Source organism: Aythya ferina, assembly GCF_964211825.1.
Source record: "Aythya ferina genome assembly, chromosome: 1".
Classification (NCBI taxonomy): Eukaryota; Metazoa; Chordata; class Aves; order Anseriformes; family Anatidae; genus Aythya; species Aythya ferina.
Window position 1 is genome coordinate 451,786 of NC_140296.1, and position 137,729 is coordinate 589,514.

Here is a 137,729-nt window from a genome sequence, read left to right on the forward strand (position 1 = left end):
TTGTTTGTTTGTTTTCCTCCCTTCTTTTTATTTTTCCTTTTCCCCTCCCTTTCCCCCTTTCCCTTTTATTTCCCCTTAGTTAAATTGCTTAGTTCATGGTAGTCTTTATTTAATTATTATAATTATTTCCCTTTAATTAAATTATCCTTATCTCAACCTGTGAGTTGTTCTTTGCTTTAGTTCTCCCCCTCCTCATCTAAAGGAGGGGGAGTGAGAGAGCAGTTGTGAGTTTTACTGTGCTGCCCAGCACGGTAAAACCACCACAGTGGCCCTCTTCTGGATCTGCTCTAACAGGTTCACATCCTTCTTCTGCTGGGGGACAAGACTCCTGGTGGGACCTCACAAGGGCAGAGCAGAGGGGCACAATCCCCTCCTTCCCCTGCTGCCACCCCTCTGGTGCAGCCCAGGATGCAGTTGCCCTTCTGGGCTGCAGGCCTGCACTGCTGGCTCGTGTCGAGCTTTTTGTCTCCAAGAGCCCCCAAGTCCTTCTCTGCAGGGCTACTCTCAATGAGTTCTTCTCCCAGTCTGTGTTCATGTCTGGGATTTCCCTGACCCAGGTGCAGCACCCTGCACTTGGTCTTGTTGAACCTCATTAGGTTCACATAGGTCTACTTCTCTACCTTGTCCAGGTCCCTTTGGATGGCATCCCTTCTTTCTGATGTATTGACAGTTTGGTTTCATCTGAAAATTTGCCAATAGGCAACATCAAAATGTCATCATACGCACAGATGTGCACCGGCTGTAGGTGTAAAAACTTCTCAGACCTCGTGTGAAGAGCAATGGAAACCTGCGTGTTAAAGCTGTGTGTTAAACACTCCTGAGTGTTGCTGTGGCTTCAACACCCCACTGAGGCTCGGGGGGTCCCTTCTTTCCCAGCCTGCAGTCCCGAGTTTGAACCAGAGACAGAGACCATTGCTCCTGGGAGCCAAGAGGAGATGAGCACATCACTGCTGCCAGGGACGATGCCATGTCACAGGTCTGTGTTCCAGGAGAGACCCCGGATCGCTACACTTCATTCGCCTATCAAAACCATGCCTAAACAGCTGTGCAACATTAACATATGCCTTTTTCATGATGCTTTACTGAAAAAACCATTCACTCAGGCAAAGCATCACTGCCTGCTGGAAATGCTTCTGCCACGACATGTGCCCTGACTGCAGACTCCTACAGCCATACTGGCTTTTTACACAAATACTTAATTTTTGGAATAGCTGTAACTCGTTATGCTAGATATTCTTAGCCATTTTAGAAAACATATGCACCAAGGAAAGCCTGTATCCTAATTAATGGTATTTTTCTGCACAGCATTTTAAAGCAAAGTGAACACCCTGCATTTCAGGACAGAATGCAAAACAAGATTTGAAACTCCTCTCCTCCAGGCCTGTTATGGTCCTGCTCAGCTCACCACAGCTGACATACATTCAGCCAGGCATGCTGAGCCTGGGGCAGCACAGGGGAAACACATCGCCTCCCTTCCTGGCAGTTCCCACCTGAGCAATGCAGGATCCCACAGAAAAGCTCAGAAAATGGGGACTGGACTCTGCCATCCCAAGCATGGTGCCTCTCCCTGCACCTAGTCCTGTGCACACAGTGCCAACACAGGGCTGGTCCTCATCTCAAAGGAGAAGCAGAACCAAGGTCTGCAGAAAGCAGCAAGGCGAGGGGTGGGGATTCAGCCACACAGGGCTCACACCCCTGAGCCTCAGCAGTAGCTGGGCTGTGATCCAGGCACAAACGTGATAAATGTGAAATGCCTCTGACTCCTTCCTGAGCACCAGTCAGTGTGCTTTATGCTCGATGCCCACCAAACCCTTCTGCACCAACAAGCTTGAAGCAAAATGCTGGCTGACCATCCTCCTGCACAGAGCAGCCCCTGACCACATGTGGCACGCGTCCCCCAGGAGGGCTTTGGGGACACCGGAGCCCCTGGGCACAGCGGCTGGTGGTCAAACCATGCAGACTGCCAAAACGCTGAGGGTAGAACTAACGGAGGTTAGAGCGGTAAAATTGTAATTATAAATATGCAAATACTGTAAGTATGTAGCTGCAAATATGTCAGACAAATGTAGTTTACGGTGAGAGATGCTGTCTTTTATTAGATGTTCTTACAGTCAGAGAAACTATAAAAATCTTTCAAACTCGCAAGCTGTTCTTTGAGTCTGAAAGGTAGCAATCTTCATGGCTAAATATAGCCTGAGAAGAACATCTCTCAGATTTATGGCATGTATCTCACATTTCTGTTTAATGCACATTTTTAGCATTCGGTGAAATCAGGGGTTTGCATTTTAGGGTGTTTTGCTGGTTGCCTTGGAGTCTAACTCTAGGGTAGGGTGAGGTTTCATGTGCTTTCCTGTGTTTGCCTTTGGGACAGCGGGGTAGGCACCTGGCTGCCACAGGGCTCTGTCCCCTCCAGTGCACATGTGTGACACGTCCCAGGAGCAGCCAAGGAGCCCTCCCAGGGTGCCATGGTGTGTCTTCCCCAGTGCATCCAGCTCCGACCTATTACAGCTTTTTCTGTTCACCTTTGGTGCTGCGGAGGGCTTTTGGTGGAGACCAGAGGTGGGCTCATAGCCGTGGGGGAGTGATGTGCATTGCCTGTGCAGGAGAGCTGTTGTGTCTTCAGCAGCCATCCGGAAGGCAGGAGCTGTAGAAGTTTTCATCTCAGCAGCTGCCTAAATCAGAAGCTACCACACTGGGTTTTCAGGCCCAGCAAGGCATCCAAGTGAGCTGCACATGCAGCCAGATGTGACTGTGCAGCCCCATGGTCTGAACCTCACATGTAACCTGGCTCCTTCTCCACCCTGACCACACTGGGTTTCCAGTCACTGGCATGGCCATGGTGCCATGCACAGAAGCACTGCAGAGGACATCCCTCCTCTCAGTCACCGGGACAAGTGTTGGAGCTGGAGGTTTTCCATTTGTTTGGAACATTTGTCTCTTTCTGGGCAGGTTCTGCCTTGTCTTCTCTCTATGCCCCAACATGCACAAAAAGGAGCGAGTCCACCTGCTCCACTGCCCCTCAGCTTCAGCAAGGGAAGGCAGGGATGAGCAGGGCCTGGGGAAATCTGCTGTGCTGCGAGACCCGTTCATTCTCTGCCCTATGGATGTGCAGCACCGAGTTCTCTACCTCTGCTCTTCTCAGTGCAGGCTGCACAAAGACAGGCAGAAACAGGGGCTGGCTGCAGTCAGGACACTGCTGTACCCATCACAGGCTGTCAGCGTGGCATGGCCAAGGTGAGCACCGCACTGGTGGGCAGGAGGCTGAGGAGAGGTGGTGGGGCTATGGGAGACCTCTGCCTCCTTCCAGTGCCATGGGGGCTCCTGCAGCAGAGGAGCTGTGGGACCAGCACCCTCCAGCCTCCTACATCAGACACCTTCCTGGCCCATGGGCCAACTGTGCAAATCCCTGTACAGCTGCTGCAGCAAGTGGTCAACGCTTGGCAGCTGGATCTGCAGTCTCTGGGCCATCCCCAGCCACAGATGTGTCCATCCCTCTCCCTTGTAGGCTACTGAGGCTGTCCTCTGTCCCACCTCCTTCTCTGCAGGTCATTTTGGCTGTTAGTGCCATAAGTGGTGATGGACTGCAGCTGCCTGTCGCACAGTCAGTGGGACCAGCTGGGGTGAGGCATGCAGCCCGAGGGGTGCTGACAGCCCATCGCAGGGCAGGGAAGGAGCCATAAACCCAGCCACTCATCCCAGCGTTGTTCTTCTCAACCTGTGTTTAGCTTTGAAGATTGCTGTGATCTTAACTCATGCAGAGACCCCAGCATTTGGTACCCACTGTGCATGGCTGGTCTCCCCCAGAGACAGGAGGAGGGAGGCTGGCAGCTGTCCCCAAAGGGACGGAGGGGGTACAGCAGGACAGAGCAGAGGCACACAGCGAAGCAGCCCCTGATAAGCACATAGGCGTGGTTTGTTTGCCATGAGCTGCAGCACCAGATGGTTTTTATCTGTGGCTCTGAGTGGAACCTGGCCCCTCTGGTGGTGCTTCAAGGTCCAGCAGAAGGGCTGTGCCTGTAAATACCGTAAAGAACAGAATTTTAGCTGCTGCTCTGAGTGCTGCGTTTCCATAAACGTACATAAAAGGCTTAGAAGGTCTGAAATCTGCACTGGTTGGATTTATTGTGTTATTGGCAGTGTGAAGACAGGACATTTACAACAGCAAGATGCATAAGTGTATAAGGATCTGTTATTCTGCTTAAGTGGGGGCATGCCTGGCTTGCCACAGCCTCCCCCATTCAGCTGCAATGTCCTCGTTCTTCACTGCCAATTCATTGTAAGGTGGAGTCATCCACTTCTGTCTTTTGCAATCAATGAGATTAAGAAGAAATTAAGCACTGAGAAAGAACCGGGCAAAGATCACTCTAAACTGAATTAATAAGCAGGGAGTGCTTCCCTGCATGCGCAACGTTAAAGGCAATTTGCAGTTTAAAGTGATAAATATCAGCTGAGACTCCTGGCTGAGGATGTCACTACAGGGACTGCAGGGCTACATGATAAATCCTTGCTCAGGACTCCATACACTTCTCATATAAAACAAGTCTAAGGATTTTTAGAGCATGACAAACAGAAGGCTTTGATTCTGCTGCACTGGCCACAGCAGACGCCCCATTATTCACATGAGAAAGCATCTGTCAAGGTATTCATCTATCCAGATGTTTGCTTTAAAATCACTCTGCTGATGAGTATTATTTTTTGGGTTCTTTGTTTTGGTCATCAGTAGGAAACTAATATTTTGTACTTGAAACTTCTTTTAGTTCCTTAAGGACTTACAGAGTTGGGGGCAAGCTGTCACTCAGGCATGGTGGGACCTGAAGTGACACAAAGTCCTCCCTCATTTGGGTTCAGAACCTGATATTTTTCAGTGAAACTAGTGCAAATTCAGAGAAACTCCAATAAGGGCAATGGTCTTATTTCCATTTTGCAGTAATATACTGAGATTGATGACTGATCTAATCTCAGCCTCAAGTATTACTAAAGAAAGACATTTTACCTCTTTGCTGCCATTCAGATACCATGGCAAGGGAGGGAGGAAATATCAGAAGCCCGGAAAAGGCAGAGAAAATAAATATCTTTAAACTGAAAGAAAATGAGGTCTGAATGTTCCAAAGAGAACAGCCCTTTGGGCCACCAAAAATACTTCCAGCAGGCTGAGTGCCTTGACCTGATCACAACCAGCAGGAAAAGTGTAAGAAGGGGCCAGCACAGGCAGAGGCCACAGGAGCAAACTGCTTGGGCATGGGCATGGGCATGGGCTGGGGCTGGAGCCGCGTTTGGAAGGCACTGAACTGCCAGGGCTGCCCAGGAACAGCTTTGCTGGGGCCACCCAGCCCAGAAGATGCTGGAGGTGGTGCTGGTGGTCACCGTCTGGGGTCTTGCATGGCTGAGCAGTGAGGAGGAGGCTGGGCTCTGCCGCTCGGCATGGGAACAAAGGACCGGTCCTTGAGCTGCTTGGCTTCATGCACTGCGCCAAAACCTTCCAGCCTCCAGCAATTTGTGTCTTAGGAGCTCCCTGAGATATTCATATTCTTGTGTTTAAGCTCTAGGGCAAATTTTAGCCACAATCCCTAAGGAATTTGTACATAAACAAATGATCAGGTGATAGCTTTGTGTGAGTAAAGTAGATTTGTACTTTACAAATTTGTAGTTTTACAAATTTGTAAAGTACAAATCTTATCAATCAGATCATTTCGTTTCTGTGGTAAGGTAGCATAGTTCACACATAGGGAAAAAGATCATCTGTCTTAATTATGGAGATGAATTAGCATACATATCACATCGTATTTTCATAAACAAGTCAGTGAATATTGCTGAGCTTGAACCATGATAGTGACATTTCAAATCCTGTTTCTTGTTTCTTTTGTGGATGAAATGCAAGTCTAAATGAGCCTTCTGATCCTGATGTCAGTGTGGGCAGCACAGTAAAGACAATATTTATTAAATCCACAGCTTTGCCAGAAGCACGAAAGGAAGAAATATTAGTGCCCTGGGTAATTTTGAAAAATTGGAGGAATGGCTTGAAAAAAAAAAAAAAAGGAATAAAATCCACAATCAGGATGGGAAAAGCAGGAAAGTCTACAGTGTTGATAGTGGTGTTTATAAATGAAACAGAAGACACCAGAGTCACGATACAGAGAAGAAGGACATTGTGCTGGGATGCATCCAGAGCAACGTTGCCTGTACAGTGTGTTCAATTGGCCTGCGCTGTCCTGGCTTGGTAAAGTCTCATCTGCGGATGATCACTGCCACAAAAGATGTAATTTAGTCTCCACTCCGGCCTCCTGAGCTTTTCCATTTTTACTTTCTCGTGGTTTATAAGATAAATGGAACTCCAAGTATTTAGTTCTAACTCCACCTAAGGAGTAAGCTGTATGATTTGATGAGAAATACAGAAGCTGGCTGTATTAATTTTCTGAGTTCTACTAGAAATGCTAGGTATTTTATGAATGGCTATCTATGTGTCTATCTCTCTGGAAAGTTTGGGTATCACACTCGTGGTAGACACGAGTTAGGTCTGCACCACCAGAACACCTTGCTGTGAAGGCGGTTGGTGCTGGGGCAGTGCTGACAGGGCCACGGCAGCAGTTCCCCCAGCTTGGCACAGGTGAGACCATGTCTGAGCCCTGGATCCAGGTCATGTCCCACAGTGCTGCAGGATGGAGCCAGCCCGGTGCAGCCCCCAGGCTGTGGGGTTGGAGCCTGGGACACGCAGGTTTTATTACCGAGCCATCCCCCTTGGTGTGTGCCTCAGCGAGAAGTGTTTCTTCCACACCTTCTCCATCACCAAATCTGATGTGCTGCTGGCTGTGCCTTGTGACTTAAATGTATGCCATCTTTATGGTCAGGTCATAGAATCATAGAATCACAGCATGGTTTGGATTGGAAGGGACCTTAAAGAAAATCTCATTCCAACCCCCCTGCCATGGGCAGGGACACCTCCCACTAGATCAGGTTGCTTAACTGTGCAAAAGATGTGGCTTCCCGCATTGCACAGGAGATACTATTAATTGGAAGAAATGCATTTGACACTGAGTGATATAACTGCATAAATATTTTAACAAAATGTAATTTCTTCTATTGATTTGCCTCTTTAAATGATGTCTAATAGAGAATTATGTTCTATCTGCTTTCCTTGGTTAAGAAAAAAAAAAAAAAAAAAAGGAGTAAGTGCTTTAATAAAGTTTAAAGAAGAGAAGCTGGCAGCCCATGTCTCAGACAGGTACACTCCTTACTGGGTTAACTGCCTGGGAGGCTGGGCCCAGAGAGTGGTGGTGAATGGAGTGAAATGCAACTGGCGACCAATCACCAGTGGTGTTCCCCAGTGGTTGGTGTTGGGGTCCATCCTCTTTACCTTTATTGATGATTTGGATGAGGGAATTGAGTGGACCCTCAGTAAGTTTGCAGATGGCACCAAGTTGGGGGTTAGTGTCGATCTACCGGAGGATAGGGAGGCCCTGCAGAGGGACCTGGACAGGATGGGTCGATGGGCAGAGGCCAAGGGATGAGGTTCAACATGGCTCAGTGCCGGGTCCAGCACTTTGGCCACAACAACCCCATGCAGCGCTATGGAGGACAGTGGCTCAAATGCTGTGCAGAGGGAAAGGATCTGGGGGTGCTGATTAATGCTCACCTGAACATGAGCCAGCAGTGTGCCCAGGTGGCCAAGAAGGCCAACGGCATCCTGGTTGTGTCAGGAGTAGTGCAGGCAGCAGGGCCAGGGAGGTGCTCGTCCCCCTGGGCTCTGCTCTCTGAGGCCGCCCCTCAAGTGCTGGGTTCAGCTTTGGGCCCCTCACTGCCAGAAGGACATCGAGGCCCTGGAGCCTCTGCTCACAGGGAACCAGGGCCAGGAGCAGAGGGAACGGCCTCGAGTTGTGCCAGGGGAGGCTCAGGTTGGAAATGAGGAGACATTTCTGCTCAGCAAGAGCGGTCAGGCCTTGGGACGGGTTGCCCAGGGAGGTGGGGGAGTCCCCGTCCCTGGGGGTGTTCAAGGAGAGGTTGGACGTGGTGCTTGGGGACAGGGCTTGGTGGGTGATATTGGTGGTAGGGGGATGGTTGGACCAGATGATCTTGGAGGGCTTTTCCAACCCTAATGATTCTGGGATTTTATGAAATGTTAAAAAAAGAGTACTGGATATATTCATGAATATGATGCTGTGAATATCATCCCTTTGTATCAATTAATTGGGGAACACAGTAATCACAAAGACCTGAAAAGGGTTATCAGTAAGAACAGTTATTCTCAGTGGATACAAAGGAGAGTTAAAGATAAGCCAGAAAAAGCATGTGCAGGCTATCAAGAAAGACACAGTTCTAAAACCCAGGTCTGTTGGTCTGCAGAGGAGCTAACAAGCGAGCTTCTCAAGGTGGGATTCCTGCTGATTGTATCATCTCAAACAGGCTGGATGAGCTGTGACACCTGCCACAAGGATGTGCTGGCCACAGGTCTTCCCAGGGTTTCATGTACAAACCTAGAAGTGTACGGCTGCAACGTGAGCCCTGTGTGCCCAGGCACAGGATGGGCTGCCAGTTCATGAGCAGGGAGAAATGGGGGGCTTCCTTTCCTTAGTAATGCATGCATCATTAATCCATGAATTTATTGTGTACCACCAGAGATGGTAATAAGGACAAGACATACATGATCAAGACCAGTCCTTGAAGATCAGTGGTTTCCTAATTGCATGCAGGAATTCCTTAGGCTCTGGTTGTGCAGTGGGATTTTCTTCATCTGGCCACCTTGGACACCAAAGGCAGAGGTGGATGGACACACAGAAGCCACCTCTGTTCCAGCTGCTTCTCCTGGCCTTGTGAATTGCTGCAACCAAACCCCCGATAAAGCTCTGAGTTTATGGGATAACACCAGATTAAATAAGATAAAATTTTGGTATATGGTTCAGAACTAATTTCTCCTTTTGTAGTGGTGATGGGATTTATTCTGAGGAAGCATCTCATAAGCAGGAAAATTGATCAGTAATGGTGTTGTGCTGAGTCTAAAAAAGGAAGAAGCCGTGTTATTTCACACACATGCACTCTGCTTCCCTGGTAGAGACAATTTCTCTTCCTTTCGGGGGAATAACATCCTTGTCACCGCAATTGCCCAGTCCTAAAGAGTATCTGGGACACCTTTTCTCTGATTAGTTTGTTTTTCACTGAGTAGACAATGGGGTTTAGCATGGGTGGTAGGAGCACGTAGAGATTGGCCAACAGGATGTGAACATGGTGGGGGACATTGTGGCCAAACCGAAGAGTGAAAAATGAGAAAAATGCTGGTGTGTAGAACATCAATATAACACAGGCATGAGAGCTGCAGGTGCCAACTGCCTTCACCTGGGCATTCTTGGAGGAGAGCCTGAAGACAGCCCTGAGAATGAGGCTGTATGACACCCCAATGAGCACAATGTCCAGTCCTGGGCACAGGAGGGTGGTGGCAAAGCCGTACCAGACGTTCATGGAGATGTCGCTGCAGGCCAGCCGGGCGATGCCCATGTGCTCGCAGTAAGTGTGCGGCATGATGCTGTGTCCACAGTACAGCAGCCTCTGAAGGAGGAATATTGTTGGGAACATCACACAAAAGCTCCTGGCTATTGCAGCCACCCCTATCTTGGCTATCACTGAGTGTGTGAACACCGTGGCGTATCGCAGGGGATTGCAGATCGCAACGTACCGGTCAAACGCCATGGCCAGCAGAATGGTCGACTCCGCAATGAAGCTGAAGTGTGTGAAGAACATCTGGGTAAGGCAGGCATGGAAAGACATCTTATTGGAAAGGGACCAGAATATGCTCAGGGCTTTGGGCACTGTGGAGGAAGACAATATGAGATCTGCCACCGCTAACATGGCCAGGAAGAGGTACATCGGCTCATGGAGGCTTCGCTCCGTCACAATGACAAATAAGAGGACAAAGTTGCCAAGGAGCGTGGCAATGTACATCAGGCAGAAGGGGATGGAGAGCCAGGTCTGCAGGTCCTCCAGGCCTGCCATGCCCAGCAGAAGGAAGGAGGCAGACTGCAAGCTGGTTTGGTTGGTAGCCACCATGGTGGGAGGATGCCTGAGTCAGTTCGGACTCCCTTCTCTGTAAGCAGAAACAGGGGGAAGATGGGAAGCACCATTCATAAAATGTAAAAAACATGCTCGGATTTCTCTGGAGCACTTTATTTCTATGAATTCTGAAGCGGGTTAAAAATCACTCCCCCCATGCACTAGGGAAGTGTGCTTGAGATACTGACCCCAAAGCAAGCAACAAATTAAATTAACAAGTGTTTCATAGACTCAGGTGCTGAAATGCAGCAGAGGTGCTCACAAAAAGTCACAAGTCAATGCAAAAGCTTGGTCAGGCACCCAGGAATCCAGCCCCCCTGGCTCTAGTTGCTGTTATTTCTTGTGCTTGTGTTCTGTAGCACCCAAAAGCATGAGGCACATGACAAGCTGGGACTGACTGACACTGATTTTACACAATATGCTATTTCTTTCACTACCTACCTCACCCCTCTCCACACTCATTCACTACACATTTTGTGTGACAGCAGACGATGATCTCTGCAAGGCAGGGATGGCTCTCACAGCACCCACGGCAACCAGGCTGTTTACTGATTGCTGCCTCACATCAGTATGAAAGGATGATCCAACAACCTGCGCAGAACAAAGCGGAGTGGAAGATCAGCACCACACAGAGTACGTGGTCTCAGGGAATGGCTGTGTGCTCGGGAGGCAGAGCAGCTGCTGAATTTTAAAGCAAATTCAGAAGCAAAGGTCTAAGGCAGAGCACGGCACTGAGAGACAGAAAAGCTGTGCCACCCTGGCATGGAGTTTGCACCGAGATGCTCAGGATCCTCGGAGTTTGCTCATGTCAGTGGCCAAGGATTGCCCACTGCATAACCAGGTGGAGGGGCATTCACTCTGCAGCAGGGTGAAACGCAGCCCCTGAGCCCCAGCAATGCTGCCCTGGTGCATCCTGCCCCGCACTGCCCCACCTGCCACCAGGAGTGCCCTGAACGAGCCCAAATCCTCCAGTGATCAAATTGTACAGGGCTTGTGTGTGCAGAGTCCTCTCTGCACTGCTGCAGCTTTTCTCCTGGGTGTTACCCTGAGACTTTTCTGTGCTCCACCTCCCCTGCAAGTTGCTCAGCCAGACCCAGAAGGTGGTTTGCAGTATATGCATAGAAATGACAAAGCCACCAGCGAGGGCAGCATCATCCAAATTAGTCAAAATTTAAAGAGTCGTGAATGCTTCCTGGACAATGGGCAGTCAGCGCTAGGTCTCTGGCTGCTGACCATCACATGAGCCCTTGCTGATACTGCTCTGCTTCTCTGAATGCACATCCTGGTCCTCTTGTTGGGAGTTAAACACAGCAGGCAGCAGGGGGGCATCAGGCAAACTATCAGCTGTAGGGCCAGGTTGTGCCTGCTCCATGCCAAGCTGGTTCTGGTGAGGCCTGGGGAGTCAGGCAGGCACTGCAGGCAGCCCCTGCTCAGCTCATAGGACCATGGGGTGGTCCAGTTATCTATCTTTTTTTATCTATCTATTAACAAACCTGCTGGGACAATTCTGCTTCTCATCTCAGAGCCTAAATCTGCAGCTCGGAGTGATCCAGGGGAGCTTTTCACGTTCTGGCTCAAATCAGGCACCTCATCTACAGCGACCTACCAAGCAGCAGCTGCTGCAAACAACTCACCAGCTCCGTGACAGCCAGGAACGAGGGCATCGCCTCTGGACCTCTTGGGCCATCTGTGAAGCAGAGCAGGGAGGCGGCGATGTTTGAGCACTCCTGTGCATCCCCACGGGGCTCATGCAGCTGGGCGGGGGCAGAGCTCTGGTTCGTGCTGCTTGAGCAAACGTGTTGGAAAGCACACCAAATGAAGGGGATTTTGACTGGAATTCCTTTAACGTGGGCTGCCTGGGCAGACGTTACCTTCCGTTGCCTCTACAGATGGGACAAAGCCATCAGAGCACTGTATCGGCTCCTTCCTGGAGGGACTGGGATGGGATGAGGTAGCTGAAGACACACAGATGAGTGATGCTGACGTCTTCCAGACAGCCCTACAGAGACGTTGCAGGATCTGCTGTGCTCACTGCCTTTAGCCTTCCTCTGCCTGCCTGCGTGGGCATCTGAGTGCTGCTGCTTCAAGCACCAGGGTGATTAATACAGTAAATGTGTCTGCTCTCTGCAACAGGCTTGCATTGCAATTCCTGGTCTGAGTGTTCAACATTGTCTTTGTGAGGATTCTCTCTGAGGACATAAAAAGAAAACACAATATTAACAAAGAGTGGGAATGGGAAACAGGTGGGTGAGCAGAAACAGGTCATGGCGGAATGGAAACTAATAAAAGTATGAAAGAAATCAAACGTGGGTACCTTAAATTAAGCAGTAAATCTAGATTTAGTTGCTGAAATAAAAACAGACAGATCGTCTTTACCCATATACTTTCTTTTTTTATTCTTTGAGTCAAGAAAATTGTGACCTGACATCACATTTCAAAATTAGATTTTCAAGCTCCCAAAACTGGAATATTTGCAAAAATTCTCTGTCTCCAGCTGCTAGCATGTTCGTGCCTTATGGCTACCCAGCCCCAACACGTATACAGTAGCACACAACTCCTGGCTCACACTGACTCTAGTGCAAGAATTCATGGTTTTAATGAAATAAGGTCCAACAACCCCCTTGATCCACTTGACATACATGTGGCCTAGGCAGGCTACCACTGATTTTTAATACCTGCAAATCAATATTGTGTTGTTGAAGCTGGGATTGTCTGTCCCATGCCTGACCAGGGTACCCCACCCTGTGGTCACCCAGTGGCATGCAGATCTCAGTGTAGGGGTGAGGGGCTATTTTGGCTCCATTCTCTCTCACCCTTCCCACAGGGACCTAGAACAGTCCCAAACAGGGCTGTTTGTGGCATTGCCCAGCAGCTTTCCGGGGTTCCCCTCTCCTCTCCCACACTGGTGATGAGCTACAGCTCAAGCCTGAAAAGCAGGCATGGGTTTCAAGTTCCTCAGCTTTTGGATTTTCAGCCTAAAAGTATCAAAATCAAGACATGGACACGTTCTGAGTGCAGCAGCTGTATTTGTGGGGTGGGATCAGGTCTCTGTGCACAAGCATCCTTTAACTGATGATGGCTTCACTGGATCTCCGCTTCAGGAAGCCGCTCAGGTGAGGACCCTCTCATGGAGACCTCACTTACATTACGCTTTATCCCTGCTTCAGAAAAAGGAGAAAATGAGAAAAGTTAGAAGAAAAGGAGAAACAACTTTCTGCAAAGTTTCTGGCATGGGATATGAAGCCTACAGGGTTAGTCTGGCATGGGGCAGCCTGTGAGACCCCATGGACTTGCTGTCCTGTTTGTGGTCTGCAAAACAGAGATAGCCCCTGCCACACACACCTCCCCTCCCCACTAGAGGAGCTCAGCACGATGGCAGCCCCTCTCCCCAGCTCTCTCCCTGTCCCTCTTCCCATCCGATCCCCATCACTCTCCCTAACCCTGCTCCTCATCCCCTTTTCCTCTCCCCCTTCCGTCACTCCGTCCCCCTCTCCAACCCTTCCCAATCCCTCTCCCCATCCCCCTCCCCATACTCTATCCCCATCTCCTCTTGCCATCTCCCTTCCACCCCCCCAATCCCTCTTTCCATTCCCTTTCCCCCTCCCCATCCCCCTTCTCATCTTCCTCCCCCCCATTCCCCTTACTCACTCCTCTCCCCCCCCCCACTTCCCATCCCCTCTCCCATTCCCCCCATCCTCCCTCCATCCCCCTCCCCACCCCGCTCCCCATCCCTTCCATCCTCCTCTCCATTCCTCTCCCCATCCCACCTTCTCCCCCCATCCATCCTTTCCTCACCGCCCCATCCCTCCTACCCACCCCTCTCCTCCTCCCCGTCCCCCCCTTTCCCTTCCACTCGCCCCTCTCCCCCCCCCGCTCCCCATCCCACCCCCATTCCCCCTTCTCCCCCCCCCCCCCCATCCCCTATTCCCCCTCTCCCCCCGCTCCCATCCCCGCGCCCAGCAGGGGGAAGCCGAGCTCCGCGCACCGCCCGCCGCGGGGCCGCTCCCGGTGAGCGCTGCCCCGGGCCGGGGGCTGGGGGCTGGGGGCTGGGGTCCCGCTGCCACCCCCCTGCCGCGGGGGCGAGCCCCGAGCCCTGCCCGATCCCGGGGCCCGGCCACCAGCAGCTGCCCCGGGGGGGCTCCGAGCCCGAGGAGGGGGCTCCCTCCGCAGGGGGCTGCCGGAGCTCGGGGCGCTGCGTGCCCCTGGCCCCATCTCGCTGTGCTGGAGCTCGCCGAAGGCCCCCCGGGGGCTGCGGGGCTGTGAGGGGGGAGCGGGGCCGGGAGGGGGCAGCGGGGTCTGCCCGAGAGGGGGGCTCTGCCCTGCAGCCCCGGGGCCCGATCGGGGTGCCCAGCAGAGCTCCCCAAAGCTTTGGTACTGGAAGTCACAGAATTGCCGGCCTCCGAGGTCTTCTGGGGGGGCTTATCACCTCGGTGTACGTAGGGGGTGCTTTTACACATCCTCACGGTTTTATAGACATCAGCCAAGCACGGCAGGATGTGCTGGAACCACTGATTTTCAGTATTTTTGTAGCTGGCAGTGTCTCCCGAGGACATATTGATCATAGTTGTTACAGTGCTGTGTGCGCAGTCCATGACAAAGACCAACAGAATAAATTAAAACAGTTCTTAAATGCTGAAATTGGTTTAAAATGTCCTTCCAAATGTAGTCAGTTTATACAGTGCCTGCACCTCTGGGTCAGCTGGAAGAGAACTGCTCCTTTGAAAGAGTGCTAGCCATTAGCTGAAGTGGGAAGAAATCCATCTCTGAGGTCTAAATGAGCCAGCCTGAGGAAGGCGTTGTGCTGCAGAGCCTTATGGAAACCCCAGCATACTAATTAGCGCAGCTTAATCAAAGAATGACAATCATGTCAAGAAACTTGGTGCTGCAGTCTAACCCAGGCAAAATGTTCCAGGCAGAACAAAACAAACCTAGCGAGGAAAGTACTCATGTTTTAAAGAGAAGACAACAAGACAAAACTTTTGCTTAATGTTTGAGTCCAGAAGTCAGTGCTGCACAGAAAGCGTTCCTCCTGCAGGGAGAAATGACTCCAGCAGACCTGGGGGCATTTCTACGATCAGCCCCTCCGTGGGTCCGGCCACTCCAGCTGTGTCTGCAGGCAGCTGCCCGACCCAGTGACCCTGCCAGCCCCAACCCCCGGCTCCTGCCCACCCTCTTCCTGCATCTCACAAAAATGGATTAAGTCCTAATGGCCAGTGCCCAGCCCGGACTTCCCGCACCCATGCATGGTGCCAGGTGGCCAAAAGGACCACCAGAGAGAGCAGTGCCTGTCCTGGTGCTCTAGCAGCACTCAGGCAGACGTGACCAGCACTACTCAGTCCCAGTCCCCTTGGATAGCTGGGCAGGACAGGATCTGACCCTCTCCCACTTGATTCACAGTCACCCTTGTGCATGTGGACACCTCAAACTCTGGAGCAGACCAGAAGCCCATCCAGATCCAAGTCCAGACCCTAGACCCCATTTGCCCACTCTCCAGCTCCAGCCCTCGGTCTTTCCAGTCCCCAGTCTCCTCCTGCTCACCAGTTAGTCCATCTTGTTGTTTGTCGCCAAGTCCCACACAAATTCCCCCCCCCCACAGACAGTAAAGTCACAGGAAAGAAGACAAGACAGGCTGTGGTGGCCAGGTGCATGGCCTGGAGGGTGTATTTATTAGCAACTTGCTTACACTTGATCAGCCCCTTTACCACCCCCTCCACCTTCCGATCCCGGTTCCTCCCTGGATCCTTTTCCTCACCTTTGGCCCTTCTGAGCACTGCATAAAATATCTCACCTTTCCCACAAGCTCCCTAAGTTGTCCCCTATAAAGTCTTACACAATCCCCCAAGCCCCCTCAACTATCCCCCACCGTCCGCTCTTTCCCAGGGGACCCATGATGACTTTCTTTCTGCCTTCTCAGCAGTTCTGCTTGAACCTTTTTCCTCCTGGCTCCTCCAGTGGCCCCTTAGTCCCTGACTTCAACATTGTGGTCCCTGGTATTGTCTCTGAGGTTTTGTGTTTGTGAATCTAGATGTAGTTTGCCTCTGTTTATATGCTGACAAACCTTTAACCAGATATCCTTATAGTCTTGCATTGCAGGTAATGCATTGCACCTATCCTTCTCTTTCCATATACCTTTTACCTTCCCCCTATCCTTACATTGGCAGAAGTGCTTGGCGTGTTCCCCTCTCCCAGCTGGTCTTCCTGGGGGTTGAACTTTACATAGGACAGCTGGCAGTAGCCATCATATTGGCTTTACTGGAAAATAGCAGCCCTGGACTTGGGGACCCCTCGCTGGCAGAGCATCCTCAGTATCCGTCTCCGGATCACTTTGGTTTTCATGCTGTAAACGATGGGATTCAGGATGGGTGGAGCAAGGAAATGGAGGTTGGCTGTGAAAGTGTAGACCTGGGGAGACACATGTTTGCCAAACCGGTGCAACATGGAGAGGCAGATCATGGGGATAAAGAAGAGCAGGACAGCACAGACATGGGAGATGCAGTTGTTGAGGGCTTTCAGACGCTCTCTCCAAGTTGGAAGGTTCAGGATGGTCTTAAGGATCAGAAGGTAGGACAGGAGCACAAAGAGCAAGTCCAAACCCAGTGTGGAGAGTAGCACAAAAAGGCCACAGGCACTGTTGATCTTTGTGTCAGAGTCTGCATGTTTGATGATATCTGGATGCAAGCAGTAGGGATGGGACAGCTTGCTGGCCCTGGAGAAGCACAGCTGGGTCAGTAGGATCGGGAGTGGGAACTGGAAGAGGATGGTTCTTGTGACAATTGCCACACATATCTTGGTGATCACTGAGTTGGTGAGGATGGAGGAATATCGTAGGGGGTGGCAGATGGCCATGTAACGATCAAAGGCCATTGCCAGAATGGTGGCAGATTCGATATCTGTGAAGCTGTGAATGAAGAACATTTGGGAAAAGCAGGTGCTGGAGCTGATCTCTCTGCCCTCCAGCCACAGCATCCTCAGCATGGTTGGGAACACAGATGTGGACAAGCCCAGGTCAGACAAAGCTAGCATGGCAAGGAGTAGATACATGGGTGCATGAAGACTCTGCTCTGCCTTTATTATGGCAAGGACAGTCCAGTTCCCCAGCAGCACCAGGAGGTACACAGAGCAGAGGAGAACAGCAGACCACATCCGACTGGATTCCCATGCTGGAAAACCACCCAGAAAGAATGATAGAGTGCTGGTCTGGCTGCTGTTGGTCCCAGGCGGGATGAAACAGGGATGCTCCATCTCATCCTTGAATAGCTGAGCTGGAATGTAAGCCAGCAGGGTCACACACACACAGGCAGTGAGAAATACTCCGGGATCCCTTCAGCCTGAAGACTTGGGTAAGAGGTATCACCATGACCAGCAAAGCCGTGCCACAGCAGAACCTAGCAGGAGCTGTACCGAAACAGTCTGAGGATACTTGTCACCTCCCTGCGTGCATGCACCGACACCGAACACACTCTGGCAGAAAGCAGGTGCTATATGTTGCATGTCCAGTGTAGTCAGGATGTAGCTCCGGCTGCCTGGTATAGCAGGGGAAGGAACATACAAAAAAAAAAAAAAAAAGTCCATGAGGAACTGAGTGACTGTGCAAACACTAGCTGAGGAAGGGAAGTGTCATTATGATTAGAGAGCTGTGGTGAATCCTGTTCTTGATTTTTGTGCTTTTGCTGGGAATTTCCAGTGAAAGACAATGGATGAGATGCTGAACTGCTTGTGCAAATATAGCAGCTTTCTTAGGAACAAAGATCAGTAGAGCTCGGTCCTTTTAACAAAACACAACACAAAACACAACAAAACACAGGCCAAGTACAAACCCCTGGAGGGAAAACAGTTCTGCCTAAGCTGAAATACAGTAATTACTCACAAAGCAACATGTGAAAATAGGGCACAGATAGAAGTAAACTGGAAGTTGCAAGGAAGCTGTATTATGGTGGGATGTCTCTGAATATTCTCCTACCAGAAACACAGGGAGGAGAAATGGCACTGCTTTTACAGAACATTTTCTAAGGGATGTTTTCTACTGAGGGAAGGCAGCGTCTCATGCTGCCAGGAGGGATGGGGACAGTACTCAAGGACTGTGGTGTCTGGAGTCCCAGGCTTGCTCTACATGTCTGGCTCTGGTCCTCAGCTGTCTTTGAAGGATCACCCACCACAGGGCTCCCACGCACCCTGGCATGGTTTGGGGCTGTAGCACGCTCTCAGCACACATCACTGAGGGTCACTGAGCTTCCCACAGCCCCACACCAAATTGGATCTTTAGCACCTTCCAGAGAGGTCTTTCCACCCTACTCTCCTACAAGAATGTTCTGTGGAGGCCTGTGGGAATGAAAAAATACATTGGTTTTTTTTTTAAGAAACTTCTCTGGAAATGCCTGGTTTTGACAGCTGAGTGAGCTCTGTTATGGAGGTCCATGTCACCTTACCTGAAACATCCACCTGTACACCTAGGAAAGCGTTTGAAACAATGTGAGCACCTGTGAAACCATTACATTTATAAATACATAGATCCACCTATCTGTTCAGAAAATTGCAGAACTATTTCCACTCTGTGCTGAAATCCTCTATTCCCCAGGACCTCTCTTTGCCCTTCCTGCCTCAGCACACAGTTTGATGCCCAATCCAGCATCCCTGAGTAACTGCAAGGATGGAGTGAGCTCAGTAGCTTGACCTGGGCCTGCATGAAGATGCAGACTTCAGTGTGTGGGAGTTCCCTCTGGTCCTTTAGAGATGCTTATCAAAGATCACCTCCGCATTGTGTGGAGGGGAAGGAGGAGGAGTTGCAGGACAAGGTTATCTTCAGACACAAGCATCTGTCAGGAGCAGTTAAAACAGTGGTAATTCCCAGCTCAGTCTCTACCCTGGGAGCACAGGATCTGTCAGAGGTGTTGCATAATTGCCCCAAATTTTGGCTGTGCCCCATCTCTTCACCTAAAGCTCTGGCAGCGCTTCACACACAGAAGGCTGGATCAACACTGCATCAGCTGCTTGCACCAAAACCTGGGGAACTTCCCTGTCTCATCCCCTCTTTCTGCAGGACAACAGCACACCACCACCACTGCCATGGAGCCAGGAGCTGTGCTGAGCTGGCAGAGTGTGAACTGGAGTGGGCTGGCAGGGAGACGAGAGGGGAGCCCTCGGAGCCCCTCCAAGGAATACAAGGCCCTCTTGGGCTTGAGATCAAGTCCACACGAAGCTCCCGCGTGTCACAGCCTGTCAGAAAGAGCCTGAGCACTACGGAAGGGAAAAGTAAGAGTGAATCCTGATGGTTGTCTCAGTGATTTTAACAGGTACAGCTTGATGGACTCCACAAAATGACCAATCCCCCAAGTGCACCTCAGGATTTCACTGAGACCAAGTGTCCTCACGATGCTGTGAGAGGAAAAGGGGCTGCGCCCTGCTCCAGCACAGAAAGTGGCACCAAGCAGATGCAGGGATACCTATTCCCCTTCACAGGCAGCGGAAAATGAGAGTTTGTGTCTCTGAGAGCTTTCCTATCTCTCTGCAGTGGGGAAGAGCACAGCTCCTTGGAGCAGCACCCACCTCAGGCAGCTGAAATGAGCTGGCCATGGGAGGGTGACGGGGAGACTGCGGCTGCAGCAGGCCCAGTCCCCTGCTGCGAGGAGCTGGGGCTGGCTGAGTCCCGGGGGGTGGCACAGTGCAATCTTCAGCATGGTCAGGAGCCCACTCACCTGCCTCGCTTGTGACCAGCCCGAGCTTCCCACCGGCACTGCAGCGATGCAGCAGCCTGTTCCTGACATCAGGGCTCGCTGCAGACGAGAATTTATAGCAGATCCCGAGCGATCCCCGCTGCAGGAGAGGGCTGGCCTGGAGCAGTGGGATTGTTGCTCAGCACTCAGAGCAGATGCATTAACCCCCACAGCACCAGGTCCAACCTGGCACACCGCGCAGCTCTGCACCGCGCCGTTGGTCCCTGCCCATGGTGACAGGGAACAAACCCTGGAGACCCCTGCGGAGGCAGCCTCCTCCTGCTGTCCTCCCCTCCCCAAAGAGCTGAGCTCTGTGTCAGGGTGGCAGGCGGGTGAGACCCCAGAGTTGTTCCCAGCCCCACTGCAGTTCTGTGGGTTTGAAGGCAGCCCTGGAACAGGCCTCTGGAACAAACCAGAACTATGTGGCCCTGTGTCCTGTCCCCAAAAGTGGCCTTAGGTGAATGCCTAGAGGAGAATGTAAAAGCAGGGCAAGTGGGCTTGTTAATCCTTCAAGCCCATTCTCACAGTAGGCACTGAGATGATCCTCGGGGTGAGCATGTGCCTGTGTAACACACTGAGCCAGAAGAGATGCTCCAGGACATCCACCTGCACCCCATCAGCTCTCCTTGGGTCTTCTTTGCACAGGCCCCTTGTACCCTTATCTTGTAATTGCAGTGCTGCAATTATACTTTAATTCAGAAGGTCAGCAGCATGTCAAGGCATGATTTAAATCTCCTGTCAGCACTCAAAAAGGACCATGCGAGAAGCAGGAGGGTCATGGGGGGCTTCCTTAATCTTGGAATGGATTTTACTGAAACACTTGGTGCACTGGTGAATGAAGTGTTTTGAAAAGAGCATAATAATAAAATAGACACCCTGAGAGGATCTCACCTGACTAAAGGAAATAAGAACAAAATGCTTCCATGGCCTATTTTTGGTGAGAGGAAGAAACTGAATGTTTAGTGCTGATCATTGTAGCTCAACAGCCTCAGAGTGGAGGGAGACGGTCAGAGTTCAGTATCTAAAGTTATATTTATTACTGTACTCTTTGGGGCCTGTCTTCCCCGCTGGTAAAACAGTGAAATGGAAAAATATGGTGCACAGGGATGTGGTGAAGGTATTTTTACTGCAAGGAAAAACTGTGTTGGGGCAATGTTAACAAAGATGTAGACTGTTGCCATTGTTCCAGTGGAGGTTTGTTACAGCAGCCGGCACAGCCCCCGTGGTTGCCAGCAGGGAGCAAATGGGGCTGGGGGCGGCTCTGCAGCAGCAGCAAGGCTGAGCCCCACGCTGAGCTCTGGGAGCCCGCAGGGGTGGTGGTGCTGGGTCCTGCCCAGGGCCCAGAAGTGCTGGCAGTGCCTCATGCCACCGTGAAGTGAGGGAAGACACCATCCCCTCTCAGGACACCTGGGTGTGCATGCCTCATGGCCATGCTCAAAGCATGATGTTAGATGCAGGGCGAGGAGGTAAACTTCTGCAGTACAACTCCTCCTGCACCAGGGATAGGCTGCCACAGGACTTGGCCCACAGGAGAGTGGAGCTCAGCTGGTTTCTGTAAACCAGGGCACCCAGAGGAAATGCCAGAGCCCTCCCAGTCCAGAGCAGCTCCAGTGGGGTCTGCTGCCTCTGTGCCCAGCCATGCAACCAGAAAGCACCAGCCCCCCAAGTGTGTGTGCCTGTGGCTAATTCCTGTTACAGAGGGGTGCATGTGAGAGGCTCGGAGTGCTGTTGTGGGGGTCACAGCAAAGGATGAAATGAGTACAGGGGAAGAAAAGGGTGAAACTTGGAAATTCAGCCACAAAGACAAGTGTCAGACCCAGAAGGGTGTGTGAAGGGACTTGGTCCCAGCCTGTTCCCAGAAGCTGCAGTCTTGCTCTTGGTGCCCCTTCCCTGGAGGTGTTCAAGATCAGATTGGATGAGGCCCTGGGCAACCTGATCTGGTGGGTGGCATCCCTGCCCACCAGGGGGTTGGAACTGGATGATCTTTGAGGTCCCTTCCAACCTGAGCCATTCTATGATTCTGTGATGGAGATGATGGGAGGCTGTCCTCCCCATGGGGATCAGAGGCTGGGGAGGCAAAGCAGGGTTTTGCTGGCAGGGATATTTACTAAATTGGGGAGGGAGGTTCACTGGAGCAGAACAGCCTCATGCTGTGCCAGCAATGGCACAGAACAAGGCATTTGTCCGGGCAGAGAGTGACATCTTTGCTGCTTTGCTCAGCTGTGAGCCCTGCACCCTGCTGCATAAGCATGCCCAAGGTGCAGCATTTTTCACCGAGGGCAGCTCAGGAGCAAAACTCACCCCAGCCAGGTGGGCTGCTGTGTGCAAAGGCAGCACTGAGCTCCCTGCCAGGCTTTGCTCTTGCTCCCCAGTTGGTGCTGCCTTGTTGCATGAGAGGATGGACCCTGCAGCGGGTCCATTCCCCCCTTCCTTAAAAGCCATACCTCAGTTTCCCTGCCTGAAGAACAGGGTTCACTTTCATTTGCAGGGCTCTGTGGCTTACAACTGAGATGCTCCTCATCAGTGCATCAGGCTGACGAAGGCATTCAGAAAACAAAGCTGCTGCCCAGGCTGCTCCCCACATCAGCCCTGAGGTCTGATCTCCTTCTTCCCCATGCTGCAAGGCTTGCCCAACAAATGCTGCCTTTTAGACATGGACCAACAGGCATGTCCCAGGGCAGCAGTGGTGCCTTCAAATGCTGGCTCCGTGCCTGTTTGGAATTGGCTTGTGTAAAACAGCAGCTCCTGGAGCTCCCTGGTGAACTTTGTGCATTACGATATGCAGGAGTTCATTCTGGACAGCCTAAAGCTTCTGCATGCAAATGTTCTGTGCTGTGAATTGAACCACACTTACCCAAAGCTCCTCAAACCCAGTGAAAGAGGCCAGCACTAGGGCCTGTGTGTGGCCAGCTCAGCACCCCCCTGCATGAAGCCATGCTTAGCACAGTCCCAAGGGCATTACACTGCGGTGGAGTGGGTCTGAAACTCCTTTTCAGCCTGAGCACTAATGAAACCCTGCTTAGGAAGTATGGCGTTGTGCTGTAGCCCTTTTGTTGGAGGCAGGTGTGGGACTGCAGCACTCAGCCTGGGATTCCTTTCCTGAAGGGGATCTCACCCTGCCTGGAGCATTTTGGGACACTTGGGGTGAGCAGCAGCCCAGCCTCGGTTTTCCCACAGTTAGACACCATCCACCAGGAGAGGGTGTGTTGGGCAGGGCTGGACCCGAGCTCTGCCAGCACAGAACCAGGGGGCACCCTGAATTGCTGAAAGACTTTCTCTGGGTGAGGCAGCGAGGTTTTGTGCTCCCCTCTGCTTTGGCGATAGAAGAGGTTTCAAAAGCGGTGGCAAATTTCAGTCCCCTCCTCAACACACAGGCAGAGGATGGAGAAAAGCGGCTGCCCATCAGGACACGTCCCACCGTCCCCTTAGGAGTACAGATCACCTGTGCCTGCCCCTGAGCTGGAGGGCAGTCGAGAAGCCCTGCTGCCACAGGGGCACGCAGGCAGCCCTTGCCAGGTAATCAGGGGCCACACGGTCTCCCGGCTCTACTAAGAAAAGAGAAAAAAAAAAAAGCTAAATATTTTTCAGCTGGCTGCCACACTGCCTCAGCAAAAATATTTTCTGCTGCGTCAGAAGTCTGACACAGCACAAAGGGGAGCCAAGGACTGCCTTATCTCTGCCTGGCTGGGCTCTGTTTGCACCAGCAGCGTTATCACCCCCACACAGCCACGGGTGGCTGGGCTGGGACGGGCGGCCGTGACTCAGCACCACTGTGGTGCAAGCTCGCTGTGCTCCACTGACGGCTGGAGAGCCGCAACAGTGCCATGGAAATCACTAAAACATCCTTCTGCAGCAACTGGACTTGACTGTGGGAATGCCAGCAAGAGCCCATCTGGGTGCCTGGAAGCGGTGCTGGTTTCAGAGCTGCCTCTCTGCCCGGATGGATGTCTGAAGGCAGAATCAAGTGTCCCTTGGGGCTGGGTTGATCCAGGGTCTGCGGGCTGTTCCCCCACCTTGGCTCAGCTCAGCCCCAAACACCCTGAGAGAAAGGGCTCAAGTCATGCACCAGTCTCCAGTTGCACCAGGGGAGACTGGACATGAGGGAAAATTTCTTCATGGGGAGGGTGGTGAAGCACTGGAGTGGGCTGCCCAGGGTGGTGGTGGAGTCCCCATCCCTGGAGGTATTTAAGGAATGTGTGGATGTAACGCTGAGGGACATGGCCTAGAGGTGGAAATTGGTAGGTCAGGCTGATGGTCAAACTTGGTGAACTTTTACAACCTTGATGATTCAATAATTCCACGATTCTATGCAAGGGGCTCTTTTTTGGCTGGGGTCTTTGGTTAAGGCAGCTTTTCCGAAGCAGTGGTGGGCAGAGCCAGGCAGAGCTGCAGTGGGCCCAGTGCTGGGGCACTGGCCAGGTTCCTCGGAGCTGAGCTGCTCCTTGGAAGAAGGGATGGCAGTGGCTGCAGGGAAAGCAGGGCCATGTGCCCTTACCCTGAGCACTCAGGTTCAGGTGTATGTGCGTGTGTGTGTGCAGGTGTGTGATCTCCACTCTGCATTTGTGCCCTCCTGCACTGCCCAGCTCGATGCGGCCCAGCACCTTCCCAGTGGAAGGCAGCCCCCAAACTCCAGGCACTCCAGGACATGGCATGCCACTGAAGATTAAGGCTTTGGGATATGAGCCACAGTTTGGCTGGGTTACCAGCAAGAGACTGGAACATGTTTGCACTGAAGGATTTTAGTGTGTGAGCATGTAACACTTGAGGACTTTTTTGCATTGCTGGTTTCCTGGCCAGGGCACTATAATTACTGGCAGTGCTTATTCTGTGGCATCACAATCATTTATTTCACCTGAAATGGGCAAAAGACCCCAGAAGGGATCTTTTCTGTGGGCCTAGTTCTCCAGTTTCCCTCCCTCCAGTGCTCACTTCTGCTCTGGCAATGCACAGGGCCCTGAGGATCACCATCAGGGACCCCCACATTGCTCAAGGAGCAGGGTTGGGGGGCTCAGCTCCTGATCAGCTGTAACTGTACTCACTTTGCACTGCTGTGAATGTTGCGTTTGGGCACTGGTGATGAAAAGACCATTCTGTACCACCTCTCACTTCCACTAAGAGAACAAAAAATGAAAGGAAATCGTAGTTTCCCCATGGATACGGTGGCTGCACACCAGCGTGGCTGGGAAATGGCAGCAGCCGGTGTGTGCAGAGGTGTGCAGAGGTGTGCGGGGCCATAGCGTGGCCCACCTCAGCTAAATGCAGGGGCAGAAAGCTGGCTCCCTGTGTACAGCTGGGTGCTGACGTTTATCTTGCACTGCAGCCAGGGTGGCAAGGAGCTATCTGGTACAGGACCGCAGGGTGTGGGAGGCTGGGGGCTGCCGGTGGGCGATAGAGGGGCCGGCAGAGCAGGGCAGCGGGGTGTGAAGCGGCCGATAGGTGCCTCCTGTGCTGCAGGCCTCCGGGATGCGGCAGCGGCCTGAGCACGGCAGAGCCCACGCTGGGAGAATCGGGGCAGCCGTGGTGCAAAACAGGCACAGTGCTGTGATGGAGACACCTCACGAACCTGGTCATGGAAACCCCTGTCTGGCTCCTGAGCCCTGTCCCACTGCACTCGGGGAAGTGCTGTGTTGGCCCTTGTAATGCGCCCCTCTCCCAAATGTCCCCCTGGTGTCCCTTGGGCTCTGTTTGCTCCAGCCCAGTGCACAGACTCTGGTAGGAGGCCAGAGGCTGGAACCTTTGGCCAGGAGCCTGTGTCTGTCTTGAGTTGAGCAAATGAAAGCCCCAGTGAGGAAGAGGGATAAGAGCAAATAACCGAACCAGTTATAGGCAGGGAAAACACTGCCTTAAGGGATACTGCCCTGGAGACATCTTGCCATGAATAAAAAAGCTGTTTTTGCCAATTTCTGTATTGCTTTTGCCTGAGTTCTTGCATTGAGGGATAACTCAGAAGCTGTTTAATTAAATCATTAGCTTTTCCCTGAGTGTCCTGGCTTTTATGCCTGACCTTGTGCCTCACATCTCTTCACCTCACTCTGCTCTGAACCGCCTGTAGCCCATGACACTGGACTGGCTTTCGAGCAGAGCAGAGCCTGCTGAATCCCTTTACAGGGATATAGGGACAGCAATATATGAATATGATCAGGTCCCTTCTCCTGTGGTGCCCTGGAGGTCCTCTGTGTATTCCTGTTGTGACTAGCCCCAGACTGCACATAGTGTCTCTAAGACACACATTTCAAAATCACAAGACTTCTGACAATATTAAAGAAACACAGTAAAAGGCTGTAAGCCAGCTGAAATGCTGAGGACCATGTCTGGATAGTAAGTAGGTCATTATATGGCATGACATTCAGGCTGTGAGTGCCTGATGCTGGACTACCTGAACAGTGGCCCAAGCTGGCAAATGGGTGCTCCGCTCCTCTTGGAATCAGGGCTAAAGGGCACGAAGGGTTAAGCCTGGCTCCTGAAATGAGATATCCATGTTAGGGGATGCGTGGCTCTCTCTGACCCCCAAGTGAATTTTGCTAGCCTCCTAACAGGAACGAGATGTGGACAGACAGAACCGATGTTTTCCTGTTGTTTCTTCCACTGGTGCAGCCAATAGTTTATTAACGCCCTGCAATGCAGAATTTTTGTGTTCCTGACCTCTGCAGCTGGAAAAAACAGGCTAATAAAAGGTGCGTGGCACAGAATCAGCGCTGCTGCAGCACCCTGCCAGCCCAGTGCCAGCCATACACTTGCTGCAGGTGTCCAGGGTCTCGTGCAGGTCTCGTCATTCTGCTCCCTGCCCTCTCAGTCTGGTCACAGACTGAATCTGCTGTGCCTAGGGGCTGACTCTGGGACAGAGCAGCACTCATTTAACCTGCAGTTATGTTTCCCCCTAGTTTATTGCTACAGCACAGAAGCCATTTGAAATGACTTTGGGTTGAAGGCAGAGTGCTTAGGGCAATGAGCCAAAGCTAAATTAGAAAACTCTCCTTGTGATAATAAGATTAAGCTCACTGCCTACTTGCTGTAAAACTCTGATCTGCGCTGACTCTCCACCGTGGCATGCCCACATCTCTTCTGCCTGGGGTCTTTTCTGTTTCCCTTCCCTCCTGAGGAAAGAAATGACACCATCAGAGATTCTTGGCTTTCATGTTCAGGCCAGTAACCACACTGTCCCAGCCAGGGCAAGGTGTATAAATTATGGTGATTCAGACCAGCCTGCCGCTGCACTGCATTTTCCCAAATCTGTCATTCTGTCCTGAAAGGGTCTAGAGCAGGAGCCCTGCTTGTTCCTTGGGGTCTGTGACCATCTTGTAGAGCTGTGCTCTGGTTCCACATTCAGGGTCCACCTGGACAGTAACCTGAAGCCTGCTTTTGTCCCTGGAGCAGCTCTTCAGAGGGTATCAGCATTAGCAGAGTGGTGGGGGTGCAAGTTAAAATGAGGCACCAGGGATAGACTGGACACAGCCAAAGTGCCAGTGGGGCAGGAGCAGGCAGCAGCCCATATGTGAATTTACAGCCCAGACTGGCTGTAAAGGGTTGTTGCTGTTATGGAGTCTCCACATCCAGAAGTCCCCAGTATGCCCCTAACCTTATTAGCTGTCTGATTCTCCTGCTGTTACTCATTTTTTGAGTGCCCATCTTAGAGGATGTAAAGAGTATAAGGAATTGCTGTAGGTATAAAACCAGCCATTAAAGGGGATCAATACAGAAGAGTGGTGCCAAATGAGCTTGCCTCAGAGCAACAGCTGAAACATTTCTGCCACTTTTTCCTGTTTACTCTGCTCCCCTTCCCCTCCCCTTGGCTCTTTGGGACCACTGTTAAGCATCTCGTGAACACCTGTTCCTGCTCCTGCAACTGCACCAGCAAAAACCAGACCTGAGTGGTCTCAAAAAACACTCAAAACAGTCCACGGTGCGGGATCAGAACCTGAGGTTTCTCACTGTAAGCTATGTCTCTGCCTGGTTTTCCATGGAGTCCAGAAAATCAGCATTTTTAAACCACAGATTCTTGCTAGCAGCAATACTTCAGTTAATATTCTCTTCCAAGCCTCTGTGTTTGATGTTGTTCTGCTTCTCCCAGCTTCACATGCCTATCTGCCAGCCCTCCCTGAGCTTTGTCATTCTGCTGGTTCAAATGCAGCAGCGAAGCATCATTATCTTCTGTCTTTTAAAGTTCATCTTCACAGAGCTGAAAATGAGACTCCCATCACCGAGGAGGCAAATGCACTGCTAATAATAGACCCAGATGTAGCTTGGATTTTATCTTCAATGTGGGTTTCCCACCAAATGTAGGCTATAGGATGAGAGAATTGATTAATGAAAAGTCCATGCTAGGCCATGTATTGTCCTCACCCAGCTGGACGTACAGCTGTTTTGGCCAGCTCTTTGCTCTGCTGTATGCACCAACTCACATGATGTGAATATCTGTATGAATTTAGGGCTGCATATATTTGATTTAATGCTGTGAGTCTTGCCTTAATAAAAACTGACAACTTCTGAAGTCGTCAGATCTCCTCACGAACATGGGTGTGTGACTCTGTCTGTTCTTTAGGTCAGAAACTACAGCAAGTGCTGGCCACCTGTATGATACATTTATCTGTGCTGAGCAGCCTCCGCTCCACATTGTGCTATCAGAGCTCCCCGATGACTCCCTTGCAGCTGAAAGGGGCCTATGGGCCTTGCCCAGGATTCAGAAATTAAAAAACCAAACAACAAACAAACAAACAAATGAAAAACTAAAAAAAAAAGTGCCTCCTAGGACGCTGCAGCAAGGGTCTGAAATGTGACCACATCCTGGACCACCCCAGCTGGAGCACAGTGAGATGCCCATGCTTGTGCCACTGCCCTGTGCAGCTCTGTTCATGTCAAAGGGTTTGTAACTGGAATGGAGCAGAGGTCTGGATGAAACCTCCTAGACTGCCTGCAGACAGACCCAAGTCCCACAGGCTTGCCAGGACACTGCACACCCCCTGCATCCTGGCTTTGCATGCCTGTGCATGGGAGCACAGTTTTGCCCAAGGGCTTAACATGTCCTTCCATTCAGGAAAAACAAAAATTCAGTTCACGTGGAGAGTGAAACCCAGAGCCAAGCAGAAACCTTTTGTAAGGCTCTGAAATGATGGAAGGGGATGTTGCTGGTCTGTCTGTAACACGGCTGGTCCTGCTCTTCTTGTGCAAGGAAGAATAATTTATTTTCACAGAAGGGAGAGGACGGGGAAGTGCCTGCCTCATTAGTGCAGTATGACCATTAGAAGAGCAGAGGAAGCTGCCCCAGGCAGTGCCTGCCAGCTCCAGCACCCCACTGCAGTCCTGCAGCCCGAGGCAGTGGAGAGGTGCGACCTCTCCCTGGGGTTCACACCAGTCGTGGCCACATGTCCTGGGCACTTGGGCTCCCAATTCAGGTGTGAGGCTCTGGGCTGGCAGGCTGACATTTTCCACATTTCCTCCTGATGAAAGGTGCTCGATTTAATAAATGGGCAGCAGCTCCTCTGAAGGTCTGTGCACCCAGAGCTGCAGAGCTGCAGTCAAGGGCAACAGCCCTCAGCATCCTTGGGAAGGTGTTGCTGTGCAGAAAGGCCTGTGCAGCGCCCAGCTTCATGAACCAGGCCACCTGCCATGGCAGAGAAACATCCCTCAGGTTTAGAGAGCCTGTAGATGCTGCAGAGGGGCCAAATTCGGGTGCTGCAGGCATGAAGGCAGTGTAAAGCACCTTGCACAGGGGTCAGCTGATGGAAGGGAGGAAAGGGAGATAAGGGCTGCTATGCCCCGAGCCTGCCTGTTGAGTGAGTCTCAGGGCTTTTCCCTTGAAGGCCACACCTCGCTGCAGACTGACCACCCCGTGGACAGGGTTCTGCTGGCGGACCCCCACCCATCCCCAGCCAATGGCCCTGCAGTGCAGGGCGGGGAGGAGCTGCTGGCAGCGGATAAAAGCCCCCAGGGGTCTGCAGCTCCGCTACAAGGTCCGTGTCCTCCTGCAGCCACACGCTACCCTCCGCCCGACACCATGGTGCACTGGTCAGCCGAGGAGAAGCAGCTCATCACCGGCCTCTGGGGCAAGGTCAACGTGGAGGAATGTGGAGCTGAGGCTCTGGCCAGGTAGGTTTGGCTCCTGGGCACTGGCTCGGCTGCATCTGCATGGAGAAAATGCTGCAGGCATGGGGGGAATGCTAACAGTGTGTGTGTGTGTGCTCATGTCTCCCATTCTCTCTGCAGGCTGCTGATCGTCTACCCCTGGACCCAGAGGTTCTTTGATAACTTCGGGAACCTGTCCAGCCCCACCGCCATCATTGGCAACCCCAAGGTCCGTGCCCATGGCAAGAAAGTGCTCACCTCCTTTGGGGAAGCCGTGAAGAACCTGGAAAACCTCAAAGCAACCTACGCCAAGCTGTCTGAGCTGCACTGTGAGAAGCTGCACGTGGACCCCGAGAACTTCAGGGTGAGCCATGCGCAGGGATTGTCCATCTCTCCCTCCACCTAACAGATTAGCTCAGTGCCTGGAGGGTTTAAAGAGCATTAATAACAGAGATTTTGGGTGCTGAAGAGAAAGGGGCTGCCTTGGATGTGTCCTTAAGAGGGGGAGGGAAGGTTGGGTATTTGATACTGTCAGGGAAGGGGCTCCATGTGGTTACAGATTTGGGGACAGATCCAGGGACATGCCCTCACTGCCTGGAGGCATGGCTGGAGAAAAGCAGGAGAAAGAGGAGAAGCTCGATGATGCTGAAGGTGGAGAGGACAGCAGGAAAGTGCCTGAAGAGTGCTGCTGCTGTGCTGGTGCTCTGTGCAGCCTCTCCCTGCCACCTCCTGCCCCCAGGGATGGGGACCACTTCACCCTCACTTTTTCCAAGGCTGGCAGATGTAGGAGGAGAGGCGAAAAGCCAGCATGGGATGGAGACCCAGGGATGCCCAGGGTGTGGATGCTGATGGGAAGAAAGGCCCTAGAGATGTAGGCTGGAATTAAAAACAGAGGGGACATGTCTGGGTGGGGGTAAGTTCAGCAGAGGAGGGAGGGGAGCAGGAGGGGATTAAATGAATGGACATCAGGGTGCTGGGGGGCAAAAAGTGTCTGTGGGTGGAGAGCGGGCAGTTCAGACTGGAGGGGACTGGAGGGGGCTGAAATGGAGCTGATAGCCTCCATTTCAGCCCCTGCTTCAGCCTAACCTCAGGAATGTAGCAGGCAGAGCTGGCATGGACCTGAGCCCCAGCTAAAGTAGGCATGGGGATTCACAGCAGGAAAGAAAAAAAAATATAAAATGTTTGGAAATACACTCTAGAGTTTGGAAAAAGCAGGTGTGAGAAAAGGCAGGGGAAGAGCTGGTGGATACTGGTTCGTGCGGTCAGCACAAGACACTTCCCTGCACAGAGAACTCAGCTAAAAGAGCTTCTCTGCATGACAGCCTCCAGCACCCAACATAGCAGATGGGTTTGCCTCCAGCACCTGGGTCCTACACGGGATGAAGGGGTTCTCAGTGCCATGCTGACCTGATTTCCTTTCTTGTCCCCCCAGCTCCTGGGAGACATCCTCATCATTGTGCTGGCCGCACACTTCACCAAGGATTTCACCCCTGCCTGCCAGGCCACTTGGCAAAAGCTGGTTGGCGTGGTGGCCCACGCTCTGGCCTACAAGTACCACTGAACGCTCCAGAGGAGGATGCAGCTGTAACAGTCAATAAAAATAAAATGAAACAAAACATTTTCTGAGCTTCTCAGTGTGCTCCTGTGTCTCTGTAGCTGCTTGTGGGAAGGAGGGGGAGAGGAAACAGGGGGTACAAAAGGGGAAAGAAGGTCTCAGGGCTGCTGGGAGCATCATGGTCCAAAAAAAAAAAAAAAAAAAGTCAGACTAGCCTAAGGGAGGATGCTCCTCCTGGCTATTTGGGCTCTCTCACTGCCCACTCAGTGCTGCCTGCCCAGCTGGGCTCATACCAGCCACCCAGAGCCCCATGCCCAGAGGGCTGCTGGGGGCATTTAGAGCTCCAGGGGGGCATCTGGAGATACTGGCCTGTCAACAAGCTGCGGGCACATCCTAGCTCACCGAGTGCTCTAAGCTTGCCGAAATAGCTGGGGAGGTTTTCTGACCTGCTCTGCATAGAAAGCCAAGCTGCAGGTCCAGCAGGAATCTTCTGGCCCTAAACCTCTCCACCTGCACTGCATGCAAGGATATAAATTTGGAGAGATTCATTCAAGACACCTTAGACAGAAATGTGAGCTTTCGTAGTACTAATGTATCTTCAAGAAAATGATAAAAAGCATTTTCTATGTCAGCAGTGAAAATGTTCTTCCCAATAGCCTTGGGCATTTTGATCAGAATACGCTCTCTGCAAGATGATGTGGATGGTCTGGAGAGGAGGGGTTGAGGGCAGCTTTTACATGGGACTGATCAGAGCATTTTAATGTCAGATTAGCTTAATGAACAATGATTTTTCACTGTAGCAGAAAGATTCAACATAAACACATCAGTTTCAGGAATGCTTTTTCAGGAGTAACTTAAAAAACAACAAGGACAGACGTCTGTGTCTCAGAATGATGAAATCATTGTTTTGCAAGATTTAGGAACAAATATTCCGCTTTTCTGCAGATAAAGCAGGGAATTGCACTCATGACCACCTTATGCCAGACAGCCATCCAGTCTGAGAGGCGGTGGATCCAGCCCTGCCAGCAGTGCCAAGCACATCCTGGGCTGGGGGGAAAAAGAAACCAGCCCAGCTTTCCTACAACATGTCATGCTCCCTTCAGTCAGCAAATGGGCATGTCAGTGTGATTTCAGGAGGTAAGACTGTACTCAGTGTCCTGGTTCACTCTAGTTAAAGTTCAGACCTTCGGTAGTTGCCACCAAAGAAAAAAGGTTGTCTGCACTTGAGGGGCCAGCAGCGCATACCCTGTGTTGGGCAGAGACTCTGATGGGTTCCCTCTTCCTCTGGGGCCTGATTCTCTGCTGGGCTCGGTGGGAACCTCTCGCCCAGGAGGGGTTCAGCACCAGCAGTGCCCTGGCACATCCTGCTCCCTGTCCGTGCACTGCAGCCAGGGCTGGGATGGTCTGGTTGGCCTTATCCTGCCAAAGTCCTTCCATCAGCTGGCAGGAGAGCAGGGAACCAAATGCACCCTTGCAGGCCAGCATGCCCTACAGACCATTACCCTGGGGAGGAGGGCCCAGGCTCAGCAGCACAGTGAGTGGGGGGAAGAGCAGTGCTGGTGCTTCGCCGTGAGCTCAGGGCATTTCTGCAGCAGCAGTGCAGCACGGTGCTGAGATGCTCTGGTGGATGCACTCAGCTCCTCGAGCAAACTGGCAGCAGTCTGGTTTAGGATCTGTAGGAAGTAACGGCCTGTACCCTGAATAGGTCATGAACTTCGTTAATTCCAAACTGTTCTTTGAAACCCACACAGGACCAGGTTTCATGGTGTGCTTTGGTGTTCATAAGCGTGGAGACCAGAACATTCATCGTGCAATTAACACCTGAATAGCAGTAGGTGCTTCCAAGACTAATTTATCGAGGAACAAAAGAAGTTGTGGGCACAAGGAGTCATGTGCTTACCTTTTCCATCTTACGTAAACTGACAAAAAAAAAAAAAAAAACAAATACATTATTCCATAAGCATGGCAGTCTGGGTGAGCCTTTTTTGGAGTTCTCCCTGCACCTGGCTGCAAAGCGGTGATCCCCCTTTGAGCTGGCACACATCGCAAGGATACTCCTCAAGGCTGAGAGGTCCCTTACCAACTGCAAATCTTTGGGAAGTGACCAGTACCGTGCATAACTTGTACCACAGGGAATTAACATCTTCCATGGGAAACTTTGAATTATTATTTTATATATATTATATTATTACTCTGTGCAGTAAGTAATAAGTTGAACCTTGCCATCATTTGTTAAACCTCACCTTTGCAATATTTTACTTCAATAAACTATTTTTGCTATTACATTTGGCAGTGATTCTGTAGACAGTTTAAATCTTGCCCCTGACAGACGCCAGGAGCCGCAAAAGGCCCTGGTGACAACAAGCCATCAGCTTGCTCCTTTGCTGGGTTTATGGCAGTTGGCTTGTGTTCAGGACCTCACTTCTGCCTCGCCCTCTGTTACACCGTTTGAGTGAGCCCTGTCTGCTCCCCGAGTCCCAGGAGCTCTGTACGATGCAAAGAGCTTTTGGAGCCCAGAGCCACCTACAAGCAGTTCCAGCCCTCCCCAGCCCTGCCAAAGCAGTGCTGGCTGCTGCAGGGTGAATTCACATTCCTGTTGTGCTGCCTGCTGCGTCCACGCCAGGAGGAAGCAGCCAGGTCCTGCCCTCAGCTGGGAGACCCGGAGCTGCTGGCACAGGATGGAAGGAGCCTTGACAGGGCTGTTCAGATGCGGAAAGAAGATCACAGCAAATAAAGTGGGAGCAAAGACACCCACTAGGCAGACTGGCTCTAGGCTTCAGAAATTGTGTGTTCTGAAGGAGAGAGAAGAGGCTGGCCTGGATCCAGAGGCTGGGTACATCTGCCGCTCCAGCTGATAAGGGCATGGGTAAAGCTTGGCGCAGGACACTGCCTGCTGCAATCAGAGTGACCAATAACCTCTGCTTCCCATATAAAGGCCTGGAGCCTTTTGCAGCTAGTGGGACACTTTATGTACAAAACGGGACAGCTCCTGTCCATGGAAGTGGGCATGACCCAGTGTGGGGCCAAGCGATGACAAACCACATAGGGGGCTCTTCCACCCGCATCAGAGACAGCTACAGAAACTGCCTCCACTTGGCACATCATGATGATTTCTTCTTCCCCTCTCCCCCAGCCTGTGCCACTGAACTGCCCCCTCAAGAGACATCCCCTGGCTGGCAGCTCTGAGCATGCAAACACTGACTGCTTGCCAGGCCTCTGCTCTCAAATCATAAACCAGGTGATTTTAAAATGTATTTAAAATTAACTCTGTCCTATAGAAATGTATGCCATGGAGGGATCCCTGAAGAAGACCCCCAAAATCCAAGCATAGGGCAGGGTCTGTCTGGGCCATTCTGCCTTTGCTTTTTGTCAAGTGTTTCTCTGTTGCCTCACTGTTTGGCAGAAACCTTGGGCACGCAGTGCTGCTTACAGAGAATGCTTGCAGTGTCCTGCCTGAAAATACTTGTCATTCTCACATACACCTTCAAGGCTGTGTCCACTTCGCTGTGAGCTTTTGCCTCTGATGACAATATGGACCAGTGCCCAACGGCTGTAAATGGGTGCACACAGCCTCTGAGCCTGCCCAGGTCATTGTGCATAACATGTTTCCTTAAAAAGTCTTTGTGGCTGACAAATTACGACTAAAAAGCCCTTGGAAGTCAGGAGATGAAACAGGGAGTTTCATCTCATGCTTTTTCTTCTCTCAGCTAACAGCCGATAACTGTCCTGCAGATCTAATGCTGGAGATCATGTGAAAAGTGCTTTGAAGAAGTCACTCACTAGGAAGAGACATTCTCCAGCAGGAGCACAACAGATGCTGCTGCCCACTGCAGTGAGTGAGGAGCCACGTGGGCTGGGAAGGGACAGGGCTGAAGGAGGAGGAAAGAAAGAGACGTAAGGCAAAGCTCAGCAAGCCCCAGGAGTTGCTCATCCTTTGCTTCATCTCTTAGTTTAGCAGCTCACCTTGTACCTTGGATGGGCATTTGAAACTGCCCTTGTGGGATGGTGCACCTGAGCTGGTCTGGTGCTGAGGTATCACAGGGTGCGTGCCACTAATTCACCAGCCCACCCTGCTAATAAAGAATCTGGAGCCATGTCTGCAGAGCAATGTCTTGGCATTACAGCCTCCTCATTTCATAGCCTACAGTACATCAGGACTCTGTTCTCAAAATGATGCTACTTGCACTTTTCTTATTCTTTGACGGCCTCATCTATTAGTAGGAAGCACCATGGATCAAGATGCTCTGCCAAGTAGGAGGGTGGGAAAAAAGTGACAACTTTCAAAGTTATGCCAGCTGCCGAAAGGACTGGTGTTGACCAGAGGAAAGGCTGGAGGAACTTACTGACAGTTTAATTTGGAGCAGGCTGATAAGAGGCAAGATTTGTAAAGACTGCTGCCAAGGGGAAGACAAGAGGACAGACTTCAGCCTGCAGGCAGTGAGAAAGCATCCCTGCAAGGCTATTTCATAGGGCTGAGTTATTTTATGTGAACAATCAATCTGATCGAGACAGCTCTACCAGTAGCAGGAATGCTGCTTTGCCAGGACATTGTATTTCTTTGGGGATATGGGATATCCTATTTATCAGAGGGGCTCAAAGGTTTTGTCAGTGTTGGTGTCTGATGTAGCAAACCATCCAACTTTTGCGATGCAGGCAAGGTTTCAGCACATATTTCTGCTAAAAGCCTGAAAAAAAAAAAAAAGAAAAAAAAAAAAAAGGAAAAAAAAAAAAAAAGCATGGTTACCTATTCAGTTCAGACTTTTACATGGTGTACACGCCATTTCCAGTTTTGGCAGTCTCAGAAGTGTGCCCCAAAGCTACCCAATCATTAGATGAAGGGAATGTCATCAGTGCCATGCAGTAACAAGGCATTTAAAATCTGACATAAAGTTGATGTTGTATTTTCCGCTTCCTGGAGGGCAGGCAGAGGAAATTGGCATCAGACTGTGCACAGCACAGCCCGGCCCTAGCTTCCCACCGGTGTGGGGTGGGACTGACTGTCCTTGTGGGTGGCGGGTCTGGCTCACACTGCTCACGGGATGAAGGCTAGGGCTCACACCCTGCTCTTGAGGCCCACTCAGAATCACGCCTTCCAGGTGGGTTCATTTTCTCTGACAAGGAACTTCTGCTCAAGATGGTCAACAGCAGAACAGCACAGACAACGGCTGTGGACAACTGCAGTGGGTAAAAGCAATGGACAACAGCTGTGAAGCTCTTTGTTAGGACTGAGAAGAAAGGAGGATCTTGCATTTAAGTCACAAGGCCTACATTTGGGAGTAATCATTGTGCTCCCATTTCCCAGAAAGCCTCCGATCCTTCAAGCAGGGGCTGATGATGCCTCGAGCTGTTCAGGATGGATTCCAGCAGCATAGTGCACCATCAGGAGTCTGAAAGCAAGGCCAAGACAGAGACTGAAAGCTCTTTGAATGTCGCTGCCTGTCCCGTTGGATCTCCTCTGCACCTTCAGGTCTCCGGCTCCTGCTGCAGCACTGGTAGCCCATGGCCGTGGAGGAGCTCTACCTGCGCTCGGGGCTGCGTCTACAAGCCCATGGGTGCAAGATGCAGCTTGTCCACTCAAAGACAGAGGGGGGAAAGGGCCTCTTTTCCCCCTGGACAGGATCCAAAATTGCTATCTTTCTTAGCGCAGCCCAGCTCCCTCCCCAGCCCTAACCAATGGCAATGTCAACTGAGATTAGGACAAGCTGTTACTAGTGTATAAAAATCCCTGAAGCAGACTTTGACTCCACTTCCTAGTAATTGTTCAGAGAAGCCTCAAGCAAGCCCTTTTGCTCAGCACCATGGTGCACTGGACAGCCGAGGAGAAGCAGCTCATCACCGGCCTCTGGGGCAAGGTCAATGTGGCCGATTGTGGTGCCGAGGCCCTGGCCAGGTAGGAACGGCTCCCGGGCATCAGCCCAGCTCATCAGAGGGAACATTAACAGTGTCTGTGTGCAATCGTCTTCCCCCTTCTCTCTGCAGGCTGCTGATTGTCTACCCCTGGACCCAGAGGTTCTTCTCTTCCTTCGGCAACCTGTCCAGCCCCACTGCCATCCTTGGCAACCCCATGGTCCGTGCCCATGGCAAGAAAGTGCTCACCTCCTTCGGAGATGCCGTGAAGAACCTGGACAACATCAAGAAGTGTTTTGCTCAGCTGAGCAAACTTCACTGCGACAAGCTGCACGTGGACCCCGAGAACTTCAGGGTGAGCTGCGCTCGGACCCCAGCCTCAGTGGAACAGAGGTTTCTGTCCCCTGGAGAGGGCTCTGGGGGTCTGGCAGCCAGTGAGAGCCAGAAGCAAATCCTTGGGGCTGCCTGAACATAGGCACCTGCTGAGGGCAGGGACAGTGGAGGGAGGAGTGCACAGGCATATTTGAGGATAACAGGCAGGAGTTCTGGGGCTAAGATATGAGAGAGGAGGGACCCAAGCAGGTGAGGTGCATGGGCATGAAATGCAGTCAAATACGTGCAGGCTGCGGAGTGAGCAGGGAGGAAGCAACATGAGCCTGGAGCACCCAGAGACCAGAAGAGAAGAAACTGAGGCAGGATTGAAGGAAAGAGATAAGCCTGGGCACGAGGGAATAGCTACTCTAAGACAGAAAATAAACACAGCCATTTCAGCAGAAGGAAGGGATCTGAGCCAAGGAAAAGCAAGGAGAGGGAGGGAAGTGAAAGGAGAGAATAAGCCCAGCCAGAGCAAGGACACTAGCACAGCAGGTGTAGGGAAGGTGTCTGGGGAGGGGGATCCAGCACACTCGGGCATCCTGGTCAGGGCCAGAGATGTGGGCATGGTGCTCTGCATGGGGCTGTGATAAATCAGCTCCTTGCTTTGTGATGGATCCTCGATTGGTGCATTCTGACCACTGCTGCAGCCCAGGTGGCGTGTCCTGAGTGCTGGGCGGGCGGTGGGGCAGAACCCCGGGCTGACAGCTTCTCCTCCCTCCACTGCCAGCTCCTGGGTGACATCCTCATCATCGTCCTGGCTTCACACTTCGGCAAGGATTTCACCCCAGCCTGCCAGTCTGCCTGGCAGAAGATGGTCCGTGTGGTGGCCCATGCTCTGGCTCATGAGTACCACTGAGCTTCCTGCAACCATTCACACCAGGAGATGCTCCCAGATCACAAGGAAGCATCCTCTGGGGCTACTGGTCTGTAACTGCCAAATAAACACCTACTGCTTCATCACACAGGGCGTCTGCCTCTCTGTGGGAATGGGAGGGGGAACCACGGCAGGGTGCTGGGAACAGGAATGAGGTGCTGACACACATGGGGTACCACAAGCCATGCCTTGTTCCTATGAATTCATGCTAGTGAGACTTGTCTAAGCTGGAGAACCCAGGAAAACATTCAAAACTAGGACAAATAAAGACACTACTAAACACATACAGAAAAACTGGTGGTTTATTGAGACATCAGGCAACATCACTGGGTTTCACATTTTAAGCCTTTCACAGATAAAGTGCAACAAATCTTTGCACAAAAATGTGCAATGGGAGAAATGCCAGTGAGATTAGGTCTGCTTGTAGCTTCTTTCACAGAAGGAAGCATATTATTTTTTTGGCCCTTGTTTAAAATATTATCATTCTCAGATTACTAAAGCTAGACTGTAACATTCACAAATATCTATTATGGAAAAAAACTATGACAAAAGTGTTAATTTCATGTACAGGAAGGACAGAGTACTTGGTTTCAATGGCCACTACATGTAAATTTTCACGAGCAAAAGAAAGTTCCCTGAAGTCTTCATGCCATGCAGAGGGTCATGTCCCTCATTGCTCTCCTGTCCTCCTTTCAGCCTGGTGGTGAGACTCACAGCATCCCCACAGCACTGCGAGCGGCTCAGGGACACGTCTGTGGCTTCAGTGCAGTGAACTCCTCTGCCTGCACCCTCCCACCCCTTTATCAGAGAGAAGGCAGCAGGCATGGCTGTGGAGCAGGTTTGCTGAAAACATTGCACTTTTCAGCATGGAGGGCTGGGGGTTGTCTGGAGCAGGGTCCTTTGACCAAACACCTTCCAAAGCAAGCATACAGAGCAGAACTGGTGCAGCAGCTAACAGTGGCAGATGTTGCCCATGGCCAACATAAAGGCATTGCTCCGTGGTCATGCAGCCACCCTGGGCCAGCTGGTGTTCCTTTGAGCTACCAGCTCTGGCTGGATGAGGTCCAGCCCCAGCTCCTGCCCCCATCCCACCTTCTCCAGCTCCTGTTTGCTGGGAGCAGTCTGAGGGGACCCCACTGCCTCTCCCAGAACTCATGGGGTTACCGCTGCCTGCTGCTGCAGATCTGCACTGCCAGCAGTACACCCAGTCTCCCTCACCTCACCCAGGGCCACCTCTGCGAGCCAACATTGTGCAGGCAGTTCCTGGGCACTGCATTACAGCCCTTCCCTTCCACGCTCCTGTACTTGGCCTCTGCTAGAAGGCTCTTTGAGGCAGGAGCTTCTGCAACCAACTGCCCGTGATTTCCTTATTGCTACCCTAATGCTAGCAAAATGTTAAACAGCTGATTGCTAAGAACAGATAGAAAAGAACAAGGAGAACCCAAGGATATTAGGCCCTGCAAGAAGAGGACAAACTGCTTGCACAGAGCTGGTGCCTTCAGAGCCAGGACCCAGCAGCCCCAGGTCCTGCTCTTCTGCCTTGCCGTGGCACACACCACTGTGGTTGCACCATCCAAGGGACACCGAGCCTGGCACACACCTTCCTCCCAGGGCTTCGGGGGGACTCGCACGGTGCTGAGCTCAGACTTTGCGTGGAGATAAATGCCGCCCTCCCGCAGGGAGCTGCAGTGAAATCAAAGACGGGGGGCAGGGTGGTGGCGGATCTGGGCACCGTGCCCTGGGGCCCCACCCTGACACCACGTCCCCTCCCTTGGGGTGCCAGGGCTGGGGGGGCCCCTCCCGGGACCCAGCCAATGGAGGGGTGCAGGGGGAAGAGGAGGGGCCCTGCGGAGCGTATAAAAGTGGGGTCGGGACAGCCGCTCGCCAGCGTGCGATCCCCGCGGGAGCAAGAGCCGAGACCTCCTCCGTACCTGCAGCCACACGCTACCCTCCACCCGACACCATGGTGCACTGGACAGCCGAGGAGAAGCAGCTCATCACCGGCCTCTGGGGCAAGGTCAATGTGGCCGACTGTGGTGCTGAGGCCCTGGCCAGGTAGGTTCGGCTCCCGGGCATCGGCTTGGCTGCACCTTCATGGAGAAACTGCTGCAGTCACAGGAGGGAGCATTAACGGGGTGTGCATGCTTCTCCCCCCTTCTCTCTGCAGGCTGCTGATCGTCTACCCCTGGACCCAGAGGTTCTTCTCTTCCTTCGGCAACCTGTCCAGCCCCACCGCCATCCTTGGCAACCCCATGGTCCGCGCCCATGGCAAGAAAGTGCTCACCTCCTTCGGAGATGCCGTGAAGAACCTGGACAACATCAAGAACACCTTCGCCCAGCTGTCCGAGCTGCACTGCGACAAGCTGCACGTGGACCCCGAGAACTTCAGGGTGAGCCACACTCCTGGCCAGGGCACCCATTCCCATGCATCTCCGTGGGGATTTTCTCCCCGTGTCCCCAAGCCATGTCCCCAGTCCCACAGGTGGGGACTCCCTGTAGATATGCCAGTGCTGGAGGAAGAGAAGCTGGTGGTCGAGGCGAGGGGCAGAACTGGGAGGAGAGGCAGGGAAGGGACCTACATGGAGCTTGGGGGGAAAGGACCAAAGGGGCTGAAGGGGCCATAGGGAGGGTGAAAGCAAGGATACAAGGGGGCAAGAAAGGCGGTGAGGAGGTGGCTGCAGTGCGGAAAGGGAGGGGGAGTGTAAAGTGAAAGCAGTTGTTGGAGCAGGAAGAGGTCTGAGCTAAGGGGAAAGCAAAGGAGCAAGAGTGAAACCTTGCATGGAGGAGAAAGGAGAGATGAGCAAGAGACAGTGGCTAGATGCCAACAGCCAAAGAGGAGTGGGGCATAGAGGGAGAGAGAAGTTTTGTTCCTGCATCTCTGCAGATGAGAGTCTCCCAATGGGGTAGGAGACCCGGCACTTGTCACTGGGGCTGGCTGGGATCCCCCCATGCCAGTGGGAGCTTGCCCTTGGTGCCAGGGTGCTTTGCACGTGCCAGCTCCCTGCTGCTCAGCAGACGCTCAGCTCTGCCTCCTGCTCGGGAGAACTCCCAAATGAAGGCAGAAGGGAGAAAAAAATAATCAACAGAATTGTTGGAGAATTTTTGGTTACTCATCCCATACCAGTAGGAAAGGGAAGAAATATGTCCTGGGATCAGTGGTTGAGATGAAAAGCTTTGGAGTCAGTGGCCCAGACTAAACAGGGGCTGGTGCATTTCGTGTGTTGTACATTTTGTGATTTAGACTGAACAGGAGGATTAATGAGTTTAAGATAAGTCTTTAAAAGGACTGCAGTTTGTGGGGAGATTTTTAAGCCTACAAATGCCTGTAGGTTTCCCTGGGGCTGGTGCAAGTGTTGGTGTGGGGATCGACAGTTTCCCGGGCACTGTTAACCAAGGGTGCTCATGTTCCCACAGCTCCTGGGTGACATCCTCATCATCGTCCTGGCCGCCCACTTCACCAAGGATTTCACTCCTGACTGCCAGGCCGCCTGGCAGAAGCTGGTCCGCGTGGTGGCCCACGCTCTGGCCCGCAAGTACCACTAAAGCGCTGGCAGCAACGCTCCCAGAACATCCTCCAGCTCATGTCATGCACCCGTGGAAATGCTCTGGAGCCGTCAGCTTGTAACAGCCCAATAAAGCTCATCCTGTGAAGGCCCCTCTGTCTGTGTGTCCCTGGGCGGCTGGAGGGGCTGGGGGCTGGGGGCCTGGGCGCCTGCAGGATGGGGATGGGGGCTCGGGCAGGGCAGGGCTTGGGTGTTGGGACGTGCTGGCTCCCTTGGCTCTCGGTGGTCTTTTGGGTGGTTGTGTGGGGTCTGCCTCTGGAAATCAGACTTAGAAACCTGCGTTCTGGGTGGGCACAGCCCTGCTGGCCTGGGCTTGTCCGCTGGGGAGGTTGCACTGGGGGAGATGTCTGTAGTTCACTGTGAAACCAGGGGGGTTTCTCACGAGCCCAGGGGAATGCAGAGGAACCGAATTTTTTTAGGGAGGATAAACAAAATGAAGACTTTAATCCTCCCCAGCCCATTTCTGGCATAAAGCCTACCAGAAATGAGCTGACTCATACTGGCCTAGCAGCCAGCTGGGTGGGGACAGGTTTGAGATAAACATTTTGCTATCAAGACCTGTCCAGACCTTGTTTATGCACTTCTTTTTCACCCCATGCTGCCCATTCTGCCGTGCGGGTGGGGGCTGAGGGTGGAGAATCCTGCTAGTGGTGGATAGTGGTGACTATTAATAATTTTCTGTTAGTGAAAATCAATCGATGCCTTGTATGTGCAAAGCCGTTTGAGTGTTTAAGCGTGCGCAGAGCAGGACTCCAGGGTAGAGATTGTTCTTTGCACTGGAAGCACTGTCCGTCCTGCTGGAGCTGAGCAGGAGGCAGCAAAAGCATCCACTAGCTGAAAGGACACGATTGCTTTTAAAAGGGGAAAAAGAGCCCATAGCTGTATATCCCTGCATCTCTGACACCCCGTCTGCACCGTGCCCTGCTTCCTTGCTGCTTCATCCATGTCTGTGGGCATCCCCCTCTCCTGCCCCTGACCCGGTGGGTTTCAAAGCCCTTGGTGACCCATAAATCCCCTTCTCATGCACACTGCTCTGACAAAGGGGAGTGTTGTTGCTGGTGCCAGGGCTTACACTGAGAGCATGAGGAGATTCTTGTATTTAGTCAAAAAGTGCAAACTTCCTTGCAGGGTGTCTGGGGCGGCAAAGAGTGTGTGCCTTGTTCAGGTGACACAAAAACAAACAAAAAAAAACACTCTTGTGATTTTTTTCACAAATGTCACGGTAGATTTTCACAGACATTCATACAAACATGATTCTTCAGACTCCAGGAAGAAATGACTGAGTTGTTTCCACAAGTAGGTCTCCTCCTGCCTGGCACACGCGGTGTCTGGGGCTGGACATGAGCCTCTGGGGCCCCAGGCTGGACACTGCAGGAGAGCAAAGGGGGACACCTCCTGCTGCTGGGGTCCCCTACCTGGGGTCCCCATCCCTGCATGCAGCCACACGGCAGCACAGGGACAGTGCCCACCGGTGGCTTCACTCCCTGGTCCCAGTGCCCCCATCCGACAGATCCCTTAGCACAATCCACATCCCATGAAAAACAGCAGGAAGGGGGCAGATTGTTCCAGGTGCCTTGGGACCAGGCTCACAGACCCTGTACTTTCAGTAGAGACTCTGGTTTTGGGGGTTTTGCCCAGAAAGCAAAGCAGGAGAGCCCCCCAGTGGAGGGGCATTGCTCCTGGGGAGGGTGCATCACCCCTAGTGCTCAGGGGTGTCACAAGGGAGCAATGCTCATGAAATCCAAATTCCTGAACTGGCAGGAAAATGTGGTGCACACCAGCTTGTCAGGGCAGGATCCAAAGGGAAAGCCCCTGGCTGGGCATCCCTGAGCTGAGCTTTTGCCGCCTTTTGAGCCTGCGGCAGATCCCTTGGTGGCAAACCTGGTGTTCAGAGAACATTTCACCTGACCTTTATGGGCGAGAACTAAAGCAGAACTCGGCTGAAAATAAAAATCCTGTTTGATCTCTGCTCCCTGCACCACCACATAGTACCTGGCTGGTCGCCTTACAGCCGAGGGGAGAGCACGGGGGTGAGCTTCTACCAGCTCCAACAGGAAAGCTAAAACTGAAAGGTCAAGTTCTGCTACAGGAGGAGGACAGTGGGGTTAAAGCAGATTTCAGCTGCAAAGCCCCAGCACCCCCCAAGCCCTCCGAGCAGCTCCAGCACTCCTGGTGGTGTGCAGGGACTGCAGTGCAGGCATCCCTACTCCTGCTGGGGTCTGCTCTGACACTGGCTGCGTTTTGGCAGGGGCATTCTCCGTTTGGCTGATGAAAAATAAGGCAGGACAGAGGCCAGTACTGGCAAAGCCAAGGCACAAGGCTTGTGCTCCATGAGTCCCATGCACACGTTTTAAATGGAGATGGACTCCTGCGCAGTGACTTGTGCAGCCCTTTATCTGCAAAAGGGCCCAGATCTGGGATGGGAACCGGTGACCTGACAGCAGGGGGGGGAAGGGATAAAGCCCTTGCACTGGGGATAACCCGAGGCCCCTTCTCCGTGTGCCACACCCCGGCTGTCCCCTCCTGCTCCCCTCCAGCGCGGACCCCCACCCATCCCCAGCCAATGGCCCCAGAGCACGGGGTGGGGAGGAGCTGCCGGCAGCGGATAAAAGCCCCCAGGGGTCTGCAGCTCCGCTACAAGGTCCGTGTCCTCCTGCAGCCACACGCTACCCTCCGCCCGACACCATGGTGCACTGGACAGCTGAGGAGAAGCAGCTCATCACCAGCATCTGGAGCAAGGTCAACGTGGAGGAATGCGGAGCTGAGGCTCTGGCCAGGTAGGTTCGGCTCCTGGGCATCGGCTCGGCTGCATCTGCATGGAGAAACCACTGCAGGCACAGCTCACGGAGGGTGTGTGTGTGTGCTCGTGTCTCCCATTCTCTCTGCAGGCTGCTGATCGTCTACCCCTGGACCCAGAGGTTCTTCTCTTCCTTCGGGAACCTGTCCAGCCCCACTGCCATCATCGGTAACCCCAAGGTCCGTGCCCATGGCAGGAAGGTGCTCAGCTCCTTTGGGGAAGCCGTGAAGAACCTGGACAACATCAAGAACACCTACGCCAAGCTGTCCGAGCTGCACTGTGAGAAGCTGCACGTGGACCCCGAGAACTTCAGGGTGAGATGTGTTTGCAGCCTGAGCCCTTCCCTGCATAGTGCTTTGGTTCAAGGCTGGGGAGAATTGCTCCCCACAATGCTGCCTGGGTTACGTTCTGTGGCTGGTGGAGGCAGAGTCCCTGCGTAGTGTCCAAGCAAGACAACACGTGTTGAACTGTTTGCAAGACAGTGGGTGACTTTCAGGCTCAATAGTCCCATTTTTTGTGTCAGTGCAGGAATGGGGAGGAGAAAGGATTGAGAGATTGTAACCTAAAGGAAGCACTTGGGCTGAGGATATAAAAAAGCAAGCCCAAAGGAAGGTGCAGCATAGGTGGTGGAATTAGAGGTGGAGAGATGCTGAACAGAGTGTTTAAGGAAATCGTAGGTCCTATAGCAAGATAAGCAGCTAATCTGCCCTAAAATCATAGAGCAGATCTCTGGCTTGTCCAGCATGGGCTCCGATTGGGATGGGCACTCTCTCCTCCCCTAACACTTATAAATAAAAATAGATTAATTTATTCATTTACATGTAAAGAAAAAAAAAAAATACAAGCAGCACTTGGCAGGCTGGGTGTCAGGCCAAGATGCTTTAGCATCCCAAGGCAGTAGGAAAACAGTTTCAGGGCTTTTTCCCCACCCACCTCCCTTTTCTTTTTAGAATGAAGCAATTTCTTTCTCCAAACCCAGTTTTTTTTTGTGGAAAAGACAGAATTTTGTCCCTGCAGCTCCAGGGAGCAGGCACTGAGCCACACCACACAGCCCAGAGGCTGTTCAGGGTGGGAAGGGGGGGCGTGCAGCAGCGGCTGTCCTTGCAGCGGGGCTTCAGCCTCGGGGAGAAGTCAGACGAGACCCCTGGGCTGGTGTGGGGATGCTCCATGGCCCGCTGCGATTCAAGCAGCACTAACCCTGCCTGTCCTCCACTTTCTCCTCCAGCTCCTCGGAGACATCCTGATCATCGTCCTGGCTGCCCACTTCGCCAGGGATTTCACCCCCGCTTGCCAGTTTGCCTGGCAAAAGCTGGTCAGCGTCGTGGCTCACGCGCTGGCCCGCAAGTACCACTGAGCCTGCCGGCACCGGCCGGGGAAGGACCCCGCTGCACCCAGCACCCCTGGGTGCCAGCCGGCTGTAACCCCCAATAAACACCTCAAATGTCTGCAGTCTGCCTGTCTGTGCTGGGAGGGCTGCCAAACGCACGGCTGCCGCGGGGGTGTGCTTCTTGCAGCTCAGGGCTGCTGCGGACGCGTTTCCATAACTCTGGAGTGCACCCTGATGTGCGCGCCCTGCCAGTGCACATGGGCTGGGAGGGGAAAACCCACTGCTGGCAAGGGGCCCTGGCACTGGCAGTGTGTCAGAGAGGGCTGCAGGAATATCTGGGGATTGCAAGGAATCCGTGCCTGTTCTCCCGACACCAGGTTTGTGGGAAATGAGGTGAAGCCACATGGAGCACACAGCTCCCAGCTGAGCTGTGGCTGTTCAGCACCTGCTGTCCCCTTTTTGGGGTACTGGTGCTGCCTTGCCTGCTCCCCCTGGCTGGAATTTGCCACCTCCCTGCGGAGCAGATGGTGCAATGCAAGTGGGGAAACCTCTGGACTCAGACTGCTGGGAGGCTCATGTTCTCTGGCCCCACAGGAGACACTGGTCCCCCACAGAGGATTTGTAATGCCAAGGCACAAGGCAGACACTCATTCCCAGGGGCTCCCAGTCCCCTCTCCAGATGGAGGGAGTTCAGTCCCCACCAGCACCCTGCAAACAAAATCCACTGCATGAAGGGTGCCCAGGCTTTGCCTGGTGCTCCTTCCCCCATCCACTGGGCCCCCCGTGGTGTTTGGAGCTGGACTGTGGGTCAGGCTAGGTGGTTTGCTCATTGGGATAAGGGTGAAAAGATCAATTTTCATAAGCTATTTTGTTACCCAAAGTGGGGAAAAAAAATAAAAGTGTCCAGGGCTCTGTTTATCTCACTCCTACATCTTGCCTTAAACCAAGACTGGAAACTCCTTGAATACAGGGGCTGATATCCAGAGTTGTTCACAGATTCTAACACAGCTGAGTCATGGCTGTGATAGACATTTCTGGAATTAGCAGGGAGGATATGGTTGGTTTGGGTCATTATCTCTCAAAGGCATGACTTACCATCACCTGGATTCAGCAGGCTTCTCCTCTGCACTTGACCTGCAGATTTCTGTGCAGACAATAACATGCCTCTGTGGCAGCATGGGCTCTGCACCACCCTGGTCTGAGCCCTGAACTGGCCCAGGGACTGGAGCAGAGACCTCCAGAGACCCTCCCCACTTGCATTGTCCTGTGGTTCTGCACTTGGAGTGTGCAGGATGCTTGCTTCCCTTTTCTCACCTCTGGATTGCTTTGAAGGGTTCCCTAAAGAAATGAGCTGAAGGTGCCTTTGCGAATCTGCTTTGTCCAGATGCTGTAAAGGACAGGATTCACGAGGAGTGGGCGGAGGATGTAGGTGTTGCTCATCACAGCATGAAAGATGAGGGTATCTCTTTCCCAAAACTGTGCAGGACAGACAAGACAAGCATCGATGCTGCTGAGTGTTCTGTTGAGGGCAGCCAGGTCATGGTGGGATGGATGTACTGGGGGTGGGTCAGTGGGGGCAGAGGGCTGTCAGCCATCAGCCCCTCCAGGGACATGGCAAAGAGTGCTGCTGACCCCAGGAAGGCGAGAGAGCAGGTAAGGAGGAGCTGAGCCATGCAGGGCTAGTTTAATCTACACGAGCCTCCTAGGACCACAGGAACAGCAATCTGCACAGCCCAGATTTGGTACAAGTCTTGTTTTAAAAGTGATGGAAAACCCCCGAATCCCTAAGAATTACACCATGCAGCACTGAATTGATGGGAAATTCTTCTTGTCCTCACTAGCAGGTTGATGGATTGTTCTCCTCTATCATAGCAGCTTCCCTCAAACCTGAGACAGCGCTGCAGACCTTTGATGAATGGGCACACCATGTTGCTTTGGACAGAAAGTGAGGGAATTTCCACAATGACAGCACAGATTAACAGCTGAATAGATTGCATGAGAGGAATGTTAAAATTGATTGGAAAAGGGATTAGGAAATAATGTTAAACTATATAAATCAGAAAACAGTTCTGAACAGAGGTTGCAATCTCTGCTCTTCCTCAGCCATCAGAAGATGTCACCTCTCCTGGAGCTGCCCTACTGCAGACCCACTGTGAAAAAAGGTCACACAGGTTTGCACATGGGTGGATGGAAGATAAAGCTTCTTATTTAGCTCATAATAGATGTCATATGCAGTTTTTTCAGGTTCTAATGGAAATAATTAGTCAAATATCCATGCTAGGATAATTAATAGAGTCACTGCAATGAAAAATGTGGTGGTGGTGGGTTTTATGCTTATGAGAGAAGCATTTGTTTTTTATCTACAGGGATATTCCTGCTAACAGCTGTGACATATTGCCTGTATACTTGTAATAAACTCCTACAAATTTGTGCTTGAAGATATATGAAACTAATCAAACACCAGAGCCTTTTATGGAATCCTTATTCAAAGTTTGTGTCAGTCTACGGAGCAGGATACCAGAGGACTATCAGCAGAGGATTATCAGGTATAATTATGTTTATCTGTTATGATGCCTACACTCACCACTATAACAGGAGCAGGGAAAAAAAATTATCTTTTGGCATAAGCCAAAAATACTCTTAAAGTGACTCTATGCTGCCCCTGCTGGGGTTATATATATAGTGAAGCACGATTTTATGCCTCCGGAGGGAATTCTCTGTCAGGAGCGTCAGCATAACAGAGCATTTCAGCAGACAGGTCTCACAGCTGTCAAGATTTGAATATAATCTTAAAAAAATTCAGCCATCCCTGTGGCATATTTGTTGTGTTTTCCCACACAACTTGAAACGAGGATGAATGGTGAAGTACTCGTTCTTATTTTGCAAAAGATGCTTATTGCTTTTGAGTAGTAAATAAAGATGTTGTTCTCTCTAAGCAACAGCACGGGAACACCCGAGCTACCTGATGGCTCTGTGCTCCTGCAGAAGCTGTTTCTGCTAGTTTTGTACACTGAATTTTTGGCACAGAGATATTATGGCAGAGGATATCTGTCTGTAAATCAAGGGGGATCGTTTTCAGACTGCCCAGCCCACAGGAGAGGGCTGGAATCGATGAGGCCCCCAGCAAGTGCTGTGGGTGAGTCTGGAGGGAACAGGCTGGCTTTGCTGCCAGGTTGTGCAAGGGCTGGCTGGAAACAGGACCAACAACTTTTTTTCCTGTATCACCAGCAAAATCCGATATTTGAGAAATATGATTTATATATGAAGAGATTTTTGATCGATCCCCTTGGTAACTTTGGAGAAATGAAGGTTTGAAACTCCAGAATGACTTATCTTGGCTGCTCTGCCTCATCTTTCCTTTTTTTTTCTACCCTCTCTCCTCCCACCTCTGTTCAGTGCCCTTCCAGCCCAAATTCTCTTCTGTAAGAGAATTAGACACATGCTCATTTTCCATTCCAGACCTGAACTGATGTGGATAAAGCTTCTGAGATGATGAAGCAGGAGTTTCTCTTCCATATCCCAAGGATTCCTAGGGCCAGAAGGGCACAGGTTTTTAGTAGCTGGTAAAAAGCAAACTCACAAACTATTTTTTTTTAATTCTTTAATGTTTTTGTTGTTATTATTATTATTATTTTATTTTTAACTTCTACTCCTTTTGGCAGTCTATTAGCATTTGTCCAGGCTATGTAACTGCTGCTGTGCAGAAAGGCCCCTGTGCTCCACCCCACAGAAATGAAGAACTCCTGCACTAGGGACACATATTCACTATGCAGTGAAAAAACACTGGGAAGTTAAGGTGATTTTGATGTCCCCACACCATCAAACTTGAGCAGCTGACAGGGGCTGGAGAAGCATCGCCTTTGTCCATGCAGCAGAGACATGAGAATGAGATGAGGAAAGCCCAGTCCCCAGGAAGTGCAGCCCCATCTCACCACACAGCACAATCCTCTGCTACCTGAGAACGTGGAGATGGGACAAGAATCTCCTGGATACTGCCTGGCCTCATGGCAGGGCTGTGGAGCACCTTCTTGGATGGAGACCTTTTGCAGATGTGCACTCGTACCACATTCTCCATAAAGCAGCCACGTGCTGCCTGGTTGTGTCCCAAACACCCTACCAAAGAGCTCTTGCTCCTGCTTTGCCCCATCTCTATTCCACAGATTCTTCCAAGGAACAACCTTCTTCCACAGAAGGGAATGGTTCAATTTGCAATAGTTTTATTTGGGAAGTTTCTGTTTATTTTGTTAATATTTTTCATTTTACGTACATGAATTTTTCAGTGTCTGACAGCATTGGAGAGAAGAAACCGTGAAAGGACTTTCTCAAGAAAGAAAGAAGAATGAGACACCATATTTGCACTAAAAGTCTTGGCAGGTATGTGTACGTTTTTCCAGGGGAACGAAAATCTAAAGATGCCCTCTTTTACCCCAAATTCAGTGAAGAAATCTAAGCAGTGTTCCCAGAGAGTCATGCCCCTATCTGGTCTGCCAACCAGACCTGGTTGGCAGGTGCAGAGCAGCAGTTTCACCCTAGAGCCACACTTACACTTGGGGCAAATAAATGACTTTTTTCAATGTTTAGGATTTTAAAAAGTCATCTTAAATAGGAAGAAAAAATAGTGAAAAAATAGCTTTCTTATTGTAAGTTATTGTTTTGACCAGCATTTCCTAAGCAATTAGGATCCTTGTGTTTGCTCTTGCAGCATTTATCCCTGTGCTGCTCCTCAGGTGGTAGCAGCCCAAGGTACTTAAGGGAGTACCATCACCATCCTGAACTGCATTTTATGGCCTCAGCCCCTGTAGTAGGTCCCAGCTGACTCCCACTGCTGCTGAGATTCCACATAGGTATTTATAAAAACAGACAACTTATTCTGCATGTGCAGTACTCAGGCAGGAGTGTGATTCCCTCTCCCTCTGCCTCTGCCTCTTGTGCCTAAGGACTTCGGCCAAGCAGAGGTAAGGGCATCTGAGGCTGCCATGTGTTTCCATGTCAATCTCAGCTCATTACCAATGTTTTAATTTTGTCAGCGTCATTTTCTGTTCAGATTTTGTAATCAGGGAAACAAAGCTACCAGAGATAACTTTGTTTCACGGTTGGTTTGCTTATCTTTTATTGTACTTTCCTGCAGCTGTTTCATGCTCTCCATCCATCCATCCATCCATCCATCCATCCATCCATCCATCCATCCATCCATCCATCCATCCATCCATCCATCAACCCCCTTCAAACCCATCACCTAGCCACCCAGGCAGCTATTGCCAGCACAGCCTTGACTGCCTCTCCATCCATTCACACGCATTTTCATCACCTCTTCCCACTGCACTGTCTCCTCTCTGTGTTCTCCACTGCTCATGTGCCTCTTGCCATGTCACAGGGACACTGCAGAGGCAAGATATCCACTAGAAGAGGGAGCAAACATTTCTGCAGAGAGTATCCAGTAATATAATTCCATATTTCAGACAGGACTTGAGGCTATGAAACCAAATGCTGAGAACTGCTTTTTCACGGATCTTGCACAAACCACAGATTATGTCCCATCTGCTGATGGGACAATGTCTTGGTCCTGCCCCTGAAGCGGCTGGTGCTGAGCACGCTTGGAGATGGAGCAAGGCAGCAAGTGAAACAGCTTCTCTGCTCGAGGCACGGCTGGGCAAGGATTACTCGCTGTCAACAGGCTCCACGTTCATCCTCCTGGGCAGGGGCTGAGCATCCACCAGAGCCAGAGCACCCACGCCTCCCCCATGGCACAGCACCGAGCTGCATGGTGGAAATTCATTCCAGTGCAGAGGCATGGCTCGTGTGTCTCACCAAGGACAGAAATAAAAGGAGGGTGGGAGGAGCAGAGGAGGGATATTCCTTCCTCAGCCTCAGCATGGAGTAGTCAGGCTGAACAGGGTGAAGCTGGAGGGACATGGAGGGGGAGAGGATGGGATGCCCAGGCTCCGGGGTGGTCTGCACCTCTGTGGATGGAGGAATGATCCACAGCACAGAAGTCCCCCTCTGTGCTGTGATGCTAGCTGGTAAGGAAAGCCATTCTTTTTGCAGTTTTATTAATATTCTTTCAGGCAAGAGCACTTGATGATACACGGAGTGAGAAGCATAACCTTTTTTTTTTTTTTCCTGATAGTCTGAACCACATTTACAGATTATGAAGATGAGGAACTTGTTCAGGTCTGAAAACCAAAATTCAAGTACCTAAATCTGTATTTTCATGTTGAAGATAACTAGAGCACCCTGGAAAGCTGTCTGCTAATTGAGCTTATCAAGCTAATTATTTAGCTGGCAAAGTAAAGAGTGGAGGCACAGATGTCTGGAGCTTTGTCTGAGAAGTGGGGCAGTTGGCAATAGACTAATTCCATTTTTCATGGCACATTAATGAATTTAGCCACATGCCCTCCAATTAAACAATGCCGTGTTCCTTGTTTACATAGGCAGATGGAGTGTGAATTCCTTTAGTGCTGAGTGCTGGAAAAGTTTGACTTCTTCCTCGTCGGCTGTTGCAGCCCCTGAAAAGAGCAGCAGACAAACCAATCAAAGCATCTGCATAGGCTGGAGGAATGTTTTACAGCGTTTTGTTTTACCTGCAGCTCCAAAAGGTGCAGACCCTGTAGCCTGAGTTTAAGCCCTTTCAGCACTGCACTGCTTTTGTGAGTTGTGCTTCACAGAGCTCTGCATTTCCCCGAGGAATCTGTGGGCTGTGGCTTGGAAGCACTGTGCTGACAGCTCTGCAGCAGAAGAGAGCTCTCTTTGAGGGAGCATTGCTTAATCCTACCCATAACCAGCTGTAAAAACAACATTCCTGCTAAGAACTACAGTTTCTGTATATATTACCAACACACACATCAGCTGAAATACCCATCACTCTGAGTAGTTTGATGGGCTGTCACTGAGAGCTGCAGTAATGACAACAAAGACTAGAATAGTAAATAATCTCTGAAGCGAAGGGAAATTGTAATGTTTTAAATTCACCAGTGCTGTACCAAAGTTAGACTTAAGGGAGTGACCATGTCCCCTTGGGGGTCAGAGCGGGTGACAGATGAATTTCAGTAATTGCTCCCATTTCTGTACCTCCCAGAAACGGGGGTGAAGGACTCCCAGAAGCACCAAATGCTTTGGGTTGGAAGTGGCCTTACAGCCCACCCAGTCCCCCCCATGGGCAGGGGCCCCTCCTGCCTGCCCAGGCTGCCCAAACCCCATCCAGCCTGGCCTTGAACTTAATGCAGGAGCCCAGCCCCATCCTGCCAAGTGCCGTACAGCCATAAAACAGAGGAAATTGCAGCCTTTCCCCTTCCCCTTCAGCTTACAGGTGGGATGAGGATCATGAAGGGTGCAGGTGGAGGACAGGAGGACAAGCAAACTGCGACTGCCACAAGCTCTGCCATGGTGAAAGCTCAGCAGTGGGGTCTCTGACCCCACACAGAGAGCCCCAGAGGGACCTGGTGGAGCTGGAGAGTGGGGCTTGTGTGCCCTGTGTGGCCTGGAGACTGGGAGGAGAGGCTGCAGCAATGTCCTGGGAGGGATGCAGCCCTGGTGTGACAAATAAATGTTATTATCTCCTGTACAGGTGAGGAGCCTGGGGGAAACAGGAACAAGGGCTGTACCAGCACTGCCACATGCTAATCGCTGCTCTTGCACATCTTCAAGGAAGAGAGAAGAAATGAGATCTTCACGACAATCCCTCACACTGTGTCTGGCCAGTGGTTTGTCCTCATTGCTCTGTGAAATTTAAACTTGCTCCACCTTTGAGTCGTTTATGGGAAAGGGTCCCGTGGCCCATGCCGAGGGCGAGCATGTCCCCAGGGAACAGCAGCCATGTCCTGGCTTTCCTGCTGGCAGGCATCCCTGGGATGGCTCGTTTCCACCGCTGGGTTTTCATTCCTTTTGGTCTGATGTATCTGATTGCAATGCTGGGAAATGGCATCATCCTGCTGGTTGTGAGAGCCCATCACAGCCTCCACGAGCCCATGTACTATTTCCTTTCGATGCTGGCCACCACAGACCTGGGCCTGACTCTGTCCACCCTGCCCACCGTGCTGTGTGTCTTTTGGTTCCACGCCAGAGAGATCAGCTTCCCCGTCTGCCTCACCCAGATGTTCTTCATCCATGCCTTCTCCTTCATGGAGTCCTCAGTGCTTCTGGCCATGGCCTTTGATCGCTACGTGGCTGTCTGCTTCCCGCTGAGGTACTCCTCCATCCTCACTGGGGCCAGGATTGCGAAGATCGGGCTGGGGATTGTTGCCCGATGCACCCTGGCACTGCTTCCATTAATCTGCCTTCTTACACGGCTGCCTTTCTGCAGGTCCCATGTGCTTTCTCACCCCTATTGCATGCACCAGGACATGATACAGCTGGCATGCACAGATGCCACCTTGAACAGCCTCTATGGCTTAACCCTGGTGTCGATGGTGATCCTAGACTCGCTGCTCATCGCCTTCTCCTACGCCATGATTATTAGGGCTGTGCTGGGCATCACCTCCAGAGAGGAGCAGGCCAGAGCCCTCAACACTTGTGTTGCTCACTTCTGTGCTGTCCTCATCTTCTACATCCCTTTGGCTGGCCTCTCCATTATACACCGGTATGGGAAGAACGCTGCACCCATTAGCCACGCTCTCATGGCCAATGTCTACCTTTTTGTCCCTCCCGTGTTGAACCCCATTCTCTACAGCATGAAAAACAAGGCCATTCGCAGGGGCCTCCTCAGGCTCCTGTGTCAAAGAGCGGCCTGGCCTGGCCATGGCTGGAGGCATTAAGAGGGACATTTGCCCACACAAAATGCCCAGAAAAAGTGCCAGGTCAAACATAAGAAGGATTTAAGAGAACTTAAATGTAACGGGAAGAGCACCTTGCAAATAATGCTGACAGCTGAATGCTGAATGCATCCACAGCAGGAATTCAGCCGGGAAGTGGGTGGACTGCTTGGTGACCAAGGTGGGCTTCATAGCAGGCGGCTTAGAAGCTCTAGATTAGTTTGAAAGTGGCATGGAGGAGAGATTACAACAAATAAGTATCAGTGAATTATCCTCCCAGGACCAGGTGTTGCTCACCTGAATCCGGAAGGAACTTGGATGTGAAACTGCAGAACTGCCAGGCAGGGTGCGTAACTATTTCAAATGGCCATGATGCTGGAGGACGGGCAATGATCCCTTTTACTCTACCTGCATAAAGGGACTTCACTGGGTTCCTGAGACCTACTGACCGGGGGGGGGCAATTTCTGTTCCTGGCTGAGATAAAGAATAAGGTCATTAAGCATATTGGTAAATACATCTGAGTGAAACGCTTGCAGAATCAGCCAGGCTACTACAATGGGAAATCCTACCACAGCATCCAGGCTGCTGTGAGGGTTGCTCCAGCTGGAGGGATCTCGTGGATGTAATGCACCTGGATGTCTCCAAAAACTTTGACTAAATAAAATTACTTTGTAAAGGAAGTGGAAGAAACCCTCTTCTATGGGAAGCTGATTAAATTAAAGATTCATTATTTTCAGCCCAGAGAAGAGTCAGCAGTGGCTTTCCCAAAGGATGCCTCCTAGGGCTCATTTTATTCTACATTTTCATCATCCTGGACAAAGGAGTGCACAGCGAATGTTCAAAGCTTGCAAATGACACAAGGTCAGCCACTGCACTGATACAGTCTTCTGTGTTTTTATAATATTGTTTAGACTTTCATTGCAACAGCAATAAATTTGGGGATCCGTGTAGGTGTGCTTCCTCTTACTGTAACAAGCTTTTGAGTGTACCACAGCCCCAGCACAGTGGGAGACTTGGTATCACCTCCATGTGGTGAGTTATTTTATTCTGGGTCAGCCACAAGAGATGAGGAATCCCCATGCGACCTTGTTAAACCCAATGCTCTACCCTGCCCCAACCAAGGAGGGGGGCTCAGCCTACGGAAGGGAGCTTTGTGCTGTTAGGGTCACAACAGCAAAACCTCAGTGGGTAACCTGTAAAGCACTGATGGCCACTCAGTTCTCAGTCCAACTTGGAATACATAGAGTACGTTTGGTTATTTTCCTGTGATTTCACTAAAGTATTCATGTCCTCATTTATGCTTCAGTAAATATCAGTGTTCCTGTATTGTTCTCAGGAATGACAGGTTTATGGAAGGGAAAAAAGAAGGCAGGCGTTTTCTTGGCCCTTCTTAGTCCTGCCTGGGCCAGCGTGTGCTCCAGCCCCCATGAGGAAGCATCCTGCTTCTGCTGATGGGCCCTGTGCACAGCAGGACTGCAACCAGCACTGCCACTGGCATTCTGTTCTGTCCTAAATTCACAGCACTGCTCTGCCTTCCTGCTCTCCAACCATACACCACAGAAATCCCAGTCAGATCAATGGAAATCAAAGCAGAGGGAGGTACGGGGAGCAGGCAGGATCTTCTGGGGTGAAACCCACCCCAACTGTCTGCCTTAGGGTGATCTGAGTTACTGACCAGGCTTGTCTTGATTAGTTTCCCTCCTGTGTAACAGTGCACATGGAGGCACACAGAGACTCAGGATCTGGCTCTCCTGCTGCAGTTATGCAGACGGGATGGTGCAGCACCCCAGTGTGGGCTGGGTATGGGGAAGGGAAGCGTCTGGTGATTTCCAGCTCCAACAGCACGAGTCACAGCTGTTGGACACGTCCTGGCCCTGCTGGAAGTATCACCTGGCTGGAGCTGAGGGCTTGGCCATACACCCAGGTCCTTAGATCTTCACAGCCCCATCCTAGCAGGTCTGGCCACAGGTGTAAAAATCTTGCATAAACCACTATTGCACACACGTAGATCTATTCTCTAGTGCACACAGAGATGGCTGAGCACACCTGGGAAGCATTAGAAGTTACCCGCATGTGCTTCAGGACAGCTGCAGCTGACCCAGTGTCATAGACAGCACAAGAAACCCTCACCCCACACCTCCCTTGCTACGTCCTGCTTGTCTAAAGGGAAGTCCCATCAACTTAGTAGCCTCAGGCAGTCACAGCTCCTGCATTGTCGACCAGGAGTGGGATAAATGCATAGAAGGCTGTAGATACAGCAGCACTCCTCTGTGCAGCAGGGAGAGTGGTGGGGGCCTACAAACAGGGTGTACCTCCCCTGCTACATAAAGAGTTCAAAGGTTCCCAATTCTCAACAGACAAACAGGTGACAGGATGGATGTGGTGGTTTTACCTTGCTAGACAGCTGAGCTTCACCACAACCACTCTCTCACTGCCCCTCCTCGGAAGAGGAGGGGAAGAAGAAAAGGAAAGAAACAACTCATGGGTCGAGATAAGGATAATTTAATTAAAAGACAAATAATTATATGAGGAAAATTATTATTAATAATAATACTGAAAGGAAGAAGAAAAGAGGAAAATGGGGAAAAAAAAAAAAAAAAAAAAAACAATAAGCAAAGATGACGAGGAAGCACAGAGGAAAGAAATTCCTCTCTCCTTCCCCCCACTGAGCGATGCTTGACCCTGTCCTTGCAGCAGGGCCTCAAGGCACGCAGCCTGTGTCGGGAGGACAGACATTTTCACAACAAGAGCACCCCCCCCACACCCCCCTTCTTCTTTTTCCCACCTCTTATTGCCGAGTGTGAGACCACAGGGCATGGGACATCCCTTTGGTGGTTTAGGTCGGCTGCCTGGTGATGTCCCCTCCCCGGCCCTGCTGGCTCTGGGGGTCGGAGGAGCCCTGGTGCGGTGCCAGCACTGCTCAGCAGCAGGCACAGCAGCGCTGGGACACCAGGGCTGTGCAACTGCACGTGCAGGGCACAGCGCTGCGTGGCTGCTGCAGGGAGCATAACTCCACCACAGCCAGGCCCAGCACAATGGAGGTACCTAAACTGTTATTCACCAGGTGCTCTAACATGCACAAAACCTTGTGTCGTCTCTGTATGACATCAGTGCTTTCTTGTAGTGAGAAATTTGTGTGTATCTCTAAGAAACAGTTTAGTTTTTACACTGTAAATAATGAGATCTAGTACGGGAAGTACAAGGATTACTATAAGGAGTAGATATTGGCCATGAACACATGAACCAGAGGAGAGGCGTGGTTCCCAAACCTCCACACAGCAGACAAGCCAATCATCAGGATATAATAAATCAAAACAGCACAGATATGAGAGACACGGTTGTTCAGGGCCTTGACATTCTCTTCCTTTGGTGCAATACTCACTGTAGTCTTAATGATCATTACGTGGACAGCATGACAGACAGCAAGTCTAGCCCACAGGTGGCCAGGAGGACAAATAAACCATACATGCTACTCACCTTGACACCTTCATAGGACAGCTGAGTGAAGTTGGGTGCATACAGAACCACAGGACCATTAATGCTGGAAAAGACCTCCAAGATCACCTGGTCCAACCACCCCCCTACCACCAATGTCACCCATGAAGCCGTGTCCCTAAGCACCACATCCAGCCTTTCCTTAAACACCCCCAATGAGGGTGATGCTACCACTTCACTGGGCAACCTGTCCCAATGCCTTCCCTTCCCTTCCCTTCCCTTCCCTTCCCTTCCCTTCCCTTCCCTTCCCTTCCCTTCCCTTCCCTTCCCTTCCCTTCCCTTCCCTTCCCTTCCCTTCCCTTCCCTTCCCTTCCCTTCCCTTCCCTTCCCTTCCCTTCCCTTCCCTTCCCTTCCCTGAACAAATATGCAGATTTGGTGATCTTTCCCTTCCCTAAAAGTTAATTTGGCAGCAAAGACTCAATATGCGTGCCTTTGCACCAGATTGTGCTGCAACATTTGGCAGGATCCAGGCATTCACCAGCTGTGAACATCTGCTAGCCTGAGAGCAAAAGGTTTTGGACATGGATATTCTTACATGTAGAAGTGCAAATGCTATTTTATGGTATAAATGAAGTAAACAATGAAAAAAACATGAGCCAGTAGCCCTGTGGTGCACAGGAAATATTTCTGGGTGCTGGGAAAAGAAGATTTCAATCCCATATGCCCACCTTGCCAAGCTGTAACACAGGCAAGGATTGTTCTTCCCTACAGGTCATTTTCCCTCACCTGGGCACAGGTGTCTGCAGTGCAGCTCTCAGCATCTCAGCTGGTTGTCTGGACCCCACAGCCCCCGAGGGGACAGGCACTGCTAGAAGGCTGTTCACCTTACCCCAATGTCTGCCCCAGTCTGCCCCAGTAACCATGAATTCATTACATGTGCATCTTCCCATCGAAGTAACATCCACTATAACACATACTACAGCAGCACTAACAAATTTATGAGGAGTTATCTAACAGATGACATAGGAAAAGCAGCCCAGAAAAAGCAGATAACTTTTGCCTTAAATATGGAGCAATCCCCAAATGTGACCTCTCTGAGCATCTTGCCTCCAGGCTTCCAATGAATGAATATTTATACTGCTGCTTTCCAAAATCCCATGGGACTCTCACAGATTCATTGGGCACATCTGTTTTTTTTTTGTTTGATTGATTGATTGTTTGGTTTTCTGGTCCACTGTCCCAAAGGAAATGATGCAACATGCTGGTAACAGTGAAAACCAGTGTCAGGTCAGAGGCTACAGCAGAACTGCCTTGGGTTAACACCAGCAGCTAAACAGGACTAGAAACTAGGTATGCAATTAAAGCAGGACTTGAATGTGGTGTTCAAGAAACAGGAGGAAATGTTCCTGGAATACCCTCTGTGGGAGTAGGGAAATGTGAAAACAAGAGGAGAGAGTGAAGGTGGGAAAACCTCCCTCCCTGGGCAGCTGTGCCCTCAGGCACCACCGACAGGAGGTCAGCCTCCTGAAAGCCCTGAGCTGCCATCCCACATGTTCGGGTTTGGACTTCTTCAGTAGTGGGACCATTTTTCACTTTTGGGTTTCAAAGCACCACCCCAAATCCATGCTGTCCCATGAAAGTGTGCTTGGGTCCCTGGTTTTGGTACAGCCCCCCACATCTGTGATCTCTCCCATCACTCTCTCCAGACAGCCTGCAGGAAGAGCTAGCGCTGACTGCAGGGCACTCCTGTCCCCTCTCGCCCCATCCCTACTGCACAGTGATCCAGATTTCTCTGCCAGCTCTACTTATTTACAGAGAAGGAATCCTAGAGTCATAGCCTAAGCTGTTGCTGCTATCTGATGTTATGTGATGGTGACAGCTTGTATGCACACATCTCTTAGGGTGCAAGGAGCTAGATAAGTCGGCCAGCCACCTTTACACGTACCTGATCAACAAAGGTCCCCTGTTGTAATTTCACACCTCCCCCACTGCCACCAGAGGAGACAGTACAGTGAACTGGATGGACATTGATCTGAGATAGGGGCATGAACATGAAAATCACATTTTTTTTGTGTCCTGCAGAAAAATGGGGGTTCTGCCTCACCAGGGTGGTTGCGGGTGGAGATCAGTCCACCAGAAATGGTGCAGCCCTGCTTTATCACAAGTGCTCTAATACTGGCTCATAGACAAACTGCAGTCGTGTCTCTGCCCCACTGCCTTGCCCTGCCTGTTTCCTCTGGTCTGTGAACCTCTGCTTCTGCTTGGTCGGAAGGAAAAGAATGAACTGAGTTGTAATTTAATTGAAATTACATGTATTTTACATGTAATTTACATGTAATTTACAGGTATTTTACATGAAATTACATGTATTACAATGTATTTTACTGAAATGGAGTTGACAATATTTCTTTCCCATCTTGTCTGCAGCCTAACATCTGCCTCACTTCAGCAAAAATGTATTTTCCCTTCCTAGCACCCTCCTCCTGCCTCTCCACTGGTACCAGCTCACAGAGAAAGAGCAGGGACCATGGCGAGGCAGCCACGACAGTCAGGACTGCAGAGGATGGTAGAGAGCCCCAAGAAATGACAGGCCAGGTCAGAGATCTCCTTTCCATCCAACAGTGCTCTTCAGTTCGCACTAAACATACAGCCAATGTCTGTAACATGTGACTTGAGTTTAGGTCCCTTTCCGACCTTCGCTGCATTCTGCTTTGTACCTTTCTCACCTGTACGGCAGTGATTTTGTAAAGCATGCTGAGCTGTTTACTGGGGTGCTTGACTTGGTCTTGTACAATCCCGTCAGCAATGATCTCCCTGTGAAAAGTCACTCCAAATAATTGCATCAGTGAGGAATTCTGATATTTTTTAAAGGGTTTATGTTTACATAGAACATTTGGAATTTGCTAGTATAGAATTCTTTTAATTTTTCCTTCTTTAAAGAAAAAAAAAAAAAAAGGATAGTGCTTAAAATTAAATTCTACCCATTTCCTTCTGCAAGGACAGTCATCATTTCCATCTGAGCACATTCCCATCACACAGTCCAGGGAATACTCTTCATATAATGAGAACTACTGCAGGAAGGTCTTTCGGTGATACTCAGGCTAGCAGTCAGACTGGAAGTATTTTAATTGTGAGAAGAATTTTTTCCTGAATAGTGAGAGTTTTAACAGCAAGGAGTCTGACTTCTGGGAGGGATGAACTCTCCATTTCCCAGCAGGGTAAAAGCCAGGCTGAATGCCTTTATGCCAAGGTTCATGGCACAGTGAGTGAAACCTCCTGCAGAACATTAATGGAAGTGATAACCTGGTGATTTCTTCAAGAATGCACTCTGTCATCGAGGAAGGTTTCTTTGTGAACAAAGAGCCACAACATTAACTTGCTAAATTTACCAGGGTCATCAGTAAATTATGAGCACAGCTTCCAGACCATAGGTACAGCTCAGGCTCCCTTCTGCTGGAAGAGGAGGACCATCTTTTCACAGAGCTGCTTGGTTCGCACACCATAAATGATGGGGTTTAACATGGGGGGCACCAGCAGGTAGAGATTGGCCACCATTATATGGACATGGGGAGGGACGCTCTGCCCAAACCGGTGGGTGAGGAACGTGAAGAGGGCAGGGACATAAAACGCAAGGATGACACAGGCATGGGATGCACAAGTGCTAACGGCCTTGAGCTGTGTGTCCGTGGATGACAGTCTCATTACCACCCGCAGGATCATCGTGTAGGACACAAAGATCAGGACTATATCAAATCCTGTCACTACAAAAGCCACAAAGAGGCCATAAACGACATTGACTCTGGTGTCCCCACACGCCAGCTTCACCACGGCCATATGCTCGCAGTAGGAATGGGAGATAACATGATGCTGGCAGAAGGACAGCCTGTGGAGCAGGAAGCAGAAGGGACTCACCAGAAGCACCCCGCGCACCAGCACCAGGATCCCAAGGGCCACCACCACCGGCATGGAGAGGATGCTGGAGTGCCGCAGGGGGTAGCAAATGGCGAAATAGCGATCCAAGGCCATGGCCATGAGCACGCCTGACTCCACCGACGAGAAGGTGTGGATGAAGAACAACTGAGCAAGACAGGAGAGAAACCCAATCTCCCTGGAGCCAAGCCAGAAGATGCCAAGCATTTTGGGAAGCGTGGATGTAGAGAGGACCAAGTCAGTGAAGGCCAGCATGGCCAGGAAGAGGTACATGGGCTCATGCAGGCTTGGCTCTGTCTTTATAATGATGAGAAGGGTGATGTTCCCCAGCACAGCGATGGTATACATGATGCAGAAGGGAAAGGCAATCCAGAACTGCTCCTTCTCCAGCCCAGGAATGCCAGCCAGGAGGAAAGTAGGAGGATGGAAGGGGGTGGTAAAGTTCAGGGAAGACATGAAACCCCTCTTGTCTCTTGCTTACAGTGAGGGTTCTTACATCCTGTAGAAAAGCATCAAACACCCTCAAGCTGATTTGGTTGGTACAAAATACAGACTGCAGTGAGATGTGGTCTAGAGGCACTAGAGAGCCAGCCCTATGACAGCTGCTTGCACTGGCTCAGAACAACTCAACACAAGTGTCCTGCCAGTTTCCACTTAAATTCTCTGTCCCACTTCATGGAGTGGGCTTGGGCATTCTGCCTGCATCAAACTGAGCTAGAAGAGGGCTCACCTGATACTCCCCCATCTCCAAAGGCTGCCCAGGCCAGGGGACCAGATAAGAGCTAGTTTCAAGTAAACCTTGAAATGTGCACAGTGGAAATATGAAGTCATTAGCACCAGCCCTACGTCTCCACAGAAACTTTGTTTTGCATCACCCTGCCTGCCTGTGTAAGCAGAGGCACTGAGTGCTTGCCATGGGTGAGACGGCCGATTTCAGATCAAAACCCTGAGCCAGTGCCACAGTAAATTCCCAGTAGGTGAATCCCCCTACAGATGCAGTGCTCCAGCAATGTCTATTCCTCTTCTGCAAAGGCTGCAGCTTGCTGTTGCTCAGCTCATGGGTTTTTCCTAATACCTGGGAAAAGGATCCCATGAAAAGCCCTTGCAGTACAGACAAGGCCAATGTTCCTGATGTGGGAAGACGCTTCAGAAATCTTCCTGGGGCCAAGACCACTTGTGCTGGAGAGTTGCAGGCAGCAGAAAGAAGGATGCCCATGACGATTGGAGGCATGAAAAGCCTTATTGCAGAGCAACACATTTCTGCCCTAACGTTAAAGACTTACCTGCCTTCTGCAGGTCTCCATGCAGGCACTCTGCACTGCAGAGACCAGGAGATATTTATTTGTCTGTCAGACAAGTCCTAGTAGGCAGCTCGGCATTTCCCCTGCTAATTAACATGTAGTTAGAGAGAGAAAGGAAAAGGCAGTTTTTAACCCCCTCAGTGCTGATTACCTCACAGACACAGCTATATTTTGCCCAGTTTTATGTCTGTTTTCTTATAATGGGTTTATTTGGAGGAGACTCAGGAGTGCTGGTGTAATTCAAGGTTAAACCACAGACCTGGGTTTGTAATTAAAATTGCAGCTGCAGGAACTATGAAATATTTTCAAAAGAACAGCAATCTATCCTTGCTGTATTATATTTCATCCATAACTCTAATACAGGCTTAGAGAGGGGAGTCAGTGCCATCTTCCCCATCACATAGCTGAAGAACGGTGAAACAACTAGATTGGGTGCTTTCCTCTCCCTCCAGGAGCCAGCAGGGCCAGCAGAAAGCCCAGCCAAGCTGGTCCATCACCACCTCTGGCTCGTGGCCCTGCTTGTGGAGGAGACCTGGGTCCAACACCTCGTGCTCTGGCTGGGTTCTTCTAATGTTTCAGGGCAGTGTTGACAAAGGATGATTCAGCTGGAAAATGGTTGTCAGTGTCATCACAAAAACATGTGTTAAGGAAGAAGTCATATCCTCTCTCTTCCCCAGGAAAGCAACACTGTGCCTGCAGTTTGAAAAACAAGATGGAAAGTGAGAACCCTACATAGTTTTCATCTGTACCCAGCAGAAATTAATCATGCTTCCCTGCTCTGAGGCTCTGTTAAAAGTCTTTCTGGGAAATGGATGGCTAGGAAATAAAATACAGCATTTTCAGGATGGTTCATTCATTTTTCTTTATTAATTTTTCTCTCAACACAAAAGGAAACAAAATAAGGAACATATGGGGAATGAGCAGGAACCATTTCTCTATGCCACAGCTATCTGAAAAGACTTTAGATCCATAGTGTGTCTGAAAAACTCATTCACACTTCCCAAATCGTATTAGGCAGGTACAGATCGTTTTCATTTTTATGAAAATTTGTTGACCTTCTAAGCCTTCTAAGACCTAATAAAACAAAATATGACGAAAGTGGCAGGGGTCAAAATTGGCTTTAAGTCCCAGCTGCCAACTACTTGTAACTTGCTTAAATGAAGTGTTTATTTTGAAATAAAATGTGTTTTCATTTATCAGAAAAGGTTACAACAAGATGTTTTTTCTTGGAGCCTGAAGCTACAGAAATACAGAATGCAAAAAGGATGTCCATTTTACCTCAGGGTTAGCTGGCAATTGGAAGAAACTGCACCAGACAGCAGTGTATTATCTGTCAGTTGAAGGCCCTAGAGCAAAACAGCATGTGTTTTTGGTTAGACACCTCTTTTAGCACACCCAGATGTTAGGGATAAGATGCATGACCCCCTTGGTGCAGCACACAGAACTGTGCTGGACAGGTAGGCATAAAGGTCCGTACTGGATTATCCTGGATTTAATATCCCCCAAAGCACCACCCCACAAACTTCCCGTGTGTAATCTGAATGGGTGCTGGTGAATGTACCAGGTACCACAGCGATAAACCCATGCTACACACCACAGACAGCACAGTGACAAAGCTCTCAGGTGTGCAGGGCTCCCTGTCCTGCTGCTCCAAGCAAGAACCACGGCCACATCTGCACACTTACTCCGAGGCAGGAGAGCACTTGAACTTTTGCTTGGCTATCAAGCATACTTCCACTGCATTTTGTGAATCAGTATAGATTTACATGTGTGCTGGGTCTAGCTGGGAAGGAGTTATGTTTCCCTGCAGCAGCCCATGCAGTGCTGTGCTCTGCATGTGTAGCTGCAAGGCCCTGCTGCAAGGACGTGGTCAAGCATCACTCAGTGGTGGGAAGCAGAGAGTAATTTCCTTCCTCTGCACTTCCACACAGCCTTTGCTTGCTGTTTTTTCCTCTTTTCCACTGTCCTTTTTTTCCCCTTTAGTTAAATTATTTAATTATTAATAATTTTTCCTTAATAATTATGTTTTTCCTTTAAACTATCCTTATCTCAACCCATGAGTTGTTTCTTTCCTTTTCTTCTTCCCCTCCTCTTCTGAGGAGGGGGAGTGATAGAGCGGTTGTGGTGGAGTTCAGCTGCCTACCAAGGTAAAACCACCACAACATGCTCTGTAATTTTTGTTTTGTTCTTTCCTTCTTCTCTAGTAGTCCCTTCCAGTGTTCATTGTTTTGGGCTCTGGACTGACCTTTCCAAAGAGTGATATGCCATGCCCTCAAGGGATTACCCACTCATCTAGTCAGCACTTGCTAAGCCGTATGTAGATAATGCATCTAGTTTTGGGCCCCAACATAAAAACAAGAACATTGACAAAGGGGACCGTGTTCATCTGATGGCTATCAGGATGGCTGAGGCTGGAGCAGTGCTCCATGAGGAGAGGCTTGGGAAAATGTGGTTGTTCAGTTTGGAGAAAAAAAAAGGCTTTGGCACAACCCAAGAGCAGAAGAGCAGCCTTCTTCTACCCATGAAGAGGCTGTCAGAAATATGGACCCAGGCTCCTCACAATGTGGCATGGAAAAAGGATGGGAGACAACAAGCATAAGTTGAAACAAGAGAGGGTCAAATTGGATATACAGAGAAACTTCTCCACAGTAAGGACAGTCAAGCACTGTAATAGAGGTCCAGGGTGGTTGTGCAACATCCGTTCTTGGAAGCTTTCAATAGCCAGCTGGATAAAGCCCTGTCCTAAGCTGTCTGACCCCAGAGCTGCCCCTGCTTTGAGCAGCAGTTTGGATTAGAGCTATCCCGAGGTCCCTTCCAACCTGAGTTACCCTGTGATTCTGTGATAAGCTCCCACTGATAGAGACATCTGCGTTCAAGAGCACCTGGGCCTCCTGATGGAGTGTGGATCAGCATTCTGAAAAGTACCCGGTGCTGCTCTGGTCATCCTCACGTGCAGGGTTTTGTGCACAAATGATTTGCTCTCTGTAACTCAGTTGCGTGCCGACAGCCAGTGTGTTCAAACTAGAGATCACACAGCCCTCTCACCGGAGGAATTCCAGGGGCTGCTGCAGGGTCGGTGTGTGGGAGCAGCAAACACGTCCCTGCCCACGGCAATGCATCCCAGATGGCTTTTGAAGGTCTCCAAGGAGGTAGACTCCACAGCTACCTCAAGGATGAAGAACACTGTTTACAATAGTCAATAACAAGACAAGAGTTGAAACCAAGAGGAAAAAGAAGAGATTGCTTGTTTGTTGTTGTTTTGTTGTTGTTGGTTTTTTCTTCCTATTTTTTTTTTCAGCTTCATAAATAGAAAGAAGGGAAGACAAAGATCATGAACATTTTCAATGTATTAGGAAAAAAAGAGATGAGAACACCTTTAAATCTGTATGTTTCATTGCAAAATCCTATTATATAACATATATACAGCATAATCCTATTATAAAACATAATCCTATTACACAACATATCTAGGGCAAGAAAGCTGGTGAAGGGTCTAGAGAACAAGTCTTATGAGGAATCGCTGAGAGAACCAGGGTTATTTAGCCTAGAGAAAAAGAGGCTGAGGGGAGACCTTATCACTCTCTACAACTATCTCAAAGGAGGTTGTGACAGGGTAGGGATCAGTCTCTTCTCCCAAGCAGCAAGTAATAGGACAAGAGGAAACAGCCTCAAGTTGCACCAGGGGAGGTTTAGGTTGTATATTAGGAAAAAATTCTTCACTGAAAGGGTTGTGAGGCATTGGAACCGGCTGCCCAGGGAAGTGATTGAGTCACCATCCCTGGAGGTTTCCAAAAGACACATAGATGCGGTGCTTAGGGACATGGTTTAGCGGTAGACTTGGCAGGGCTGGCTTAACAGTTGGACTTGATGGTCTTAGAAATTTTTTCCAACCTAAATGATTCTATGATTCTAACATCCCTTCCCAGGATCTTTAACCTTTTTACAAAATATGAAATGGTGTCACTGAAAAATGTTAGATATAATGTTTTTTCCTTCTTCATTCCCCAGAAAAACATTGTTGGAATGTTACTTTTTGATGTATGAGCCCATGGGTTGATGAAGGCCTGTCAAAACAAATGCATTTTGAATCACAGAATCATCTAGGCTATCTTTCACACCTTAGGGCCTATTTTCATTGGCCCTAAGACTTGTTGGCTTCCATAGCATTAGGAGATTTTTGTAGTAGTGTCCCTCTGGTAGAAAAGTCATGAGAAGTCTTTTCTCCTTTAGGGAGAAAGGGCTGTGAGGTATCTTAATTTCATGTGGAATACCTTGGAAATAAAAGAAAAAAAAAATGAAATATGTATGCATGGAGTCAAAAGGTACATGTCAAAAGTACAGAACAACCTTCAGCTTGGAAACAGTGCTTCCTTAGGCTGGGTAATATCACTTATATTTATAACTTGTTATTTTTTCTCTTGTGAGACTGTCATTTTCTTAAATGTAATTATTAATGGAAATTATGTTCAAAATCACTTCCAATAACTCTGTGCCTGAAGTTTTTCCAGAATGTCTGCTACAAGGTGGCTGAGCTGCCTTAACTGGATGCCCAGAATGTCAGAACAAGACCAGAGGTGGAGGATTTCTTAATTGTACATCTGCATCTATAATGTTAATGACTATAATTATTTTACTTAAAGATAGTTCCGACAGATAAAGGTTTGGCCAAAAATGTTGCTAAAATATTATTGGAAAATGAACATGTTACAAACACAAACCATGAAGTAACTAAATAATTCCGAAAACACACAACACCTGTAATATTCACTCAGCTCTGCAAATTCTATGGGAGAAAAGGGAACAAAGTGCAACATCAAGACTTTTTATTAGTTTGCTGATCCATTTTGCTTTCCCACAGAATCACAGAATCACAGAATTTCTAGGTTGGAAGAGACCTCAAGATCATCGAGTCCAACCTCTGACCTAACACTAACAGTCCCCACTAAACCATATCCCTAAGCTCTACATCTAGACATCTTTTAAAGACTTCCCATTACATTACCTCCTGGATCAGGGTTGGATTCAGATCATTGTAATAGATTCACTCTAGGCTTGGTGGGATAAGCACTCTTGGAAGGAGTTTACAATTGCTATTTACCTTTTACCTTGTGGTAGCACCTTTGAGTCTCCTACCACGTGCTGGGTGCTGCAGAGAGGACAGCCCCTGCTCCAAAGACCCTGAGTGTAAAACAAGTTGAGGCTTTGTGAGGAAACGGGAGATGACAGCTGCACAGAAGTCACTGGGCAGTTCTATTGTTGGAGATGTGAATTAAATTCAGGATCCTCCTTTGTATCTGTTTGGTCCTCACCCCATAGATGATGGGGTTGAGCACGGCAGGCACCAGAATGTACATGTTCCCCATGATGATATGGACGAGTGGAACCAGGTCCTTCCCAAACCTGTGCACCACAGACAGCCCGATCAGTGGCACGTAAAAGGCCAGGACTACACAGATATGGGCGATGCAGGTGCTGAACACCTTGAGCCTCTCCCTCCATGAAGCCAGCCGCAAGACAGACTTGAGGATCAGGAGGTAGGAGAGGCAGATGAGGAGGGCGTCCAATCCCATGACCAGCAGGATGGCGGTGAGGCCATACACCACACTGGGGGTAGTGTTGGCACAGGCCAGGTTCATCACATCCTGGTGCAGGCAGAAGGAGTGTGACAGCTCCCGCGAGCTGCAGAAGGGAAGGGGCAGGAGGAGCAAAGGCAAGGGCAAGAAGAAGAGGACTCCTCTGGCCATGGCTGCCAGCCCTATTTTCACTGTTGTGGCATTGGTGAGGATGGCAGCATGTCTCAGTGGGTGGCAGATTGCCACATACCGGTCCACAGCCATGGCCAGGAGGATGGTGGACTCAATGGCTGAGAGGGTGTGTATGAAGAACATCTGGATGAGGCAGGCACTGAAACTGATCTCCCTGGTGTTGAACCAGTAGAAGGCAAGGACACGTGGCACTGTGGACGTGGACAAGGCCAGGTCGATGGCAGCCAGCATGCAGAGGAAGAAATACATGGGAACATGCAGGCTGGGCTCCGTCTTCACAATGAACAGCACTGCGCAGTTGCCTGCTACAGCCATGATGTACACGGAGCACAGAGGGATCGCCACCCAGAAATGGGCAGCCTCCAGCCCTGGGATGCTGGCCAAGATGAAGGAGGCTGGGCTGAGGTCAGAGCTGTTGGGGAAGGGCATGGCACACAGTGTGAAGTGCAGTCATGCTATGCCATGGCACGTCCTCCACTGCAAGGGAAAAAGAAACAGCAGCATTATAAAACCTTTCCCATGGCCATGAATCCCACGGGGCTGTGACTGTGAAATGCAGTGGTATCTTATAGTTGCCATACTAATACGGAGAGCTCCTCTCTTTCTTCTTTAGCCCAGTATGTCTATATACACCAATGCATACTGAGCAGCCCTGAACAGGAATTGCTTGAATTCTTTTAAATACAAAACACTGCTAAATCAACATTTTAAATGATAAACCCAACAGCTGAACTTGTTTTCTTTTTTCTTTTTTTTTTTCTTTCTTTCTTTTTTTTTTTTTTGGCAACATTAAAAAAAAAACTTTTTTAGTGCTTCCTGTTAAACTTCAGTTCTGCTTGAGTTTTTCCATATGTGCTGTTCTGCCCTGTCAGAAACGTACCCTGTAAAACTGCCTGTGCTGCCTCCCACGGTCCTCCAACTCCCAAGTACTGCAGCACAAACACCGAGATGCACGTATTTGTTTGTTTGTGCACATAAATTGGGGATTCATCCTTTTGTGTCTGAAAACACAGATGGAAATATCAGAACAACTGCAGAGAGAAAAATCTGATGATTATTCACCTTATTCTGAATCTATAAACTTTCCAGTAGTGTTGTGGCACAAGTAGAATGATCAGGGATCAGGAAGATATGCAAAAGCATTTGCTTTAGGTGCCCTTTTATTCTCAGGGATTAGATTTTAAAAAATACTAGGATTTAAAAGTGTTGGGAGAGAGAGCTAATTGCTGAAGCAACATCGGTGTTACAGCCCCAGAGCCGCACATCACAGCCTGCCTGGGGCAGCCCCGGAGGACCAGGGACAGAGGCACGGACCCTGCCTGACTCCTACAGAACTACTATCTGCAGCATTACTGACTTTCTGATAATGGACTTCATGTACTATCTGTGTAAAACATGGATGCAGAATATTTTAATACAGGCTATTAATACTAATGACTTTAAAAGTAACATTTGGTTGCAATAAATTTTTTTTTTGCTGCACATCTGTGATGAAGCACTTGCCCTAAAATAGCAATCATAGTTTATTTCCCTGATGTGGGGTTTTTCCATCTTGAATCTTTGATAAATAAAGCTCATACACTAGCTTTTTATACACATTTTAAAAACAACGTAGGCAGACTGTTACCATCAAGTTGCCTGAAAGCTATTCTAGAAATGATTTTTTCAGCAAACCACTTATGTTAAGATGCAAGTGGAATGAACAAACTGCTTCAGTAATTGCCAACAAGTATCTGAGCCAACTTACCTGCCAGCCACAGAAGTGTAATTATAGTATGAATCTCATTGCGAAAAATCTGCCATCCTATTCATTTCTTTTGAGAGAATGTGACTGGGAGAGACACACACACAAAGTAAATAATCCCTGGATGTTTCAGTTCATCATTAGTTCTTTGGCATTGATAGATGCACCGAGGTTTTCAGAAGCAACCAACAATTTTGAACACCTTGTGTAATGAAGACCAGGTACATAAGGAGTTTGCTTTTTGTAGGGATGAAAACTGGATCTGTATCTTTACAAACACCGGTGAATGCAGATTTATTTTTCCTGGCTGATACTCCCACTAGCAAGCCCCAGTAACTGCATTTGGCAAGGAGTGGGCACATGGAGACAGGAGAACCATCCAAGCCAGAGGACTAGTAGCAGCAGCCAGAGTTGCTGCTATTTATTTACTTTATCTCAATAAATATTCATAAACATTGACCAAACTTGTCCCACTGAGCCAAAATTTGTCTGAGACCAACTTCCCAGGATGAAGCTGGCATTCCCAGGCAATGCAACAGTCTTCTCCACTGAATAATCCTCTCCACTGCTCCCACCTCTAATGTGGCAGTGAGAGGGGAATACATACATGTACCTCCTCAAAAGCCCTTTGAGCCATTTCCTTATTTTTCAAAGTCTCCAATGATTTCAAATGTTCTGAAAAGAAACACTCATGAAAGGCTATCTTAATGATACCTGTTTTCTTAATGAGCTGGGACCAGTTTACTGCAGAGGTGAACTCCACTCTTTTCCACCAGATGATATCTATGTAAACTGTCCCAAAGGGTTACACATAAGGACACTTCTGATGGATTTGGCCTGATGACTTCAAGGAAATATGCTGCTTTCTAAACATAGGTGCTGCAAGATCTGTGGGGACGCCTGCCAGTAGGGTCAAAAGAATTAAGGAAGATGAGCTCAGAGATGAACTTTTCTGTTTGTGTTCTCCTCCAGAGCAGCCTGCAGCCCCATGACACTCCTGTGGTACAATGTGTTCTCCTGAGCAAAAGGAAAGGGGTTTCATTTGGGTGCAAAACCTAATCAGGAAGGGCCACCTACAGAGGGCTACCAGGCTGAGTGAAGCCTGCTCTGGATGGTTGCAGGTACTGTACCAGATGCCCCTGGAGACTCAAAGTGTGGATATGGAACCTATTCCAGCACCCTAACAGACTGTATAAAACCCAACTTGCAAGATTTTTTACCTCTTCTATATTTTAATTAGTGTTAGTAATTGCAACTCCTTGTTGTGAATTGCTGCATTTCGGCAGCTGCACCATGACCTCCCTCACAACCCTCTGATTCAGTGTCTTGGAGCTTTTTACCTCTGGGATGATGTCTCCCAAGGATTTTGATCCGTGTGTCCAGATTTCAAAAGATGAGTACTTCTGGGAAATGTGCCAATATTCTTAATACAGAGCCCAGTGTTGTTGATGCTTGTCTTCTCCAGTTACTAGAGCTGATTAGAATTTTTCATTTGAACTGTTCCTCTTTAAAACCCTAGAAAGTCATATTGACTGCATTTGTTTTTCCTTTTCATCCCCCTCCCCCAAAAAAGTACACATCAAGCCAAAATATTACTTGAGAGGGAAACGAGAAAAGAAACATAAAGCTTTTAAAAATAATAATAATAATAATAATAATAATATTTCATCTTAACCGATGGTTTGTGGATATTTTTTTTTTTCCTAGCTGATTGTCGTCACTTGCAAGCAGCTGTACCTGCTTGTAACTCAGCTGCTTTCTGTTTACAAATGCACACAGGTCCTGGCTAAATCAGTTGCTCTGGGCAGGCACTTGCTCTGCTCAGAGTCAGACCAACATGCGCTACAATAAGCAGAACACGGCTTGATCCTCATCCCCCTGCCAGCCATACCACCAGCCTGTTTCTTGCCTCCAGGGACAGCCCCGGCTGCTGGCTGCTGGCCCTGCCCCAGGCCATGCCCTGGCTCAGGTAAGGGGACAGCACTGGCCAGGGCTGATGCCCACCAGGCGGTGGAGTACAGCCACCCTGCCTAGGGAGGGAGAAAGGACATATGTGGATGTGTCTGAGGTGTCCCCAGGACGGAGAACTGTCCTTACTCCTCTTCCAGTTATGGTGTAGACAAAGGCTTAGAGCATGGCAGGGTGTGCAGCAAGGCTCCACAACTATACATGTATATGGCTTCCCTTCCCTTCTTTCTTTACCCTCCTTCTCTTAAACCTTCCTCTCCCACTCCCCCCTCTCTCCCTCTCCCTCTCCCTCACCCTCTCCCCCTCCCTCTCCCTCTTCCTCTCCCTCTCCCTTTCCCTATCCCTCTCCTCATTAAGACATACCTGTGATATATCTCACATGGCTCTTCCTCTGCCTCCTAGGAAATAGATCTGTTGGCAAGTACTGTAAGCATGGAACAAAGTGCAGAGCTCAGGGCATCACAGAATAGGAATTAGCAGGTTTAAGTGGCTCATCTATCTTTTTTCTCACAACAGTTTTTAAACCACAATTAACTTTCACATTCCTAGAGGCAGCCACAAAGATCTTTGAACATATGTTCCTAAAAGACAGTACCTTATAAAGGTTCTCAGATCCTGAACATCTGCTTGGTACCCTTCAGCTGCACCAGCTGGGAAGCAAACAGGGAGACAGATGAAGCTCTGATGAACTGGGTGATGAAAGTGCACCAAATACACTGCAAGATTCACTCTGCTGCGGTCTCCAGCTGTGCTAATACATCTCCTACATGTTTTCCTCAGGCTCTTCAGTGCCACCCAAATACACGTTTGCTTGCCGTGGCAGATTTGCTGCTTCTGAGAACAGTTGTAGCCAAGAAACACACTAGTCCAGGGAGAAACTCTCTGGAAGTTTTCAGCCTGGGAGCAGTACTGTGCAAGGATCCTGTGAGCTGAGCATCTCCCCAGCAAAGCTCTTTTCTAGGCTTTTCTGCTGAGAGCTTTCTTTGTTCCCTTAGTCCTCTGATAACAGCTGGCTACCAGCACCATGCCTTAGGTGCTGGACCTTATATACTTTGAGCAAAGAGTCTCAGTGCAAGCAGGAGCTGCTGTGCCTACTGTCCAGGCAGAGGTTATGATGGTGTTCTACTGAAAAATATTTCACCTTGTGCAAGGGTCCAAAGGGATCCTCAGCAAAGATCCCAAAGGGATCCTCAGCAAAATAATTAGCTCAACACAAAGCGAAGAGTGTCCTGGGAATACTCCACTTCGGAATCTTCCCTTCTTCTTTCTATTTATTTATTTATTTACGGAGAGTTTCCCTGATTATTCTTTTCTCTTTTTATTCTAGATGCAGTGTTGAGTAAAGCAGAACAAAGAAAGACACCAACCCTGAAATATGAATATTCATCTGAAATATGAAGTGCTTAGCAACAGGCAGAGATGGCCCAGCTCCAGTGTTCAATCCTGTCCCTAAACCCTTTGCTGCTTCACTCTTCCAAGGTGAATACTGAACATTTCTTCTTTCAAGCTACCCAAAATATCATGGAATCATAGAGTTGGAAGGGATCCACAAGGATCATCGAGTCTGACTCCTGGCTCCCCAGAGGACTACCCCAAAATCAAACTTGATGTCTGAGAGCGTTGTTCAAATGCTCCTTGAACTCCAGCAGCTCGGTGCTGTGACCTGGGCAGCCTGTCCCAGTGCCCGACCCCCTCTGGGTGCAGAACCTTTCCCTAACTCCCAGCCTGACCCTCCCCTGTCCCAGCTCCATGCCGTCCCCTCGGGTCCTGTCGCTGTCCCCAGAGAGCAGAGCTCAGTGCCTGCCCCTCCACTCCCCTCGTAAGTGGAGGAGCTGAAGGCCGCCATGAGGCCTCCCCTCGTGAGGGGGCTGCAGGCCACCGTGAGGCCTCCCCCCAGCCTCCTCTTCTGTGGGCTGAACAAACAAAGTGACTTCATCTCCTCCTTGTGCATCTTGCCCTCAAGACCCTTCCCCATCTTTGCAGCCCTCCTTTGGACACTCTCTAATAGTTTTATGTTCTTATCATATTGTGGTGCAATATGGCTTAAGACCAACAATATGGCTTAAGACCAATGAAAATACAGCTCCATCTTTTGGAGGCATGAAAGGTTTGGGGTATTTCTGCTCTGTCTGTGGGAGGAAGCAAGCCAGGAGGGTTGTGAAATCTTTCTGTTCTGCTGGCTGAGACCCATCCCACAGCAGAGGGAAAAAATGCTGGGAGATGCTGTTAGCTCCTATCTGTGACCTTCCCCTAGGGGCCTTCACTTCCCATCTCTCTGAGGGGTACATTTGGTGCCTGGTGGCTCTCAGATGTGTAGTTGTAGTACATGATCCGTCATGCCAGGAAGATTAACCATTCCTATTACAGTTTTGAAACCCCTCTTTTTCACCAAGAGCCCCAAGGTACCATCTTGAAGCATATCTAATACAATCCTATGCTCTAGAATAATAGCTAATCCTGAAGATTGTAAGCAACTCCAACCTATAATTTCTGCATCATATAAACAGAAATAAAGAAGGGAAAAAAAAAAAAAAAAAAAAAAAAAAAAGACTTCATCTCATCTTTTGAGGTTCTACAATGAATACATGTCTTTTATTGAAGATATTGTACACATACATTACATTCAATGCAAGACAATGGCTGGAACATTAGACTTGGTAAGACAGTAAGGTCCAGTGAAATAAAAACAAGTGCAAAAGCAGCATGGTTTTTAACACTGTAGATGTGTATGGCAGTTTAGAGACACAGATGAAGATGAAGATTGAGCTTATTTTTAGGAATTAAAAATAAGAGATTGTTGAGGGCTCACTTAACATGACCTTCAGAAAATTTTCTGTATTGAACTTTTCCAAACTTTGCAACTGAGCTCCATCTTGTGGAGTGTTCCCAGCTGAACAAAATGGCTGAGATATTCAGAGTGGCTTCAAGCTCTTGGCTCAAGCCAAGTGGAGCTCCAGTGGCGTTTGATGTCTTTAGCTATCTGGTGACATTTGGTGAGGGTGCAATCAGCCCATTCAAGGGAGTCCAAGTCAAGTTTACATGCTGTCTACTAGAGTTTGCATAACACGCATAACATGCTTTGCAGATATTCCTTGATCCACCCCACTGTGTAGCTTGAAAGAGAAGACCATTTTCCTGTAATTGTCTCCCTCAAATTGGGGCTTCCATTTGTGTATATCACTATCATAAATACTTGGGGTGCTTACAGGCTGTTGGAATGGATGAAAGATCATGCTAGGACAAAACATGAAGATCACAGCTCTGGGTTGAGGGACATTGTTTGCGTGGATCTGCGGTTCCTTTGTCTGGCAGTGATCCCCATGGATGCAGCATGGGGAAAGAAACCGGTCCACTAACTCTGACCAAGAAACAAGTCCACTAGCACTGTCTGGCAGAACTGGTGGAAGAAGCTACCAGTCAGATTCACTCTTCCTCCACAGTGCCCTGAACAAAGCCTCACGGATGTGGCTAGATTTTATACTGTAGATAATGGGGTTGAGAGCAGGGGGAATTATAAGGTAAGTGTAGGCCACCAAAGTTTTAACTAGAGGAGGAATATTCTTTCCAAAGCGATGAATCATGGACAGTCCGATCATTGGGATGAAGAATATTAGGACAGCACAGATGTGGGAGACACATGTATTCAAAGCCTTGAGACACTCCTCCTTAGTTGCAAGGCTGATAACAGTTTTAATGATCAGGATGTAGGACAGCACAATGAAGATTAAGTCCATCCCCACAGTTGATAAGAGAATAATCATACCATAGAAGACATTGACCTTTATATCTGCACATGCTAGGTTCATGATATCAGGATGGAAGCAAAATGAATGAGAAAGCTCAGTCTTACCACAATAGGTTAATCTTTTGAGCAAGAAGGGTATGGGAAGGAGGGAGACCATGCCTCTCAATATAATTGCTAGACCTATTTTTATGACAGTTGCCTTGGTCAGTATGGATGGATATCTCAGTGGATGGGAGATGGCAATGAAGCGGTCAAACGCCATTGCCAGCAGCACAGAGGATTCGATGAAGGACAGTATATGGATGAAGTACATCTGCGTGAGGCAAGCATCAAACCCAATCCTTCGGATATTAAACCAAAAAATGCCCAGAGTAGTAGGCAATGTACATAAAACCAAGCCCAGGTCAGTGATTGCCAGCATGGAGAGGAAGTAGTACATTGGTTCATGAAGACTTTGGGTCTTCTTTACGATGAATAGGATCAGGCAGTTTCCCAAGAGAGCAATAAAGTAGAGTGCACAGAAAGGAATGGAGATCCAGTGGTGAAGGGCTTCCAGGCCTGGGATGCCCATCATGAGGAAAGCTGAAGGCTGATAGAAGGAGCCATTGAATTCCCACGTGGTATGTGAGTCATGCTCCATCCCAGCTCAGATCTCACATGACCTATACCTAAAACAAATCAACAACAGAAACTCCGCATAGTTGGACTCTCCACTGAATACAGAACTGGGTAATGACAAGCCCCACATCCCTCCACCTCCCCACCAACCTGTGAAAATGCCTCTGTGCTGTTTAAGCCATCATTAGAATTATCATAGTGTCACATATGATTACACTCTCAGCTCTCCATTAAACTATAAAATGAAGGAAAAGAATGAACATTTATTCTTCAAAATAAAGAGATTTTGTTTTTCTTAAAAAGAAAGTTAAAATCTTTTGGTTGAGTGCTACTACTTTACTTTTGTCCACAAATTCCACAGGTTGAATTGCTCTGCTGAGTAAACAAATGTTTTTTCTACTGTCACCCCAACCAAGACTAAGCTGCTAAGAAACTGGTTTGGTTTTGGTTCTCGCTGGAGACTGAAGGACCTGAAAATCATGAAAATTACATCTTGGTGTTAAGTTGAGATATCAGGTTTGGAAACGGATGACTAGATATGACAGAGAATTAGGCAATTAGACATCACTGATCTCAATTCAGAAGAGCAAGGATCCAGACTGAGAGGTCAAGGAAAGAGGTTTGTTCGGCCTGTAGAAGACCTCTCAGAGATGTGAAATCAACTTTCCCCTACCTACAGGGAAGCTATCAAGAATGTTCTGCATAGCAGTGTGTGACAGAAGGATACAAATATATATATGTGTATATATATATATATATATATGTACGTTGAAACAAGTGAAGTTTAGACTGGATATAAGGAGAATTGTTCCTCTGTGAGAATGGTCAAGTATTGGAACAGGTCACCCAGGGAGGTGATATGATCTTAGAAGCTTTGAAGACCTAACTGGATAAAGCCTTGAGCAGCCTCATCTGACCTTCTAGCTGGCCCTGCTCTGAACAGGATATTGGACTAAAGATCTGAAGTCACTCCAACCTGAATTTTCCTCCCAGCTTATGAGCATGTGCTCTTACCATAGGTTTCAGTCCTCTTGTAGGATTCAACCTTCTCAACACTATCCGGATACCTATACTGCATGAACAACAATGCACCCTAGGATGCTTGAGAGGCTAATGGGTTTCCTGAACCCTCTCTGGGCCTTCTGTGACTGAAAGGCTCTTTGGGTGGATGTGGAAAAGCAGCAGATGTGGAAAACAAGAGCCATTTAAAGGAAAATAAATATTTGTGGCTTCAGACTTACTGTACTTTCTGTAGGATATGAAAAAAGCGAGTCAAAAAGTACCTGAATTATGAGCAAGAGGATTTACCACAACACATTTCATTTTTGAATAAACACACATATCCTCCACAACATATTTATTATGTTTCTAATATAATTTTGCTCCATTAGATTCTCAGCCTGTAATCTGATTCAAACCTCAAACAAATCCCAAAGCTTGGCAAGGACAAACATCTTCCTGCTCTGGGTCAAAAGCAGAATGCAGCTGATGGCAAGTGCGGGAGAGTCCCATAGCCATTTCCTTTCCACTCAGTCATCACTGCAAAGTCACACATCAGCATCACGAATTCCCTCAGCTGGCACACAGCCCTGCTGCCTGTTGCCAAAGGGACAAGGCACAGGAGGACCTTGTCAGAGCAAGAGGCAGCACAGAGCTGGATGAAGCTGCCCGCCACAGGGCAGCTGGTGCTTTCCCTTCCACATCGACAGTGGTATAGGTTGGCAAAGGAAGCTGTGCAGAGGAACCTCGGGTCCCAGTTGGCAGCTTTGCCCTCCCCTGAGGTAAGACCTGTCTCTTTCTGCTGATGCCACGGCATCCGATCAGTGAGAATTAATCTGCAGACTTGTGCAATTCGGTCTCATTTGGAGACCAGGTTAAAAAAAAATCAAAAATAAAAGTGTACGCATGCATCTATGTCTGTCTAACTGTGTCCTTTGCAGCAGCATATGGTAGATATCCAGGACTCTCAGAGATACTGAAATTCAACAGTTTTCCAGGGTTATGGAAGTAGATAAAAAGGAGAGACAGTGCACACTGGGAAAGAAAGGACTGATCACAGAATGAATCATAGAACGGTCTGGGTTGAAAAGGACCTTAAAGATCATTTAATTTCAACCCCCGTGCTCTGGGCAGGGTTGCCAACCAGGTTTGGTCATGACCAAATGGGCCTGTCAGGGATTCTTCTCTTGCAAGAAAGCCTCCATGCAGAACTGACTTTGATACTGGAAACTCCTACCATGCTACACAACACTAAAAGAAATTGGCTTCACCAGCTCTGCTATTCTCTGAGCTGTGTCTGCTTTGCTGTGTGCTCCTACGGGTTACAGAGAGGAATCTCATTCCAAGCATTTTTTCCCCTCCATGTTTTATGTGTGTATATATGTATGTATACAAGTAAATAAATATGTATAAATGTATAAAATACTTATAATACATAAAATATAAAAGCACATATGCATGTTTATGTACATTTACATATATAATATGTATATTACTTGTATAGATACCATATAACACACACACATGTTACATGTCCCAGCTGACTATTGCAGGGGCAGTTACACTTTTCACACTGCAGCCCTAACAAGGAAGCCTATGCCCATACAAGAGGGTATGAATTTAAAGATTAATGGCAGCACCTGAGCAGCATTAGTAGCCAGCCTAGGCGCAACAGAAAACTGTACTCCTGCTCAAGGCACAATTCAGCTGCATCACCCTCCTTCACTCTCCGTCACTCAAAGACCACCTTATTGTCTGTGTCTGACCTTGATTTTCATGCAGGAGCTTCAGCAAAGACTTGGTGTTTTAAGGACATCTCCTCAGCCTAGGCAAGCGTGGGGGCTGGGGAAGCATGAGACCAAGACATCTGGTTTTGAGCATCTGAATGGAATGGAGGGTCAGCCGCTCAGCAGAGGACGCTTAGCAAAGGGACTCTGGGGACACAGCACCCACAAAGCCAAATTCCTGTTGACTTTAAAGGCAAGAACACGAACATGCCATTCCCACCAGCTGAGCTGGGCCATCAGACAGGGGGAGCACAGCCTGACCTGTGCACGAAGCCCATCACACAGCAGTGAGCAGTGCCACAATGGCTGGGTCATCCCCAGTGGTATCTCAGCTCTGTTGCATGCCAGCACTCCCCAGCAGTGCTGACATTGCAGCCACCCACCCCACCCAGCGCTCCCAGCCCCACAGGACCCCTGCAGTGCTGTGGACATCCCCAGCAGTGCTTTGGGGGCGCACATCCCCACCCACGAGGGGTCCTGCCCCATAAACCACAGCCGCTGCACTAGGAAAAGAGGGAGTGCGACGTGCTGGTGATGAAGAGGATGCTAATTGCCCAGGGAACTTACCAGGTGCGGTGGCGAGGCCCGTGTGCCTTATGACCTGCGATGCAGAGGAAGAGCCCGTGTCCACGCAGCGTGGGGAGGGCAGCGCTTATAAGGCGCCCCGAGGACTGGCCCGTCCTGGCCTCGCAGCCAATCAATCGGGAGCCGCCGGAGCCCGAGCTCCCCGTGCGTAAACAGCATGAGACGTACGAGTGAAAATAGTGTGTGAAGTAAATGATCTTTTCCATTTATGATGCTCTCCCAGCAGGCATGATTTTCTCCTGATAGTTTATTGGGCGACGGGTTTATAGCCTCCTGTGATTTATGGCTGGCAATGCTGCAGCATGCTGGCAATACACACAATTTTTATTGTGAGAATGGATCTGTAATGCAAATAATAATAAATTTTGCAAGGAGTGTGCTTGCAGCATTTCTCCAAGGGAATAACAGAGGTGAAATGGTGCTGGCTGTCCTCTCTTTATAACCAGTGAGACATGAAATGTTTAATTAAAATCATAATATGTTGCACAATAAAAATAAACTCAATATTACAAAGCCAAACACAGACACATTAGCAGATATCCTCTCAGATGTCCCAGAAGTCTGTTGTATCTAGATGTCTCGTGGTAATAAATTTATCTTTACCACCTCAGCTGTGAGGTGGAAATTGCTATTAACCCCTATTTCTGTGGCTGCCAGACCAAGGCATACAAGGGCAAACCTAATGGTTTTCCCCATTCTTCTCTATGGTAAATCCAGTCACTGGACCTAGGAGATACTTCTGTAGTAGGAAATTAGACCATACCGGGGCACTGCCCACTATCAACACCAGTAAATTTTTGTAGTGCTCCCTGGTATGGTGCTGACCTGAGCCAACTGCACTTCAGCAACTCCCAGGCAGGGGTTCAGGCACCTCCACGGGCAGTTTGCATGTGGCCACCTCTTTTTAGAGGCCGGGGGGTTTGCTAGCCTGATCACAGACCTCCTGGTGCCAGCTGTCTCCAGCACCAAAGAGCAGATAATTTACAAGCACAGGCTTAAGGCACTTGTCTGCTCCTATCTGGTTGTTAAACCTCACAGCCAGACTTGTGGCTGAATACACTGAGTCTTCATGACACTCATCCAGCTGGTTCTGGCATCTCAAAAAAAGAGAGAGAGAGGAAGAGGAGCTATGAAAGCTAAACACATCTTAGAATGAGCATGATTAGAGGTGTGGAATAGATCCCTCCAGAAACAGGATTATTGGACAAGGACACTTCAGCCTTGAGAAGAGGCAACAAGGCAATACAAGAAAGGTCCATGAGATAATGAAAAGGGGAGAGAAAATAAATCTGGAATGATTCCATTCATTGACACTGGATGATGTGTTCAAAAAAGTATTAAAAGTATTAATGCATGAGAGATTCATTCATTTCTATTAACCATGATGGGCCTTCCTGGGAAGCTTCTACGCTGATTACTAGACACTGCGTTACGTGCCAAGGGAAGGACCAACTGCAAAAGAACTCCCTAAATGCCCATTAATGGCCATTCTTCAAGGCAGGATAAAGGCTGCAGGGACCTTTAGTTTCATCCAGTAGAATAGTTCTTATTTTGCAGTGCAAACCAGCTATAGCCAGAGAATATCTTTACACTGGAAAATGACAGCTGCATGGGTGCCAGCCATAACAAACACAAAACTCAAACATGGTGTGAGGGATTCAGAGCAGCTGAGATGCCACTGTGCAGAGTGGAAGCAGGAGGCTACCCTGGAGCAGCAGGGAGAGGAGAGTGTCCTGCAGCAGTGGAAAAAGATGCTGCAAAGAGATAGGAACAACCATGCCTGCAGGGCAAAGTGTCACGGGCTGAGCTGGCAGAAAAACCCGAGGCTAGGCAAGGAGTGGACATTGAAACAGGTGGGCATGGGCATGGAGTCACCACCACAAAGGTTTTCATGAATACATTTCAGTAATGGTTTCAGCTGAGCTGATCCTGTCTCTGGGCAAAGGTGCAGATGAGCTACCCTCACAAGGGCCCTTCCAGAACTTTTTCTCCACAGCTCTCAAGACAAAGCATGACCTTGACTCTCTTTGGACAGATCCAATCTGTGGAAATGACATGGTATGTCTTTCCCTGCTCTCCCTATAGCCCAGCTGCATGCACACACTCGTCTTTCATGCACCTTAGCACCTTTAGTTTCTTTCCCCTGGACTCTACCATCATTTACTGTACATGCCAGGCCATTTTCAGTGCTGTTAGTTCAGCCTCCCTCACTGGGAGGATGCAGACAAACTGTGTTGAGCAGGCCCTCCTTTGCAGGAGGAAGCAATGATCCAGTTTGCAAGCTTCAGCATCACTCCTAGGAACTGCCAAGGAGAAAATTTCCCTTTGTTGCCTACCCTGCATATACTGACATGATGACCTACTTCTGGCAGGAATGTAGGGCTTGAAAGTCCTCTCAGGACCTGCATGCCAGGCAGCTTGGTAGCATTGACACAATAAGAAGGGTTGCACGGGGTCTTCTGGAGATGGCTTGGAGATGAAAATGACTGCTCAGGGTTATCCAGCAGACCCAGGGCTGAATGAGGAAAAGCACTCAGGCTTCCAGCAGCCACAGTAAAACACCCAACACTGATATTGTTTGAATCACCAGACTTGAAGTAACTCCACCACATGCTTATTGTGCAGTGTAAGATTGTTTTGTCTTGCACTAGATATACTCAAAATCTTGATTCCCTCTGATTTGTGTCTCAAGAATCACCCATGTGCCCCAAGCTTCCTGCAGATCTTTGTATAGTGTGCTGTCACCCAGCTGTATTTGCTAGTTTGCTGCTTAATTCCTTTTCCCAGCGGCATAGGTACTGAATGTGTATAGGAAAGGATGTAAAGATATGTTCTTCTATTTTCCCATTAAAAACAAGAACAAAAAAAAGCTTTCCCAGAACCACTGATGAGGGGGAACACAGCCACCACTTGGCACAGCATCAATCTATTTGCTGGAAATGTTTACAGTTTGAGCCTCAGCCAGCCCTAATCATATTTACTGTATAGGCCAGAGTTCAGTCTTTGATTAGTGATGGACTGTGAGAAGGGATGGCAAGGAGGGAAGGGAAAGGAAGGGGCTTGGCCCTCCCACGCAAAAGTCTTTAGAAGACCCCATTCAACACAGGATTAACACTCGTAACACCCGGGAAGTTAATGCTCATTGGAGATATGCAAAGAAAAAATAAGGAAAGGGTTTAATAAGATCCAGGAGAACAGAATCACCATTGCTACCCAAAAATCACCATGTTAGCATGGTGATTTCCATGGTGATTTTCTCGGCCACAAACTGAGAGGGAGCCCTGCCCATGCACAGATCTGAACTGATAGCTGAGGCTGCAGTGCTCAAACCCAGAGAAAATTATGCTACTGTGGAGGTTTCTTGTCCCTCCAAACCAGCAGTGTCCCAGTGGCTCCGGACCTTGGAAATCCCCTTGCAGAGGGGGAGAAAGGAAGACAGGGCATGTCCTTCAACCTTCTCTGCTTCGGAAACCTTCAAAAATACAGTCTGTTTGATCATACACTGCTTTCTTTGGCAACAGCGGCTGTGCTGAGTTGGACAAAAATATCCCAGCTGCCTGGAAGGAGGGATGATTGCGGCACAAGAGGGATGTCTTCTCCTTGTTGACAGGCTGTCCTCTCGCTTGCCACCAAAAGGAGCAGCTGACTGCTCTCACACCAGCATCTCCAAGCAGTGACGCAACATTTTTTGAAGTCAGACATCTACTGGGGCCCAAAGATAGCACTGAAGAGAAGAGCTCGGCAGGACCTGGACTCAGCCCAACTGCTCTAAAGAAGGATCCCCCAAAGGACCTGGCAGCTCTCCTGGGCCATAGTGCTAGGGGGGAATCCCTCTGCTGCTGAGCCCTGCGGATGACCAGGTAGGGCCAGGTAACCATCCAGGGCAGGTGCAGTGGGTTAAACACCGGGGATCCAGCAGCTCCTTGCAGCCAGCAGTTGTTGCTGGTCCCTGCTGTGTGCATGTTGAGGGCTGGAGGTGGTGGAACTGGTGGGCTCAGGACTACAGTCCTGGCTTAAAAGGCTGTGGTGGTTTTACTCGGGTGGGCAGCTGAGCTCCACCACAGCCACTCTCTCACTCCCCCTCCTCAAAGGGAAAGGGGGAGAAAATACGATGCAAAGGGCTCCACACAGCGGGTCTCCTGCAAGCTATGTTTGAGATACCTGAGCTGACTACAAGACTTCTTGCAGTCTGAACTGCAAAATACAGGATCGAGGGAAGGTGAGGCACAGTTGTGGCTCTGTTCAGGTATTTCAGCACAGGGCTTCTGGGCAACTTCCAGAACTGCAGAAACCCTTACTGGCTCTGGCCCTGTGCTGAATACCCTGCCAGAAAAGCATCGTGCAGTAGCTGTGATTAAAGACCTCCCAACTTCTCCCAGGGTCTGTAATACAGCCGTGTTTCTGTATTTAGTGTTCATTATCATGTTGATCATACAGTTTTCCAAAACACTGATAGGTTTCTGTGAATTTGCACCCACAATATAAATTCTGGGAAGCAGTGAAAGCCATGCTGGTGTCTGCGAAATCCTGAGATATATGCAAAGAAAATCCTCATTCAGTGGCTGCTAATAAAAGTCAGCTATCTGCTGGAGCATCACAGTCTCTAGCTCTATTATCCATCCTAAACCTGGCCCACTTTAACTTCACCACCTTATGAGCAGCTGGGTGACCTCAACACAGAGCCTGGAAGGAATTACACAGGCACACGGTGCCTTTCCAGCAGGGTCTTACGCAGGAAACAAAGCAGTTAAACCTGCACAAAGTGCTTTTAAGTCTGTACAACTGCAATTTGTTCAGAGGCCAAACCACCTGGACTGTTTCAGCACAAAACCAGTGTTTTTAATTGAAATAATCACAAAAGCCCTGGATAAACTGGAGTTGTGTAAACCAATTTCCTGTGCTGCCATGAGTGACACACAGGAGATCCTTGGTCACTGGTGCTCCATCCTGCAGAAATGAATGAGCTCTTGTATGGGCAAACATTGACATATTTAATGCCTGACTAGGTACATCAGGTAAATAATACAATGAGGGGATTCAGAAAATGCAGAAAAGGACAGGGAGTTCTGTCACAAAGACAGCAAACTCTCTGCTTTTAATGTGTGGGGTGGAAAATCAAACAGTCTGAGAGAAATCTGCAAACACTGCAGAGCCCTGTATCTCATTTTCCCATATTAAGTGAAGCTGGTGGACAGACGTGACTCACAGGCAACTGAGATGTGAATGTAGGCCAACATGACCTGCATACAATTTGGTGAAAGACAAACTAAAGCAGCATCATGGACAGCAAACCTCCACCGGCAGACTGACATATCTGAGGGCTGTAAATAAGAGCTGGGATGCAATGAGTTTCCCCTGATTGGAAGGAATCTTGAGGCAAAACTGAGAAACTTGCTACCCCAGTGAGAGCAGCATTGCCTGCTCCCAAATCTTAGCGGTGTGTGCTGCGGCTGTCAGACAAGTGTTGCTCCTTAGAGGTCTCCTTACAGGCACAGTTCCCACCTTCTCGTGCTCCTCTTCTGCAGCACTGCTCCAGCAGGAATGGCCAGCAGGAGAGGCACTGCATGAGAGACCATTCAATTGCCAGAAAGCACCTACAGACAGCAAAATTCAAAGAACCAGGGGAAAACACCAGTGTGGAAAGAAAGGCTTGTTACACATAGCAGCATCACCTGTATTAGAAGAGCAGCTTTCCTTTTCCCCGGTGTCACCAGCAGAGAAAAAACGTCCCTGGCCCATAGGTATGAGCTGCCCATCTCTTGCTAGAGGTGACAGTGGGAGGCTCAGGCACCTGCACTCTTATGGGAAACTTTTACCAAGTGTCTAAAATGAGGTTAAATAAATCCAAGTGCTTGCTGGAGGCAGAAGCAGCCATGGCCTGCCCTGCATGAACACTTCCTTCTCAGGAAGAAAAAGAAGAGTGAAAAAGAAGAGTTGTGCGAATTAATCAACACAGAAGGTTTCCAGGTTGTCTGGCCCCATCTGGATCAAGGTGCATGTGTGCCACAGGTATTTCCCATTTGTCTTTGTCTTGCAAGGTTTAGATAGGCCAAAATTCTCTGATACCATTTTCCAAAGGTTGAACATTTTTCAGGTTCTGATCTCACTGACATATTTTGTATTCTGTAGCTTGAAAGAGTTCCACTCTGATAAGGTCGAATATGTTGATTCACCTTTATCAGTCTGCTGTAATTTCTCTGCATTACAGAGCAGGGCACTGGGCTGCACCACAACAGCAACAGCAGGGTCTTCTGGTTCATGCTAAAATGTTGTGTCTCCCAGTGTCTGTGCTGGGGGGAAAGCTGCACCTGGTCAGCTGGGTTAACACTGTCTCTTAAAAAGCAGAGCTGTCAGATTTATGCCATGATTTTAAGAAGATACCACCACTGGTATCTCAGTAACAGCACTGAGGAAATGAAAGCGGAGCTATGAGGTGAGATAGTAACGAGGTTACGTTGCTAACTGCTATCACTTCTCAAATTAAATCACTGTGACATCACCGAGCCAGTGGAAATTCAGTCTGGCAAGTGAGAGATGTTATCAGGTGGCTCTGCTGTCCAAAGGCACTGGGATAAGAATCAAGCAGATTTCATAATTGAAATCTGAGTTATTGAGGCTGAGTGAAGTCAGAATCTTGTTGCTGGTCATGCATTTGCAATTATTTTTCCTGCCCATCAGGATGGATGTCTGATGATTAAAAATATGCTGTTTTCTGGACTCTCGTTTCTACAGCCCCGAGCCAGGAATGCAGTGCCCTGCAGCTGAAGCAGAGACGAACACCTATCAACTGCTCTAAGGATCATCAAAGCCATGATGCTCCAGTTTTACGCTGCCCATCCTCTGCTGGTCACAGAAGTCACAGACAATTTGGTCAAAAGGGACTTGTAGAGGTTGTCTGGTCACCGAGGCAGGATTTTTAAAATCGATCAGCTTTGAGAGGAATTGACTCCCTTTCTCTGCAAGAACCTGCCCCAGTGGTATGGCCAAGAGACGCAGCCGAGGTGCCGAGAGGAGGAGGAGAAGGCCAGGGGACAGCAGCAGGCATGGGCTGCCCAGGTCTGTAAGAACCAGGGACACTGGCAGCCACGCTGCCTCACCTCCTCCCACAGCTGGAGATTAGGATTATTCTGCAAATCCTGAAACCTGCCCAGCACAGCCCACCACCAGCTAATAGACTTCAGCTTCTTGAGGGATACCTGCGGATCGAGGGCTGATACATGACCTAGAGAGCTCCTCAGCTCCCCAGTGGGTCAGATGCACAGGGTGAAATATAAGATGAAGGGTTCCCTGTGTCGGATGTGGATTCTAGGGTGAGATTTACTTTGAGGTTTTCTTGCCTGACCTTACTGAGCAGCTCAGCTCACCTTACAGCAGAGATACTCTGCAGCTCCACGGACTGCATTGACTCACCCAGCACCACTGGGACGCTGAACGCAGAGCTGCATCTAGGGGAACTTCACTGGATTTTTACAATTTTTCCTCAGCACTTTGAAAATCTGCATTTCCTTTTATGGTGCTCCTGTGTCGTATACTTAAAATGTTCCATTCATTTTAGCTTCAACCATGATGTACTTCATTCTCAAGGCTGGGATTGATGTATGAAATCTGTTTACTGGAGCTAAAAGCTGCTCTGTCTGGCAATGTGCAAACATACGGATATAGAGGTGTAAACAGAGGACTTTGTGGCTTAAAACTAGATCAGAAGATGAGCCCATGTCCAGTTCCAAAGAAAAACCAAACTTCTTCCCAGTGAACATGTAACCCTTCTCAAGATCACTCCATTCATGATTTACTACAATGTTCCCTGAAACTAAACAGGACCTCAGAACCATGAAATCCCTTGACACATAAACAGAAAAGTTATATGGCTGTTACGAAAAATAATAAAATGAACGATGTCCCAAATGTCTCACTGGTATGCTTTAGAGTATCCCAGAACTGCCCCAGTTTCAGAGGTTGTTTATGGCCCCCTTTGAGTTCAGCTGGGGCCTGTTTTTGTGTCCTGCAGAGCAGATGAAGTTGTACCAGCAAGAAAGGGGTGCTGCTGTAGAGTCTTCACCCTTTCCTGGAAGAAATCCTCTGTGAAATTTGTTGGTACAAAACCAGCTGAATCCACTGCAATGGTTGTGCGTGGTTAGCTGTTTCTGTAGGAAATTTGCTGACCCAATTAAAATGTGAGACTGGAAAAAACACAGATGTTGACCAGAATAAGAAGCAAGTGAGGCAGCAATTGGACATGATTTATTTTCACATCCCTTTATAGCATTATCAGAGCTACTGTACTTACCTGGCATTGGAGGTGCTGGTGTGAAGATGACAGTTTACACCTTCTGCTGGCAGGAGAGAATTTTGTGAATAATATATATTCACAAATATGTAAGTACAGGGCTGAGCAAATGCAGATAAGAGAAAGGGATCGACAGGTGGAAAGCACTTGTAGAAAAAATGGAATGTACATTATTACTTTTGGCGCCATTAATGGAAAGTCAAACAGAGAAAAGCAAACAGCGAACGCAGGGAAGACGCGTGGTCCTGTCAATTATTAAATGAAGCCAGCAAACCGCCGTGACTCACAGCCAGCTGGAGAACAAGCGGGCATAGGGGAGCTGCATGTTTTGCTAATGCAAGCCTCAGGGTAGCAAGGTACCTGGCCCAGATACTCCGGAAAGTGAGTGAGATGATTTTTGAATAAATACAAACATGGAATAAATACGAATGAATATTACTACAAATCCCAGTACTCAGCACACAGACCTTTCAGAACTGCTGTGCATTAGCTGCACTCTGTTCGTGAGTGAAAAGCCATCTCCAGGAGGGCTGGGAAGTCCCATTTAACACAGGACAGACAAATTGCTGTATCACACCTGTCCTTGGAAGGAGAGGCATGCGCTGCTTTGGGCTCAGAGCCCCAGTGTCAGTCAGCACGGCTTGGTTGAAACAAATGAGGTGCTCTTAGTTTAGCCCAGTTGTGGATTTTCCCTGTGCGGTGAAAGGTTCAAAACAGCCACCGGATTTGTTGACAGCTGACAAGCATCAAATGCATTCACCTCAAAGCAGCCTAGGGAATTATTCTGCACCTACAGGAACTGCTCTGCACCATCCACAAGCTGCTTACAGCAGCGTTTGCTCTTCCCCACAGCATCCCCAGCCTGACTCACTCACTGCAATCAGCAAAACACCCAAACACACATTAAAGTGCTTGTTCTAGCGGCCATACAACAACTTGCATGGGATGTTTGCACAGTGTAACACTGCTGAGAGTTCAGGTTTCTGTCGTTAGGTCCCCAGCTTCCAACCTCTTGCTGGCAGATCAAAGCAGCTTGCCAATTTCAGCAGGAACGTGGGAACACCCTGTCTACAGCTCAAAGTTTTGTCTGGGTGATGCCAGTCAGCCCTTTGGGAACACTGATTGTGAAGGCTTGACCTTCTTTTGACACCCAAATCCTGGCCATCAGAGCTGAAACTAACCAGACCATTGTGCAGTATCGTGGCCCTGCTGCATGCTGTGCTGGAACTGCTGGCTCCAAGAGGAGAGAAGCTGCATGTGAGTAACGGGATGCACCAAAGCGAAAAAAGGAAAGGTAGAACTTGGCTGATGCTCATGGCCACCGTCCCAGAGCTGAAGGCTCTATCTCCTGGTAATTCTCACACCAGCAGACGTACAAGCAGCAGTTGGAGTTAAAACTTCATTACTGTGAAGAAGTGAATCACGTTATTTGTATAGCAAAAGCTGAGGAGTCTCGTGTGATGACACAACCCTGGGAACTGAGAGTTTAATACAATCGAAGGATGTGGGGATGTTTGTAATTAAAAGCACAAGTCTGGTAACACTGTATTTCTTCAGGGACCAAAAGGTGCCATTAGCAGCGAGTGCCTTGACCAGAGCCTGCTCTCAGCAGTCCCCTCTCCCCGCCTGCAGAGCAGGGACAGCTTCATCGCATGTCCGCCCCAGCTCTGCCCTCTTGCAGAGCTGCTGAGAAGTGGAGCCTCCCGAAATGGGAGGTGGAATACAGTGAATTGCCATAATCCATCCCTCCATGGGAAGGAAAAGAGCTGTACTGCAGACGGGGTGACTGGTTTCTCCTGGGGAGCGACACAACGTGAGTGACTTTTCTCCGAGACAGGGAATTGCCTGAGAGCAACCTACCTGGAGAGGAAAGGGAGGGGGAGACTGACCTGGGCACGTTGTCTCTCCAGGGCTAGGCATGCTGCTGGCTCCTTCTCTGACAGAGGAGGATGAGGATCCTCCTGCGGATCTGCTTGGTTTTCCAGCTGTACACGAGGGGGTTCAGGACCGGCGGCACCAGGAGATAGGCATCGGCCATGAGTGCGTGAGTGAGGGGGGGCAGGTGCTTCCCAAACCTGTGCATGACAGACAGGCCAAGGAGTGGGATGTAGAAGATCAGGATGGCGCAGAGGTGGGAGATGCACGTGCTAAAGGCTTTGGCTCGTGCTTCCTGGGAGATGATGCTCAAGATGGCCCTGATGATCATCGTGTAAGACAGGAGGATAGTCAGGGAGTCCAGGCCCTTGGTGAGCATCACCATGGTCAGCCCGTACACGCTGTTGACCCTGACATCCCCACAAACCAGCCTCAGCAGGTCCTGGTGCAGGCAGAAGGAGTGAGACAGGACACGGGACCTGCAAAAAGGCATCTTCTTTATGAGGACAGCAACAGGGAGCACCACACAGATGCCCCGCATGAAGATCGCTGCTCCTGCCTTCATTATCAGGGTGCTGGTCAGGACAGAGGCATAGCGCAAAGGGTAGCAAATAGCAATGAAGCGGTCAAAGGCCATGGCCACCAGGACCCCAGACTCGATTTCAGAGAAGGAGTGGATGAAGTACATCTGGACAATGCATGCCTCAAAGTGGAAGGAGGTGGACTTAAAACAGAAAACAGCCAACATGGTGGGCAGGGTGGTGAGAGATAAGCCCAGGTCTGCCATGGCCAGCATGGAGAGGAAATAGTACATGGGTGTGTGGAGGCTGTGGTCGGTCTTTATCATCCAGAGCAAGGTGCAGTTCCCCAGGAGCATGAGGAGATACAGACAGCAGAGAGGCAATGCCATCCAGTAGCTGCTCATTGGCAGACCAGGAATCCCAGTGAGGATGAAGGTCAGGGGACTGGGCCCAGTCCTATTGGAAGCCGACATCTCCTGCTCCGAGGGTCCACGGGTCTGAAATAACAGATCATCCTGGAATGACAGCGCTGCTATGGGACAGCCCACACTCCCCAGCTATAACAGTGTAGTGGAGACGGGCCCCCAAAAGCCAAGAAACATCTGCACAGTTGCCCTTGTGCGTATCCATCATGTCAACCAGAGCCACAGTGGGCCAGCCACAGGACTGCTGTCTGGGCTGTGCACAGCAGCAAGTGAGGAGAGAGCAGTGCAGCATCTACTGCGTGTCATACCTCCCACACCACCATCACCCCAGTTGTGGCCCCCACCCTTTAAGTACCTCAGGTTTTGGGAGGTGCTCAGACCTTTGAGAAGTGCCCAGACGCTGCCCAGCAGCACAGGCAGGGTGAGAGCTGGGTGTTGGGGGCAGCTGGGGCAGGGCTCTGCAGCCAACGTTTGTGCTGGTCTGAAGGCAGCCAGGCCACCAGCTATAACATCTCACTCTGAAACGAGAAGTAGCCCCATTATAATTGACTCTGTATTGATTTCTTCCCTTTTTGTTTAAGCACGGCAAAATGTATGATGTTTTAGGGAGCTTTATCAGCTAAACCTGCAGGTCAATTAACCAAACTAACCCTGATGGAAGGAAAATGAATTTGTGCTTTACAGCTGACAAAAAGGTTAAATGGAAAGGAAGAGATTCGGGGGCTCAGCTTTGACCGAGAACCCTAAGTGGTGTTTCATCTACCTGAGGCCATTAGGAAACCCAACGGCAAACAGTGCAAAACCAGACAGCAAACACTGTGTTCCCATTTAGCACTCCAGGCAGCCTGCCTTCTGGGGCAGCGTCACAGCCCGGGGGCACAGGTGATGCTCAGCAGCATGAAGCAAGGCCAGGTGGGGGAAATTTCCAGAGAAAAATTCCAAGCAGGCTTCTCAGCAAATGCAGTTAAATTTAGTGCATCTTAAAAGCACCAGCTGAGCAGCCAGCGGTCATAGCAGCACAGCCTCACCCATGCACCTCTATTCAGCTGGAAATAAATACATTTTGTGTAACCGAGGAGCTGATGATTAATACTTATTCCAGAATTTGTCTGCACACACACCAGCACACTCTGAGACTTCATCTACTATTAGAAAAAAAAAAAAATCAAGATTTCACATGGACAAAGGGTCAGGCCTGAAGGATAGCAGCAGTGCCTGCAAACAGCTCTGCACACCACAGTGCTGGTGGCGTCCAGCAGCACAAGGGCAGCCCCAGAGGAGCTGTTCAACCACCCTGGCTAAGGGGGAGACACGGGGACAGATGTCAGTGCTGGCTGCCCACGGAAGGAAGGAAAAAAGCTGACAGAAACCAAACTGAGCAGTGCGGGAGAGGGAGAACTGGGGGGGTGAGGGCAGCTGAGGGCATAAAGGGCCTAAAGCCATGGAGCTTGAAGCCCCTTCTTGGCCCCTGGTGGGAGCAAAGTCATTGTGGAAATAAACTTACCTGTCCTAGTCACATAACACCTGAGAAAATTAGGGAAAATTATAGCTATTCACCGAAGTCAATTTTTACAGCTGGTTTTCCATCTAAATACATGGTGAAAAAAAACTAATGCTTAGTAAAACAATTGCTTAGCAAGTAAAGAAAAGTCTTTGCACTTCTCTAATATGCTGGCTTGTTTCTTCCAGCAGAGACTTGTATAACTTCTTGCTTTGGCTCAAGCCCTCAAACCCACTGCCCTGCATGGGAGGAATGACTCTGTCCCACTCCCCTGCAGGCTGCCCACCCGCACTTACCCCAGGCACGGCAGAGGATGTGGGGTGGGCACCAGGAGCAGACGCAGCAGCTGCAGGCAGGCACTTAGGCAGGTGAGGAGTACTTAGCCCAGCTGGAGCAAACCCCATGGGTCCCACCACACACTCCCAGATGGTTTCCTTGCCTTCAGGGGCTGTCAGCACCACTATCTAGGCAAAACAATGGACAAATCTCCCTGTGAAGGGGAGGGAAGGGCACCAGGTCCAGAGGGTGACACTTGGTGTGGATCAGAGCTGGGGTTCTGAACTGGGAAAAGTATCACACTTCATATAAGAAAAGGAAGTGTAAAAAAGGCATGTTGAAGGCAAAATTGTCTTCAGGTGTGTGCATGCATGAGCAGTTTTCCAGGGGTATTTGTCCACTGAAAACTTTCTGAAATATTCCTCCCTATAGAATAGCTTCAGTCCCTCTTCTGTGAGCAGAAATTGCACCAGCTGGGTTACCTTGAGAAAATCTGTGTCTTCAGGCACAGGGAGGGGTAGCAAAAAGCAGAGCTTTCTGAGGCTCATCTTCTGGTTGTGATACAGGATGGAAGCTAGGGATGTTAGAAAAATGGGAGTGAGCCAAGATGCTGTGAAAGGGACGGGAATGGACGCCCCCTTTGTCCATAGATGTGCTGGGGGGCGGCACAGGGCCATCTACCAGCACGCTGAGGAACAAATAAAATGTTCCCCTAAATTTTCATCCTGGTGCATTCTGCAAAGTGACCAGTGCCCCCATTAGCAAAAATCACTTCAAGCACATTCTGTGCATTTGGGATGCCCTACTGGGCCCACATGAGCGTCTTCATGTCCTTTGAGCAATCCTGGAGCAGGGGTGATGAGACCTCCTGCTGCCCTGGCTGACTCAACCACCTGCCCATCATTTGCCGCAGGAGGCAGCGATGTCCCAGTGTCCCAGCAGGAGCAGGAGCTCAGCTCGTGGTGGAGAGCAGGGCACAGCTGTGTCCGTGGGACCCTCAGGGACATTGCCTGGTGGAAGCCCACGGTGGCCCATGCACATCCGTAAGCATATCAGTCCTCAGCAGTCCCATACATCACTCCCCCACGACAGCTCCCTGCACCACACCAAGTGAAACCTGCACGTGAGAAGATAAAGGCACATTTAATTCTGGCTGTGGCTGACCCCTCCAGCTGCTGCCAGCAGCCTGGGGTTGATCAGCAAACCAACGGCAGCAAATGGCCCAGGGATGTCACCCCCTGCCATGCGCCTTGTCGACGCAGCCCCTCTGCCCTCCAATTGACCACAGTTTGTTAGCTGTTCCCTCCGTTAAGGAAACCAAACAGGAGGCCTGATTTCCCCTGGCTGCTGACTCTCGTGAAGCCTTTAGAAATGCAGTGGCTCAGCCCCATCTGCTCCAGCCCAGTCTGGACAGATCTGGCCGATGGTTCAAAAGTTAAGGGAAGGGAGGAGGGCTGGGCAGGCACATGCATAATCAAACAAGAGCAGCCACTTAAAGAAAGTCCTCATCACTCACGCTGGCACAGCCAGTGTGGAAAGCAGTCATTTTTAACAGTCATTTACAACACTCCCACCTGAATATTTGGGGCTTGAGCATCAGTTTTGTTCCACACCGGTAAATGATGGAGCTGTTCAATGGTCCAGCAGCACACACGTTCCCTCTGGCCAGATCATGATTTTGCCAATTAGCTGCTGTAACTGATGGTTCCCTTCAATCCCTTTCTGCCTCAGTGTTGACAATTAAGCAAATCCTTTTATTTATCTTCATTGTAGAGAGACTCAAATATCAGGATCATGAAATACCCAGAACAGAGAAAGCACATGAAAAGTATCACAAAGCACGAAGTTTTTCCTAACCTATTCCCCATTTCGAGGGGATTTTTTTTTTTTTTTTTTTGCACGGTTTTAAATATTTGGTTCACAATTGTTTTCTTTGGAGACAGGTGTACCCGCACACCCTGCCACCCTGACGCTTCGCTGAGGAAGGACAGCCTGCTACTGCTGGCGGAGGAGTGACAAGCAAAACCAGGCACCAGCTTCAGGTCTCAAGCGACACCCCAGCACAAACATCTCCTTGATGAAGCCTGCCTTTAACAGCCCTGCTGCTCCATGTCAGCGGGGTGTGTGGCATTTCGTCCTTTCCTGGCCGGCAGCATTGCCATGCGCTGGGTTAACAGTTGCAGGACTGCACTTTTGGGAGGATTATTCCCAGACTCAGAGAAAACAATCCTCTAAAAAGACGGAGAGATTAGATAATCCTCATATGTAGGGCATTATTTATGGCTGCCAATTTTACAGTAGCCTATCCAAGATGTCGGTGAGGGCAGAGATGTGCTTCATAGCAATAAAATATTTTTACATCTTCTTTATCCCGATCTAATGGCTGGTTTCTAGCAGATGGAGCCAGACTGGAGCTAACCCTGGGCAACCCTCCAAGGCAGAGAACATCAGGCTTACACCTCACGCTGTTCTGCAGGGCTCAGAGCTGAGCTTCACCGATGTGCACGGAGCTGCCACAAATTGGAGGTGTCTGACCCGCTGTGCAGAGCCCAGATCTCCAAATTGAACAAGCCTGTTGGCTCCTTGCCAGCTGGGCCCAAACCCAAAAGTGCCGGTACACAGCCAAGTTTCTGTAACAGGCACGTGGTGTGGCAGGAGGAGAGCCCTGGTGGGAGGAAGCACGATCTTTCTCTTAGGAACATCTTCTTGCAGAACTACGTGCTAAAGTGCCAGCCTGTATTTTGCCCTGGATGAAGCACCCAGGCAAGGACAGCACCCACAGAGAGGGGCCAGCACCTCTCAGGGAGACCGCAGCCTGTCCAAAAACATGCCAACCATCCTGAATCTCCTGATGGCTTTAGCACAGAGCTCATTATTTCACACATCGGCACATGAAGAACAGCGTCGGTGTGATTCAGCTCCACCACAAAGCTCCTCACCCAACCCCAGAGCTCCCACCTACCTACCACATGTTGCAGCAGAGCCCAGAAGACCCCGAGGCTCTTTCCCCACTCTGATACCTGCACATTTCTGTGCCCCAAGAACAGCAAAGCAGCACCAGCTCAAGGGTGGCAGACCACAGCATGAGGCACGAACTCATGCTTCCAAAAATAAAATGTTCCCAGCCCTTCCCCAATTGCACAGAGCACACCTCAAAACTTCTCTGTGCAATGCAGTCTTCACAGAAAGAAGCTAAAGGGGAATGAATGTGACCACAAGGAGACAAATCCTGCCTTCAAAGCCCTGAAGATCTTGCTTGTGTTTCAGGAGGCAGCATTGCCCCTCAGAAACCTACAGAAAGTAGCCATGCACGGCACATGGCACTGCACCCTGAGACACCAGGGCTGGCTGCTGGGCTGCTGGCAGCCAGGCCACGAGCTCTGGAGATCCTGGACAGAGCCCAAATGGTCTGGGGACAGAGGAGGTAACATCTTCATCTTCCCCATCCTCATCTACAGGCAACCGAGCTGTGCATAGCTCCCTGCCTTTGCTAGATCAAGGCTTACTAAAACAGAAAGGAAAGCCCTGCTTCCTGCAGCTGTGCTGCAGCTGGAGGCTCAGAGGGACGCTGGGGACATTGCCTCCTTGCAGCCCGGCAGCGTGACGTGGGGCTGGGGCCCGACAAGCCCCGCTCTGGGGTGTATGCGTGTGGGAAAGCCCGGGATGTTTGCAGTGGGTTTGCTGGGTGGGTGCCATCCCATGGGGGGTGAGCAGCCTGGAGTCAGGGCTGCTGCTTTTGATCCAGCAGGAGTTTATAAAAGCTACAGATCTTATAAAAGCTACAGATCTTTACATAGTTTTCTCCTGTGGTGCCAGGAAGAAATCCTGCTGCCAATGGGGAAATCAACAGCTGGGGCAATGTAAAGGAGGTGGCTTCTCTGCTGGCCCATGCAGCTGGTCCTGGGGGAGCCCTGCAGTGCTCAGCCCTGGGCTCCATGCAGCTCACTCATTTGTACAAAGACACACATTATGCATGTATTTTTATAGGTGTGTTATAGCACATTTAGACAGATAAAGTAAGAAAATAGACAATAAGCAAAATCCCCGAAAGATCCCCAAGAAAGACAGCACTAGCCCAAAGAGCCAGCCAACGCATGCATAATCAGAAACTTTAAGAAACTTTTTTATTTTTTTAGATTCTCTGATAGGTTTCACACGGAGGTGGTGGGTGGCACAGAGCTCCCTTTGTCCGTGGCTGTGTGGATCCTGCAGAAGTACGGTGCAGTGCAGACCGGGGCTGTGCACTCAGGCTTCCTCCTGAGGCCAGCTGCACAAATTCCAACACTCCGGCTGACTGGCAGGGCTGTGGTGTGGTTGTGTCTGCCAAGCACAGGGGGAATTGACCACTGGAGCAGCCTCATGCCAAGGCTGGCCACCCAGGGCCCCCCCATGTCCCCCAGACCCTTGGCATTCTGATGGTGACACAGGCACGGCATCCCTGGGGACAGTGCCAGCTCACATGGGGCCACCAGGGAAGCACGGAGCCCTCTCCCCCGGCTCTTATCTGTCCTGTAGAGTGACCACTGTCTGGGGCAGAGGACGGGGGTGCTCGGTGGTCTGGTCCCATCCATGTCTGGACATCCCATCTGTAATGCACAGAGGAAGCAACCAGGAGCAGCCGCTTTCCCTGGTTCCTCCTGCTGCTCTTCTCTGCATGGCTCTGCTCACTGAGCTGCTCCCCTGCTGGCATGGGCTGGCACAGTCCCTTCAGTGCCTGTCACCACCCCACTGACACAGCCACTGCATCGCCAGGGCTCAGGTAAGCAGGGAAAAGGGGTGAGGAACTATGGGGAGCTGCCAGTGTCCCACAGGACTGTGCTTGGCAATGTCTTACCAGTTCTGTAAAGCACTGACCTTTCCCTGGCGGAGAGGTGGAGCAGGGTGAGGGCAGGAGCATCCCGCAGTCCAGTGATGTCTCCAGCTGTCTGGCTACAAGGCAGAGGAGAACCAAGGGAGGAAGGAGCAGCCACCATCCACCACCAAGGTCTGCTGCTCCCTCCCTGCTCAAACCCAGCCCTCGTTTACCCACCTTCCCGACTGCCAGCTTGGGCCAGCATTGCCCTTTTTATAACCGTCCCAGGCTGCGTGTCACCAGTCCTGCCCACAGTGACACGGCTGTGACAGGAGCTGGTGGCTGCCTGCTGAGACATGGCTACCACAAACCGGGGCTGGTGCCTCACCGCGACACGGCTGCTGCCTTCCACCTTCCTCCGTTTGAGCAACTGAAGGATAAATAGACAAACCCCTGCATCCATGAGTGCCTGGTGGTGCTGAGCACATCTCAGCGTGAACATCAGGACCTGGCCACCTTCTCACATCTCTACCTCAACCCCGGATAGATGGGGACAAGAGGGAATAGCATAGCAGTGGGAGGGATCCATGCTCCCAGGCTCTGTACACATCTTTATGAGTGCTTGTTTAACAAGGTGGCTCAGAAGAGAGGAATTATGTCCTCCTCCTGCCCAGGAGGGCGTGGAAACCATCCTCCCATCACCAGGAACTCCTCTTACTGCTTTCCATGGTTTCCCAGGTTTAACATACTGGCATGATGGTGACAGTACCACGCATCATGATAGCTGGCTGGGCCAGGCCCCAGCTGCCAAGGCCCTGCTTGTCGTCTAATTTACCAAGGTAGAACATCTCCTTCCCATCCTACCCTAGGCTATTGCACATCGAACCCTAACTATGCCACTAGCTACCACAGAATTTCTTGTCCTCCAGCTGTACAGTCTCTATCCCTTTTTAGAAGCACAAAGAATAATTATTTCTCATATTTCCAACCCTTTCTATCTACTGTTTCATTCCTTCCAATCCTCCTACCCACTGCTGCTACTGTGACCCCTTAGGGTCTGAGATGGTGACAGGGAGGCTCACACCAAACAAGGCCTTTGCACAGTGTCTGGTAAATCAGAGGAACTCCTTCCTGAAGGTTTCTGTAGATCCAAATTACTTAAATGAGTTCAAGCTGGACCTTGTGCCACTGATCCTGGCCATTTGAGCTGGGCAGCTCAGCCGCTTCTCGCTCCTGGGACTCGAGGATCCTGTCCAGGAGGTGAATATTTTGGTGGGGTGAGCACAGCAAGTTGTGTCACACTGCAGAGCTGTGCGCATGAATAAAATCACCTGCAGCAGCAGAGTTATTCCAGCTTGGTGCGGTGCCCTGGGGGACAGGTAGGGGTGTCCTATAAAAGAGGCCAGCCTGAGGCATGTCCCATGTCTGCAGCACTGAGACTACCCAGGCGTGGGGGTTTTACCCAGCTGGGCAGCTGAACTCCACCACGGCCGCTATCTCACTTCCCCTCCTCAAATCAAAAAAGGGAGAAAATATGATGGAAAGGGCTAAAGGGTTGAGATAAGAACAAGGAGATCACTCACTGGTTATCATCATGTGTAAATGACAACAGACTCAGCCCCCCCGCTACCAAAACCTTGCCATGTAAACCGAATACACCAAGACACCATCCTGTGGCCAGAGCTGACCCTGGGCAGTGCAGGTCTATCAGTGCCTTGAGAAGCTGTTGGGTTTTGGTGTCCAGGATTTCCTCCAGCACCAGCACATGACCTCTGTCTGCTCCTGAAATCTGTTTTTATCTGTGATTCCCTCGGCTGCCTGCAGCACTTTACTTGTCATTGTCAGGTTTTGTCCCAGACTTGCCCTGAAGTGTCTCTGAACAGCAGGAGCCTGAGCTCAGGCATTGAGCTGCTGCAGCTTAACAAGCCGGAGATGTCAGACGGGCACGGCCGTGCCTCAGGGGTTGTGTCACCTTACAGACATGATGTAGCTCAGCTCACAGCAAGCAAAGCTGAAGCTGAGCAGAAGTTCCTGGTGTTTCCTGGGGGTTAGAGCAGGCTCTCCAACATTTTCTGCAGCTCAAATGATGCATAGTAGTATGAGAAGGGCTCTGACCACTTTGCTCATGAGGAAGGACCTTCAGCAGGGAGGAAAGAAGCTATTCCCAGACAGCATTTTGTGAATATATTTTCTGTTTAAGATTTTCTTGTTGGTGGCATAACACACTTGTACTGTAGCTGTAGAGCATGGGGGTGGAGATGTCCAAATGCAGAAGCTGTACTACGAACAGAAAAATTGCAAAATTTAGACTAATCAGGAACGTGCTCACTTTGGACTTGGCAAGGCAATTTTTTATCCTTACCTACATAGCCCCATGGAACTTAAATTTATGGTCCTTATCCTTTCCTGAGACTTCTGTTCTGTGTAAGATAACTTTTGCTTGCAATGGGACAAAGTTATTTATTGCCACTTCCTTCCTCCACAAACACCATCTGTTTGTGTCTGTGATAGACCATATCAGGAGCCCTTCAGGAGCGCAGATGTTTTCAGCAGTGGAAGCTGTTCACTGCCCAGCACAGTGGAGTATGAGTCTGTGAATAGTATTGCAAGTGGTAACAGCCTAAGTTTCTCAAGGGTTGCACTGGGATTTTGAAATACAGAGGTCATTTTTCTTTCTTGCAAAAGTCAGTGCAAATATTTCCACTTTTATTCAGTGAGGTAGGGCCGCATCTGAGCCAACCAGGGTCTGAACACAGGAATTCAGAGCAGGATTGTGATGCTTCTCTGTGCTTCACCGGAGCCCAGAAATTCTTGTTGCCAGTTGCAATAGCATATTTGATAAATATCTTTCTTTGCTTCAAGGCTTAGGAGCTCAAGCCAATCTGCATGGAGCTCATGTCAGTGTTCAGGAACATCCGCTCCGGGGTTGCATTTTCCCCCCTGACAGGTTTCCCAGAGTTGGTACTTCTCACCTCTGCTCCATCTGTTTCACTGTGACTCTTGGCAACACCTCCTCATCCTTTATGCAACCTGACAGGACTGAAGCCCAATGCTATTTCCTGGCCATTTGTCCATGACTCTGACTCTGTGCTGGGCATATTCTGGTTTAAATACAGGGAAATCAGTTGCAGTTCTTGTTTCCCTCATACCTTCCTCATCTCCTCACCATTTCTCATGGAGATGCCTACGCTCTTGCTGATGGATGTAGGCGGCTTTGTGGCAAAACAGAGCCTCCTGCAGTACAAATCAGTTTTAACTATTTGAGGGGTGACAGTGGCAGGACTGGTGTTTCTGTCCTTGTTGTCTCAGAAGGGAAAGTTGCCTGAAAGTCCTGGATACTTAAGTATCCTGGGCTGGATACTTAAAACACTGCAAAGAGGCAAAGCAGCAAAAACCGGGAAGCAGCTTTATTGATTGATTGATTGATTGATTTACTCTACATTAGCTTCAGCCCCTTACTGTATTCCCACTGTGATGTGCACTGGTGATGACAGAGCACTTCCCTGGGGGCTTGTCCTTACCCTGGGCCACAAACCCAGGCTGGGACACCAGGGGGAGGTGAATGTGCAGGATGCTCTGCAGGGGGGACAGGGAGCGATGGCAGCCAAGTCAGAGGTGCAGGGGAGTGGGGGGTGGCTAGAGGGGGATCCTCACTGGCAAGAGAAGCTGGGAGCTGGTGCATCACTAAGGTTGGACCTTAAAGATCATCTGGTCCAACCACCCCCCTACCACCAATGTCACCCACCAAACCATGTCCCTAAGCACCACGTCCAGCCTTTCCTTGAACACCTCCAGAGAGGGATGAGGGAACTGCAACCTCTTCAGGGCTTCAGAGCACAGCCTGCATTGTGTGATCTGCATACAAAATGTATGCATTAGAGGAGGTTTGTGATGTTTGGCCTTTGGTCAAAAGCAGGATTATTGCAGGAAGTCTGGATGAACTACCCCCTCGTTGCAGGGCAATGATGCAAAGGACTGTAACTGGTCCCACTGCCATCCTGCTGGTCATGGGGTGGACACCCTCCTCATCTGCCTTTCCTAACTCCTGATCCTCGAGTCTGTCTTGTGGTTGTCATCATGGAAGGAGAGGCTCAAGGTGTCCAGCACCTACGTTACCCATATCTGTGTGGTCCTGGCCTTTTGTGTGCTACTGATTGGGCTGTCTGTGGTGCACAAGCTTGGGGAGGACCTGGCTCAGCTGGTCTCTGTCCCCATGTACATCCTGGTGCCCCATCATCTGTTGACCAAACAGATAAAGAGGAGATTCCTAATTTTAATGAATATTTCCAATGACAGAACTGCCCATTGAACTTCACCCAGCTGTTGATCTTTCTTGATTTAAGTTGATAGCTTTGGGGATGAGGAATGTGCTTCTCTTTTTTCCTAAGCAGCATGCTGCCTTAGTCCTTGGCTGGCTCTCAGTCGCTATCATAACACAGATAATAATTTATGATTGGAAATTGTAGAGCAAATATACTTTGTGCAATAAGTGCTAGTACTGTAGTAAAAGGCTATGCAGAGCATCAGGTGGATGGCTTTATGGCTATAGCCAGAGTCCTTCAGGAGGTAACATTTAGCTGGAACTTGTTCCCTTCCTTGCAGTACATCCCAGTGCATCTTAGAACAGCACCAGAACAGATAGATGTTACAAAACACTTTTGCCTAATACTGTTTTTTCATTGTGTCTCCTTTTTTTACCCACACAGCACAAACAATACTTGTAAATACCAGCTCAAGATAACTACAGGGAGGTGTACTGGGTATAAGTGGTAAAGTTTTGGTAGAGGGGAGGTGGAAGGGGCTGCAGGCATGGCCCCTGTGAGGGGAATGTCAGGGACTTCCCTGTGCTGGACACAGGTGGGTCCAGCAAGACACTAACAGCCCCATCCTGCACCAAAGCTGAGCCCATTGGAGGAGTTTGTCACACCTCTGTGAAAACGTACTTAAGAAAGGGCAGAAAATGTCAGAGGCAGGTAGATGAGAACAAAAAGGGTGAGGAACAGCAAGGAGAACACCCAGGTGAGAGAAACAGGAGATGCTCCATGGTAGTAGAATGGGCTGTGGCCTGTGGAGGAGCCACAGCAGAGCAAGTGTGCCCTGAGGGGACTGCAAGCTGTGAGTAAAACCATGTCAGAGCAGGTGCTTCCCCGAGGAGCCATGGGCTGCAGGTAAGCCCATGGTGAAGCAGGTATTCCCCCAAAGGGACTGCAGCCTGCGGGTAAGCCCATGTTGGAGCAGGTACACTGCAGAAAGGATCAGCCCACTCTGGAGCAGAGGAAAAGAGTGAGAAAGAAGGAATAGCAGAGAGAAACCACCTAGTACTGACCCTGACCTGCACCACTCATTGCCTTGCTGAGGAGATTGAGTGCAAGCTATGGTGATAACAAGGAGAGGAGAGAAGTCTGGCAAGGAGTGGGTGCCACCCTGATGTTTTCAAGGACTCACCAGGTATAACTCTGGGATGTCTATTTTTGAGGGGGAATGGACAGTTCATAGTATGACATTGTGTATGTCAAATTAGGGCTGTGTCAAAAGGCCTCTGTTTTAATGAATCTATACTGAATTTTGCTGTCCAGTTATCACTTTGTCACTCAACGTTGCAAAGTTTGCCGATAATCCCTCACCACTGTTATTCTGCATACAGTGGTATCATAAAAAAAAAGCTCTGTAACATTTCCATTCACATCCTTTCCTGAATCTCTGATCAGTATGTCCAACAGCACAAACCCCTGCTCAGTTCCCTGCTTGACTAAATTGACAGCTTCCCACTACCATGAAAGATTGCTGTTCATCCCTTCTTCTTGTCTGTGGCACCTGGGCTGGAGGGAGAGCTCCTGAGCAGAGCCTGGGGGAAGCAGAGACTCCATGCTACCCTCACGGCAGCGGGAGATGAGCCACCACATACAACATGACCCTGCTGGGTGTGGGGATTTCTTACCTCTTTGGCTGTGACTGCAAATGGATTCAGGGATGTAACAGTTACAGGTGTACTAGTAAAACAGGACAGGCTTTGTTCTCGTGCCACATAAAGTCATTTGACACTGTGAACAGGGATCTCCTATTTTAATAGCCCAGATTTATAGGTATGCCAGCCATGCAACAAAACGCATTTCTTGTTCTAAGACTTGGGGAAAATAAAGGAAGTAGATACACTAATTCAATAGAAATATGAGGTGTGTGTGTGTGGGGGGGGTGTTTGTGCTGTATTTGCAGCTCTGACCTATGAATCAGATCTATGGCAGCCTAGCACATTAATAAATAACTCAGGCAACAGAAATCATCTGTAGGTCGTTTGAGGAGAATCACAAGGAAAAAATACAGCTTAAAAAACAGATGATATGCAGCTGAGCGTATTAACAAAAATCCATGTGGTCCAAAACCTCAGACCACAACCCATCCCATGCTTAAACAGAGGTAGTTAAGAGGAACCAAAGAGCTAAAAGTCTGCTGCAGCAAAGAGCTGGCACATGAGCATGGTTCTCTTGAGTAGGGACAAATCCTCCTCAGAAAACACAGAGGGCCCAAAGGATCATCACAGTCTTCCCATCAGAGCAGGGGAGTAAGAGGAAACGTGTAGGTCTTTGCACACGAGCTTGCTGCACAGAATATACTCTGAAGTATGGGGAGTATTGGTAAGGCCTTGAGTAAAGAGTCTGAGAGGCTGGGAGCAGGCACAGGGCTCCCATCTGGTCTGCACTGTGCCACCGCCATGCGTCGAGGAATGGGCATCACCCACTGCCCACCCCTTGTGAGAAAATAAGTTGTGTTTTTGCAGTAGAGAATTACTTTTCTGTATTCCAAGGTAGTTGTGTAGTCATAATAAGGAGAAATGCTAAGTAGGTAAGTGGACAGTATAAGGCCTCATTGTTCCAAAATAAGGTAGAAGCTTGAGAAAAACTGGATGAGCAGTGTGAAAACAGTAAAACAAAGATCACATGTTCTCAAAACATGAGAAAGGAGAAATTAAAGGGTTGAAAAAAGAAAAAATGTACATGTATGGTATAGAGGAGCATCAAGTAGCTTGTGAACCTGTAGTACTCAGCCAATGAGGAAACAGGGGAGGTGATCAGGTGTCGGGTAATAGGGAATAAAAGGTTATGATTTGTTTACTAAAATGCGCTCCTAATTGGCAGGACGCCTGCCATTGCAATCGTGAATAAAATAGCTTCACAAAAGATCCTGCCTGAAGAAAATTGAGATTTTTCGCATACTCTCTCCCAGCAGCAAGTGTCAGCACCTCAAACCTCGCTCCTCTCCCAGCTGCCTGGCAACAGGAGCCATTTCAGCCCCCTTTCCCCCCTTCTTTAGTTAAATCGTCCAGCAGCATCAATAGCTCTTTGGATAGGACCTGCAGGCCATCAGCTCATTTCCTTAGCACACAAAAAGAGAAGAAGAGCAGCCAATGGAGCTCAAACAAAAATGCTATTTACATCCAGTTTGCTATCAGCACCATGACGTCAAAGCTGAATGCTTTGAAAAATTTCCAGCTCTGCATAGGCTGACCTCTGGATTTAGCACTCTGCTCAGTTTGCCAAGTAGGCTTCACTGCTTGCTGTAGACAGCTATCAGCTGAATTGCTACTGCTTTTAGGACATATGTACGAGCATCTCGCTCTTCTCAAGTCGTGAACTTGGAAATATTCAGGAGAAGAGACAGGAGCCCTTTGAAGTGTGTCATATACTTGCTGCAGAGTTAATTCCTGTGGCTCATCAGGGGCTTCAATTTTCATGTACAGTTGCATGGAAATCTATACAAGTTTCTGTGAATAGGTTGTACATGGGCCACAATGGTGTTTCCTGAGCTGTGTGGCTGCTGAAAGGACAGTTTTCACTAACCTTTTCTTATAACACAATACTGTCTGTCTTTTACCTCTCTGCTTTGGGATCCAAAGCCTGAGCCTTGACAGTGTTATCCATGATGAAATGGTTGAGGCAGACCCAAGTCCAGCTCGTGCAGATCAGCACAGTGCAGATGAGTCATCTGGGCCTCATGCTGCATCATCCAAGGATGTCTAAGCGTTCACACTCTGCTGAAACCAGAGTGAAGCAAGTAACAATGGATACCTTAAGAACCTTATCCATGCCTCAGGAGGCTGTGTGTGTCCATATGTCGTGGTTTTACCCTGCTGGGCAGCTGAACTCCACCACAGCTGCTCTCTCACTCCCCCTTCTCAAATCAAAAAAGGGAGAAAATACAATGGAAAGAGCTAAAGGGTTGAGATAAGAACAGTGAGATCACTCAACAGTTATCGTCACAGGAAAAACAGACTCAGCGTAGGAAGATTAATATTAGCTATTACTAACAAGCTAGAGCAGTGAGAAACTAAAAGCAAACCAAACACACCTTCCCCCCATCCACCTCTTCCACCTCCTCCCCCCGAGCAGTGCAGGGGAATGGGCAATGGGGGCTGCGATCAGTCCCTGAGGCTTCATCCCCGCCGCCCCTCACGGTCCCTCTGTGCCCCTGCTCCCCGTGGGGTCCCTCCCATGGATGCCGTCCTTCCCCAGCTGATCCTTCAGGGCCTTCAAGAACTGCTCCCACACGGCTCCGTCCCACGGGGTCCATCCCCCAGTCCCAAACTGCTACAACACAGGGCCCCATAGGTGGGCGGCAGCTCCCCCCAGACCACATCCACCTGCTCTACTGGGGGCTCGTCCACCCATGGGGGGGCTGCAGCGTGGAGATCTGCTCCGTGTGGGACCCATGGGTGCAGGGGGACAGCTTGCTCCACCAGGGGCCTCTCCACAGGCCGCAGGGGAACTTGTGCTCTGGTTCATGGAGCACCTCCTGCTCTCCTGCTGCACTGACCTTGGGGACTGCAGGGCTGCTTCTCTCTCATTTCTCACTTCTCTTGTCCAGCTGCTGTAGCACAGCATTTTTTGTTTGTTTGTTTGTTATTGTTTGTCTTGTTTTGTTTTGTTTTTCCTCCTTTCTTCAATCTCCTCTCTCGGAGGCCCAGCCTATGTCTCTCATGGCTCGTCTCTGGTGAGCAGCAGGTCCCTTTGGAGCCAGATGGAGCTGTCTCTGATCTGACATGGGGCAGCTTCTGGGCTCTTCTCACAGAGACCACCCCTGCAGCCCACCCTGCTACCAACCCCTTGTCATGTAAACCCAATACACTACAGCACTGGGAGGGATACTGGAGCCTGTTCAGGAAAGAAGTATCTGGAAGAACTTTTTGAGAGCCCTAAATCATTCTGCGGATCTGACCAGTATGAAGCCCTGGCTGAATTTGGACTGACACCACATGACACCTGAAATTTAAAATTTCTTCTGCAAAAAAAATGCAGTGAGCACCCAGTCACAGATCTGTTTTGTTTAGACATCGTACACAATAGGGCTGGTCATCAGGATGTGCATATCAGGGACAACATGACAACCAAACCTGTGTATTACCCACAAGAAAGCAATGGGGTTGTATAAGACCAGGATGCCGCTGTTGTGGGAGATGCAGGTCCCAAATGCATTCAGTCTCTCTTTCCTGCATGCCAGGCCCAATACAATCCTCAGGATCCTGATGTAGGAGAGCCTGATGGACAGCAGATCCAGCCCCATGGTGAAGGGAGCGATGATGTTGCCATAGATGTTGCTGAATCTGGTATTAGCACAGACCAGCTTCACCAACACTCTGTGTTCACAGTAGCTGTGGGAGATGGTATGAGTGAGGCCGTATGGCAGGTGGTGGAGGAGAAAAGGCAGAGGCAACATGATCCCAGCTGCCCTGGCTAGAGCTAGCAGTCTGATAAGGCAGATACTGAGGGTGATGTCCTTGATGTTGAACCAGAAGAAGCTCTGCATTTTGAGCACAGTGGTGAGGAACAACACTAAGTTAATGAAGGCTAACATGGAGAGGAAATAAAACATGGGCTTGTGGAAATACAGCTCCATCTTTATCAAGGAGGGATATGGTGAACACTGTGGTGATTGGGATGGAAATTCAAGGGTACATACCTTCCAGCCCAGGGATGCCAGTCCAGGCAAACACGGATGGAGTAGTGCTGTTGAAAGTGGGGAGGTTGATATCAAGAGGTATCGTTTGAAAACTATACCTAAGTGTCTTTCTTTTCAAAAAATAATAGAAAGGCTAATTAGACATTGCAAAACATACAGAGATTGTGCCACTTTCACTGCAACTTCCCTCTAATGTGTAAAGTTGATTTATTACTCTGCTTGCTAGTACATCACGGCAAGTCAGTCTGTGTAGCTTATCAAAAAGAGAGTGAAGGGATACCATGTAAAAAAGATGATGACCAGTGTTCAGCACCACAAGGCTGGTGCAGTTCAGATAAGCTCATCCTGTGGTGTTCCTGATTCTCCAGGGTTGCTCTGGGGGTCTCTGCAAGCTGCACAAGAGGCACAGACACAGCCGGAGAATTGATCCCAGACAAGGAGGACTTGCAGCCAGAAAGCCAACCATATCCTGGGCTGCATCAAAAGAAGTTGAAGGAGGTGATTCTCCCTCTCCACTGTCATGAGACTCCACATGCAGTACTGTGTTCAGCTCTGGGGCCCAGAACTAGAAGGACATGGAAGAACCAGAGAAGGCCACGAGGATGCATAGAGGGCCAGAGCACCTCTCCTGTGAAGACAGGCTGAGGGAGTTGGGGTTGTTCTTCCCAGAGAGAAGGCTCTAAAGAGACCTTACCTAAAGGGTACTGCAAGGTACCCAGCCAAGCTGCTGAGGGACTCTTTGTCAGGGAGTGTAGAGATAGGACAAGGGGGAATGACTTTAAGCTAAAAGAGGGTATATTTATATTAGAAATTAGGGATAAGTTCTTCCCTTTGAGGGTGGTGAGGCCCTGGCCCATGCTGCCCCCAGAAGCTGGGGGTGCCCCAGCCCTGGCAGTGCCCAAGGCCAGTCTGGGGGGGAGTCTGGGGGCAGTCTGGGCTGGGGGCAGGGCACCCTGCCCATGGCAGGGGGAGGCTGGGTGGCCTTGTAGGGTCCAATCCAACCCAAACCATTTAATGATTCTGTGATTCTGTGATTCATGAATGCTTCAGGATCCTCTGGTGATAGGTGGTGTCAAAATAGAGCTCTAAGAATTCATGCTGCCATCTTGTGCCCCCAAAGGAATGCAGTGATGCTAGATTCAATCCCAGATAGTTTTACACCACCAAGATACACCTGAAGGACACATGCACCGCTGTGTGTACTAGAAGAATTAGTCCTCACAGTGTGGTATTTGCCCATGCAAAGTTAAAATCTTCCCTCTTTGTAGAACACTCTCTCAAAAAGCTGTTCTGCATTGTTTAACACCAAGACAGAGATAACCCAAGCAGTAGGAAAGAGGAGTGCATTTGTTTACAAACCATTGCTATTCCTGTCTATTCCCAGGCAGCAGCTTCTTTGTGATGACTGCATTCTCTCAAGACCCAGCAGTGGGTGATTAAAGTGATCAGTTCCCTTAAGATGCATAAATATTTGCATGCAAGTCCTTTTGGAAGGCTGAAGACTTGCTTAGTCGTGTGAAGCAAAAGCAGTATTTGAGGGTGATGTAGGTAGAGACAGGGTCATGTCCAGGGTATCCAGGTGAGCTGGGAGGAATTTTTTTTCATTTAACCTGGGACTATACCAGTATTTTTAAGCATAGTGCCAAGCTCTGAGACAAGTTCAAATCTTAGCCAAATTGAGGTGAATATAGCCCAATCTAACCTAAAAGCTACCTTGCAGATATGCCAATACATATAAGTGGACTTTGTCTCTTACTGGGTTAATGATCTACTTCATTACTTCCAGATATCCTACTTTAAGTGAATATTGTGTTGGAAAACTGTCAGTTATATATCTGCAACCTTGATTTACCTTCTTGCATGGGTTCATTACAACAGTGCTAATTATTTGGCTGCAAACTATTCATTGGTTAAGCCAACTTCAAACAAACTGTAGACACATAGGTGTAACATCTGGTGATCCAGTCATCTGTGAAGATCTGCAATTATCTGATCATATCTCTAGTCCTGTCTTTTTCACCTGTGCAAACCCGAAGAGGATGTCAAACACCACCAGGAAGGTAATAATTTGTTCTCCTCCCTTATGGAAAGGACAAAAGTCATGAGCTCTGGAGAGATACCGGTTTGACACTAGAAAAAAAGTTCTGAAACAGGTGGTTTGGGGAAGGTGAAGAGTTTCTGCAGTGGAAGATAAGGTTTTATGTTTTTCTATCAGAGATGACTTTTGGTCTTATAGTGGGGACATGATATGGACTGGATGATTCCTCTAGGTCTCTTAAAACTCCAAGTTTAAGAGGTCTTTGATTTATAACAGGCTGTAAGCTGATCAGGAAAGCTGGGTGGCTGTTAATACAAAAGGAGTTGCCTGTAAGTTTTACATAGACTGCATGGCTGACAGACAAGCTGTGTCTGATAGCCATACAGAAATGTTAAGTCTAATAAATCTGGTAAATTTAATGATCATTGCTTAGCAGCAGAGGAGCAGAGCTGACAAAAATGAGTGAGGATAGAGTTAAAATCTCAACTTCAGGTACCAGGATCTATTCTCTCTTTACAAGGTCAGGAAAGCTTTGACAGTTTGCTAACAGTCAAACATTGCAACTCCTGCTGTGATTTGTTCAATACTGAACATCTCATTCTCTAAGGGCATTTTAATGTTTGACTGTTTAAAAACAAATACAGTAAGTTTGCAAGAAGTCTTATAGAGTACAGCAAACCAGGTAAGGCTGACAGGTAATGTTCCCCATTTATAGAAAATGTGATGGACTATGAAATGAACAAAACTTGTCACTTAAAAAGTACCGAACTACCTAATTGCATGAAATAAGACCCTATCAGCTTTTCAGTTCAATAAGGCACAAGGCAAATGCTCAGAAGTGTGCCAACAGACCAGAAAGTGTTGTTCCACTTGAGCAGCAACAAGTCTCAAAATTGCTGCTCCCATTACCACTGCTGCATGTACAACTCAAAAATAGCCAAAAGGACAGCAATATCTCCCTAATGTGGCATTTCCATACTGGCTGCAACTGCAGCTGGTGGTAGTGAAAGAGTCTGTGCAAGGCTGAGTTGGAGCTGAGGAGATGAAGGAACAGCTACTCCAGGTGTGGTGCTCTGAGCAGGGCTAGAACATGGCACTAGAGCCCTGTCCCGATGTCCCTGGTCAGGGTTTTGAGGCACTACGTGAGGCACCGTGGCTGCCAGCTTGTCAAGAGGAGGAAGCGTGAAATATAGAGGAGGTCAGGTCTAAGACAGATGACAATGAAGTGCTGTCAGGACGGTTTCTTTGCATGGCACAGATGGGGCTGGTCAGACAGACTGAGCTAAAGGTAAGGCATTGCTTCCTTGGTACTTTGACTGTTTATGTGTAATCAAGAAATCAAATCACATGAAGAGAACAGGACTGCAAACACACCTGAAAAAGGTAAACTAAAGCACCAACTCCTGGGAAAAACTGAGTCTGATGCTTGCTTAAACACATATTTAATGTGTTTAATATTTAATAAAGCTGGAGAGCTTTATTATACAAGTAACACTGCCCAGAACAACACACAGGATTTTCAGATTAATTACCTTTGAGTGAAAAGAGGGAATAAGTATGTGCTTTTTACAAGCAGAGCTTGTGCCAGCTGTGGCTCTGCCCCCTGAATTCATGGCCTAGGTAGCTGACTACATGGCAAGCAGAGTCTTCTCTGCAATAAACTATTATGAATAATATTATCATGGCAGTGTTCTCACAATATTGGCTTCACAGTATTTGGTCTTACATTGCAAATAGCAGTGACTGGAAACAGACAGATGCTGGTTGGTTTGTGTCATGTGGAGGGCTCAAAGCAGTTTGGCAGAGAGATTAAACTATTTAGGGATTAGGGAAGTCAAATGTCTGAAAAGCCAAAGAGATGAAGTCTGAATCTATGGTATGCTGGGGAAAACAGAAGGTACAAGTGCCTGAGAAACTTGCATCTGATTGCCTTCAGGTCCAATCACTTGCATCTGATCCCCATCTGGCTGATTTAACCCTTCTGTGCCTCTGTCTCCCCTGACAAACAGAGAAGTTTCACAGCACGTCTTTCCTTTAGCAAGGGCTTGAAGAGGAAAGCGTTACATGTGAAGGTTGATGCTGGAGGGGACTAGCACTGCAGCCTCAGGCCACTTTGCAACAGATTGCCTTCATGGTGCTGGCTTTCCTTCACAATAGAGGAGACAGGGACCCTGCAGAAGGGAAGCCCATTCTGAGCGGGACTACAGCAAGGCTGCTCAGAGTTCTGGCTCCAGCAAGGACAGCCCCAAAGCTGACAGTGCTGGTCTGAGCAAAAATGCTCTGGGGAACAAACACTGGTAGTGCAAATGCACATCTGCTGCAGTTTCCCAAGGTGGGAATCATATGGGGCACAACAACCCAGAAGGAGACATGGTTTACAACCTGCAAAAGTGTGTGGGTGACAAGTCCTGCTGAGCTGCATCTTCAGAGTATTCTGGATCTTCCCTGTCTTAGATTCTTGTACCAAAGGCAACTGAAAGGATTTGACATCTAGCTCATAACTCCCAAGCTATGGACTGGAAGGGAGGGGACAACAGCCAAAGACCAGCACAGGATGGCAGGAGGGGTCAGGTAACTGCCAAATGTTGGGACTAAGACCATGTGTGTTTGCATTTTGCAGGTGACGGGGCTGAGTGTACCTGGATAAGAGGCAGGAGGATATGATCACTGGCCTGTGTGCCCAAGAAGACAGGCAGGCGTGTTCTGCCTGTGGCTGGAGTTCACAGGAGAGCTTTGCTCCAGGTCTTCCTTCTCTCCTCTGTGCCAGATGTTCCTGTGGCTTCCCTTCCAGCTGTGCAGCTGTGCACCATGTCCTACTCAAACCACTCCAGTCCCTTACCCTTCATCCTAACAGGCATCCCCGGGCTGGAGGCTGTTCAGTTCTGGATTGCCTTCCCATTCTGCACCATGTACATCATGGCAGTGCTGGGGAACTTCACAGTCCTCATGGTGATTAGGGCAGACTCAAGCCTCCATCAGCCCTTGTTTTACTTTTTCTCCATGCTGGCTGCCATCGACCTGGTGCTCGTTACTTCCACCATGCCCAAGCTCCTGAGCATCTTCTGGTTCCAAACCCATGAGATCATCTTTGAGGGCTGTGTGGTTCAGATGTTCTTCATCCACGGCTTCTCTGCAGTGGAGTCAGGGATCCTGCTTGCCATGGCCTTCGACCGTTACTTGGCCATCTGCAGGCCCCTGCACTACTCTGCTATCCTGACCAGTCGCACCATTGCCAAACTGTGCTTGGCCGCTGCAGTGCGTGGCATTGGACTCATGACCCCTCTGACGTGCATGGTGAGCAGCCTGTCCTACTGTGGCACTCATGTCATTCCCCACTCCTACTGTGAGCACATGTCAGTGGTGAAGCTGGCCTGCGGGGACACCCGGCCCAACAGCATCTATGGGATGACATCTGCCATCTTCATAGTGGGCTTAGACGTCACCCTCATTGCCATCTCCTATGCGCTGATCCTGAGGGCGGTTTTAGGCCTCTCCTCCAGAGAGGCTCGCCTGAAGTCCTTCTTCACCTGTGGTTCCCACATTGGAGTCATTCTGCTCTTCTACGTGCCTGGGTTCTTCTCCTTCTGTGTTCAGCGCTGGGGCCAGAGCATCCCTGTACACCTCCACATCCTGATGGCTGACCTCTACCTGCTGGTGCCTCCCATGCTCAACCCACTCATCTATGGGATGAGGACCAAGGCGATCCGGGAGCGGGTGCTGAGCCTGCTCTGGCAGAAGGAGATCCAGCCTGTGTCCTGACCCAAACCCATTGCTAACACCACGTGGGAAGGAATGGGGACCACACCAGAGAACAATGGCAGCGCTGGGGGAGGGGAGGGAGGATGCAAATAAAATCTTAAAAAGTGGTCTACTAGAAAAGCAGGGTGATCTCTTCATTGTCTCGGCCAAACCCTAAAAGCCAGAGGCACCATGAAAAGTTTCACTGGTGAAACCGATTATCTTTAGGAAGTCAATTCTACATTCCTGTTCAGAACAGAAGGACAAATGGTTTATAAATGTATCCGAACCATTGGTCCTCCTCTGTGTCACCTTGTGACTTCCCTCTTAATGGCAGTTCTTGATAAAAGATTGTGACCACTTCGGAAATGAAAGGCTGTTAATGGGTTCATCTTTCCACATGTACCTTTTCCACCTGATCTGTAATTCTCCATTTATTGATACTAGTCTTTAGCAACTGCCTGATCCTGGTGCCTGGCTATGTAGGGTGTGTGTTCACAGGTGTTGTGTGTGTATGCATATTTACACACACACTCATCCAGATATTGGCCCTAAGCAGATTTTCTTTTCCTCCCAATCCTGTCTTGAACATTTATTGAAGCATTTGCAGCAGTAACAAAAACTCAGCTCATTTGAGAACAGGACCTATAAGTCACACTGAAACCTTGTGGTATTACATAAGATTTTATTCCTTTCTTACCAGAGACTCCAAAACAGTATCAGTTCTGAAATGTTCTACATTTTTTTACCAATATTTTAATGGGACTCCCTATTTTTTGATGTAAATACCATTACAGGGATTTTGAAAAGTGCCATTTTTCCATAAGTATTTGCCCCTGAATTCCTGTGAGATCCTATACCCATGCATATGACACTTTAGCAAACTAGCTCTCCCCTTTGGAGATCTTGTAATTCTGCTCATCCTGTGCTGCCATGAGGATAATTCATCACTTCTTCACCCCTCAGGTGCTGCGCTGCCTTAGAAAGAGCAGGAATTGTTTGCAATGGGATGTGCAGAGCAGCTGCAGAGTTCAGCTGAACAAGCCTCCTCCACTTAGTGCAGATTCCCTGAGGTGAAGGGCCACAAACACAAGAAAGCATCAGGGCTGCTGCAGGAGGGAGACCTGGCACTGAAGGTGAGGAGCAGGAGTGTGGATTAAAGTAGGGAAGCAGAGAACAGGGCTGTGCTCCTCCTCCTCAGCAAACACATACCTGGTTTTAACTATGGAGAAAACTCACTTCCTGACACCACATATGGACTTCCAGCACGTCTCTTCTTACGCTTTCATCCCATGGAAATCAAGACACAGAAATCCCTGGCAGGGACTTTGTATTTCTCCTAGAATGACAATGGTAAGGGGCAAATTCAGAATTGTGAAGGAGCCTGATGGGTGTGCTCATGGTTTGTTAAGCCCAACAAGACAGATCAGAAGTTCAACCCATAAACCCTAAAGGTTCAGCAGCCTAGGCAGAGTCTCAGCAGGGCATATTTCATATTGGGGTCAGGGGAACCCCTGTGGGATCCATGCAATAGCATAACTCATTTTTCATGTACCTTCCAGGTAAATGCCCCCTTCACAGCAGATGGGAAACCACTCAGTTGCCCTTATTATGAAAGTGTATTACCACTTCACGGGTTTTTGCCTGTCCTGTCTCAGTGACATGATGAGCTATGCACAGAAATCAATTGTGAGTAATCAGCTGTGCTCTGGATCCTGGCACAGGGTCTGACCACTGGCAAAGTGGAGGTGCTTCTATCCATCTGGTCTCTCTAGTAGTTTTAGAAGTGTTTTGTAAACTGTTTTCCTGGCCAGATGATTTCCTGCTCTGCAGAGGAGGGGAGGGCCAGAGAAGAGTTAGTAACTGAGAGTCTGAGGAAGTCTGCACATATCCTGCCCAAACTAGAGGGGAAAACAAAGCTTTGCAGAGAGCTGTGGTAACCACCAAACTCAAACTGGTGGTTGTGATCGTGGTTCTTCTCAGTGTCTCCTGACCCACTGTAGCCTGCTGCTCTCTGGACTGGCTACAGTCACAGGTCATATCACACACCCCCAACAGTACAATCAGCAGATACCAACAACTCAAACACACGGATGATCCTCCTGCCTGACTCAGAGACCAGGCTCTTCCAACCCAAGCCTTGCAGCCCTGGGTCGAGGCACAAAGTGCACTGCCCAGCCTGCCAGGCTGGGGTTATTTTCCAGTTAAAGGGTCTGCCCCCACTGATGTCGCCTGGTGCTGCACAGGTAGGGTGCTCCCAGTAGAATCCTGCTGTGGATATCACCCGACTTTCCCCTTCCCTGAGGGCACCAACCAGGCTTCTTGCAGCTCTTCCCATCCCCTCCAGTGAGGGACCCTGCTGAGCCCTTTCACTATGCCTGCTTTGCTTGGGGGGGTTCAGTGGCAACGCCTGACTTTGAAGCTGAAGTAAACTTAGACAAAATTAGTCTCAGGAGGAGCAAGTGGGGAGGACGGATTGAGAGCAACCCTGATGAGAAGGACCTGGGGGTACTAGTTGATGAGAAGCTTGACATGAGCCAGCAATGTGTGCCTGCAGCCCAGAAAACCAAACACATCCCAGGCTGCACCAGCAGCAGCGTGGCAGCAGGGTGAGAGGGGGGATTGTGCCCCTCTGCTCTGCTCTCCTGGGACCCCACCTGGAGCCTGCGTTCAGCTCTGGGACCCCAGCACGAGAATGACATGGATGTATTAGAACAAGTTCCAGAGGAGGCCACGAGGATGCTTAGTGGGCTGGAGCCCCTCTCCTACAAAGGCTGAGGGAGTTGGGGTTGTTCAGCCTGGAGAAGACCTTGGAGAGGACCAAATAGCAGGGAATTTCAGTGGGACACAGCAAGGATGGGAGCTCTCTGAAACTGTTCCACCCTTCCTCTTGGTGCTGTGCTTACATGGCCGACCACAGCCCAGTCACCACGGTAAAATAAGTGTACCTGTTTGCCCTAAACCAGCTGGGAAAATATATGGCTGACAGGAAAATACAGGACAGCTCCACTTCAGAATTGTTTTCTAATCGTACTCCACTTCTGGTCACACGTAGGTTCTTATGTGCACTCCCCCCAGAGTGTTTTTTGGAAAATAAGCTAAAAATTTAATAAAGAATTATTCCCTAATAAGCTGGCATCCCATTAATGATCCTCATAGACAGGCTGGCCCTATGCCTGCTGGAGGTTTGCCATCAGGTGGTTTCCTTATCTATGATCAGTAAGCATCACTCCCCACCTACAGACTGCATGCTGCAGTCAGGGCTCAGGGCCTCTGTCAGATCCCACCTCCCTGCACGGATCCTCGCACAAACTCTTTCTGGGGATTCAGCAGATACAGAAGTTGCTGTTGTGGTTCTGGGCAGAGAGAAGAATGGAAACCTGCAGTTTACAAATCACCTTGCTCTGTGGCAAACCAAAGGTATTTTTCTCCACTTGTGGACTCCTTAGTTACTTTCTGTGCGTTGGTCCCATGGGCCTTGGCAGGCTCTGGAGACTGCCATGACCCCACAACTCCAAGAGTATGACACAAAAAGAGGGAGCTAATGCTTGAAGCTGAAGCAGCCTTGAAAATTTCCATCCTCTCACAGACAGACAGCCCAACCTCCATCTGGTGTCCCTTAGGTGACTTCCAAAGGACAGAATAATACTCCAGCCTTTCTGCACTTTGCAATCCACGGAGCTGTAGCGCTGCCACCTTCCAGGTGACAGTCCTACCGGAGCTTATCCGTCTCATCAGACCCAGATCAGAAACCTTTGCTTAGGCTGCAAATTCTTCTGTGCTCCAAGCCAAGGAGCCCCAGTGATCAGGGGTCCTCAGTACTGCTGAAGTACTGATAATAACACTGAAACATACTGATAATTATATCGAAACAGGCACTGGCTGTGGGAAAGACCTTCTGGAAGCTAAGTTATTCTTCCCTTGGATATATGCAGCTGGGGACCCAGCTCTGGATTCAAACACACGTAAGTGCCTAGAGGTAGGTGTCCAGATGCACTTGCCTGCATGAATGCTTACTGCCCGATCACTGACTACAGACTGTGGTGACCCAGCCCCTGTGGTCAGCAGATCCCGTAGAGAATTTCCACTCACCCTAGGGCAGGACCCTACATTCAGGGAGTGAGTTACTCTGTAGGACCCATGCTGTAGCTCTTCTCTGACTGCTACAGGGGCTCAGACCCTCAGGGTGCCATTCCACTGCCCCTTACTTGGGTGTCTACAGCCACTCGAGATGCCCCTAGGTACCCAAACATCCACATGGCAGAGGCAGACCATCACCCCGGGCTCACAGGAGACCCGCACCCTGCTGGGTGTGAAGGGAATAGAGGCTGAGTAGGCACCGGGGGTCTCAGATGGCTCTCGGCACCTGTCTTTAGGTACCTGAACCATCAACTGAGTCTGCGATGTGGGGGTGTTAAACTGGGGCTTGCACCACCCCAGAGTCCACAGCTATGTTTGCAAGAGTGGAGATCTCTATTTTGCAAGAGAAGGTGGTATGAAAGGTTGGGCTATGTCTCTGACAGTCTGTGGGTCTACAGGTCAGAGAAAGCAGCCGCTGGTCAGCCGCACTGTTCTCTGTGCAAATCGGGAGTCACAACTGGCTCCTGCAGCTGCTGGTTACTCAAACACAAGAGCTCGGTGCAGTGCAATAAAGTACAGTAATTAAAAAGGAATTTAGACCCTACTTCAGCCTCCAAAATATCCTGATTCACAAACATTTAGGCCAACACTTCCGTCCTGAACAACCTTTTCAGACAGCAGTGCCAGCAGCAACACCTGGGGTTAAGCTATTGTTTCACTCCCTATTTTGAAAATTTAAGTGCTGTATTTCCTTAGTTGTCTTCCAATATCTTCCTTTTTTCTATTCTGAATTTGTCTAGCTTCTGCTTCTCACAGCTTCCACACAGACTGTGTCTAACATTAAATTAATGATCCTACCCACAGTTCTCAGACTCTTCTCGTCTCCAGAATTTTTCTCTGGAGGGTTTGTATTACCTTCAAGCTTCTCCTGCCAGAATAAAAAATAGTTTTGCAGGCTTCATTCATGGGTGAACGAAAAAATGAAGACAAAGCAGCAAAAGGGCCTCAAAGATGATCAAGGGGCTGGAGCACCTCTCCTACGAAGACAGGCTGAGAGAGCTGAGGCTGTTCAGCTTACAGAAGAAAAGGCTCCGGGGTGATCTAACTGAAGCTTTTAAATACTTAAAGAGGTCTAATAGGATGGAGAAGGACTCTTTATTCAGGTAGATAATGATAGGACAAGGGGGAATGCTTTTAAACTGAAAGAGGGCAGATTTAGATTAGAGTTTAGAAAGAAATTTTTCACTCAGAGGGTGGTGAGGCACTGGCACAGGTTGCCCAGAGAAGCTGTGGATGTCCCATCCCTGGAGGTGTTCAAGGCCAGGCTGGATGGGGCCCTGGACAACCTGATCTGGTGGGTGGCATCCCTGCCTATGGCAGGGGGGGTGGAACTGGATGATCTTTGAGGTCCCTTCCATCCCAGCCCATTCTATGATTCTGTGATTCTGTGTTTCTGTTTCTATGATTCTATGATTCTGTGATTCTACTATGCTATGATTCCATGTTTCTATGTTTCTATGATTCTATTATTCTATGATTCTGTGATTCTATTATGCTATGATTCTGTGATTCTATGAAAAGACATTTTCATGGTCTTTCTTAATGTTCCAGAGCATTTTCTCAGACCATTTTTTGCCTTAAAAATTTCGAGCAACTTTCTGTGTTGAGCCCATTGCAGGGAAGCTAAGACTGCTCAGGCGAAAGCACTGCCTGAGGGAAGTAACAGCTTATTTCCAGATTTCAACTGAGTGGTGGTGAGCAGCCACCAAAGAAACAAGTCTTTCACAAACAATGGACTGTAAAAGATTCCTTTTCAGCCCTGGTCGTAAAATTTGAAACATGAACTTACCTGAAGTAACCTGCAAGTCACAGCAGCCCCATTTAGCCAGCATTTCTGCCCCGTTCCCCCCACCTGGTCACATTATGCTGTGGAGGTCCCATCTCACATAATGTAAAATTGGGTTCCTGATTTGGCACATGCATTGATGCATTGTACTCAGCTTCTCAACCTTAGTTCTGGACATCTCAGTGATCCTAAAAAGGTGTCTTTTTCATTTTTTTAAGCACAAAAGCAAGATTCTCCTGCATGGCTTCTGATCCCTTCAACTACCCCAACGGCAGCTCCTCCTCTTTCATCCTTGTGGGTGTCCCCACCCTGGAAACTTTCCCCATCTACCTGGGCATCCTTTTCTGCTCAGCATATATCATCGCTTTGGTAGGAAATGGTGTAGTTTTGCTTGTCATTGGGCTGGACAAGTCCCTGCGTGACCCCATTCATTGCTTCTTGGGCATGCTGGCAGTCATCGATGTGGTGATGGTGACATCCATCATCCCAAAGATGCTGAGCATATTCTGGCTGAATTCTACTGAGATTGGCTACGTGGCCTGTTTTGTCCAGATGTTCCTTGTTCACTCCGCAACATCAGAGGAGTCTGGAGTGCTCCTGGCCATGGCTTTTGACCGCTACATTGCAATTTGTCACCCTCTCAGGTACCAAAGGATCTTGAATCACCAAACAATTGCCCAAATAGGCCTGGCTATCATGGTGAGAGCTCTCCTTTTCATAGTGCCATTGGCAGGGATGGTGACAAAGCTCCCCTATTGCCGTTCCCTTGTGGTTCCCCATTCGTATTGCGAGCACATGGCCGTGGTGAAGCTTGCATGTGCAGACCCCAGACCTATTAGATTTTACTGTGTGTCTATGTCCTCTCTTATAGTAGGGATGGACATGGCATTCATTGCTGTGTCTTATGGGATGATCCTTAAAGTTGTCCTGGGGAAGAAATCATGCTGGAAGGCCTTCCGCACCTGCGGATGTCATATCTGTGTGATGATGCTGTATTACATCCCTGGGATCGTCTCCATATACGCACAGCAGTTTGGCAGCAGTATATCTGTGCGAGCACAAGTTCTGCTAGCCGATCTCTACCTCATCCTCCCTGCCATGCTGAACCCCATCATTTACAGCATGAGGACCAAGCAGATCCATCAGGCAGTGCTCAAAATGCTATTTTCCAGGAAGGTTCATGCCTGACACAGTAGTCAGTGATTTTCCAGGTGTGTTCATCAATGCGAAGACAGCACCAATTTTATTCCCAGTGAATGTACACAGTGAACAGAAGCAATGAGAGGATGGGAGAGGACTTGTTGGCATTAGTGGCTGCATGAGACTGTACTCTGTGACAAGAGGTATTTGGGACTGGGATCTCAAGCAAATATCGGGATCCCATTTCCCCTTCCTTCTTACCAGCTGATAGAGTGGCAAGCAGCCACCTTTGAGTTTTGAGCTGTTCCCAATGCCATGAATGTCCCTATGATAATTTAAAGTAACAGCTTACAAATCCATGTATACTTGTGTCAATAAACAGATTCTACTTGAAATGTGGAATTTTCATCTATGGTGTCTTTTTTAGTCCCTTCTGGACTATTGGGCTAGCAGTAGATGACTGTCACACTTTGCAGGTGCTCTAGCCACAGAGGATCTCCCCTTTGTGCCTCTCTTATACAAAAGGTTTTCCCTTGCTGAGCACAGGCCAGCTTGTCCAGGTTTCTGGATGATGATGGCAGCTCAGTATTTGATGAATAATTTGATCACCTAGGAAAGCTTATTGTTGAGTCACTCTAAGCTTAAAAGTGATCTTTCACCAGCTATTTGCAGAGTGCTGGAAACAGCTGGGGAAGGGAGATGCCTGTGGTCTGGAGGAAATTCTATAAGCATATGGCAAAGAGAAACATCCTGAACTCTTCAGAGCATTCTGTCAGTCCAGCAGATCACACTAGCTGCGTAAGGAAACCAAAGCAGGGAGATTCACCGTGGTATTTATTACTTTTTCTAGCTGTCCATATCTTCTAGTGGTGAAAATAAACACTGACTCTGCTTGGGGGTACTTACTACTTCAGTGTCCGCTTGCTGTAATGACCACAAGCTGGTGAATAGCTAAATCTATCATGTCTCAGAGGCCTGAAGGACGGTAGGACATAGATTTGAGTGTCCCGAGCCTAGCTAACTACTGCAGGTAGACCAGCTGCTTCTTGGACTTCTCTGAGACCTCTATGAGCAAGCAAGCTATGTCCAAGCAGGATCCAGACCCCATCCAGGTGTCACAGCACCTGACTGTGTTGAGGTTCCCCAGGGTGCAGAAGACCTCTTGAACTGGAAGCTAGGATGCAGCCAGCAATGACACTGGTGGGTCAGGTCCCCCAGCAGCAACAGGTTTTATCTGGAACCTGCAGGCACAAGGAGTCATTCTGAGGCTTTACTCCTTAGGATCAGCAGATGGGAAGTCCAGCTCTGACCTGGGACGAGGAGATAACTCTGCAGGCATTATTTGAATTGATAATAGAAGTTCCCTGGGAGACCTGCACTCTCAGAGAACCTGAAACTACGTGTCAATAGCAACTACCAAAGTACCGACACTAACAACATTTATCCATATACCCATAATAGAGTTTATGTGGCAAGGTTTTGGTAGTGGGGGGCTGCTGAAGTGGCCTCTGTGAGAAGGTCAGTGCAGCAGGAGGGCAGAAGGCGCTCCGTGAACCAGAGCACAAGTTCCCCTGTGGCCTGTGGAGAGGCCCCTGGTGGAGCAGGCTGTCCCCCTGCACCCATGGGTCCCACACGGAGCAGATCTCCACGCTGCAGCCCCCCCATGGGTGGAGGAGCCCCCGGTGGAGCAGGTGGATGTGGCCTGGAGGAGGCTGCGGCCCATGGAGAGCCCCCGCAGGAGCAGGCCCCGGGCCGGAGCTGCAGCCCGTGGAGAGGAGTGATCTCCCTGTTCTTATGTCAACCCTTGAGCCCCCTTCATCATTTCCACCCCCACTTCCCTTTGAGAAGGGGGAGTGAGAGAGCAGCCGTGGTGGAGTTCAGCTGCCCAGCAGGGTAAAACCACCATGATGCCTTACCATCAGACATTCCAATAAGGGAGCAAAGATGTTTACTCCTGGGCTCTGGCTGGAGCCTCCTGAGATTCAGAAACACTTAAACTACAAACAGCCAACTTTTGGGAAAAAAAAAAGCAGAAGTCTGGTGAGTCTTTGCCAAGGAGGTTTTGGCAGGGATAAGTGACAGTTCTCATTAGGATGTTTAAGATGTGTGAGTGATGAAGTAGAGATATGGAGCGGAGATGAATGTCTGTGTCAGAGATGCTTGTGGTATCAGTTGCTCATGGTGGTCTGCAAAGAGGGGGGAGTTTCATCAGAGCCAGCAGCCATGACCCCACCTGGGGTTGAGGGTGGAGAAGCAGAGGGGTGAAGCTGGAGAAAGCTGGCTCCAGTAAAGCAAGGACTCAGAAGAAAAGCACACACTGCTTGTCTTTAGGACCCTGAAGTCAATGTGGAGGACTAGCTCCAGCCATAGACTGACTACATCTATAGCCATAGACTGTCTACATCTGCCACCTGTGTTTGGTCAGATGAATCCCACACAAAATGTTCTGTTTAATCTCATTTCTACATAATTTTTAAGTTAAAGTCAGTGATACACATTCAAAATCAAAACTGGTTCAAGCATGTTATTCCCCACGTCAGAAATATTTTTTCCTGTCTTTGTGGTGGTTCTCTGATTTTCTGCTGCACTTTTTCCTGACAGCTTGAAAAAATCAGCTGTCAGAATATTTCTGCTAGCCTAAATTTCCAAGGCGTGGATGGAACTGACCTTGGCAAAGGATGCAAGGAATAACAGGAGGGGATTCTTTAGGTACATTGCTCAGAAAAGAGAGGCCAAGGAGAGTGTAGTCCCTCTGATGAATGAGAAGGGTGAACTGGTAACGACAGACATGGAGAAGGCTGAAGTACTCAACAACTTCTTTGTCTCAGTCTTCACTGCCAGTCAGACTTCCCAAGTCTTTTGTGCCCCTGATCCTGTAGATGGAGACTGGGGGAACAAAGTCCCATGCACTGTAGGCAAAGAGCAGGTGCTCTTCCACCTGATGAAAATAAACACGTACAAGTCTATGGGGCCTGATGACACGCATCCCAGGGTCCTAAAGACTGAAGTAGTTGCCAAACCTTTCTCCATCATATTCGGAAAGTTCTGTCAGTCAGGCAAAATCCCTGGTGACTGGGAAAAGGGAAACATCACTCCTATTTTTAAAAAGGGTAGGAAGGAGAACCCAGGAAACTGCAGACCGGTGAGCCTCACCTCAGTGCCTGGCAAGATCATGGAACAGATCCTCCTGGAAGCAATGTCAAGGCACATGCAAGACAAAGAGGTGATGTGAGACATCCAGTGTGGCTTCACCAAGGGCAAATCATGACTGACCGATCTGGTGGTCTTCTACAATGGAGTGACTGAATCAGTTGACAATGAAAGACTGACTGATGTTATCTACCTGGACTTCTGCAAGGTCTTTGACATGGTCACACATGACATCCTGGTCTACAAATTGGCGAGAGCTGGTTTGATGGGTGGAAAATTCAGTGGATAAGGAGTTGGCTTGAAGGCCACACCAAGAGAGTGGTGGTCAATGGCTCTACATCCAAGTAGAGGCCAGTGACAAGTGGTGTACCACAGGGGTCTATCTTTGAACTAGTGTTGTTTAATATCTTTATCAATGACATAGTGGGATCAAGTGCACCCTCAGTAAATTTGCAGATGACACCAAGCTAAGCAGTGCAGATGATATGACAGAAGGAAGGGATGCCATCCGAAGGGACCTGGACAGGCTGGAGAATTGGACCCACGTGAACCTTATGAAGTTCAACAAGGCCAAGTGCAAGGTGCTGCACCTGGGCTGGGGCAATCCCAGACATGAGTACAGAGTGGGAGAAGAACTCACTGAGAGCAGTCCTGCAGAGAAGGACTTCAGGGCTCTGGGGGACAAAAAGCTCAATACAAGACAGCAGTGTGCACTTGCAGCCCAGAAGGGCAACTGCATCCTGGGCTGCACCAGAGGGGTGGCAGCAGGGGAGGGAGGGGATTGTGCCCCTCTGCTCTGCCCTCGTGAGGCCCCAGTCAGAGTATTGTGTCCAGGTCTGGGGCCCCCAGCTCAAGGAGGATGTGGGGCTGTTAGAGTAGGTCCAGAGGAGGGCCATGAAGATGATCAAGAGGAAAGGCTGAGAGGGCTGGGGCTGTTCAGCCTAAAGAAGAGAAGGCTCTGGAGTGACCTCATTGTGTCTTTTCAATACTTAAAAGGGACTTACTAGAAAGATGGAGAGCAACTTTTTGCTCAATCAGATAATGAAAGGACGAGGGGGAATGGTTTTAAAGTAAAAGAGGGGAGAGTTAGATTAGACGTCTGGAAGAAGTTCACTCAGAGGGTGGCACTGGCATGGGTTGCCCAGAGAAGCTGTGGATGCTCTGTCCCTGGGGAGAGACAGGAGATGCTTCCAGCCACTCGTCCAGCAGCAGCCAGAAATGAAACTGCACTTGCTTGTGCTCCAGGCAGAAACACAGATTTGTTGTTCTGCTGGAGACAACTCGTGCAGCCTATTCCTGCCTCACTTCATCCTCTCCTAGCACCTGCCATTTGAAAAATAAATTAGACGGGAAAGAATTGACTTGAGACTAAGGCTGTTACTGCCCAGCCCCTTTGCAAAGGTTATTACAGAATTTGTCTGCAGAGGCCTCGTGCTCTTGGGACTCTTGATCCAGGAGACATCTCCCTGCAGAACTGCTGGGATGATTTATGCACATCCCTTCTGCTCTGCCCTCACGCGTGGAGGCATCCTTTCCTTGGCATGAGCGTCCCCCGGGTGGCAGATGCCTGCAAGCAGAGCATGAGGTGGGTGGATGTGGCTGAGGACTGATCCGGGGTGGGCTGTGTCGGGCTCAGGGCACAGCAGGCTGCTGCAGATGCCCGAGGACTGGGCGAGAGCAGTCAGCCTGTGGACGTTCACAAGCTGAGTCAGCTAGGAAAAAGGCAATTGCTGGAAAATTTCTTTAAAAAATCAGTTGTTCAAAATTTAAGTCTCTTATTAAATGAAAACAGAAACTGGACACTGCAGAATTCTGATTATTTTTTTTTTTTTTAGCTAAAAATAGGCCCTCAGTTTAAAAAAGAGTAAGCTAATAAGTATCAAGCTTTTTAACTAAAACCAGAATTTGTTCACTGAAAAAAAAAAAATGGAAAAAAAAAAAAAAAAAGAAAAGAAAAAAAAAAGTTTGTTTCTGTTTATATAAACCATTCATAAATTAGCTAAATGCATATTTTCTGTAAAACAAACTACATGTTCAGCCATGGGCAATATTCTTAATTGCTTGCATACAATAAGAGATATCTGACTTGCAAGGCATGGGCACACAGCTGGGGGCCTTGCAGATGGACAGGATTTGGTAAAATAATCTGGGTTCTGTCAGATGCGGTCCCGGGTAGGGACCGGGGGACAAACCTTTACTTGGGGAAGTTCCCTGTGACTGGGGTGCAATTTGTGGAGAAGGGGCAAAAATTCCAGGGCCAGCTACACACACACACGGGTCAGGGCATGGACCCCGCCAGCAGCTGCTCCAGAGCTGGAAACTCGCCTTGGATGTGAACGGGTGTCCTAAACCCTGTGCTAGCAGCCAGACCAGGCAGCACACACCTTTGTGCTCCAGCTAGGAGTAATAACGTGGCTTCATTTCCATAGGAAAGTATGTCTGGAGCATGCTTTATGCTCCATAAACCTGCATGGCAGTTCTCCACTGCCCTGGAGGTGTCTGTGATGAGAAGGAATGGAGTTAAAGAGATGGGATGGGGGGAGCTCAGTCTGGAAGGTGTGATAAGCAGACATAAAACATCAGAGGAAAGCACAGGGCCCATTTCTCAGCCAAAGAGTTCTGCGTCCAGCAGTCATTAACAGCACGAGGGACTTCACTGTGATAAAAAGGAACTAAACTACAGGGAAAAAGTCGGTGGTGCCTAGGAGCTGGTGGTGTTGATGTCGATGTAGTTCAGCCTGCAGTACTGATTTTTCATAAAGTTCTGGTTTCTCAAAGCTGAAGAAACTTAAAGGCAGAGCAAAATTAGACAAAGAAACCAGAGAAAACACTGAGAGGTGCTTTGAACAAGTCCAGCTGATGGCCAAGCCTGCACCTGTACATGCCTGCAGCAAGGAGTGGCTTTGGTTAGGAAGGTGAATGGGGCACGTGAAGCTGCAGCTACAGCACCACCAGCAAAAGTGGTGTGGGAGAGCTGGTCAGGATCTCATGCAATTAGAAGCTATTAAGTAGAGAAATCAGATAAAAGCAAATTAAGACAACTACCCCTCTGCGTGAAGGGGAGAGGTCTATGCCTACCCAAGAGACAGGCAATCAGAGATTTATTTATTTATTTATTTTTAATGCAATTTACTTAATTAATAAATGAGAAGCGTGTTAAACAGCTTCTGTCAAGAACAGAAAGCAAATGCAGCGGTCCTGGGTAAATGGCACAAGGGAAAAGGTGTCTGTGAGTTGGCCAAGGTCTCTGGACTGCTCTGCCAAACTTTTATTAGTCCTGGCATGCCGCGGTGACTGCAGACACGCTTCCTCAGGCCATTACTTTAGCGAGACAGTAGGATAATGTGATTAACTGCAGATTGCTTAGCCTGACGTCAATGCCCAGCAGACTGCCCAAGATGCTAATAGGAGATTTGGTCAATACAGATTTACATGATTGGAATCAAATTAAATTAATTGCAATCAATGTGGCTTCACAGGAGATAGCTCTTGTCAAACAAACTTGATTTAATTTTCTGATGAGATGGCAAGTTTGGTTAACCAATGTGCACATATGTGTGTGTGCGCAGTACGCAGACTGCACCTCCTCCTGCTTTCCCAAGAGGAGCTGCCCACCACAAAACGGGTGTTTCTGCAGGGACTCCACAAGGGCTGGCTCTAGGCTGGAATTTATTCTGTGCCACTTTCCTCAGTAGTCCTAAAATCAGTACAAGTTGTGTCTCAAATAGTGCTGGGGAAAGACAAGTCCTGCAGAGCAGTCTAGAGAGATTGGTGGATGTAATCACTGAAAGGAACTGCCTGAAATAAACTGCATACCAGGGTGAGGAGAGCAGGCAGGTTTTCACAGGGGGGCACTGGATCCTAGAAAACAGAAGCTCTGGAAAGCAGCTGACAGCACACTTATAGGGATCACTGAGACCCAAAGGGCTAGCGCAATTTTGGATTCATAAAACAGAAATAGAGGAGGTTATATATATTAAAAAAAAAAAAATAGTAAGTTGATATCATGTAGATGTGTGGATAAAAACTCTCTCATAAGGTTTATTATGGCAGGTTGTGGAACACATGGCTGGAGACAAGAAACTCTCAGTGCTCTGGGGCTTTAGTTTATCAAGAATAACTCCTTGGCTGTGGCAAGTGCACACCTTCAGTGAAAATACTCTGCCACAAAGGGCTCTGTGGCCAAGCACAGGAAGGCAGAACAGGGTGCTGTGGCTGGAAAGAGTAGACAGGCAATGCCCAAGGGGAAGAAAAGCACAGGGTTATAACCATGAGGATAAGTAGCACTTGAGGCAAAAATCAGGGGATGGAAGTTCTCCATCTCCAGATGTTCATGAGCATGCAGCAGTGCACTGCCTTTCAGAAAAGCCTGCTTTAGTGAATACTGTGTCACTGTGATGTGAACATCAAGCAGGACAATATTCCTCATGGCTTTGGCCTGCAGTCCCGTGGGTAGATGAGTGTGCAGGCCATTAGTACCATTTTAATTGTACCTTCCTTGGCTGAGGGTAGCAGTGGCTGTTGCCTGAAACATTATTTTCCTGGCTGCAGTTTCTCTCTCAGCTCAGTTTCACCACAGACACGATGTCTGGGCAGAACTTCTGCATGACCCAAAGTGACCCAGTCCCATATGCCCAGTCGTGTCTCCAAGCAGGGGTCCTTGCTGCAAGCCCTGAAGCCACCCACTGCACTGCTCATGAGGGTTGGAGGGGAGGGGCAAAGACAATGGGGTCATCAAGCCCCCCTTTGCCCACTGCTCCCTGCAATAGTGGCTGGAAGCCGTGGCAGGGCAGGACTCCACGGTGCCAGCCTTTGGACAGACACACTTGCTGCAAAAGCCAGAGGTTACGCAGAGTGTCTGGGGGGGAATCAGAAGGGAAGGTGGCCCCACATGAGCAATAGGACAGTTTGGACTCTCCGGTGATGACTCCTCCAGAAAGCACTGCCCACAGCAACAGTTTAAAGCCTGACTGTGGGTTACAGGTGCTGAAAGATTTTCCTTATATTGCATGATGCCTGAAAACTGCAGTGTGCTCAGCATTACAACCAAACAGATGGTAGCAAAATCCCAACCTTTCTGTCACTGTGTTGCAGGGAATTAAAGTCAGGAACAAATATTTGACTTGTTCCACCTGTGCCATGCCAAGCCCCAACCAAACCAACACCAATTCTTTGCCTTTTCTCCTGACTGGCATCCCTGGCCTGGAAGATCTCCACATATGGTTTTCCATCCCGTTCTGCTTTATGTACATCATGACCCTGCTGGGAAATACCATGATCCTTCTTGCTGTGAGGCTGGACAAAAGTCTCCATGAGCCTATGTACTATTTTATTTCCATGTTGGCTGTCATTGACCTCATCTTCTCAACGGCTGTAGTTCCCAAACTGCTGGGTGTATTCTGGTTGGGTTCAAGGGAGATTGTTTTTGAGGCCTGCTTCATCCAGATGTTCTTCATCCACACGTTCACCGCAGTGGAGTCAGGGGTGCTCCTGGCAATGTCCTTTGACCGGTATATAGCCATCTGCAACCCCCTGAGGTACTCCACCATCCTAACGAGCTCAAGGACCACCCAGATAGGACTGCTGTCTCTGGCCCGGGGAGCTGCTGTCATGACACCTTTAATGTGCCTCCTCACCAGCTTGCCCTACTGCGAATCCCGAGTCATCCCTCACTCCTACTGCGAGCACATGGCCGTGGTGAAGTTGGCCTGTGCTGACCCCTCCGTCAGTGACCTCTACAGCATCATCGTGGCAACGCTGTTGGTCGGGACAGACTCTGTCTTCATCACTATCTCCTATGGCATGATCCTCAGGTCTGTGTTGAGGCTGCCATCCCAAGAGGCACGTCTCAAGGCCCTCAGCACCTGCGGGTCCCACATTTGCATCATCCTCCTGTTTTACATAGGTGGCCTCCTCTCCATGTACCTGCAGATGTTCTCTTTTGGCTTGGCACCTCACATCCAAGTCCTGGTGGCTGATTTCTATTTGACAGTCCCTCCCATGCTCAACCCATTCATTTATGGCATAAAGGTGAAGCAGATCCGGAGAGGGATTTTCAGACTGCTGGAGAAGTTGGCAGGACTCATGTTCTCACATGCTTATAAAGGCAGGCGAGATGCTCAGAGAGCAAGGCGCTCCCCATAAAATAATTTTTCTTACCCTAGACCAGGTGTGATGCTAGGTGCAATGAATGCCCGTGATGTTAGGGCAATGAATGCCCCAGAAATGCCCATCTTTCTCCAGTGACTGGAAAGGGAACCTAGACCAAAGGCCTACCACTGACATGACAAAAGTTTATTGGTGTCAAACCGATGGCTCGGTCCTGATGGATGCTGGACAACTGTCTCCTTGGCCAATGCACTCATGTTTTCCAAGATATCACCTGGAAACATGATATCATGGTATCACTTGGACAGCAGCAGCACTTCAGCCACTGCGGTACATGGGGACCCCAAAGTGTCCCCCAGGGCATGGTGCATCAGCCAGCGAGGACAGCTGTGTCCAGCAAGCAGCAGCGAGGTGGCACCGCTGTGCACAGTGCCTCATGTCCCTTGTGGGGGCATGGGAGGGTGCCCGGACCCCCTTCTTGCCTACAAGGGTTGGCAATGGCTCACCCTGTGTCTTATCCACCTCTCTTTGCAAGAGACATCTGTGCTCCGCTTCTGATCAGGAGCCAGACTGAGGCATCTAAGAAACGGTGCAGCTCCAGGCTCCCTGGGAAGGGGAGGCTGCTTTAATCAACAGCTGCAGGTACACATCCACTGCAGGAGCCTCAGTCGTCACCTCCCACGCCTCTGAGTACCCCTGCTGTATCGTCATGGTGGGGACCACACGCACCCCAATGCAAGGCAGCATGGCAAGGTGAAGTAGTGTAAGCCCTGCTGCCAGTGCAAGGAGCACTGAGCCGACCCGAGCACCAGCACTGCAGGAATCAGCTGGAAAGGAGGAACCCAAGAGGTTGTGCTCTGCATAGAAGCAATTGCTGATGTGTTTGCTGAGCTCAGAAATACTCAGAAATCTAAAGTGAAAGCTGTTTCCTATTCCTGACATATCCTGTAGCCACAGGTGCCAAGAACAATCACACGAAATAGCATTACTTTGTTAATTCTGTAAAGAGTGATTGGAGATTTATCACCTGGTTTGGAGAGGGTGGTTGAGTCAGAAATAAGGAAGAGAAAATGGTTCCTGTAAAATGTGATGCATCCATCCATCTTTACTTCCTTCTTTACTCTCTTCTGAGATCATCCAAATCTCTCTCTAAACTGACAAACCAGCAGAGTCCCGCTGACATGAATCAGATGGAAACATTTGAAATTAAATTTAATATCAGAGACTTGTTTATGTTGGAAAATACATTCAAGATCACTGAGTCTGACCATCAACCTGACCATCCCATCACCAAACCATGTCCCTCAGCGCCACATCCACATGTACCCTAAATACCTCCAGGGACAGGGACTCCAACACCTCCCTGGGCAGCCCGTCCCAGTGCCTGACCATCCTCTCCATGAAGAAATTCTCCCTGATGATCAGTTCAAACCTCCCCTGGTGCAACCTGGGGCCATTGCCTTGCATCCCATCACTTGTCACCTGAGAAAAGAGACCAGCACCTCCTTGCTGCAGCCTCCTTTAAGGTGGTTACAGGGAGATATGAGGGTCTTCCCTCGGCCTCCTCTTCTCCTGACTAAACAGCCCCATTTCCCCCCAGGCCCTCTTCACGACTTGTTTTCCAATCCCTTCAGCAGTTTCATCGCTTTTCTCTAAACACGTTCGAGAAACTCAACATCCTTCCTGCAGTGAGGGGCCCAAAACTGAACACGGTGCTCAAGGTGCAGCCTCACCAGCACCACATGCACAGGGAAAATGGCTACGAACATTCAGGCTATGTCCTGGCTATGAGCATTTAGGTGAGGCAACAGAAGAAATGTCTGCCATGAAAAATGCTTAGAACACGAACAGATCGCTTGGAAAGAAGCAACCCACTGCTGGAGGACTCCAGGCAAGCATCGTGCTGACCCTGCTGCAGGGCAGCAGAACGGTGCATTGGCAAGGACTGGACAACCCCCAGGCAGTCAGCGCTTGGTGTGACACCATGAAACTGGGAGCACGTTGCTGCACAGGAGAGGACGGTGCTCCTGGGGACTGTGCTCCCTTGGACCAGCTGCTTTGTCCCACGTACTACAGACCTCTCCATCATAACCACCCCCAGATCACAGATTCTCAGACTGAGTGGCTGTGGCTGGGGGCACCCCTGGGTGCTGCCGCTCACCCCCTGCCCCAGCAGGGCCCCGCGGAGCCGCTCGCCCAGCCCCAGGTCCCGGCGGCTGCTGGAGCCCCCGCGGAGGAGCCCCCAGCCCCTCTCTGGGCACCCGCCCGGCACAGCAGTGCTGCCTGGGGCCCAGAGGGCACCTCCCGGGCTCCAGGCTGGGCCTGGGGCCTCTGCTCCTGCTGCCAGATGAATGAAGCAAGGGGCCAGCTGTAAGAGAAAATCAGTCTGATCATTCTCTGACCATGGACGGCTGACCTGAGCCTTGCAGGACCAGAGCTGTGTTTGCTGTGGTTGTTTCCTCACAGGGACCAGACTTTGCACTTCTCCTGGTTGAACTCCATCAGGCTCCTGCAGCCCATTTGGCCACAAACCTGTCCCATTTGGCAGCAGCACAGCCACAGGGTGAACCAGCCACCCTCCATGTGTAAGTACAGGGATGGGGAAGGTGGTCCTGCCCCAGCAGGCTCCCTGACAGCTGTGCTCGGGGGCGTTGATGCAGGACGTGCTCCTGGTACCCATCACTTTGCTGAGCCGAACTCCCCGGGACTTGGCAGGACTGGGCTTTGTGAAGTGCTCTGACCCCACTGCAGCCAGAAAATCAGTGATAAGGCAGCACTGATGGTACAAGCCCCAGCTGGGGGCACTGGACACAGGGAAATCGGGGCATTTCTCCCCTGTGTTGCATTTTCCCCAGCACCACGCAGAGGCCGACGAGAACCCTGCTTGCAAACGAAGCAGGTGCCTTCCTGGGGCTGTGGCAGCAGGGCTCAGGGTGTCCCTTCTGCTGGTTGGTGCTCAGCCCATGAGCTGCTCCTGGGCTGTGATTTCTCCCTCACTTGTTTGCCAGCTCCCCCAGCCTGGGGTCTGCCCAGCCCCAGTTGCAGGGACCCCAAACAAAGAGGCCCCTTCCCGTGTTTACCTGCCCAGCTGGCAGGGTGAGCCCTGTTAGCAGCAGCCACAAGCGGCAGCCAGTAGGTGCACTGCAGCAGTAATTAGCCTCAGGACACTTCCAGCTGCTATTAACCATATCTCACTTGATAACTTTTAATTTCTCCTTCGGGTGAAATGTCCAAAGCAAACAACAGCTTAACCCTGTGGCTGCTGGGTGGGGGCAGGTGCCCCAGCAGGGCTGTTAGGAGACGGGTGGCAGGGGGTGACAAGGAGGCCCTGCAAAGGGCAGCGGGTTGGGGCAGTGGATATTGGGAATGTTTGGATCTTAGGAAGAACTTCTTTACCGAAAGGGTTGTTAGACATTGGAACGGGCTGCCCAGGGAAGTGGTGGAGTCACCATCCCTGGAGGTCTTTAAAAGACGTTTAGATGTAGAGCTCAGTGATATGGGTTAGTGGAGGACTGGTTAGTATTAGGTCAGAGGTTGGGCTGGGTGAACTTGGAGGGCTCTTCCAACCCAGACGGTTCTGGGATCCAGTGACACCCAGCCCTGGCCACGCGGCCTGCTCAGGGCCATGTGCAGGGCCTCGGGACGGCTTGGCCACAGCTCACAGGCGGTGCCCAGGCTGCTGCAAAGTGCTCCATGGCAAAACACAGAGCTGAGCCTTCCTGTCTCTCAAAATCAATGTATGCTTTAATCCCAGCCAAATTAACAACCTTTGGCAGCATTTCTTACCCCGCTGCCGCATACGACCCTTTGTGGGATCCGTGCCACAAGGGGTCCCTTTGGAAACACTGTTGGACTGAGACCCCAAGCAGCCAGTGGTGACTGCCACCAAACAGCTTTTCTCATTTCACCTCTGCATTTTCATCCCCTAGAAACGTTCCAGCCCTAGGTCTATTTTTTTTTTTTTTTTAATGGGGGGAGGGGGGGTGTGCAGAAGGAAGTGAGGGTGTCTCTTCAATTTTCACAGATCTCTGAAAAGTTTGGACTTGGCTGTTGTTTTTCACACAAGATAGCTGGGTGCCAGGGGACAGTGAGGCACAGCCGCCAAAGCAGGCGTCCCTCTGCGGAGAGACAGACAGACACAGGGGACAGAGGTGTCCCAGTGCCACCAGTGCCCCTGCAGAGCTGGGGCTGGGGAGGAATGGGGTTACGTGGAGGAGCTGGAAGCAGGGAGCGGGGTCCTGCGGGACAGGGCCCTCCTGCAGTGCGATGAGAGGTGCAGGGACGTGGGGACGTGGGGATGCTTCCTCTGCCTCTGGCTCCCAGCTCCTGCCAAGAAACTGATGCAAAATCCCCAGCGAGGCGTCACAGTTGCACACCCACTAATTGGCCCATCCGCAGCCAGCGGGGGGGCCTGGGGCCCTGCCAGCGCAGCCACCAGTAATCAATCCTCCTGTGGCCCGTGCTGTAATTACCGTCCAGCTCATTAGCACTAATTGGACTACTCCCAGGAAAGTAGCCTGATGGAAAAAAAAATAAACAGAGTTCAACTGCCTTTAACTTTGACTTGTTCAAACGCCCGGAAAGAAAATAAGTGAGAGGGCCCCCGATGCCGTGGAGGGACGCCCCCGTCCCACAGCCCAACCCTCCCAGGGCCGGGGCCGTGCTCAGGTCTCCCACTGAGGTGAATGGCACAAGGGCAGGGGGCACGGCGATGCTCCCGCACCCACAAAATCCAGGGCCTGTCCCAGCTGCAGGGGGGGCACGGCTGGGCCGGGAGCTGGTTTCCCCTTGGGGTGCCAGCTTCCCCTTCAGGTGCTGCTCTCTGTGAGCTGCACCACAGCAAACCCTTTCACCTCCTGTGTCCCCAAACCAACGCCCCCTCCCCACTGCACCACCCATGCTCAGCATCCCCGTGTTGCAGGGACCCGTCCGCACCCTGCTCCCCTGGGGTCTGTGGCCTTGGAGCTGCTTTGGGAGCGCAGCCAGAAGGGACCCAAGGTGGCCTGGGCTGGGAGGGGGGGTCTCCCTGCCCCTGTCCCCGCTCCTGAGCCCGGCAGTGCACTGCATGTGCTGCCAGCTGCCCTTGCCTGGTGTCCCCAGGCCTTCGCTGAGCTGGTTCAAGGCCACGTCCTGGCAGACAGCAAGCTGCTCTGCAGGCCAGGGCGAGGTTCTCCAGGGCCATGGGGGTGGCAGCAGGAGCTGAATGTGTCAGCAACAGGTCCCTTGGCCACCACCCATCCCCATCCCAGCTGGTGGGCCAGGACAAGTGCCACCAGGTCCAAGCAGCAGAGGAGTGGCCCAGGGGACAGGACGGGATGGGCAGCGGTCGGGGAGAGGGTCTGCATTGCCCCACACCCCCCCTTCTTCTGCATCCCCCTGTGGGGGCACAACCCCAGAACCAAACTCCCTGGGAGTGGGGTGTCCTGGTTACCCCCAGAGCATTTTAGCCTGCGGGGCACAGAGGGGTGAGACCAGAGGATGGTCTGAGGGGCTGCAGGGAGATGTTGGCTGAGATCCTGGCAGTGTCCACCCGTGAGCTTCCCCAAACCATCCCTTCGTGCTGCACTGGGCCCAGCCAGCAGGAGCCCTGCAAGCCCCAGGGCTGGTGCAGGTCACAGGGGGGTTCCTGGTGAAGCCGTTTGGCAGTGGGACAGCCGGGGGCATCCTGCGGGCCCCCACAGCCCTACACAACCAACTCACTGCTGCTTGGACCAAACTGGCCCTGGGGTGTGTCAGAAGCACCTTGTGCTGCCCCCGTGGTGCTCTGAAGGTGCTCTGAAGCCCCTTCCACGCTTGGAGAGGGGACACCATGGAGGGACAGCACCACGCACCCCCTGTACACACACCCCCCATGAGCTACAGCACACCCAAAGCCCTGGCAGAGGGGCATGGGTCCAACCCAGGACACCAAATCCCCAGCCCCACAGCAGGGCCATGCACAACCGAGCTCCGGGAGCAGCTCCCTTCCCAGCCCCAGGTCTGCACCGCGGGCAGGGGGGGACTGGGGGCAGCAGGAGCGCACCCTGCCCGGGCTGCAGGGGCAGCCAGCGAGGGTCTGTGGGGGTCCTGGGTAGTTTGGGGCAGAGTTTGGGTCTGTGCGTGTCCGGTGCTGCCCTGCTCTGCTCCAGCAGCTCCCTGGTGGGCCCCAAGCACCCCCCGTGGTCGCACTGCTGGGTTTGGGGGTCCGCAGGGCACGGGGGCCGCGCTCCCCCCTGATGCAGCCCCGCAGCGAGGGGGAGGCCTTGGAGGCACCGCCGGCCCCGGCACCCGGCGTGGAGCGAGGGAGGCACCTCCTGGCCAGCAGGCAGCACTGCCACCCCCTGCACTGCCACCCCCACCTCCTGCACTGCCACCTCCTGCTCTGTCCCCCCCTGCAGTGCCCCCTCCCCTTCCCAGAGCTTAGCCCAGGCTGTAGCAAGGCGAGGGGACACCGTTCTCGCAGCCCCTGCTGATGGGGAGGACCCCCAGTGCAAAACAGCACCCACCTCAGCTGCAAACAAAGCACCAGGGCATGCCCTGATCCTCCCCGAGAGTGTCCCAGCCGCTGCTGTGACACCGGGGCATCACAGCTCCATGAACATTTGCCAGGCACCAGCACGGGGGCTTCAAACTGGACTTTGCAAGCAGAAAGTGTCCACAGCAAAACCTCCTGCTCTGATGCTGCTCCAGCATCACCTGTGAGCATTTGGGTGTCCTTGTGCCCTTTCCCCAGTCTCCTATCACACATGTGTCTGCACATTTAGCTTTCCCCAGGCTGTTCCCAAGCCCATGCATTGGACTCTGATGCCATTTGCAGCAGGAGCGTTGTGTCCTCCTGCAGCAGTGCTACCCCTGCACCGTGGCTGGGACCTGGCTGGGAGCTGCTCCTGGGTGCAGACAGCAAACAGGGCAGGGCCAGCTCTCCAGGAGCCTTTCCTGGTGCTGGCTGATGGGCTCTGCTCACCGGGCTTTATGGGTCAGACCAGGATCAGCCCAATGAGGCCCTGCCTGTGGCTGGGGCTTTACCTGCTCCCACCATACTGTGACATTGCTTTGCAATGGACCCCCCCATCCCTGGAGCAAACCTGGATGAGATATCTCATGTTGTGCTGGTCTTACCTGCCTGATCACCCAAGGCCCTCACTGATCCCTGGGATACATCATGCAGGGTTAAATGCAAACAGAAAAAAAAAAAAAAAAAAAGGCGCAAGGAAACAGCCTCAGCTTCCATGGAAACAGAGGAGCACACAGAATT

General features: G+C 49.8%; 13 protein-coding genes and 3 long non-coding RNA genes across 23 annotated transcripts; 10 read left to right on the top strand and 6 right to left on the bottom strand.

Moving 5' to 3' along the window:
• Window positions 1-3,969: 3,969 nt before the first annotated feature.
• Window positions 3,970-6,408, top strand: LOC311421618. Its single transcript, XR_014684925.1, has 2 exons — window positions 3,970-4,639; window positions 5,950-6,408. It is a non-coding gene; the product is annotated as an uncharacterized lncRNA (long non-coding RNA).
• A 2,172-nt stretch (window positions 6,409-8,580) lies between these two features.
• Window positions 8,581-29,487, bottom strand: LOC311426583 (uncharacterized protein). The gene is made up of 2 exons (XM_084503046.1): window positions 16,289-29,487; window positions 8,581-10,045 (listed from the first exon to the last, which is right to left on the bottom strand). The coding sequence occupies exons 1-2, from the start codon at window positions 17,275-17,277 to the stop codon at window positions 9,082-9,084; spliced, it is 1,953 nt and encodes a 650-aa protein (XP_084359172.1). The 5' UTR covers window positions 17,278-29,487; the 3' UTR covers window positions 8,581-9,081.
• A 182-nt stretch (window positions 29,488-29,669) lies between these two features.
• Window positions 29,670-31,428, top strand: LOC311421603 (hemoglobin subunit rho). Its single transcript, XM_084493649.1, has 3 exons — window positions 29,670-29,828; window positions 29,946-30,168; window positions 31,237-31,428. Exons 1-3 carry the CDS (start codon window positions 29,737-29,739, stop codon window positions 31,363-31,365), a joined length of 444 nt encoding a protein of 147 aa, XP_084349775.1. The 5' UTR covers window positions 29,670-29,736; the 3' UTR covers window positions 31,366-31,428.
• A 4,378-nt stretch (window positions 31,429-35,806) lies between these two features.
• On the top strand, window positions 35,807-38,543 carry LOC311421610 (hemoglobin subunit beta-like). Its single transcript, XM_084493679.1, has 3 exons — window positions 35,807-37,249; window positions 37,339-37,561; window positions 38,309-38,543. Exons 1-3 carry the CDS (start codon window positions 37,158-37,160, stop codon window positions 38,435-38,437), a joined length of 444 nt encoding a protein of 147 aa, XP_084349805.1. The 5' UTR covers window positions 35,807-37,157; the 3' UTR covers window positions 38,438-38,543.
• A 182-nt stretch (window positions 38,544-38,725) lies between these two features.
• On the bottom strand, window positions 38,726-40,170 carry LOC311421615. The gene is made up of 2 exons (XR_014684924.1): window positions 40,056-40,170; window positions 38,726-39,367 (listed from the first exon to the last, which is right to left on the bottom strand). It is a non-coding gene; the product is annotated as an uncharacterized lncRNA (long non-coding RNA).
• LOC311421606 (hemoglobin subunit beta) lies at window positions 39,366-42,110 on the top strand. Its single transcript, XM_084493661.1, has 3 exons — window positions 39,366-40,510; window positions 40,623-40,845; window positions 41,870-42,110. Exons 1-3 carry the CDS (start codon window positions 40,419-40,421, stop codon window positions 41,996-41,998), a joined length of 444 nt encoding a protein of 147 aa, XP_084349787.1. The 5' UTR covers window positions 39,366-40,418; the 3' UTR covers window positions 41,999-42,110.
• Window positions 42,111-44,506: 2,396 nt separating this feature from the next.
• LOC311421596 (hemoglobin subunit epsilon) lies at window positions 44,507-46,260 on the top strand. Its single transcript, XM_084493634.1, has 3 exons — window positions 44,507-44,795; window positions 44,907-45,129; window positions 46,041-46,260. The coding sequence occupies exons 1-3, from the start codon at window positions 44,704-44,706 to the stop codon at window positions 46,167-46,169; spliced, it is 444 nt and encodes a 147-aa protein (XP_084349760.1). The 5' UTR covers window positions 44,507-44,703; the 3' UTR covers window positions 46,170-46,260.
• A 1,495-nt stretch (window positions 46,261-47,755) lies between these two features.
• LOC311421532 (olfactory receptor 51G2-like) lies at window positions 47,756-54,948 on the top strand. 3 transcript variants are annotated; one of them, XM_084493508.1, is made up of 7 exons: window positions 47,756-47,795; window positions 47,984-48,688; window positions 49,805-50,516; window positions 50,870-51,097; window positions 51,602-52,162; window positions 52,270-54,324; window positions 54,442-54,948. In XM_084493508.1, exons 6-7 carry the CDS (start codon window positions 53,918-53,920, stop codon window positions 54,890-54,892), a joined length of 858 nt encoding a protein of 285 aa, XP_084349634.1. In that variant the 5' UTR covers window positions 47,756-47,795; window positions 47,984-48,688; window positions 49,805-50,516; window positions 50,870-51,097; window positions 51,602-52,162; window positions 52,270-53,917; the 3' UTR covers window positions 54,893-54,948. The 3 variants fall into 3 exon arrangements, with proteins under 3 accessions (XP_084349634.1, XP_084349632.1, XP_084349633.1); XM_084493506.1 differs by having other exon boundaries at window positions 50,423-50,516; window positions 52,270-54,948; XM_084493507.1 differs by lacking the exons at window positions 50,870-51,097; window positions 51,602-52,162 and having other exon boundaries at window positions 50,423-50,516; window positions 53,707-54,948.
• A 6,579-nt stretch (window positions 54,949-61,527) lies between these two features.
• LOC311421583 (olfactory receptor 52R1-like) lies at window positions 61,528-63,298 on the bottom strand. The gene has a single exon (XM_084493601.1). The coding sequence runs from the start codon at window positions 62,709-62,711 to the stop codon at window positions 61,764-61,766; it is 948 nt and encodes a 315-aa protein (XP_084349727.1). The 5' UTR covers window positions 62,712-63,298; the 3' UTR covers window positions 61,528-61,763.
• Window positions 63,299-68,314: 5,016 nt separating this feature from the next.
• Window positions 68,315-80,903, bottom strand: LOC311421546 (olfactory receptor 51E2-like). Of its 2 annotated transcripts, none has more exons than XM_084493537.1 (2): window positions 80,750-80,903; window positions 68,315-69,798 (listed from the first exon to the last, which is right to left on the bottom strand). In XM_084493537.1, the coding sequence occupies exon 2, from the start codon at window positions 69,748-69,750 to the stop codon at window positions 68,794-68,796; it is 957 nt and encodes a 318-aa protein (XP_084349663.1). In that variant the 5' UTR covers window positions 69,751-69,798; window positions 80,750-80,903; the 3' UTR covers window positions 68,315-68,793. The 2 variants fall into 2 exon arrangements, with proteins under 2 accessions (XP_084349663.1, XP_084349662.1); XM_084493536.1 differs by lacking the exon at window positions 68,315-69,798 and adding an exon at window positions 75,596-77,446.
• Window positions 80,904-84,038: 3,135 nt separating this feature from the next.
• LOC311421620 lies at window positions 84,039-88,672 on the top strand. Its single transcript, XR_014684926.1, has 2 exons — window positions 84,039-84,627; window positions 87,500-88,672. It is a non-coding gene; the product is annotated as an uncharacterized lncRNA (long non-coding RNA).
• Window positions 88,353-93,459, bottom strand: LOC311421557 (olfactory receptor 51H1-like). Of its 4 annotated transcripts, none has more exons than XR_014684904.1 (3): window positions 93,380-93,459; window positions 89,055-91,947; window positions 88,353-88,947 (listed from the first exon to the last, which is right to left on the bottom strand). XR_014684904.1 is itself a non-coding variant. In XM_084493562.1 (2 exons), exon 2 carries the CDS (start codon window positions 91,921-91,923, stop codon window positions 90,967-90,969), a length of 957 nt encoding a protein of 318 aa, XP_084349688.1. In that variant the 5' UTR covers window positions 91,924-91,947; window positions 92,231-92,637; the 3' UTR covers window positions 88,353-90,966. The 4 variants fall into 4 exon arrangements, 1 of the variants encoding a protein (XP_084349688.1); XR_014684905.1 differs by lacking the exon at window positions 93,380-93,459 and adding an exon at window positions 92,256-92,637; XR_014684906.1 differs by lacking the exon at window positions 93,380-93,459 and adding an exon at window positions 92,231-92,637.
• A 14,303-nt stretch (window positions 93,460-107,762) lies between these two features.
• On the bottom strand, window positions 107,763-108,332 carry LOC311426590 (olfactory receptor 52K1-like; the record flags this gene model as incomplete). Its single annotated transcript, XM_084503053.1, has 1 exon — window positions 107,763-108,332. The coding sequence occupies one exon, from the start codon at window positions 108,330-108,332 to the stop codon at window positions 107,763-107,765; it is 570 nt and encodes a 189-aa protein (XP_084359179.1).
• Window positions 108,333-110,271: 1,939 nt separating this feature from the next.
• Window positions 110,272-114,307, top strand: LOC311421572 (olfactory receptor 52K2-like). 2 transcript variants are annotated; one of them, XM_084493579.1, is made up of 2 exons: window positions 110,272-110,455; window positions 113,054-114,307. In XM_084493579.1, exon 2 carries the CDS (start codon window positions 113,242-113,244, stop codon window positions 114,190-114,192), a length of 951 nt encoding a protein of 316 aa, XP_084349705.1. In that variant the 5' UTR covers window positions 110,272-110,455; window positions 113,054-113,241; the 3' UTR covers window positions 114,193-114,307. The 2 variants fall into 2 exon arrangements, with proteins under 2 accessions (XP_084349705.1, XP_084349706.1); XM_084493580.1 differs by lacking the exon at window positions 110,272-110,455 and adding an exon at window positions 112,646-112,765.
• A 6,030-nt stretch (window positions 114,308-120,337) lies between these two features.
• LOC311426595 (olfactory receptor 52I2-like) lies at window positions 120,338-121,285 on the top strand (the record flags this gene model as incomplete). The annotated part of the gene is made up of 1 exon (XM_084503067.1): window positions 120,338-121,285. One exon carries the CDS (start codon window positions 120,338-120,340, stop codon window positions 121,283-121,285), a length of 948 nt encoding a protein of 315 aa, XP_084359193.1.
• Window positions 121,286-129,526: 8,241 nt separating this feature from the next.
• On the top strand, window positions 129,527-130,531 carry LOC311426606 (olfactory receptor 52K2-like; the record flags this gene model as incomplete). Its single annotated transcript, XM_084503073.1, has 1 exon — window positions 129,527-130,531. The coding sequence occupies one exon, from the start codon at window positions 129,527-129,529 to the stop codon at window positions 130,529-130,531; it is 1,005 nt and encodes a 334-aa protein (XP_084359199.1).
• Window positions 130,532-137,729: the final 7,198 nt, after the last annotated feature.

Excerpts from the sequence above, each read along its gene's own strand:
- LOC311426583 (XM_084503046.1), bottom strand. The coding sequence starts at position 17,277 with ATGGAGCATCCCTGTTTCATCCCGCCTGGGACCAACAGCAGCCAGACC. Across the intron at positions 10,046-16,288 it reads TCCAGGGCTGCTATTTTCCA|GCATCCTCCCACCATGGTGG; the intron begins GTAAAGCCAATA and ends GAACTGACTCAG.
- LOC311421603 (XM_084493649.1), top strand. The coding sequence starts at position 29,737 with ATGGTGCACTGGTCAGCCGAGGAGAAGCAGCTCATCACCGGCCTCTGG. Across the intron at positions 29,829-29,945 it reads GGAGCTGAGGCTCTGGCCAG|GCTGCTGATCGTCTACCCCT; the intron begins GTAGGTTTGGCT and ends TTCTCTCTGCAG. Across the intron at positions 30,169-31,236 it reads TGGACCCCGAGAACTTCAGG|CTCCTGGGAGACATCCTCAT; the intron begins GTGAGCCATGCG and ends TTGTCCCCCCAG.
- LOC311421610 (XM_084493679.1), top strand. The coding sequence starts at position 37,158 with ATGGTGCACTGGACAGCCGAGGAGAAGCAGCTCATCACCGGCCTCTGG. Across the intron at positions 37,250-37,338 it reads GGTGCCGAGGCCCTGGCCAG|GCTGCTGATTGTCTACCCCT; the intron begins GTAGGAACGGCT and ends TTCTCTCTGCAG. Across the intron at positions 37,562-38,308 it reads TGGACCCCGAGAACTTCAGG|CTCCTGGGTGACATCCTCAT; the intron begins GTGAGCTGCGCT and ends CTCCACTGCCAG.
- LOC311421606 (XM_084493661.1), top strand. The coding sequence starts at position 40,419 with ATGGTGCACTGGACAGCCGAGGAGAAGCAGCTCATCACCGGCCTCTGG. Across the intron at positions 40,511-40,622 it reads GGTGCTGAGGCCCTGGCCAG|GCTGCTGATCGTCTACCCCT; the intron begins GTAGGTTCGGCT and ends TTCTCTCTGCAG. Across the intron at positions 40,846-41,869 it reads TGGACCCCGAGAACTTCAGG|CTCCTGGGTGACATCCTCAT; the intron begins GTGAGCCACACT and ends ATGTTCCCACAG.
- LOC311421596 (XM_084493634.1), top strand. The coding sequence starts at position 44,704 with ATGGTGCACTGGACAGCTGAGGAGAAGCAGCTCATCACCAGCATCTGG. Across the intron at positions 44,796-44,906 it reads GGAGCTGAGGCTCTGGCCAG|GCTGCTGATCGTCTACCCCT; the intron begins GTAGGTTCGGCT and ends TTCTCTCTGCAG. Across the intron at positions 45,130-46,040 it reads TGGACCCCGAGAACTTCAGG|CTCCTCGGAGACATCCTGAT; the intron begins GTGAGATGTGTT and ends TTTCTCCTCCAG.
- LOC311421532 (XM_084493506.1), top strand. The coding sequence starts at position 53,918 with ATGCCGAGGGCGAGCATGTCCCCAGGGAACAGCAGCCATGTCCTGGCT.
- LOC311421583 (XM_084493601.1), bottom strand. The coding sequence starts at position 62,711 with ATGTCTTCCCTGAACTTTACCACCCCCTTCCATCCTCCTACTTTCCTC.
- LOC311421546 (XM_084493536.1), bottom strand. The coding sequence starts at position 77,418 with ATGGAGCATGACTCACATACCACGTGGGAATTCAATGGCTCCTTCTAT.
- LOC311421557 (XM_084493562.1), bottom strand. The coding sequence starts at position 91,923 with ATGTCGGCTTCCAATAGGACTGGGCCCAGTCCCCTGACCTTCATCCTC.
- LOC311421572 (XM_084493579.1), top strand. The coding sequence starts at position 113,242 with ATGTCCTACTCAAACCACTCCAGTCCCTTACCCTTCATCCTAACAGGC.